At 44.1% G+C, this 121,896-nt stretch overlaps 6 protein-coding genes and 1 pseudogene across 9 annotated transcripts; 4 read left to right on the plus strand and 3 right to left on the minus strand.

Annotated features, from left to right (window-relative positions):
* Positions 1-17,249: 17,249 nt before the first annotated feature.
* Positions 17,250-32,230, plus strand: LOC120026111 (coronin-1C-A-like). 2 transcript variants are annotated; one of them, XM_038970928.1, is made up of 11 exons: positions 17,250-17,391; positions 22,296-22,495; positions 26,543-26,665; positions 28,902-29,031; positions 29,215-29,396; positions 29,546-29,665; positions 29,800-29,904; positions 30,122-30,267; positions 30,420-30,477; positions 30,673-30,918; positions 31,135-32,230. In XM_038970928.1, the coding sequence occupies exons 2-11, from the start codon at positions 22,298-22,300 to the stop codon at positions 31,252-31,254; spliced, it is 1,428 nt and encodes a 475-aa protein (XP_038826856.1). In that variant the 5' UTR covers positions 17,250-17,391; positions 22,296-22,297; the 3' UTR covers positions 31,255-32,230. The 2 variants fall into 2 exon arrangements, with proteins under 2 accessions (XP_038826856.1, XP_038826857.1); XM_038970929.1 differs by having other exon boundaries at positions 31,113-31,248.
* Positions 32,231-65,110: 32,880 nt separating this feature from the next.
* tmem119b (transmembrane protein 119b) lies at positions 65,111-67,434 on the plus strand. Its single transcript, XM_038970936.1, has one exon. The coding sequence runs from the start codon at positions 65,125-65,127 to the stop codon at positions 66,034-66,036; it is 912 nt and encodes a 303-aa protein (XP_038826864.1). The 5' UTR covers positions 65,111-65,124; the 3' UTR covers positions 66,037-67,434.
* Positions 67,435-67,767: 333 nt separating this feature from the next.
* LOC120026120 (iron-sulfur cluster assembly scaffold protein IscU-like) lies at positions 67,768-82,211 on the minus strand. The gene is made up of 5 exons (XM_038970943.1): positions 82,101-82,211; positions 69,215-69,328; positions 68,851-68,961; positions 68,590-68,668; positions 67,768-68,450 (listed from the first exon to the last, which is right to left on the minus strand). The coding sequence occupies exons 1-5, from the start codon at positions 82,200-82,202 to the stop codon at positions 68,359-68,361; spliced, it is 498 nt and encodes a 165-aa protein (XP_038826871.1). The 5' UTR covers positions 82,203-82,211; the 3' UTR covers positions 67,768-68,358.
* Positions 82,212-93,821: 11,610 nt separating this feature from the next.
* LOC120026112 (C3a anaphylatoxin chemotactic receptor-like) lies at positions 93,822-95,321 on the plus strand. Its single transcript, XM_038970930.1, has one exon. The coding sequence runs from the start codon at positions 94,021-94,023 to the stop codon at positions 95,038-95,040; it is 1,020 nt and encodes a 339-aa protein (XP_038826858.1). The 5' UTR covers positions 93,822-94,020; the 3' UTR covers positions 95,041-95,321.
* Positions 95,322-96,207: 886 nt separating this feature from the next.
* Positions 96,208-109,364, minus strand: LOC120025581 (annotated as a pseudogene).
* Positions 109,365-110,845: 1,481 nt separating this feature from the next.
* rnf185 (ring finger protein 185) lies at positions 110,846-114,238 on the plus strand. Of its 3 annotated transcripts, none has more exons than XM_038970941.1 (7): positions 110,846-110,933; positions 111,259-111,472; positions 111,778-111,796; positions 111,915-112,063; positions 112,186-112,240; positions 112,645-112,762; positions 112,918-114,238. In XM_038970941.1, the coding sequence occupies exons 2-7, from the start codon at positions 111,306-111,308 to the stop codon at positions 113,013-113,015; spliced, it is 606 nt and encodes a 201-aa protein (XP_038826869.1). In that variant the 5' UTR covers positions 110,846-110,933; positions 111,259-111,305; the 3' UTR covers positions 113,016-114,238. The 3 variants fall into 3 exon arrangements, with proteins under 3 accessions (XP_038826869.1, XP_038826868.1, XP_038826870.1); XM_038970940.1 differs by having other exon boundaries at positions 110,848-110,984; XM_038970942.1 differs by having other exon boundaries at positions 110,848-110,984; positions 111,951-112,063.
* LOC120026116 lies at positions 114,230-116,102 on the minus strand. The gene is made up of 2 exons (XM_038970937.1): positions 115,938-116,102; positions 114,230-115,287 (listed from the first exon to the last, which is right to left on the minus strand). Exons 1-2 carry the CDS (start codon positions 116,065-116,067, stop codon positions 114,518-114,520), a joined length of 900 nt encoding a protein of 299 aa, XP_038826865.1. The 5' UTR covers positions 116,068-116,102; the 3' UTR covers positions 114,230-114,517.
* Between the last annotated feature and the right edge of the window lie 5,794 nt (positions 116,103-121,896).

Raw genomic sequence — 121,896 nt, forward strand, 5'->3', positions numbered from 1 at the left:
CGACTTTGTAGTCCTTCAGGGAAACAGGCTAGACAGGCAGGCAGGCCTGCGGATTTCACAACTCAGACTGTGGTGAGTGCCTCCCTACCTCCATTCTGCATCTCTAGCCTCAGATGACATTAAGAAAATGCTCTTACCATGACGACAGAGATGTAGACTTTATGGATAGGTTACATCAATTTCGATTGAGTTATATTTGTTGACGTGTGGGTTAGAGCAATGTTATAGTCCTAATTCTCTGGGGAATCAACTAGAGCAGCATATTATTTGATGTTATTCTGAGTGACATATGTTTGCATTCACGTGTCAGTCAACATGGTGCATGTGCCTCAGTTGTTTATGCCATGATGTAACTCCCGGGTAAAGGAATCGACACTCAACCATCCCACTCCATCCATGGCCATGATGATTCAGAGCCAACTCCATGTTTGCACCTCTCAATAGGCTGTCCTGAAGTTGGCCAAAAAAGTAAGCAGAGATATTTGTGTAGTTATCCGTTTCTGGCCTACCGAATAAATACATGGCAGGCTTATTGTCACACTAGGCTCTGCATAGCTGTTACCTATTTGACTCTTCTATTAGTTGTTTAAATGTGTGTCCTATGTGGCACTACTTTTTCCCTTTTTGTTTCAAAACAGCCTATGTTGGGACTTTCGGGAGTTGCTAAGAGTTTGTTCAATCTGAGTCACATGTCTCTCGTAGATGCTCAGTGTCCTTGCATGTTAGGAGAGAAATGGAAAGAGCGGGAGGGAGGGGATATTTGGGTGAGGTCGTTGTCACAGATGCCTCCCACAGCTGCCAGCTGCTGCCATTATAAGACTCTGTACACATCCATCTCAAAATAACCCCTTAGATACAAGACGGAAGGAACTCTGCAATGCGCATACCACTGTAATTTTATTTTGTTGCTACAACATATCAACATTGTGAGAATATAATAAATTAATTGGACCACTCTTAAGTGTATGTGATATGTGTATATGATCATGACTAGTTTCTCGTCAGGTGAAGGTTACAAAGTCGTCAGACCTGTTTATACCTCTTATGCAATTCAACAACTGGGCCACAAAATTAAGGCTGTACGGGAGAGTGGGATAAGTTGAGCCATTTTTTTTTTCATTCAGCATCACTCTGTCAAGGGAAGTATACTATTCTTTCTAACAAAGATATCTGCATATGTTTCAGGATGTTGTGTATCCCTGGAAATAGTCAGAATTCCTGTCAACATTACAGTTTTTGAAAATAGAGCTTGTCCAAAAATAGTAGTCTCTTGGGACAACTTATCCCACAACTTACTTATTGGGTAAGTTGAATCACGGGACAGGGTAAGTTAAGCCTCCTACAAATGTCTGTACTGAATTAAATATTACCACTACCTTTTTAAAACCGTATCTTTATTTACCCCAACACAATCGCTTTTTGTATTTTAATATTTTTTTTAACACAGGCTTAACACCTAACAAACACTTTGTACTTTTTTAACACTTTTAACATAGGCCAGGCCCTGTTGTTACCTCATATCCCAGTGATAATGCCTTGCATTACACCTGGGAAGAAAACACTTCCATTTGCTCAACTTGACAGTGGATCAACCATTGGTTCAACTTACCCCATGGTCATTGGCTTACCCCAAGGCAAAAATGTTGACTATATTAGCCCACTCAGCTACAAGGATGCACTTTAATGCTAGGTTTAGGACCTCATATTGACGCTTATGGAGACTCCAACTGATGTATAGAACAATCTTAAAATGATCTACTTTGGTTTAGATACAAGCATCATGAAAACTCTAACACAAATGAATTTGACTTGGTGAATCTGTTTTTAAGACCTGACTTGCTTACCACTTTTTCCATGTGATTTCTTCCTTCATACTCCATGAAATGATGACCTCTTCCTAAGTATTTGGTCAAATTATGAATTTTGTGTATGGTTTCCTATAAACAAGGGTGGCTCTGCTTACCCCTTTGGCTCAACTTACACACTCTTCCCTACTGTATTGACCTGTCAGAATTTAATGTTAAAAAAAAGTTATCATATTCAAATTCAACGATTATTAAAACATTGATCACTGCGGGGCTGGGTTTAATGCAGTATAATTGTCTGGGGAGCTTACTGAAAATGTTTCATATACGAGTAGCCTTGGACAAGGGTGTTCTCTAGGCCTACATGGATAAGCCTAAAAAAAAATCAGTGAGTGGCTCTCAGCACCACTTAAGCCTGAAATAGCTAGAGAGGCAGCGGGCAGGATTAGTGATGCAGGGTCAAGGGGTTGTCACCTGTTTGTCCTCAATCACGTCACCCTGCGGAATCAAACAGATACTGGAACATGGACATGAAATTGAAGGCTACAGGATGTCTTCATTTGGTTTTCATCCATAGGATATATGTTTAGACACTCCATTTTGTAGTCTACTAAATCAACACCCTATGAACATTGAACATGTATTGCTACAGTGTCTTCAGGAAGTATTCACACCCCTTCACATTTTGTTGTCTTAAAGTTGAATTAAAATGGATTTATTTGTCTTTTTTTTTTATCAACAATCTACAGAAAATACTCTGTCAAAGTGAAAGACAAATTCTAACATTTGTAAAACAAAATCATGAAAAATACAAAATACCTTGATTAGATACAGTGGGGAGAACAAGTATTTGATACACTGCCGATTTTGCAGGTTTTCCTACTTACAAAGCATGTAGAGGTCTGTAATTTTTAGCATAGGTACACTTCAACTGTGAGAGACGGAATCTAAAACAAAAATCCAGAAAATCACATTGTATGATTTTTAAGTAATTCATTTGCATTTTATTGCATGACATAAGTATTTGATACATCAGAAAAGCAGAACTTAATATTTGGTACAGAAACCTTTGTTTGCAATTACAGAGATCATACGTTTTCTGTAGTTCTTGACCAGGTTTGCACACACTGCAGCAGGGATTTTGGCCCACTCCTCCATACAGACCTTCTCCAGATCCTTCAGGTTTCGGGGCTGTCGCTGGGCAATACGGACTTTCAGCTCCCTCCAAAGATTTCCTATTGGGTTTAGGTCTGGAGACTGGCTAGGCCACTCCAGGACCTTAAGATGCTTCTTACGGAGCCACTCCTTAGTTGCCCTGGCTGTGTGTTTCGGGTCGTTGTCATGCTGGAAGACCCAGCCACGACCCATCTTCAATGCTCTTACTGAGGGAAGGAGGTTGTTGGCCAAGATCTCGCGATACATGGCCCCATCCATCCTCCCCTCAATACGGTGCAGTCGTCCTGTCCCCTTTGCAGAAAAACATCCCCAAAGAATGATGTTTCCACCTCCATGCTTCACAGTTGGGATGGTGTTCTTGGGGTTGTACTCATCCTTCTTCTTCTTCCAAACACGGCGAGTGGAGTTTAGACCAAAAAGCTCTATTTTTGTCTCATCAGATCACATGACCTTCTCCCATTCCTCCTCTGGATCATCCAGATGGTCATTGGCAAACTTCAGACAGGCTTGGACATGCGCTGGCTTGAGCAGGGGGACCTTGCGTGCACTGCAGGATTTTAATCCATGACGACGTAGTGTGTTACTAATGGTTTTCTTTGAGACTGTGGTCCCAGCTCTCTTCAGGTCATTGACCAGGTCCTGCCGTGTAGTTCTGGGCTGATCCCTCACCTTCCTCATGATCATTGATGCCCCACGAGGTGAGATCTTGCATGGAGCCCCAGACCGAGGGTGATTGACCGTCATCTTGAACTTCTTCCATTTTCTAATAATTGCGCCAACAGTTGTTGCCTTCTCACCAAGCTGCTTGCCTATTGTCCTGTAGCCCATCCCAGCCTTGTGCAGGTCTACAATTTTATCCCTGATGTCCTTACACAGCTCTCTGGTCTTGGCCAGTGTGGAGAGGTTGGAGTCTGTTTGATTGAGTGTGTGGACAGGTGTCTTTTATACAGGTAAAGAGTTCAAACAGGTGCAGTTAATACAGGTAATGAGTGGAGAACAGGAGGGCTTCTTAAAGAAAAACTAACAGGTCTGTGAGAGCCGGAATTCTTACTGGTTGGTAGGTGATCAAATACTTATGTCATGCAATAAAATGCAAATGAATTACTTAAAAATCATACAATGTGATTTTCTGGATTTTTGTTTTAGATTCCGTCTCTCACAGTTGAAGTGTACCTGTGATAAAAATGACAGACCTCTACATGCTTTGTAAGTAGGAAAACCTGCAAAATCGGCAGTGTATCAAATACTTGTTCTCCCCACTGTAAGTATTCAACACCTTGAGTTAATACACGTTAGAATCACCTTTGGCAGCGATTACAGCTGTGAGTCTTTATTGGTAAGTCTCTAAGAGCTTTCCACACCTAGATTGTGCAGCAGTTGCCCATTTATTATTTTCAGAAGTCTTCAAGCTCTGTCAAATTGGTTGTTGATCATTGCTAGACAACCATTTTCAGGTATTGCCATAGATTTTCAAGCAGTTTTAAGTCAAAACTGTAACTTGGCCACAGGAACATTCACTGTCTTCTTGGTAAGCAACTCCAATGTAGATTTGGCCTTGTGTTTTAGGTTTTTGTCCTGCTGAAAGATGAATTAATCTCCCAGTGTTTGGGATTTTACCTGTGCTTAGCTCCATTCTGTTTCTTTTTTATCCTGAAAAACTCCCCAGTCCTTAACAATTACAATTATATGCATAACATGATGTACCCACCACTATGTTTGAAAATATGGAGAGTGTGTCATGTTTTGTCTTTCATCATGTCTTGTCCCTGTGCTTCCCTCTGCTGGTCTTATTAGGTTCTTTCCCTCTTTCTCTCTCTCTATCGTTCCGTTCCTGCTCCCAGCTGTTTCTCATTCTCCTAACGACCTCATTTACTCTTTCACACCTGTCCCCTATTTTGCCCTCTGATTAGAGTCCCTATTTCTCCCTCTGTTTTCCGCTTCTGTCCTTGTCGGATTCTTGTTTGACGTTTGCTGTTCCTGTGTCCTTGTTCCGCCCTGTCGTGTTCTTTGCCTTCTTCAGATGCTGCGTGTGAGCGGGTGTCGATGTCAGCTGCGGCCGGTGCCTTCCTGAAGCGACCTGCGGTCTGTGGTCGCGTCTCCAGTCGTTCCTCTCTGTTGACGAGAGGATAGTATCCAGGAGAATCATTATTTGTTTTATTCTGGAATAAAGACTCTGTTACTATTACGTCGCTTTTGGGTCCTCATTCTGCAGCACAACAGAAGAATCCGACCAAGAATGGACCCAGCGACTACGGATTCTCGCAACACTGCCGTCGAGATCCAGGGAGCAATGCTCGGCAGACACGAGCAGGAATTGTCTGCTGCTCGTCATGCCGTTGAGACCCTGTCCGCTCAGGTCTCCGATCTCTCAGGACAGTTTCAGAGTCTTCGTCTCGTGCCACCAGCTACTTCCTGGTCTTCCGAGTCTCCGGAACCTAGGGTTAATAACCCACCATGTTACTCTGGGCAGCCCACTGAGTGTCGCTCCTTTCTCACCCAGTGTGATATTGTGTTCTCTCTCCAGCCCAACACATACTCAAGAGAGAGAGCTCGGATCGCTTACGTCATATCACTCCTTACTGGTCGGGCTCGGGAGTGGGGCACAGCTATCTGGGAGGCAAGGGCTGAGTGTTCTAACGTTTATCAGAACTTTAAAGAGGAGATGATACGGGTTTTTGATCGTTCAGTTTTTGGGAAAGAGGCTTCCAGGGCCCTGGCTTCCCTATGTCAAGGTGATCGATCCATAACGGATTACTCTATAGAGTTTCGCACTCTTGCTGCATCCAGTGACTGGAACGAGCCGGCGTTGCTCGCTCGTTTTCTGGAGGGACTCCACGCTGAGGTTAAGGATGAGATTCTCTCCCGGGAGGTTCCCTCCAGCGTGGACTCTTTGATTGCACTCGCCATCCGCATAGAACGACGGGTAGATCTTCGTCACCGAGCTCGTGGAAGAGAGCTCGCGTTAACGGTGTTTCCCCTCTCCGCATCTCAACCATCTCCTCCCACCGGCTCAGAGACTGAGCCCATGCAGCTGGGAGGTATTCGCATCTCGACTAAGGAGAGGGAACGGAGAATCACCAACCGCCTTTGCCTCTATTGCGGTTCTGCGGGACATTTTGTCATGTCATGTCCAGTAAAAGCCAGAGCTCATCAGTAAGCGGAGGGCTACTGGTGAGCGCTACTACTCCTGTCTCTCCATCAAGATCCTGTACTACCTTGTCGGTCCATCTACGCTGGACCGGTTCAGCTGCTTCCTGCAGTGCCTTGATAGACTCTGGGGCTGAGGGTTGTTTTATGGACGAAGCATGGGCTCGGAAACATGACATTCCTCTCAGACAGTTAGGGAAGCCCACGCCCATGTTCGCCTTAGATGGTAGTCTTCTCCCCAGTATCAGATGTGAGACACTACCTTTAACCCTCACAGTATCTGGTAACCACAGTGAGACCATTTCCTTTTTGATTTTTCGTTCACCTTTTACACCTGTTGTTTTGGGTCATCCCTGGCTAGTATGTCATAATCCTTCTATTGATTGGTCTAGTAATTCTATCCTATCCTGGAACGTTTCTTGTCATGTGAAGTGTTTAATGTCTGCTATCCCTCCTGTGTCTTCTGTCCCCTCTACTCAGGAGGAACCTGGTGATTTGACAGGAGTGCCGGAGGAATATCATGATCTGCGCACGGTCTTCAGTCGGTCCAGAGCCAGCTCCCTTCCTCCTCACCGGTCGTATGATTGTTGTATTGATCTCCTTCCGGGGACCACTCCCCCTCGGGGTAGACTATACTCTCTGTCGGCTCCCGAACGTAAGGCTCTCGAGGATTATCTGTCTGTTTCTCTCAACGCCGGTACCGTGGTGCCTTCTTCCTCTCCCGCCGGAGCGGGATTTTTCTTTGTTAAGAAGAAGGACGGTACTCTGCGCCCCTGCGTGGATTATCGAGGGCTGAATGACATAACGGTTAAGAATCGTTATCCGCTTCCCCTTATGTCGTCAGCCTTCGAGATTTTGCAGGGAGCCAGGTTCTTTACTAAGTTGGACCTTCGTAACGCTTACCATCTCGTACGCATCAGAGAGGGGGACGAGTGGAAAACGGCGTTTAACACTCCGTTAGGGCATTTTGAATACCGGGTTCTGCCGTTCGGTCTCGCTAATGCTCCAGCTGTCTTTCAGGCATTAGTTAATGATGTACTGAGAGACATGCTGAACATTTTTGTTTTCGTTTACCTTGACGATATCCTGATTTTTTCACCGTCACTCGAGATTCATGTTCAGCACGTTCGACGTGTACTCCAGCGCCTTTTAGAGAATTGTCTCTACGTGAAGGCTGAGAAGTGCGCCTTTCATGTCTCCTCTGTCACATTTCTCGGTTCTGTTATTTCCGCTGAAGGCATTCAGATGGATCCCGCTAAGGTCCAGGCTGTCAGCGATTGGCCCGTTCCTAAGTCACGTGTCGAGTTGCAGCGCTTTCTCGGTTTCGCTAATTTCTATCGGCGTTTCATTCGTAATTTCGGTCAAGTGGCTGCCCCTCTCACAGCTCTGACTTCTGTCAAGACTTGCTTTAAGTGGTCCGGTTCCGCCCAGGGAGCTTTTGATCTCCTCAAGAAGCGTTTTACATCCGCCCCTATCCTTGTTACTCCTGACGTCACTAAACAATTCATTGTCGAGGTTGACGCTTCAGAGGTGGGCGTGGGAGCCATTCTGTCTCAGCGCTCCCAGTCTGATGATAAGGTCCATCCTTGCGCTTACTTTTCTCATCGCCTGTCGCCATCGGAACGCAACTATGATGTGGGTAACCGCGAACTGCTCGCCATCCGCTTAGCCATAGGCGAATGGCGACAGTGGTTGGAGGGGGCGACCGTTCCTTTTGTCGTTTGGACTGACCATAAGAACCTTGAGTACATCCGTTCTGCCAAACGACTTAATGCACGTCAGGCTCGTTGGGCGTTGTTTTTCGCTCGTTTCGAGTTCGTGATTTCCTATCGTCCGGGAAATAAGAACACCAAGCCTGATGCCTTATCCCGTCTCTTTAGTTCTTCTGTGGCTTCTACCGACCCCGAGGGGATTCTCCCTGAGGGGCGTGTTGTCGGGTTGACTGTCTGGGGAATTGAGAGACAGGTAAAGCAAGCACTCACTCACACTGCGTCGCCGCGCGCTTGTCCTAGTAACCTTCTGTTCGTTCCTGTCTCTACTCGTCTGGCTGTTCTTCAGTGGGCTCACTCTGCCAAGTTAGCTGGCCACCCCGGCGTTCGGGGTACGCTTGCTTCTATTCGCCAGCGGTTTTGGTGGCCTACTCAGGAGCGGGACACGCGCCGTTTCGTGGCTGCTTGCTCGGACTGCGCGCAGACTAAGTCAGGTAACTCTCCTCCTGCCGGTCGTCTCAGACCGCTTCCCATTCCTTCTCGACCATGGTCTCACATCGCCTTAGACTTTATTACCGGTCTGCCTTCGTCTGCGGGGAAGACTGTGATTCTTACGGTTATCGATAGGTTCTCTAAGGCGGCACATTTCATTCCCCTCGCTAAGCTTCCTTCCGCTAAGGAGACGGCACAAATCATCATTGAGAATGTGTTCAGAATTCATGGCCTCCCGTTAGACGCCGTTTCAGACAGAGGTCCGCAATTCACGTCACAGTTTTGGAGGGAGTTCTGTCGTTTGATTGGTGCTTCCGTCAGTCTCTCTTCCGGGTTTCATCCCCAGTCTAACGGTCAAGCAGAAAGGGCCAATCAGTCGATTGGTCGCATATTACGCAGCCTTTCGTTTCGAAACCCTGCGTCTTGGGCAGAACAGCTCCCCTGGGCTGAGTACGCTCACAACTCGCTTCCTTCGTCTGCTACCGGGCTATCTCCGTTTCAGAGTAGTCTTGGGTACCAGCCTCCTCTGTTCTCGTCCCAGCTCGCCGAGTCCAGCGTTCCCTCCGCTCAGGCTTTTGTCCAACGTTGTGAGCGCACCTGGAGGAGGGTCAGGTCTGCACTTTGCCGTTACAGGGCGCAGACTGTGAGAGCCGCCAATAAACGTAGGATTAAGAGTCCTAGGTATTGTCGCGGTCAGAGAGTGTGGCTTTCCACTCGTAACCTTCCCCTTACGACAGCTTCTCGCAAGTTGACTCCGCGGTTCATTGGTCCGTTCCGTGTCTCTCAGGTCGTCAATCCTGTCGCTGTGCGACTGCTTCTTCCGCGACATCTTCGTCGCGTCCACCCTGTCTTCCATGTCTCTTGTGTCAAGCCTTTTCTTCGCGCCCCCATTCGTCTTCCCTCCCCCCCCCCCGTCCTTGTCGAGGGCGCTCCTATTTACAGGGTACGGAAGATCATGGACATGCGTTCTCGGGGACGTGGTCACCAGTACTTAGTGGATTGGGAGGGTTACGGTCCTGAGGAGAGGAGTTGGGTTCCATCTCGGGACGTGCTGGACCGTTCGTTGATTAATGATTTCCTTCGTTGCCGCCAGGGTTCCTCCTCGAGTGCGCCAGGAGGCGCTCGGTGAGTGGGGGGGTACTGTCATGTTTTGTCTTTCATCATGTCTTGTCCCTGTGCTTCCCTCTGCTGGTCTTATTAGGTTCTTTCCCTCTTTCTCTCTCTCTATCGTTCCGTTCCTGCTCCCAGCTGTTTCTCATTCTCCTAACGACCTCATTTACTCTTTCACACCTGTCCCCTATTTTGCCCTCTGATTAGAGTCCCTATTTCTCCCTCTGTTTTCCGCTTCTGTCCTTGTCGGATTCTTGTTTGACGTTTGCTGTTCCTGTGTCCTTGTTCCGCCCTGTCGTGTTCTTTGCCTTCTTCAGATGCTGCGTGTGAGCGGGTGTCGATGTCAGCTGCGGCCGGTGCCTTCCTGAAGCGACCTGCGGTCTGTGGTCGCGTCTCCAGTCGTTCCTCTCTGTTGACGAGAGGATAGTATCCAGGAGAATCATTATTTGTTTTATTCTGGAATAAAGACTCTGTTACTATTACGTCGCTTTTGGGTCCTCATTCTGCAGCACAACAGAGTGGTACTCAGTAATGTGTTGTATTGGATTTGTCCCAAACATAACACTTTGTATTCAGGACAAAAAGTGAATGACTTTTCCAAATTTGTTGCTTACTTAATTAAGTGCCTTGTTGCAAACAGGATGCATGCTTTGAAATATTTTTATTCTGCACAGTCTTCTTTTCACTCTGTCAATTAGATTAGTATTGTGGAGTAACTACAATGTTGTTGATCCATCCTCAGTTTTCTCCTATCACAGCCATTCAATTATGTAACTGTTTTAAAGTCACCATTGGCCTCTTGGTGAAATCCCTGAGCAGTTTCCTTCCACTCCGGCAACTGAGATAGGAAGGACGTGTGTATCTTTGTAGTGACTGGGTGTATTGATACACAATCCAAAGTGTAATGAATAGGTTGACCATGCTCAAAGGAATATTCAATGTCTGCTTTAAAATAAAAAATAAAAAAAACATCTACCCAATATGTGCCCTTTGCAAGGCATTGGAAAACCTCCCTGGTCTTTGTGGTTGAATCTGTGTTTGAAATTTACTGCTCGACTGAGGGACCTTGCAGATTAAAGACAGAGTATGTGATAGGTACAGCGATGAGATAGTCATGTTAAACACTATTATTGTCCATGCATCTTATGTGACTTGTTAAGGAAATGTTTACTCCTTAACTTATTTAGGCTTGCCATAACAAATGGGTTGAATACTTATTGACTTGAGATTTCAGCATTTCATTTATTTTTTATTTTTTTATTCTACAAACATAATTCCACTTTCACATTCTGGGGTATTGTGTGTAGGCCAGTGACAGAACTCAATTTAATCCATTTTAAATTCAGGCTGTAACACAATAAAATGTGAAAAAGTCAAGGGGTGTGAATATTTTCTGAAGGCATGTGCTGTTAAGGACATGGTATCACATTTCTGTGTCATTGCGCCAGTTACTGCGATGACACAGACAGGCCCATTGGACGTAAATGCTCACTATGTGCATTTCAGAAGGTTTTGGCAATGTAAATTAAGTTTTTACTTCAGATAATAAACTGACCTTGGTGTGATGGTCAGTTGAGGTCCTAATACTTTGTATCTTTGTTTACAACCTAGAACTACTAAGAAACATCATGCTATTTTTAAGCCTGTTGAGTTTTGTTCCTCTTGAATAATCTCTCCTCGGCCGTCCATTACGTCAGTCGTAAAACTCTGTCCTGACCAGTTCCCAGACAGACAACCCAGTTCAAAAGTCAAAGCCCTTGTGACTTTTATGTTATTCCAGCCGATCTTTCCATGGTCCTCGTTGTCATAACAATCATAAACAATTAATGGGTTTGAAGGAGGACACAGGAGAGCACTCTGTTGTTGCTGAGCTATAAATCCCTGTTTCCAACGGCACTTAAAATTACAACGTTTCGCTAGCTTGTCTGGGCTTGTTGCTGTTAGCTAGTACATGGACAAGCAGTACTGCAGTAGTCAGACATGACACAAATTACCGCCATAGCTGGATCCTTCATTCGTTTTTGCACTACACAATAAACTTTTATGATAACAGTCAGCACTTGAATGCTAGCTACCTAATGTTAGCAAGCAAATCAGAGTTGAAACAAGCTAGCTAACGTGAGCTAGCAGGAATTTTAGCTGGCCAGGTCGTATTGAAAGCTAGCTACACCGCTCTGAGTCTGGTTGTTACTGGCAGGAGTATGGGGTAACGTTACTTACAGCATGGTGAGGATGAATTAAATTTTTCATCTTGTTAGCTAGCTAGCTAGCAACATTAGCATTAACATTAGCTGCAGTCACATATTGGCTACCTAGCAATATGACATAATTTCACATTTCTGGAGGCAGTGGAAACGCAATTTGAGCAACCTGGGTTGACTTCAAAGTGCCAATGGAAACAGCTGAACTCAGACTGCATGATGCTACTGATGGGACATGATCGGATATGTTTAATTCTGTCGTGTGCCATACTGTACTATTCTAAGAGTGTGCTTAGATCATGCTCTTACTGTAGATATATGTCAATATGCTGAATAGATTTATTTTCAATGGGAAATGGACATTGGTTTTGTTCGGTTCACGTTCCAAACAGCCCTCAGTCTTTGACCTTGGCACCTGGCTGCTGACTGATTCTATTATCCCAGTTGTCCTGTTTCCCTTTTGGCCCTGTGACTCACTGGCGGCAGTGAGAGCCACTTTAATTATAGCGCCACAACATTCCAGCAGGACAGAATGAGGAGAGTGAGCGTCCACTGGAGAGAGTGATGGGATTTCAGAGGGAAAGAGAGAGTAATATATGTATTTTTTATTTCCTATTCTATATATAGAAATCTAGAAAGGTAGAGGTAGGGGGTGAGATTGTGAGAGAGTGAGAGGCTTGGCCTTATGTCAAATTAAGAGATGGGCAAGCAGAATGCTACTGTACACTGAGTCATTCCTTGACCACTGCTATCTTGACATGTATCTCTCTCTTCCTTTTAGAGAGAAAACAACTAAAACAACCAATGGGTCAGAAACTGAACAAAGTGCCGGAAAAGGAGGGAGTTTCAACAAATGCCTCCAATGGAGGAGAGCAGTCGGAGCCCGGTGAACAGGGCAGTGGTAGCAGTAGCGGTGGGACTGGGAGCTATCGGAAAACAGAGGGACTGAGTGTCAGCAGCAGCCTGGCCAGTAAGCAGGGAGGCGATGAGCTCACTGCCACCCCGGCCTTGACAGACACCCTCAGTGATGGGCCAATGAGCACCTCTCTAGGTGAGGAACAGAGCCCCTTGACCGCGGGGGGAGGGAACGAGGGAGGGGACAGAGAAGGCAGGGCTGTCACATATGATATAGAGAAGCCAGAAAGTGTCCTGAACTCTGAGATGAGCACACAGCACTCAGAGCCCAAAACACAGAATAAAGCTGCGGGTAGTAAGAAAAGGGCAAATACAATGGAAGGACAAGTGAGGAGTAAATCCCTGGCTGGCGGTTGGCACAGCGACTCAGATACAGAGGATACGAAAGATATGTCTAACACAGAGGACTTGGTGATCTCAGAGGCTACCGAGGAGGACTTCGTACTTCTGGAGAAGGATGAATCGTGTTCATCGTCTGATGTGAGGAGCATGATCTCTAAAATCAGGGACAAAGAGAAGGAAATTAAACCGCTCTCTGTAAATAGAATAGTGAAGGAGGATACGACTTCTGCCGCTGTTGTGGATAAACCTCAAGACCCTACAACGTCGCCTACTGATCCAAAGAGGAACGTTTCTTCTGCTGTGGATGATCAGAGGCTCAGTGAGGACAGACTTCAGAGGTCTTCAGGAAAAAAGCACCAGGAATCCAGTAAGAAGACCTCACAAAAAGCCTCACCTTTGGGTGATGAAACAAGCAAAACACAGAGTTTGCAACAAGTAACACGGGATGAGGATACGAGCAGCACTGTAAACACTTCTTGTGTTCTTTCCGGTAATGGACGCAGCGGTTGCGATGCACATACCCGATGTTCACACACAGAATGTTCGGAAAGAGCGGATCCACATTTGGCTGAACCTGCAGGTATCGTGTGTCGCCCGAAGAAGGCTGAGCGAACTGAAGCTGTCAAAGCTATGACAGAGAATGAGGCGGGAAAGACTGCGACTTGTGAGCTCAAAACGGGCATTCAAGGCAAAGAACCAGCCCTCTTGAGTGTTGAATCAACCCATGCCAATTACAAGCCAAATGATATATATAATAAATCCCCTGAAGATAAAGACTGCACTCATGAGGATTTGGTCCTATTGAATATAGAGGAAGAACTTGATGAGAAAACAGAAGCATTAACCACGCTCAACACAAAAACGAAGCCGGACAAACGCTCGGAGACGACAGATCCTGTTAAGAGTGGTTCACAAACTGAAAAAGAGAGGAAGGCCACAGCCACAGATGAGCATCCACAGGTGAAAGACGTGCAGAGGAGGAAGGTAAAGAGAGACTGTGTCACAGACCACAGGATTGAGGCTTGTGAGTCAAATCGGTGCGAACCTGAAGTACTCAGGGCATCTTCCGCATGTGTCCCAGGACATCTTGACACACCAAATCCTCCTCAGCCTCCACCAAGGCCAAAGGCCAAAGGTACAGACAAAAGTGGGAAATCCATTCAACAGTTTGATAATGTAGAGAGCCCATGTGGTAATGTCTCCTTACAACAGCAAACTGAAACTTCTACTGGAAAAGCAAAAGAAGTATCCCCATCCACTGATACATGCACCTCCATCACCAAATATCAACATTTAGCTGCTGAACAGTCTCAGAGTAAGACTGAGGCTGTTTTACATGATGCTAAGGAAGAACTTGCTGGTAGTTGTTTTCCTGTGAAGGTAGAGAAAGAGCCAGTACTTCAGAATGCAGTCATATCTACCTCACCAATTCAGATTCTGAGTGTTACTGAGAATGCCAAAACATCCCTTTCTGATGAGACTGTTAATTTAACGGCTGGTAGAGAAACAAACATCCAATCAGCTGCCTCTATGTCTAAAAAACAGGTCAAAGTTAATGTCCTCTCCTGCTCTGTCCCCAAGATGCCACAACTCATAACTGCATCGTCCTCATGCTCATTAGAACAATGCAATGTGATTCCCTTACCTCCTCTGTCTGTGCCAACTTTAGAGGACAGCGATGGGCAGAGGCAGGTTGTTAGCATGCAGATGGAGAGCCAGCCTGTCTGTTACATTGCTGTCATCACCCCACCACCCATCATTCACATTCTGCCTGAGAGGGAAATGGAGAGCACATTACCAACACAACAAAACAACAGTATGGATTTCACCCAGACAGAGGACAAAGCGACCTCAGGTGCCTCTATAGATCCTTATGTTGCAGGGGAGAGGCTTAAACCAAAGGGGCCTCCTCCACCTGTCCCAAAAAAGCCCCAAAATCCCTTCGTTAAGATTCCAGCTGCAAAAACCTGCTGCTTGGATGAGCAGAAGATATGTGATGATTATTACCACAAGGAGGAGGAGAAGAAGAAGAAGAAGAAGAAGAGGAGACATTCACATCAAGTCAACAAAGAAAATGCTTGTGACACAGCTCCTCAGGACATGTGTGTGTTATGGGACAACACAGGTGCTGCTTACACTGTACCATCCAACATGTACACGCCAGATCATTTTGATTTTTCACAACGACAAAGGACACCAACTAGAGAGGAAAAGTATAGAAATATCATAGATTTTGATGCTTGGGCACAAATGGTCAAACGTGCTGCAGAAGAGGAAGAACCAAAACAACTTGACATGTTGGATGGACAACCTTTTTTGGAAAAGCAGGCTAAATTCAAAGGTCCACCGCCTCCTGTACCAAAAAAGCCCCAAAAGCCATTTGTTCCATTAGAAACGGTTTCAATCTCAGAAGACATAACTTGTCCTTCAGAAGACGAGGAGATACGAGAACTAGAGCAGGCCTTGTGTAAGAGAATGGAATGTGATGATGAGGATGACCCTGAACCCCATGCTGACACTGTCAGCACAGATGTCCGTTGGAAGAACTTTGACCACAGTGACCGTAGAATCCATAGTGGTCTTGTTGAGCAGCGTTATCGTGATACTGTGTCTGAGCATGAAACTGAGACATACAGGCCTGTGGCTGAGCTCATAAAGGAGACTAACCGGATGCACCAGAGAATCAGGCATGCAGACTGGACAAAACCCCTTGCAGCCAAGTCCATGATCAGACATGCAGACCGGGCAAAACCGCTCACGGCCATGTCCATTGCCGGGGCTGTGGACCAGGGCCAGAGCCTGAAAGTATCACAGATGAAGAAGGCCTTTGATGTCACTAAGAAGTCTGCTGAAAAGCCACCAGAGCCTGAACTCAAAAAAGGTAAGAAGGTGCTTTGGATCAATGTTCTCTCTGTCTATATGTCTCCCAAATGTAATTTGTAACATGCTTTATAAACAACAGGTATAGACTAACAGTGAAATTCTTAATTGCGGGCCCTTCCCAAAAATGCAGAGAGAAAAAAAATAGAATAAATAGAAAAATAATAACACAAGGAATAAATACACAATGAGTAACCATAACTTGGCTATATGCATGGGGTACCAGTACCGAGTCGATGTGCAGGGGTATGAGGTAATCGAGGTAGATTCAGTATGTACGTACACAGTAGGTAGGGATAAAGTGACTAGGAAACAGGATAGATAAACAGTAGTACCAGTGTTAGTGTATGTGATGAGTCAAAAGGGTCAATGCTATAGCTATTGCTATAGCTATTGGTTAACTATTTAATGCTTGGGGGTAAAAGCTGTTCAGGGTCCTGTTGGTTCCAGACTTGATTGTCTTTGACAATTTTTAGGGCCTTCCTCTGACACGTCCTGGTATAGAAGTCCTGGATGGCAGGGAGTTCGGCCCCAGTGATGTACTCTCTCTCCCTCCCTCCCTCTTGCTCGCTCACTCTAGTTGGTGTGTGTCTCTCTCTCTCTCTCTCTCTCTCTCACCCACACACACACAGCCACACACACAGCCACACACACACGCGAGGAACCTGAGTTGTAAAGAAGCCATTTTTGCCAGATTGCAGTCTGCCTTTGAGTCAATGACACACACTAGCCCTTTGAAACTATGTACTGTACATGTTAGAATGTGTTAGTCATGCCGTTGGGTTCAGCCGCACTGTACATAGAACCACATGTATGTGGGAAGTGTGAGGGTTGGCAATAGTGTCTGATAAGTTGCTGACTCTTACAATGAAAATAAATAAGGTACAGGTTGACTTGGAGCAAACATCTGAGAGAGGTGGTAAGCAGGATAGCATGAATGGAGACATTTGGAACTGCCTGCCCTGCAGTTCTCAGAATCACCACTTGCAGGCGCACTAAACATAAGAAAGCTGAGTATTGGCACATTATTGTACACATTCTTTTGCTGTTGGTTTTGAATGTGCCTTGAAGTTTAACTGTAGGCTATGTCCAATCTAGCAGGGCTATGCAGTTGCATGGGTGTGTCAATTAAAAAGTAAATTAGGATGAGTGTGTGACTTCATGCTGGTTGCATGTACAGGTTGTCTACAGCAAATACTCAATCATTTCTGAGACCATTGGCATTGTTCCTCCAAAACGACCATGATCTAGGCCTAGTTGTCTTTTTATTATAGGCCTACTTGTAACAGGGTTAGTGATGCTTTCATAGACCCATTAATAATTTTCAGTGGAGAAAAAAATGATTTTTTTATTAAAAGAGTATCTTTATCATACAAATGAGACAATTGATATCTCTCCGATATGGGATTCCTATAATGCCTCATATGGAAGAGGCGGGGATGAAACAGGGCGTTGCTTCCGGTTCATAGAATTGCAGTCTGGAGGGAAAGAATACTCGAACGGCTGAACGAGTGTAACAAGGGAAAATCTTAACGGACGAGGGCTAAACTACCATATTCATGTTTTCAGATTGATTACCTCGTGTTCACGGAAAATTTCGCATAGATTTAGGAGGTAAGGAAAATGGACTGTCCTGTATTTGCAGTAAACATCTTGCTGCTAGCTAGCCTACCCGGCTGTGCACCGTTTTGAATGGGAACAGCCAGAGCCATGAATAAAATCTGCACTTGCGTCATAATAGCTCACTGACGGTGGTCTATGCTCCAAATTCTAGACGGTAGCATCTTCCATGTAAATTCCTAAACATCTTTGTCATTCATTTATTAGACACCGCTGTAGCAAGCCATTATTAACCGCAGATCTTCCCTCCTGGGTGGGGAGCTGCCTTTGGAAATTATTGCTAATGAATTGCACATAAGGAAGTAGCTAGCATTTTTGCTTGCCACAATGCATGGCTATTGTCCACCTTTAGATTATGGAATGAAGAGTAGCCTGCTATGTTCTGACTATGATCAAATGTGTTGGTTTATTAATACACTGTACTTACATGTCTACTCTGATCAATCATCAATAACCTGTATTAATCAGAAACATGCATGGAGATGACGGCAGCCTACAGGACCCAGCCATCTAGCTAATAGCTAGCTACATTGCTTAGCTACCTAGCTACATGCTCTGTGGCAGACAATGATGTGTCCAATGATATGCATCAATGATGCCCAGTCTAATAGCTAGCTAGACCATAAACGTATTATAGATGCCACTGGTGGGGTTGTGACAGTTCAACCCAAGGCTATAGTTATCAGTCTGTCTACTGCACCTCTACTGTTCTTACCAGGAAAGTAAGCATATGGCCTACCTTAGTCTGAACAACATTTTAATCATTTTGATCACAAATGCAATAATTTGGTCACAATGTGTCCTTAAGTCGACCTCACAATACCTAGCACCTACAATAGCAAATGGTTTGCATTATTGGTCATGTCACTTTTGCTTGCTGTAGTGGAGAAGTTATTTTCCCGAGAAGGCAGGGAATTAAAGCTACAGGGTTATTGCATGTTGATGGATCAGTTTCTATGGGTGAAGTTGGACATACACTCGTCATCTATCAGGGGTGAGAAGATATTATATAGTATATGCCATGTAGCAGACGCTTTTATCCAAAGCGATTTAGTCATGCATGCATTTATTTTTGTAAGGGTGATCCATGGCAACCATGCTCTACCAACTGAGCCACACAGGACCGATATACATGATTGACTTCTGTTTAGCAGCAGAGTATGTTTGAGTCTAAAAGTTGCTGACATAACTGTCAATGCTGTATGTTGTGTATAGTAAGGATTTATGTATGACCCTTCCATTCCAGTTACAGCTGCAACTAACTCTGTAAGAAGAATAGAAGGGTGATTCCATATCTCTAATTGAACTACAGTGAAAGATGCCGTACACTCAGTAAAAGGAGGACGTAGACCAAAGGTTCATATGGGTATGATCTTTAAGTTGGAGTGGTGCTACCCCAGACTCAGTCCTTTTTGTGCCATGCTGCTCTCTGTAAAGTAGGTCATTGTGTTGAGAGAAATTAGGCATGCGAGGCATGGAGCACATCTTGTTGAATGGTTCATGTGTGTGAGAGGAGAGCCTATCCAGAATGAATCATTAGGGCTGGAACTAGTAATGGAACGAAATGTTCTGTTTGTCAAACCCTGCATGTCTTTCTCTGGCTGCATCGTGCGGTTGTAGTGATGCAGGCTGTGGTCATATAGCCACAGCATCATAGCCTATGTCCTGTACCCAAGGCTTCGACCCAGGAGAGTATTTGACCCTGGAGAGATGGCCTTGCTGTACTAATGCCTGTTCCCGCTTCAAAAGAGATCGATGTGTGACTAGGAGAGTCCATTCAGGACAAGTTAAGGATCGCCTATGTGTAGGCTAATATGATTTATAGGAAATATAGTGTTGTTAAATATGCAGATGTTTCTGTCACTGGCCCCATTTCATCAAAAAGATGCAAACCCATTGACCTGAGACGGGCTTGGTTGATCTCAGTCAGAAGAAGAATGTAAACGCAGTAGCTCTAGCTGTCATTCACACGTGTGTGAGAAAGCGGACGGCCCAGCGACACATGTACCAACTCCTTGTATAATGAAAATGACCTTGACTGAAAGGCCATCTCTTCCCTCAGCATGTAGTTTACTCACTCTCATCCGTCTTTTTCACCACAGGGTGAAACACGAGCTCAGAGCTCCTAACAACAATCTATGAGATTATGCCCGGTGCTTACGTCAGGTCAATTGATAGGCTATTTACTACATTCTGGCAGTCCTTGCGAGGTCATCAGTGAACATTCTGAATAGATGTTGAAGGTAGCAGAATGTGGGTTAATAGTACAAGTACATAGAATGACTGACTGGCATGCCTATTCTTATAGCCTGGTCTATTATCACTGTCTGCCATGCACATTGTGACCACTATATGGGCTAAAGGAAAGATACAACTTCTGCATCCACTTCCTGTGAAGGAAACTAAGCAGGAAACCATCAGTCATCAAAAAACAACATCCCATATGAAGGATGGTGGGAGGATCAAAATTCATTGAATGCCAATTGCCAGCAATAGTGAGTTTCGGCATGGGTGGCATGTTGGCAAAATGCCAACTGCACACAGTATCTCCTCAAGATTATCCACCAGTTCAAGGGGGTGTCAAGTACAACGTTTTAGTGCACTCTGCTTGTGATACTTGATGATGTGAAAGGTCTCAGGGAGTCTGAGCTAAAGGGCCTGAGTGGAACATAGCCCATAAGCATCAGTTCTATTACTGCCTGTCCTGGCTCAACCCTGGCTGATTTCACAGTACTGTACTGTGGCTATGCACTGCATTCTGTTGGTGGCTATGGGAGACACAAGGAAGCCTTTGATGCTAACCCGTAATTGATTAAGCTCTTCCTGCAGCAGGTCAGCTCTTCTGATGGGAGCCTGCTCCCTGTGAGGCGTGATGGGAATCTATCATTGTTGTTATGGAAACAGAGCTATACGCTAGCTAGACAGAGCTCTCGTGGGACTTTGTTTGTGGCCAGCTTACACCAACATGCAGCATGCCAAAGTGAACATTGGGCAATGTGAATAAAGGCTGCCTAAGTAGGCTAATAAGAAGGGCGGTGGATGAGATGCAAAGTTTTCTCAAAATACATATTAGGCTAATGCTTTCTAGGTTCATAGTTTATACACACAAACTCAGCCATCACCTCGTTTGATCAGATGCACAGAAAAGTAGACATCTAAAAGTCTGCCTCTATTCTGACTGGGAGCCAGCTCTGCCATTTAGGCTTGATCCAGTTTAGATAAGCTGTGTTCTTCCATTTGAGACAGAGATGGGGATAACTCTAACTTTATGTCAGAGTCAATGACCATGTCCTATAAAGTTTTCAATGTGTGTGTTGTGCTCTGGCTGGAGTGGCTTCACATCAACTGAGCCTTAGTTTGGGCAGTGACCACACCAGTATTTGTTTTCAGTGTAGAGCGTGTCTAAAGAGAATGACGTTTGATATTTGTATATACACTACATGACCAAAAGCACGTGGACACCTGCTCGTCGAACATCTCATTCCAAAATCATGGGCATTAATATGGAGTTGGTCCCCCCTTTTCTGCCATAACAGCATCCACTCTTCTGGGAAGGGTTTCCACTAGATATTGGAACATTGATGCAGGGACTTGCTTCCATTCAGCAACAAAAGCATTAGTGAGGTTGTGCACAGATGCTGGGCGATTAGGCCTGGCTCGCAGTCAGCATTCCAATTCATCCCAAAGGTGTTTGATGGGGTTGAGGTCAGGGCTCTGTGCAGGCTGGTCAAGTTCTTCCACACCGATCTTGACAAACCATTTTTGTATGGACCTTGCTTTGTGCACGGGGGCATTGTCATGATGAAACAGGAATGGCCTTCCCCCAAACTGTTGCCACAAAGTTGGAAACAAAGAATCATCTAGAATGTCATTTTATGCTGTAGCGTTAAGAATTCCCTTCACTGGAACTAAGGGGCCCGAACCATGAACAACAGCCCCAGCCCATTATTCCTCCTTCACCAAACTTTGCAGTTGGCACTATGTATTCGGAAAGGTAGCGTTCTCCTGGCATCCGCCAAACTCAGATTCGTTCATCGGACTGGCAGATGGTGAAGCGTGATTCATCACTCCAGAGAACGCGTTTCCACTGCTCCAGAGTCCAATGGCGGCGAGCTTTACACCACTCCAGCCGAAGCTTGGCATTGCGTGCGGCTTGTGTGCGGCTGCTCGTACATGGAACCCCATTTCATGAAGCTCCCGACAAACAGTTAATGTGCCAACGTTGCTTCCAGAGACAGTTTGGAACTCGGTAGTGAGTGTTGCAACCGAGAATATATTATTTTTTACATGCTATGCGCCTCAGCACTCGGCGGTCCTGTTCTGTGAGCTTGTGTGGCCTACCACTTCATGGCTGAGCTGTTGTTGCGCCTAGACGTTTCCACTTCACAATAACAGCACTTACAGCTTTAGCAGGGCAGATATTTGACAAACTGACTTGTCGGAAAAGTGGCATTCTATGATGGTGCCACGTTGAAAGTCACTGAGCTCTTCAGTAAGGCCATTCTATCCAATGTTTGTCTATGGAGATTTTTATAGACCTGTCAGCAACGGGTATGGCTGAAATAGCCGAATTCACTAATTGGAAGGGGTGTCCACATTCACTATATATACAAAAGTATCTTGATTAAGTTCTGGGGGGAGATTTGAGGAAAGCTACTAACGAGACTAGCAAAGTCTCCACCCCCCCCCCCCCTAAACAGAAGCCAAATTTCAGTCATGTCTATGGGCCAAATTTCCCATCCGGAACAAAGTTCATTGTTAGTCATCGCATCCCACAGTCTGACAGACGCTATGATACCATTTATGTAACGTGCGTCTGTCCATAAGAGATTAGTAACCCTGTTATAGCATCTGTCTGACATCTCTCTCTCTCTCCCTGTCTCTCCTCCTGATGACAGATATGTTCAGGCGAGTGGTGCGAGCGAGTAAGTTCCGTCATGTCTTTGGCCAAGCGGTGAAGAACGACCAGTGCTATGACGACATCCGCGTCTCCCGGGTCACATGGGACAGCTCCTTCTGTGCCGTCAACACCAAATTTGTCGCCATCATCATCGAGGCCAGTGGTGGCGGAGCCTTCCTCGTCCTCCCTCTGCTTAAGGTGAGTGTGTCACTGCCGGCCAACCAGGCAGCGTCGTGGCTCCTCCTGTCTCATTGCTCTTGGAACACTTCCTCTCACTGTTGGCCTAGATCTCAGTATTAGTTACATTCAGTCGCTCCGTTCTGTTTCAGTATGATTTTGATTATTTGTTATTTCATAAGGATTTGAATACTGAGAGTATTTGCAGAGGTCTTTCTTGAAATGGCTCATTCCTATCACTTCAACTAAATTAGATTACAATGATATTTTACTATGCCGGATATGTATATGCCAATCAAATTTTGTTGGCCCAACAATGTATGCAGAACGTGAGGGTGCGTTGTAGTATCTTACTGCTAAAGGGCTCGCCCACCTCTTTCAGCTTTTCTGATCCTATGGAAGACCAACAACTTCTGGACAATAGTGCTACACGCTGACTGGATTTTAGGTCAAATGTCTAGGTGGTTTAAATTTGGTGAAAGAAAATTGAATTTGAAAGAAGCTTCCTATGCCCGGGATTGATCAGTGTGACTAGAGAGCCGGTGTGTGTGCATGTGTATAGGGGAGTTGTGTGAACAGCCAACAGCAATTGTCTGTGTCTCCACTCTCCTCTCTCTCTCTCTCCCCTCCTCTATTCAGTACCCAAGAGCTTGCTGCTGCTGTCAGCAGATTTGACCATATATGGAAGTCCAGCACTTTGCATGTCAGGCTGCCTACAGGACCATTTCCTGTCTGTCTCCCGATTGGCTGATGGAAATGTGTGTTGCCTAGTGGATTCTGGGACATGGGTGTTAAAAAATGTTGGGGTGAACTCCACATTCAAATATATTAAGCAGAATCACTTATATTGAGTGTCATATTGATGTTGTAATCAAATATCAATTTGCGTTATTTGTTCAGGAAAACATGTTTGAGTTTAAAGGGATAGTTCACCCAAATTACAAAATGACATTTAGTTTCCTTGCCCTGTGTAAACAGTCTATGGACAAGGTATGACAGCAATAAAACGTCTCGGGGGGTGCACTGAACTGAACTGAAATGCATGATTGTTGATGACATTCCGATGTTCAGATAAAGGGAATGAAAGAGTCTAACATGCGCACTACCGCAGCGCACAACTCAAACAGCGGTGTGTTGCCTACTGTAGCTGCTGGCAAAGTCATTCAAAGCCTCTACTTTATCACTCAGGATGTAACTTTCCAGTGCTTCTATTTTTGCCATGTAATGTTATTAAAACTAAATCAGACGACCTCATAGTAGAATTGTTTACCTAGTCGACTTGTTGTTGTGTGTTCTATGCGACATCTGGTCTAATATGTTTAAATAATTTATACACAATATTTACCGACATGTTATTGGGCTCATTTCTGGAGGTGGAAATTATATTTTAGAAGATAAGCATCATTTTATTTTCATACATTTTGGAGTAGAATGTCCTTTTTTTTAAAGTCACCAGGACTGACCTTCACCAGACCTCAGTCCTTCTACATAAAAATGATCCTCGGGAGCACCCCGGACACCCTGAGCAAGGGTACTGGAATTGGTCAAAATGATCCTCTTCCCCAAAAATGCATGATGGTCATAACTTTCTTACATTAAAGGGGAGGTTAACATGGCCCCAGACAATCGATCTGAGATCGACTTAAGTTTCAGTCATGGGATTTTTTTACCCCTGGTTTTAGCATTTGTGTCACAAATCCCATTCAAGTCATGGGACCGATATTCACATTTTTCGCACCTCATGTCCAAAAAATCCGAAAGTATCTCAAATTGATTGTGAAGCTCACAAAAGTCACATGCGCTGCATATACACAAGCAGCCCAGTTCTGATATTTTCCCCCACTAATTAGTCGTTTGACCGATCACCTCAGATCTTTTTCAGAGCTGATCTGATTGCTCAAAAGACCAATTAGTGAAAAAAATATCAGAATTGGGCTGCCTGTGTAACGCAGCCTTATGGATGATTTAAACATGATTGGCTAAAAATGCTAATATCGGTCCCATGACTTGAATGGGATTTGTGACACAAATGCTTAAACGTTAGCATTTGGAAACCGTGCCAGCCACTTTTAGTAACAAACACCATAGACAAGCAATCAATCACATATCTATTTTAATCAGTATGGTTGTTGTAAAGGCATTTGTATTACATGCATTCACGCTCTCTTGTTACACTTGCCTCACTGACCCTAGGGTACTGGATGAGATGCAATTATTCTAGTCCACTTGGTTAATTAGTTTACATTATCATATATTTCCTTCATCCCCCGTAAAGAGACGGGTAACTGCTACATTGCTGAAAGGGGCACTACGAGATTCTGGCATTATAAGCCGTTTTTTGACTTACACAGAGTCAGATTCACGAGTTCAGCAACGCATGTCTCCAAACACCATTATTCACAACAATTAGACTGTATTATCCATGGAACAGAGATGATTGTTTGAGTGAATATGTAACTCCCTGGCTGTCTAATATTTCCATTTACATCTCCCTTTTAGTGTGAGTGTGTTCTCAAACATCTGCTGTAACATCTGTTGTAGTCACTTACCTCCCGTCTGTCTGTCCACTCATGTAGCAGTAGCCTATATAATGGTCAGATGTCAACCTACACTGGAAATTAGTGATTGGGGGAAAATGTATACAGTAAAGTATAGCAATGTTATTTTTGACTATATATCGATTCTATGGCTTCAGTAGTATCAATTCTCAAAAGAAACGCTAACGTTAGCTAGCCCTAGTCGGCTGTTCCTGCACCAAAACTCTGGTATTTCTTCTCTAGCTTGTTATCCATCTTTTTAAGTGGTGAGCCAACATGTTTTCAGCAATTGTATGTCCATGTGGTCAAAACTTGTTTTACTCATGGCTCTCTTATCCCTCTGCAGTAGATCAAATTGCAATAAAATTGCAGTATTGAATCAAAATACATATAGAATCGCAATACATATCGTATCGGGATGTCCCTGGAAATTTCCAGTCCTACTGGAAACGTGACTGTTACCGATGTCTTGTTCTAGAACTGATCTGCATTCCCCCTGAGAGAGAGGCCTGTGTATGGGGAGTCTAATTAGTGAAGATACTCAGTCAACAAACCCAAACTATCCCTCCCTCCTTGATCTGTATGATAGGCTATGTTGTGAATATGAACTTACTGGCTGCTGTTCCCGCTCCTCCTGGCAAGTCGTTACCGTGACAACAGCAGTAATGGCAGACAGGGAGTGCCGGTTAGGCCCCAGGGGGTCAGACCGGTGATTAGATTGCTTCTCAATTCCAGCATCTCATAATTAGGAGTTTTGAGAGCCTGATATTTCTATTTAGTATTAATGGCTGATTGAGAGAAACACTGAAAAAATATCAACATAGCTGCAGACTTAATGAATCATTAACGAGAATGCATACCTCTCTAGCCCTATAACCTTGCCATAGCGATTACTCTTGGTGGGGGTGGGCACACATGTCTTTATCAGTGTGGTATTAAAAAGTGCTGAGGTCAGTAACAGCCGTAGTTCGGGACTGGACTAGTTGTAAGTAGGAGAACCAGTTTCTCACACAGCCCTTTTGTGACGTCACTGAGGCCTCAGTCCTGCCATGCACAGAGTCGGTGTCAGCCTGGGTTAACCCAAAGACAGAGGAGCTGAGCGAAATAAGTGGGTCCTCCTCTCCTCATCACTCATTGATCCAGTTGACGGCAGAGGTCACACGCTCCCCCAGGTTGCTCGTGTCATCTAGAGGTCCTCTGATTGGATGAATGGCATTTTTATAGGAAGGTTAGACTGCTGAGTTTGTAAACGACCACGTATTACCCTGCCTTGGGGATTTGATGATAGTAAAGATGATGAATGGTGCTGAAAGTAGTAGTTTAGAAATGGCAGATGTAAAGTAACAACAATAAATTGTCTGTCTCACAGGGAGAGTAGTATGTCCTTTACCCTAACGCTGTATTTGTATCTCCTTCACAAGTCAACCCTTGGTCTTTGCCAGTAGGATTGGGGGCTCACAGTTCAGTTTCTCCCCGTCCTTTGTTACTGATCTCCAGCAATCATACCAAACCTCCTCCTTTCTCTCTCCAGACGGGTCGCATAGACAAGGCCTACCCAACAGTATGTGGTCATACGGGACCTGTCCTGGACATCGACTGGTGCCCTCACAATGACCACGTCATCGCCAGCGGCTCTGAGGACTGCACGGTCATGGTACGTACGTCTAGTTTTCACTGCTGACATGGTCAGAATGGTGTCGCGGTGACACTATGTTCAATATGCTGTCCTGCCTACCCACTACACGCTTGGACGCATCTTTTGAAGTCAAGCTTGTCAACCCCTATTGATTATTTTGCAGTGAACTCGTTGACATCTCTGAGAAAGACCTGAGATTCACATGGGATCAATAACCCTGTCTGTCAGTGCTGCAACATTAACCTCCATGGTGTGCTCTATACACAAAGCATGTGTCATAGCGTAATCAGAACCCCAGCCATATGGAAATGGTGGGGCGGTGAGGTCATCCTGTCAGTATGTCTCGCGTCCCTATTTGGTCTCGCCTGTAGCGAGAGACTGATAAGTCCACTGAGTGGTCCATACCATATTTGATCTAATTGAATGTATTTTATATGATACGATAGACCTTAAAGATGGAATCCAAAAACATTGTAGAAAGGTCTGCTCTCTGAAACATGAAGTGTTACGCAGACCTTATTCCTCTCCCTTCCTTGTTTCTGAACAAAGGGTGTGTTGTCCCCATCAGCTCTCTGCTGCCACCTTTAGACTAAACACTGTTAGCACATCCTGGTAACATTAGACAAGCACATCAAAGATTGTATGAAGATGCCTAGAAACTGCTTCTCCAATAGAAATTGCTGATCGGAGCCTCCCGAGTGGCTCCCTGAGGCACTGTATCGCAGTGCTAGAGGCGTCACTACAGACCCGTGTTCGAACCCGGGATGGATCACAACCGGCCATGATTGGGAGTCCCGTAGAGCGGCGCACAATTGGCCCAGCGTCTTCTGGGTTAGGAGAGGCTTTGGGCGGGGGCTTTTCTTGGCTCATTGCGCTCTAGCGACTCCTTGTGGTGGGCCGGGCGCCTGCAGGCTGACCTCGGTCGTCAGGTGAATGGTGTTTCCTCCAACACGTTAGTGCAGCTGGCTTCCCGGGTTAGGCGAGTGGGTGTTAAGGTTTGGCGGGTTTCGGAGGACACATTACCCGACCTTCACCTCCCAAGCCCATTGGGGAGTTGCAGCAATGAGACGAGATCGAAATTGGGGAGAAACATTTGGTATTTAAAAAAAAAAAAACACTGATCACGATGTCATGGCCAAACTGCTCATGTGCAGGGACTTGCTTCCATTCAGCCACAAAAGCATTAGTGAGGTCGGGCACTGATGTTGTGTGATTAGGCCTGGCTCGCAGTCGATGTTCCAATTCATCCCAAAGGTGTTTGATGAGGTTGAGGTCAGGGCTCTGTGCATGCCAGTCAAATTCATCCACACTGATCTCGACAAACCATTTCTGTATGGACCTCACTTTGTGCCTCGGGGCATTGTCACGTTAAAACAGGAAAGGTCCTTCCCCAAGCTGTTGCCACAAAGTTGGAAGCACAGAATCATCTCGAATGTCATTATATGCTGTAGAGTGAAGGGAAATCTTAACTGGAATTAAGGAGCCTAGCCCGAACCATGAACAGCCCCAGACCATTCTTCCTCCTTCACCAAACTTTACAGTTGGCACAGTGCATTCGGGCAGGTAGCATCTGCCAAGTCGGACTGCCAGATGGTGAAGCATGATTAATCACTCTAGAGAATGCGTTTCCACTGCTCCAGAGTCCAATGGAGGTGAGTTTTACATCACTCCAGCTGACGCTTGGCATTGGACATGGTGATCTTAGGCTTCTGTGTGGCTGCTCGGCCATGGAAACCCATTTCATGAAGCTCCCGAAGAACAGTTCTTGTGCTGACGTTGCTTCCAGAGGTAGTTCGCAATCCTGTAGTGAGTGTTGCGACCGAGGATAGTCAGCACTGCCGGTCCCGTTCTGTGAGCTTGTGGCCTACCACTTCGCGTCTGAGCCGTTGTTGCTCCTATAAGTTTCCACTTCACAATAACAGCACTTCCAGTTGGCCAGGGCAGAAATTTGATGAACTAACTTTTTGGAAAAGTGGCATCCTATGACAGTTCCACGTTGAAAGTCACTGAACTCTTCAGTAAGGCCATTCTACTGCCAATGTTTGTTTATGGAGATTGCATGGCTGTGTGCTCGATTTTATGCAACGGGTGTGGCTGAAATAGCCGAATACACTCATTTGAAGGGGTGTCCACATACTTTTGGCAGTGTAGTGTACCTTTTAGTCTGTTCGTCTCCATAGTTAAAAATGAGAAAATCGCTAAAGACAAGTAGAAGCTAATGGCATCATGACTAACTTAATCTCTGTGTCTCTAGGTGTGGCAGATCCCAGAGAATGGGCTGGTCACCCCGCTGGCTGAGCCTGTGGTGGTGTTGGAGGGACACTCCAAGAGGGTGGGCATCGTCACCTGGCACCCCACGGCCAGGAACATCCTCATGAGTGCAGGTAGAGACAGCTTTGACACTGCTCTCACACAAGGAGTGTGGCACGTTCAGCATGGAGTACATTTGTCACATCAGCTTTGAGAATACAAGGCCTATATTTTCCACTCTACTGTAGGACTGCACTCTGCTATGAGACAGAGGCATGTGGATTCTGACTGTAGTTTGTTTGTGTCTGTCCTTCCAGGCTGTGACAACCTGATCATCATCTGGAACGTGGGGACTGGCGAGGCCATGATCCAGCTGGAGGACATGCACCCTGACGTCATCTTCAGCGCCTGCTGGAGCCGCAACGGAGCCCTCATCTGCACCGCCTGCAAGGACAAGAAGATCCGCGTAATCGATCCCCGCAAGGAGAAGATTGTGGCGGTGTGTGGGCTGGGGACTCTGGGGGTTGGCTTGATATGCCCTCTTCTCTTTCATACTCATTCACAAACACGTACACACCCTCCTACCGAGACGTGTTATTGGTGCTCAAACATACGATTCTCTCTGACAGACGTGCTGTGTCTTTTCAGGAGAAGGACAAGGCCCACGATGGAGCACGGCCTATGAGAGCCATCTTCCTGGCTGACGGAAACATCTTCACCACCGGCTTCAGCCGCATGAGCGAGCGGCAGCTAGCCCTCTGGAACCCTGTACGTCACCTCCCAACCAGACATGCACGCACACACACACACACACACACATAGATGTTCATGTGCTCATAGATGCACATATCCTTATCTAGCCACTTATCTAAGCACATGAAATGTATTTATTGTGTTAACAGAAAAGCATGGAGGAACCAATATCAGTCCATGAGCTGGACACCAGTAATGGAGTGTTGCTGCCTTTCTACGATGCAGACACCAACGTGGTGTACCTGTGTGGGAAGGTGAGGATGATGTGCTTGTTAGAGATGTCATGTGTTTCCAAAATCCCTGTCTTATCCCCCAAACCCAATAGCACCAATAGTTTCCCATCTGGATGGCGGATTAGTGTGACGTCCGTCTTTCTGGGAGGATTTGTCGTTTTCTATTAACCTGACACTGTTCAAGTGCAGCGGCAGAGTCTCGCACGGGTTTTCTCAGTAAGCTCTCATCTCTGTTCAGGGTGACAGTAGCATCCGGTACTTTGAGATCACAGACGAGGCTCCGTTCGTGCACTACCTCAACACCTTCTCCAGCAAGGAGCCCCAGAGGGGTATGGGGTACATGCCCAAACGTGGACTGGACGTCAATAAGTGCGAGATTGCCAGGTAACAACCATACACTTAGAAAGATGGCTTTGAGACCTTCTCCTTTCGTCCACTAGAGGGAGGGCATGTTGCGCTATTTGAGAGAACAGTCCCAATGCCTTTGATTCCCACGGCTGTACATCCTCATCGTATGTTGTCTATTTCCCTTGCAGGTTTTATAAACTGCATGAGAGAAAGTGTGAGCCAATCATCATGACAGTCCCCCGAAAGGTTTGTCTCTTTCTTTTACTCTTTGACTAATTATTTTTAACCGTTGAAAGATATTGATGCTGTAAAAAATAGTGCAATTGTCAGATGTGGGCAATATTAAGAATGGATTACAGTCCACCACTGACTAGAGTACAATCCTAACTGATACCATTACGTCTCTCTCGCCATCCCACACACACACACACACACGTACAGTCGGACCTGTTCCAGGATGACCTTTACCCGGACACAGCGGGACCAGACTGTGCCATCGAGGCGGAGGACTGGTTTGATGGGAAGAACGGTGAGCCTATCCTGATCTCCCTGAAAAACGGCTATGTCCCCGGAAAGAACCGTGACCTCAAGGTGGTCAAGAAGTCCAACGTCCTGGAGGGCAAGCCAGCCAAGAAAGCAGAGAACACCTCACCTGCCCAGAGCAAGGCCTCTCCACATCCCTGTACAGTGAGTAGGACAGGACAGTTACCGTAACAAGAACATAGTGAATAAAACTGTACTGTAACACTGGCAACAGTCAAGATGTATTTAGGTAAACTAAATAAATCAGTGACTAGATTTGGAACTCAAAGATCGATATTAAATCATTTTAGCCATTAGATGGTTTGTGACGATGTCTCTTGTCATTTTTTTACTTGTAGTTCTTTCTCTGCTTTATGACAGCAAAATGAAGGGAAACTTGAGGAGCTACTGCGAGAGGTCAAGTCGCTCAGAGACCTTGTCACCCTACAGGACCGCCGAATTGCCAAACTGGAGGACCAGATCTCCAAGGTTGCCATCTAAGACTCGACCCCCGCTCAGAACCATTCATTGGTTGGGAGAGAATCAAGTGTGCCGGGCCAGCCACTGGCAAAATTGTAGAATTCGGCTTCATCAATTCCGCTTGGCATCTTCCTAGCGACGATCCCAAGCACGCATTCCAAGATGAACTTTTTTTTTTCTCATCATGCCTACCCTCACACTTTCCTCTAAAACACTTAGAGAAAAAACTGTTGCAATTCATAGTCCACTTTTTACTGGGGATGAAATGCATTTAAATATCTGCAATTTTTTTGTTGAATGGAAAGTCTTACCGTTTTGTTATTGTTTTAAATTGTGGTCAAGAACATTCTTATGTGAAGTTTTTACTTACTGCCATACTCTCAACAGTTGTATGTAACTATCAGTATTGCCATATTCCCTTGATTTTTGTGCTGCCAAATTTAAATGGTGTGTGTGGTTCATGCACCACTTTTACATTTTAGATTTTTGTGTCTTCTCTCCTGTTGTGCATTCCAGTTACAGACTATACTATCATAGAATAATTTAGTCAAAGATAATAATTATTTTCAAACCAACTATAGCTGTTACTGTTGCAAAAGAAAGACAAAATAAATTTGCATTTTTTTTGTTTGTTTTTTGCCAAGCCAACTGCTTGTATTAAGCATCAGGTCACTGAATGTGAAGGAAGTGCTTCTGATCATACTTTTAGCTTCTGCTCTTCTGGGTATAGATTTGAACTGTGGCGGTGTCTGGAGGCAGTGGGGTGAACTGCAGCTCTCGCTGGTGTAAATGTTGTGTAAGTGTAGTGGTGCCTCCGTCACTCGGTGGCTGGTATTAGGGGTCAATCTGAGGTCCCCTCTCTGGTGCATGTTGTGGCATTTGGAAAGGACCACTCTCAGCACTTGTTTCACTCAAACCTTTGACATATAGTTCTGTGCATGCAATAAAGATTTTACTCATGCACACGTCTTCTCCACAATAAATCCCTTAAATTCTTTCTTTGCACTAACTTCTCTTTCTGTCCTTTCTCCTCGGTCTGTTTTACTGGTCTGAAATGAAATGATCCACACACTGAAACAGGCAGAGCAGTGCAGAGTCTGATGCAAGACAGATCACGTGGGATTTTAGAAACCATTATGTTAATATAAGTGTTGAGAAACATTCTATTCTTACAATAAAAGGGACTCCAAAATCACACAATACATTATTTACCATTCATTTCAATTGGACACAGAATGATCTGAAACACAACCAAAACAAACAGCAAATGCATCTAACAAATGTGTAAAGTCACAAACTTGATGTAATTGTGTTAGGAATATGGGACCAAATACTAAACTTTTGCCTACTTTAATACACATAAGTGAATTTGTCTCAATAGTTTTGGTCCCCTAAAATGGGGGGGACTATGTACAGATGGTGCTGTAATTTCTAAACAATTCACCCAATATGGATGAAAATACCCTCAAATTAAAGGTGACGGTCGGCACTTTAACATAGTCATTGTATAATTTCAATCCAAAGTGCTGGAGTAGAGAGCCAAAATTACGGAGAGCACTGAAATGATACAATGGTATTATCAAACATTTGTTGTGCCATAGAAACTGAAATTATCGTTAAACAAGACATCCAGAATTCAAGATCCAATAACTAGTCTCAGTGCAATCATAAGATCCTTTGTTCTGACAACAGAGACAGTGTCACAGTTTAGGGGGGGAAAAACATCAAAAGCATAGAGTGGGGGTTTTCATTGTCATGGTGGGCCCATAAAAAGGGCATTTTCTGCTCCTGGCTTCCTGTCCAGAGGCTGCATCTCCTGTGGTTCTGGTTGGGGCTGTTCTCATCAGACAGAATGGGAAGGGAATGGAGTCAGAGAGGCTGTGTCTGACAGACAGACAGACACGGAACCAGTGGGTGGATGAGGGGATGAAGATGGACTAAGGGGACTTTGTAGATTAGATGGAGTTAGATGAAAGGATAAAAGTGTAAGGATGAGAGTTCAAGGAGGACGAAGTGGATTTGGGTAGTCTGATGGGAACTTGTTTTTTTTGGGGACATGTTACCTACCACATACTTTTGTATACTATATATACAAAAGTATGTGGACGCCCCTTCAAATTAGTGGATTCATCTTTTTTAGCCACACCTGTTGCTGACAGGTGTATAAAATTGAGCACACAGTCTTGCAATCTCCATTGACCAGTTGTGGGAAAAGTACCCAATTGTCATACTGGAGTAAAAGTAAAGATACCTTAATAGAAAATGACTCAAGTAAATGTGAAAGTCATCCAGTAAAATACTACTTGAGTAAAAGTCTAAAAGTATTTGGTTTAAAATATACTTAATTATCAAAAGTAAATGTAATTGCTCAAATATTCTTAAGTATCAAAAGTAAAAGCATAAATCATTTAAAATTCTTTATATAAAGCAAACCAGATAGCACCATTTTCTTGTTTAATGTATGTATAGCCAGGGGCACACTCAAACACTCTGACATAATTTACAAAGGAAGCAGATCAGAGGCAGTAGAGATGACCAAGGATGTTCTCTTGATAAGTGTGTGAGTGAATTGGACCCTTTTGAGCATTCAGGGAAAATGTATGGAGTAAAATGTACATTATTCTCTTTAGGAATGTAGTGAAGTAGAAGTAAAAGTAGTCAAAAATATGAATAGTAATGTAAAGTACAGATACCCCAAAAAATGACTTATGTAGTACATTAAAGTATTTTTACTTAAGTACTTTACACCACTGCCATAGACAAACATTGGCAGTAGAATGGCCTTACTGAAGAGCCCAGTGACTTTCAACGTGGCAACATCATAAGATGCAACCTTTCCAACAAGTCAGTTTGTAACATTTCTGCCCTGCTAGAGCTGCCCCAGTCAACTGTAAGTGCTGTTATTGTGAAGTGGAAACATCTAGGAGCAATAACGGCTCAGCCGCGAATTGGTAGGCCACACAAGCTTACAGAACGGGACGTGCTGAAGTGCGTAACGCGTAAAAATCGTCTGTCCTCGATTGTAACACTCACTACAGAGTTCCAAACTGCCTCTGGGAGCAACGTCAGCACAATAACTGTTCTTTGGGAGCTTCATGAAATGAGTCAGCTACACACAAGCCTAAGATCACCATGCGCAATGCCAAGTGTTTGCTGGAGTGGTGTAAAGCTCGCCGCCACTGGACTCTGAAGCAGTGGAAACACATTTTCTGGAGTGATGAATCACGCTTCACCATCTGAATGCCAGGAGAATGCTACCTGCCCCAATGCATAGTGTTGTAGAAAATTCTAATCAAGTGAGAGAGACTTTGTAATTTCTTCAAACAATCCATCTGTATTATCGATTAAGAATTGCAATAATGGAGCTGGTCAACGAACCACCCGTAGGTGATTCATTGAGGGCCCAATGATTCTGAGGAATCATGGGTCTTATATAGCTGACACTAAAATGCTTAGTCATGGCTGGTTCCACCCCTCCCCGGGCAGATCAGGGCATCATAAGTTACCTTGTCTTCTTCTTGTGGCTGTGTGTATCGGGTCATAGCGCACAAACAAGTGATAACGTTAGTTCCTTTCTGCTGAGAGAATTGTTAACAGTGCTCAAGCCAGCATCTGTTCACCTCATATCTCCACAGCTGTGCCCTTGAAAGGTTATGAAAAGAACAGGATGGACCGGAGAACTGTGGTCACGCTCAGAGGCTCTTTGTCTTTATGTGCCGTGTGACCAAGTTTCTCAGAGACAGAAGATGATTTTGTAACAACAACAAGATTTTGTTCTTCAAGTGTATCTCTGTCCCAAGCCACCCCATGTCCTTGACTATACGTCTAAACCAGCTGCAGGGAGCTAGAGTGGAACCATCCCCTTACAGAAACACAACATTAGTAGAATAGAAAGGTCTTACTATTTGTTAAGTATATAATTGTTAACTATTAATATCAAACAAATCTGGTAAATACATCATTTTCTCCCACGTTCCCCTCTCAAGAAACTCAGTTTCTTCTATAAAAATGTTAGGGTACAAGCACTACATAATTATTGTTAAACATGTATTTAAATAAACAAAATACATCCTTCTGGTGACTGATATTTCATCCATGTTAAACAACCTTCCTTTGGGTTGCTGAGTTTAATACCTTACACAGTCAATCTGTAAATAATCAAAACCATTAAATTAACATCACACACAAGCTTCATTAAAACAAATGGTACAATCATCCCACTGACAACGAGCACAGTGGTAGGGGTCAGCGTGGTGGAAATGTCCATCTCTTTTAGATCCCTTCCTGCACCAGTGACAGAGACCCCTCTTTGGACACTTTGTACACACAGTGTGGAACATGAGCTCTACATCTGGGTCATGCTCAAAATTGTGGTCCTCACCATCAGAGATGTAGTCAGGAATAGGGAATAGGTCAGGGAAATCATTCAGTTTCCAAATCATAATTAAAACCCAATTAATTATCAAACCCGAATTTAGAATGACATTGCTCAGTGATTCACGTTGGTTGAATAACTCAAAGTTAAACCCTCAACTTAGTACACATCGGTACTAGCAGAATGTACCTTTACCTTAGCATACAGTATAGTTATCCATAATTCGGGCATTAACTTTCTTATAACGGTGGTACTTACAGATCAGTATCTCAATGCATTCTTAGTCTAAATTACTATACATTTCACAGTGTGTAGACCTATACAATCAACTTGATACCCCAATACGGGCACAGTTCACCAACCCCCTCCCTCCCCGGGCACTCAATCTTCTGGCGTCCCTTCATTTTCTTCTTCAGATAGCTTTACATTTTGTCTTCCCAATGGCACACATGTTCAAAGTGGATGGCCCTTGATAATGTCTCTCACCTGAGCCGCCACTGTCCTTTACAGTCCATTATGTCTTGTCCATTTCCCAACCAGTATACCAGCAACATGAGAGAAGTTTGGAACGGGTCTGTCTCCATGCTCCCTCCACATGTCAAAGAGAATAACAACACATAGTTGAAATCATATTTTTTATTTTTTATTGGCTTATACTCCCCCATCATATCGATGACCTCACCGCAGAGTTACAGGGTCAGCGAGTTAGACGGCTACTTCTTAGGGAGAGATTTATATTAAAGCAAGACAGAAACAGAACAAACAAAACAAACAAACTTCTGCATATATCCTTTGATACACTGCTTCCTTTTTCAGGTAGGCATATGAACAAATCAATTTGCATATTTAACCAAAAAGCCTCTAGGCACTGGCAATCCCCCCTTTTGACACATGACTCACATTGTGATAAATGTGTAAAACAAACAACAACAATACTGCTGGTTAAATACAAATCCTAAAAATAACAAACGGAATTAGAAGCACTACCCTTAATAACTCCATAAAGAAATAATTGTATCCCATAAAGGTAATAGTAAAATAGACCAGAGACAGCCTTCCCTCACTCAAGGGCAGCATATTACCTTTAAATCAGTATTACATATGACCTTCAAATCATCACCCAGTGAGGGTGATCAAACCACACTAGAAAGTCAGGACAGAGGTCATTCAACCTCTTTAAATTAGTATTTCTTTCCCTTTCCTTTCCCTGTACCTCAGACTAAATATTCAAAAACAGTTCAAACATTTCATACATTTTGTATACGAGGTCTACATTGTTTTGTTTTTTCAGTACATTTCTTATCAAAAGAATTCACGTGTTCAATTAAAACTCAGAAAAGAAAAACTTCCAAAAATGTCATTTGTGTGCCCCTTAAGGTACATCCTCTCTAACCCGTGAAACCGCCACTAAAACCAAATGAAAAGACCCCACACAATACATCTAAATTCACATAGTTCCTACATTCTTCATAAAACATAAAGGCAATAATTAATTGGATCGGTTCCTGCACGTGACTGGTCGTCATCGCGGACGCTCAGCCTCCCAAGAAACTGAGCACTGTCTCCTCCAAAACATATTCTGGGCATTTTGCCAATTGGTCTGAGAAGGAGGAGGTCATGACCACCAGTCACCTGCATGAACTAAGGATGCATACAGTCCCTACGATTGAAAGCTATCTCTTCATAGACATCAACAAGCAAATATTTAATGCATAAAGCAGCGCATGTAAGCAATAGTTCATAATGTAAGCCAATTATGTCATAATCTATGCAGAATTTCAACCAAGCAAAATATGAAACGTGGGAGAGTGCTTTCTTACACTAGTACATTATCTTTGTAAATGGCTTCTGTTGTGCCACTGAGTTTAAAACCTTTAACCTTCTACACATACCATATACTGTTCTAACCTGCCAGTGTCAAAGATAGCCAAGTGGATCCTTTCTCAGCAAAGCGCTTGCTCCCAGTTTAGGAGAGAACACCTGGCAATCACAGAGTCTGGGCGTTCAGCCAATATTCCACTCCCACTGAGCCGACCTTGTAAAAGCAAACCTCTGTCTACAACAAGCGCATTTCTAAGTACGGAACAGGTCAAACATCACTGTCTTCATCAGTAAAGGGTAGCTGTCCTTGTCATGGTCCGAATCACACATAGGACTAATGCTAAATTATAAACTTTTTCCTAATCATTAGTGTTTACCCCAAACTATAAAATTAAGTAATAATAATTGAACATTGTCAAAAAACGTCTTTTACAGCCCGCTCTAGCCCAGCGTGCACCATACGCTTTCACCTGCGGCTTATCTATTCGTCAGTCTCAGTAGAGCCTCTTACTGCCCACAACTTCAATTCATTGCTGTTGTAACCTTGTTTAATCATGCCATAATTAATACCCATGTTTAGATATCAATTATGATCATGGTCACAGCTCTATCGCAATTGCCGATCAGCTATTAATAGAATGCATTAGATTTAGGTAACTGTCCCTTCTGATTAGACTACAAGTAATAAAACAAACACTTTCTGTTGTTGACAAGGATATATTCAGTTCATATTCATATGATTAATATTTGATTCAGTGATTTAAATTACGACCCCATTTTCAGTAGGTTACTCCAGCAGACCATTGGGCAACACAAAAAGTTATTACCTCAAAATCGCCCTGCTAAATCGTTCAGTTTACATCTTAAAGCAAATACTGGCTGCTGTATCTAGCTAAGAAAACCATGGCAATAGTTGAATTACAATCAGAAACCCAGATTTTAGTCGGTAACATAGAACCAATGCTATTGAAATGACAAGTAAATCCTGCAAATAACCCAATTATAATGGTTTGTCGTATTAACATCTGGCACATAATAATGACACAATTACCAGAAAATAGCCTTAAAGTTCGTCCAAGTGTCTCTTTGCAATTTCACATGCTCAAAGGGGATTTAGCAGTCAACGAGTTGAATCGACATTCAATGATTTGGAAGAGATCTGGCGGGTTTAATAAAAGCAGATTATCTTTTCTCTTGGGACATAATGAAATTCCTTTATTACATCACATTTGCACCGCAGTTATTATTATTTCGATGGAAAACGTCATTTGGCTTCTTACGTCGTTCCAAGTTACATCTATATTCCATGGTAATTGGCTCTAACTTCACGGAAAAAGGGTTTATTCGATAAACATAGCAACTCCTCTCCGGCTGCGGGGAAGACATTTTTTTTTCAGGCTTCGTGGACAGTTTTCTATTTTTTTATTTATTACCAGGACAGAGAAAATCCCATAAGCGTTTATAATTGTATTGGTTGGCGGTAAGTCTAGTCCCGTACCTTTACCAAAAGTGGATATACGGCAATCTTTTTCTGAGCATATTTCCCAGACCTGTTTACAGTCATACACTGCAAAACCTTATTTTTATCGAATAATCCATAAAGGGACCACACTAAACCTTTCAGAATACTTTTACATCCCTTACATAGGTCTAAGCATGGATGTGAAGTTCTATACTATTCAAATTTTTCCCATTGTTACTTTATCAAATCTCTAGTAATCAATTATACCCACATACAATTTTTCATGTTTTCATATCTTCACAGAATCCCCATATAACATTATAAATCGAAATGTATCTAAATCTCAATCAATTTATTGTACAAATGTATGTATCTTATCATCCAAATTTTAAATGATCCAAAATTCCATCACTTAATACCCAAACTCCAGCTTAACACTTATTTTCACCCTCACACAACTCTCATATCACATTCACACAGTACCGTTCCCAAACATACTTAATCCATATTTTTATAACCTGCAGGAATATTTTCTTACTTCTACGCATTACTACTTCAGGACTACTTCCTGGAATTACATAATTTGCACATTTGCATCTTGCTATACTAACCCAGGGCATTATAATGCATTTCACACCTCTCCTTACAATGGCAGTAAGTTCACGACTCTGTGTTTTCTCCTCTTAGGACAGTATCATCAGAACTTTCCTTCTATTATGACGATTGCTTCAAAATCATAGAATCTGAAGAACGGCAGTACGGTCATGACTCTGTCTTTTACTCTACGGCAGTACGGTCATGACTCTGTCTTTTACTCTATGGCAGCACGGTCACGATTTAGTCTTTTACTCTATGGCAGTACGGTCATGACTCTGTCTTTTACTCTACGGCAGCACGGTCACGATTTAGTCTTTTACTCTATGGCAGTACGGTCATGACTCTGTCTTTTACTCTATGGCAGCACGGTCACGATTTAGTCTTTTACTCTATGGCAGTACGGTCACGACTCTGTCTTTTACTCTATGGCAGCACGGTCACGATTTAGTCTTTTACTCTATGGCAGTACGGTCACGACTCTGTCTTTTACTCTATGGCAGTACGGTCACGACTCTGTCTTTTACTCTATGGCAGTACGGTCACGACTCTCTCTTTATTATGACAATAGCATCAGGATCTCAAAATCTCTAAAACAACAGTACATTCACGACTTTGTTTTTTATTAATTGTTTCCAAGAAATGCTAGTCTCACTTTGTTAGAGATTCTGTATCCATTCTCCGGCCCCCTCTGGAGGACCCTGGGCAGATCCCTTTCTGCTCCCTTAGTGAAGTGCGGGTTGCCTTGAATCAAACCTAGAGTGATTCCTGTGCACGGTTGACCCTGGTCCTCAGGAGTGGTCAGCAGATAGAGACAAGTATCCCATCCTCGTCGCCATGAATGTCGTGGAAAATTCTAATCAAGTGAGAGAGACTTTGTAATTTCTTCAAACAATCAATCTTTATTATCGATTAAGGATTGCAATAATGGAGCTGGTCAATGAACCACCTGTAGGTGATTCGTTGAGAGCCCAATGAGGAATCATGGGTCTTATATAGCTGACACTAAAAATGCTTAGTCATGGCTGGTTCCACCCCTCCCCGGGCAGATCAGGGCATCATAAGTTACCTTGTCTTCTTCTTGTGGCTGTGTGTATCGGGTCATAGCGCACAAACAAGTGATAACGTTAGTTCCTTTCTGCTGAGTGAATTGTTAACAGTGCTCAAGCCAGCCTCTGTTCACCTCATATCTCCACAGCTGTGCCCTTGAAAGGTTATGAAAAGAACAGGATGGACCGAAGAACTGTGGTCACTCAGAGGCTCTTTATCTTATGTGCCGTGTGACCTCGGATACAGAAGATGATTTTGTAACAATACAGGTCTATTTTGTTCCTCAAGTTTATCTCTGTCCCAAGCCACCCCATGTCCTTGACTATACGTCTAAACCAGCTGCAGGGAGCTAGAGTGGAACCATCCCCTTACAGAAACACAACATTAGTAGAATAGAAATGTCTTACTATTGTTAAGAATATAATTGTTAACTATTAACATTCAACAAATCAGGTAAATGCGTAATTTTTCTCTCACAATAGTGCCGACTGTAAAGTTTGGTGGAGGAGGAATAATGGTCTGGGGCTGTTTTTCATGGTTTGGGCTAGGCCGCTTAGTTCCAGGGAAGGGAAATCTTAACATTACAGCATACAATAACATTCTAGATGATTCTGTGTTTCCAACTTTGTGGCAACAGTTTGGGGAAAGCCCTTTCCTGTTTTAACATGACTATGCCTCCATGCACAAAGCGAGGTCCATATAGAAATGGTTTGTAGAGATTGTGTGGAAGAACTAGACTGTCCTGCAGAAAGCCTTGACCTCAACCCCATCGAACATCTTTGGGATGAATTGGAACGCCAACTGCGAGCCAGGCCTAATCGCCCAACATCAGTGCCCGACCTCACTAATGCTCTTGTGTCTGAATGGAAGCAAGTCATGGGAGCAATGTCCCCATCTAGTGGAAAGCCTTCCCAGATGAGTCGAGGCTGTTATAGCAGCAAAGGGGGGGATCAACTCCATATTAATGCCCATGATTTTGGAATGAGATGTTCGACAAGCAGGTGTCCACATACTTTTGGTCATCTAGTGCATGTTGTATGCTACTTTAGTTTCATGTCCTGCTGGTATAGCACTTAGATGAGTTATTGGATGATTACTAAAAGGCTTACTAAGAGACATTTCACTCCTGTTCTCATTCTTGTTCCCTTCCCCTATCATCCTGAATCCGAGGCACTCGCTTCTTGACCACCCACCTCTTAAAATCCTTTGCTGGGAAAACAGCCAGTTTGAAGGTCACTACGTGGTAATGATGTCCTCTTTTCTAGCTATGTGTGTGGCTACTTCATGTGTTAACATTCTGATCTCAGTATTTTCAAGTTCCCATGCAGTCTTTGCCAAGTAACGTTTTTAACAGTTTAGGTCCTTTAGGGGAAATATAATTTGTTGTTGTTTTGAATGGATCAAATGTCACGTTTGTTATGTCTGTCTGCCAATTTAGTCAATATGGTGCTCAAACTTCCTGCAGACAAGAACGTTTCACTTTACGCATTATGTATTGTGTGTAGTTTGATAAAGTAAGTCTACACCAAGAAAAGGTATCAGCCTGCGACAAAACTAGTGGTTAGGATGAATATATTAGCTCTGAGACAACTACCTCTGTGAAGGGTGTTAGAAAGAGTGCCCAGTGCAACATATGAGCACTGAGAGGAGCTGGTTCATCAATGACTCACAAGAACAGGAAGGGGTGGTTTCCATAGAGGCAGGTTTCAATACTTGCTGCCACATTTCCATTCTCTCACTACACAGCAATGAGCCTGGTTACAGGAGGTCTGTAGTTTATACTGTATCTCTCCTGAGCACCAGACGCTCTCCATCATCAGACCCCAGACAACTTGCATCTACCATAGAGGGAAATATCTGAGGGTAACCACATGTCCCGCATTTGGATATTTTAAATGTGGTCACCTTAGGCACCACCATTCCACCTAAATACTACTCCTCAAATGTTTTATGTTTCTGTGTTACCCATAGTGGCATAGTGGTGCCTGGAGAAGTGGGTATACTCTAATCCCATTTACCTTTCTATGAGAAACAGTGGCATATGCTGAATGACCTAAAATAATAAATCCCATATTGGTCTTTCACAGTCAGGCCAACCGAAGCTGTACTGTGCAAGTAGGCCTATAGTAGGCCTACTATTGAAACAGATGAGGCCGTCAACTGAGTCAGAAATTCACAGGTTTCAGATTTTTTCAGGTTATCGCTCTCTAAGTCAAACTTTTTAAATATGAAAACAACAAAATTGGATGTTCTAAGTCCACAACAACGCTTAAAGGTGCAATATACAGAATCGCTGCGCCATTACTTGGTTGCTGAAATTCCAATAGTTCGCCTAATTTCAGTTTATGTAACAAAACAAGCAGTCATTGTGTAGAGAATCATTGTACCATTTAAACCGCTGTGCAATATCTTTTCCATAACCCAAAATATTGTATTTTCAGGTATTTGGAGCTGGTGTATTTCGATGAAACATGGTGAAGCCCCAAAAAGGCTTACCCTGGAAGCCTGTGTTTCAGACATAAAGAAGTGGATGCCGGCAAATGTTTCACTTTTAAACTCAGAAAAAACAGAGAGGCTAGTTCTAGGACCCAAGAAACAAAGAGATCTGCTGGTGGATCTGACAATTAATCTTGATGGTTGTACAGTCGTTTCAAATAAAACTGTGAAGGATTTCGCCGTTACTCTGGACACTGATTTCTCTTTCGACAAACATATCAAGAAAATTTCAAGGGAAGCTTTTTTCCATCTTGATAATGAGAGAGAGAGAGAGAGAGAGAGAGAGAGAGAGAGAGAGAGAGAGAGAGAGAGAGAGAGAGAGAGAGAGAGAGAGAGAGAGAGAGAGAGAGAGAGAGAGAGAGAGAGAATAAATACAACCCATATTTATGCTTATTTATTTTAACTTGTGTGCTTTAACCATTTGTACATTGTTACAACACTGTATATATATAATATAACATTTGTAATGTCTTTATTGTTTTGAAACTTCTGTATGTGTAATGTTTACTGTTAATTTGTATTGTTTATTTCACTTTTGTATAATATCTACCTCACTTGCTTTGGCAATGTTAACACATGTTTCCCATGCCAATAAAGCCCCTTGAATTGAATTGAGAGAGAGAGAGAGAGAGAGAGAGAGAGAGAGAGAGAGAGAGAGAGAGAGAGAGAGAGAGAATTAGAGGGAGCATACTTAAATTCACACAGGACACCGGATAAGAAATACGGCGTTGAGTGTCTGCGTGGCGGATGTGTTGTTGCCTACCCTCACCACCTGGGGGCGGCCCATCAGGAATTCCAGGATCCAGTTGCAGAGGGAAGTGTTCAGTCCCAGGCACCTTAGCTTAGTGATAAGCTTGGAGGGCACTATGGTGTTGAACGCTAAGCTATATTCAATGAACAGCATTCTCACATAGATGTTCCTTTTGTCCAGATGGGAAAGGGCAGTGTGGAGTGCAATAGAGAGTGTGTCATCTGTGGATCTGTTGGGGCGGTATGCGAATTGGAGTGGGTCTAGGGTTTCTGGGATGATGGTGTTGATGTGAGCCATGACCAGCCTTTCAAAGCATTTCAAGGGTACAGATGTGAGCACTATGGGGCAGTAGTCATTTAGACAGGTTATTCTTGGCGTTCTTGGGCACAAGGAATATGGTGTTTTTCTTAAAACGTGTAGGTATTGCAGACTGGTTCAGGGAGAGGTTGAAAATGTCAGTGAAAACACTTGCTCTGAGACACAATGCTCTGAGTATATATCCTGGTAATCCGTCTGTGAATGTTAACCTGTTCGAAGGTCTTACGCACATCGGCTACGGAGAGCGTGATCATACAGTCGTCCGGAGCTGCTGGTGCTCTCACATATGGTTCAGTGTTGCTTGCCTCAAAGAGAGCATCGAAGGCTTACTAAGGCATATAGCTTGTCTGATAAGCTGGTGTCAGAGGCCAGCTCTCGGCTGGGTTTCCCATTGTAATCAGTGACAGTTTGCAAGCCCTGCCACATCCGATAAGCATCAGAGCCGGTGTAGTATGATTCAATCTTAGTCCTGTAGCCGCTTTGCCTGTTTGATGGTTCGTCGGAAAGCATATAAGGATTTTTTATAAGCGTCCAGATTAGTGTCCCACTCCTTGAAAGGGGCAGCTCTAACCTTTAGCTCAGTGCGGATGTTGCCTGTAATCCATGGCTTCTGGTTGGGATATATACGTACGGTCACTGGGATATGTACGTACGGTCACTGTGGGAACGACGTCATTGATGCACTTATTAATGAAGCCGGTGACTAATGTGGTAAATTTTCTTAATGCCATCGGATGAATCGCGTAACGTATTCCAGTCTGTGCTAACGAAACAGTCCTGTAGCTTAGCATCTGCTTCATCAGAGTACTTCCATACTGAGCATGTCACTGGTACTTCCTGTTTGAGTTTTTGCTTGTAAGCAGGAATCAGGAGGATAGGGTTGTGGTCAGGCGAGGGAGAGCTTTGTATGCGTGTCTTTGTGTGTAGTGAAGGTGATCTAGAGTTATTTTCCCTCTAGTTGCGCAGGTGACATGCTGGTAGAAATTAGGTTAAAAGGATTTCAGTTTTCCTGCATTAAAATCACCGGCCACCAGGAGCGCCACCTAAGATAAGCATTTTCTTGTTTGCTTATGTGTCACGACTTCCGCCGAAGTTGGTCCCTCTCCTTGTTTGGGCGGCATTCGGCGGGCGACATCACCGGTCTTCTAGCCATCGCCGCTCCACCTTTCAATTTTCCGTTTGTTTTGTCTTGTTTTCCACACACCTGGTTTACATCTCCTCATGATTACTATGTGTATTTAGCCCTCTGTTCCCTCCATGTCTGTGTGGAGTATTGTTTATTGTCTAGGTTGGCATGCTTCCGGCTGGGTTGCGCCAGGTTTTATTTGTACCCATGATTTGTGGCAGCCAGTAATTTGTACTTGATTGTTGTACTTTGTGCTGCCTCACTTGTTCTTTGGGCTTTTGTTTTTGTGACGCGGTTGCGTTCTGTTCTTACTATTGCCTCAGTAAAGTGCTTCTTTGTTCACTTATCTCTGCTCTCCTGCGCCTGACTTCCATGCATCAGCTACACCCACCGCATGACAGAATACCCCACCTTCGATGGAGTCAGCAGGAGCAGGTGCCCTTGTTACAGGGGTAGAGGAGTGCGTCCAGGAGCACGCAGCGATGCTCCACCATCTCGGCGCCGCCATGGATCGCATCGTCCAAACACCCGGTTCCAGTGGGATTCGTCTCGCCCTCCCCAGGGAGTACGATGGAACGGCTGCCCGCTGCCAGGGTTTCCTGTTGCAGTTGGAGTTATACCTGGCGACCGTCCACCCGGCTCCCTCGGGCCGTGAGAGGGTGTCCGCTCTCGTCTCGTACCTCTTGGGGAAAGCCCTGGAGTGGGCCATTGCAGTATGGGTGGAAGGAGATGCGGTGCTGGACCACTTCGAGGAGTTCACCCGTCGTTTCCGGGCAGTCTTCGACCACCCGCCCGAGGGTAGAGCGGCGGGTGAACGTCTCTTCCACCTGCGGCAGGGGACGAGGAGGGCCCAGGAGTTCGCTATGGACTTTCGGACCCTGGCCGCCGGAGCGGGATGGAACGACAGGGCGCTGATCGACCACTATCGCTGCAGCTTGCGCCAGGATGTCCGTTGGGAGTCGGCCTGCAGGGACACCACCCTCACATTTGACCAGCTGGTGGACCTGTCCATCCGGCTGGATAACCTGCTGGCCTCCCGCGGACGTCCAGATCGGGCTCTGTTGGTTCCATCCTCCAGCACCAACGCTCCGATACCTATGGAGCTGGGAGGTGCTGTGCTTAGAGAGGCCGGAGGAGGGGCTTTCCCGTGCACCATGTGTGGCCGCAGAGGTCACACTGCCGGCCGGTGTCAAGTTGGTTCCTCTGAGGGTCGAGGCAGCAGGCAGAGCACGCTAGCGTCACCCCAGGTGAGCCGGCACCATTCTCACCCAGAGCCCTCTGTTGCACACCTGTTTTTGCATGTCATTTTTCCTGAGTTTTCCCTGCATTCCCAGTACAGGGCATTCACTTACAGTTTAGGGATCCCCATTGTTCCAGTGGCTGTTCCCTTCCCAGTTCACGCTCTAGATAGCTGACCCTTAGGGTCCGGGTTTATCAGGGAGGCCACCACTCCCCTGGGCATGGTGACGCAGGGGGGTCACAAGGAGAGGCTCAGTCTCTTCCTCATTGACTCTCCTGTGTTTCCCGTGGTGCTAGGCCTACCCTGGTTAGCCTGTCATGACCCCATTGTCTCATGGCAGCGGAGGGCTCTTACGGGGTGGTCGCGTGAGTGCTCGGGGAGGTGTTTAGGGGTTTCCGTTGGTGCTACTACGGTGGAAAGTTCAGACCAGGTCTCCACCGGGCGCAGTCCCTCCGAATATTCCGATTTGGCTCTCGCCTTCTCCAAGAAGAAGGCGACTCAGTTACCACCCCATCGTAGGGGGTATTGTGCGATAAACCTCCAGGTAGATGCCACACTTCCCAGGAGTCACATGTATTCCCTGTCACAAGCGGAGACGGCGGCTATGGAGACATATGTCTCTGAATCCCTGCGTCAGGGGTACATTCGGTCCTCCACTTCACCCGCCTCCTCGAGTTTCTTTTTTGTGAAGAAGAGGGAGGGAGGTCTGCGCCCGTGTATTGACTATCGAGCCCTAAACCAGATCATGTGAAGTACAGTTACCCGCTACCTCTCATAGCCACAGCGATTGAGTCAATGAACGGGGCGCGCTTCTTCACTAAACTAGATCTCAGGAGCGCTTACAACCTGGTGCATATCCAGGAGGGAGACGAGTGGAAGACGGCGTTCAGTACTACCTCAGGGCATTATGAGTACCTCGTCATGCCGTACGGGTTGATGAAAGCCCCATCAGTCTTCCAAGCCTTTGTGGACGAGATTTTCAGGGACCTGCACGGGCAGGGTGTAGTGGTGTATTTTGATGACATTCTGATATACTCCGCTGCACGCGCCGAGCTTGTGTCCTTGGTGCGCAGGGTGCTTGGTTGATTGTTGGAGCATGACCTGTACGTCAAGGCTGAGAAATGCCTGTTCTTTCAGCAGTCCACGGTGCGTTTGCAGTGTTCGGCTGAGGCGGACAGGGCTTTTGGTCACCTAAGGGCTCTGTTTACCTCGGCTCCCGTGCTGGTACATTCGGATCCCTCTTTGGCATTCACTGGGGAGGTGGACGCGTCCGAAGCTGGGATAGGAGCCGTGCTCTCTCAGTGCTTGGGTACGCCACCGAAGCTCCGCCCCTGTGCCTTCTTCTCGAAGAAGCTCAGCCCGGCGGAGTGAAACTATGATGTTGAATTTGCAGACGTGTTGCTGTGCGTTTTGTTGCTGTGCGTTTTGCTGCCAACTTTACTTTGCTAGCTGCCAACTTTACGTTTAGTTTTTTTCTTTTTAATTACCGTTTATATTTTTAGTTTTTCCATCGCAACTTTTTTTTTCCCTCATTCAACTTTTTCACTCCGGACGCTTTATCTGGACATGGTTCATCAGCACCTTCAACAGCCGAAGCTAAGTAGTAACATTAACATGATGTCTTCTAATTGCAGTCGCTGTACTCATAATATACAGGAGAACGATCGCCTTACGGCGAGGATAGCTGTGCTACAAGCCCAGCTTCAGACGCAATCGTTAGGCAAGGGTAATTTCAGTGTAGGAAAGGAAGAAACAGCGTCTGTGCCACCAGTAAGTACAGATAGTAACGTTAGTATAAACCCCCCCGCACAGTCCCCGCAGCCGGACAACTTTCTCATGGCTTCTGGAGGGAAATGCTGTAGGAATGCTCAACTGGTGTCGCTCATTCAGCCGACAGAAACTTTCAACCGGTTTTCCCCATTATGTAGCGAGTCGGAGTCTGAGGCTGAGTCTTCTCTTGTCTCTACTCCTCCCGCTACGGGGTCTGAGACGCCGAAGGCCCCAACCGTTAGCTCTGACAAATTGAAAACCCTAGTCATTGGCGACTCCATTACCCGCAGTATTAGACTTAAAACGAATCACCCAGCGATCATACACTGTTTACCAGGGGGCAGGGCTACCGACGTTAAGGCTAATCTAAAGATGGTGCTGGCTAAAGCTAAATCTGGCGAGTGTAGAGAGTATAGAGATATTGTTATCCACGTCGGCACCAACGATGTTAGGATGAAACAGTCAGAGGTCACCAAGTGCAACATAGCTTCAGCGTGTAAATCAGCTAGAAAGATGTGTCGGCATCGAGTAATTGTCTCTGGCCCCCTCCCAGTTAGGGGGAGTGACGAGCTCTACAGCAGAGTCTCAGCACTCAATCGCTGGTTGAAAACTGTTTTCTGCCTCTCCCAAAAGATAGAATTTGTAGATAATTGGCCCTCTTTCTGGGACTCACCCACAAACAGGACCAAGCCTGACCTGCTGAGGAGTGATGGACTCCATCCTAGCTGGAGGGGTGCTCTCATCTTATCTACCAACATAGATAGGGCTCTAACTCCTCTAGCCCCACAATGAAATAGGGTGCAGGCCAGGCAGCAGGCTGTTAGCCAACCTGCCAGCTTAGTGGAGTTAGTCAATAGCACAGTCAGTATAGTCAGCTCAGCCATACCCATTGAGACTGTGTCTGTGCCTCGACCTAGGTTGGGCAAAACTAAACATGGCGGTGTTCGCCTTAGCAATCTTATTAGGATAAAGACCTCCTCCATTCCTGCCATTATTGAAAGAGATCATGATACCTCACATCTCAAAATAGGGTTACTTAATGTTAGATCCCTCACTTCAAAGGCAGTCATAGTCAATGAACTAATCACTGATCATAATCTTGATGTGATTGGCCTGACTGAAACATGGCTTAAGCCTGATGAATTTACTGTGTTAAATGAGGCCTCACCTCCTGGTTACACTAGTGACCATATCCCCCGTGCATCCCGCAAAGGCGGAGGTGTTGCTAACATTTACGATAGCAAATTTCAATTTACAAAAAAAAAAATGACGTTTTCGTCTTTTGAGCTTCTAGTCATGAAATCTATGCAGCCTACTCAATCACTTTTTATAGCTACTGTTTACAGGCCTCCTGGGCCATATACAGCGTTCCTCTCTGAGTTCCCTGAATTCCTATCAGACCTTGTAGTCATAGCAGATCATATTCTAATTTTTGGTGATTTTAATATTCATATGGAGAAGTCCACAGACCCACTCCAAAAGTCTTTCGGAGCCATCATCGACTCAGTGGGTTTTGTCCAACATGTCTCTGGACCTACTCACTGCCACAGTCATACTCTGGACCTAGTTTTGTCCCATGGAATAAATGTTGTAGATCTTAATGTTTTTCCACATAATCCTGGACTATCGGACCACCATTTTATTACGTTTGCAATCGCAACAAATAATCTGCTCAGACCCCAACCAAGGAGCATCAAAAGTCGTGCTATAAATTCTCAGACAACACAAAAATTCCTTGATGCCCTTCCAGACTCCTTCTGCCTACCCAAGGACGTCAGAGGACAAAAATCAGTTAACCACTTAACTGAGGAACTCAATTTAACCTTGCGCAATACCCTAGATGCAGTTGCACCCCTAAAAACGAAAAACATTTGTCATAAGAAACTAGCTCCCTGGTATACAGAAAATACCCGAGCTTTGAAGCAAGCTTCCAGGAAATTGGAACGGAAATGGCGCCACACCAAACTGGAAGTCTTCCGACTAGCTTGGAAAGACAGTACCGTGCAGTACCGAAGAGCCCTCACTGCTGCTCGATCATCCTACTTTTCCAACTTAATCGAGGAAAATAAGAACAATCCAAAATTTCTTTTTGATACTGTTGCAAAGCTAACTAAAAAGCAGCATTCCCCAAGAGAGGATGGCTTTCACTTCAGCAGTAATAAATTCATGAACTTCTTTGAGGAAAAGATCATGACCATTAGAAAGCAAATTACGGACTCCTCTTTGAATCTGCGTATTCCTCCAGGGCTTAGCTGTCCTGGATCTGCACAGCTCTGCCAGGGCCTGGGATCGGTAGAGACACTTAAGTGTTTTAGTACTATATCTCTTGACACAATGATGAAAATGATCATGGCCTCTAAACCTTCAAGCTGCATACTGGATCCTATTCCTACTAAACTGCTGAAAGAGCTGCTTCCTGTGCTTGGCCCTCCTATGTTGAACATAATAAACAGCTCTCTATCCACCGGATGTGTACCAAACTCACTAAAAGTGGCAGTGATAAAGCCTCTCTTGAAAAAGCCAAACCTTGACCCGGAAAATATAAAAAACTATCGGCCTATATCAAATCTTCCATTCCTCTCAAAAATTTTAGAAAAAGCTGTTGCGCAGCAACTCACTGCCTTTCTGAAGACAAACAATGTATACGAAATGCTTCAGTCTGGTTTTAGACCCCATCATAGCACTGAGACTGCACTTGTGAAGGTGGTAAATTACCTTTTAATGGCGTCAGACCGAGGCTCTGCATCTGTCCTCGTGCTACTAGACCTTAGTGCTGCCTTTGACACCATCGATCACCACATTCTTTTGGAGAGACTGGAAACCCAAATTGGTCTACACGGACCAGTTCTGGCCTGGTTTAGATCTTACCTGTCGGAAAGATATCAGTTTGTCTCTGTGAATGGTTTGTCCTCTGACAAATCAACTGTGCATTTCGGTGTTCCTCAAGGTTCCGTTTTAGGACCACTATTGTTTTCACTATATATTTTACCTCTTGGGGATGTTATTCGAAAACATAATGTTAACTTTCACTGCTATGCGGATGACACACAGCTGTACATTTCAATGAAACATGGTGAAGCCCCAAAATTGCCCTCGCTAGAAGCCTGTGTTTCAGACATAAGGAAGTGGATGGCTGAAAACTTTCTACTTTTAAACTCGGACAAACAGAGATGCTTGTTCTAGGTCCCAAGAAACAAAGAGATCTTCTGTTAAATCTGACAATTCATCTTGATGGTTGTAAAGTCGTCTCAAATAAAACTGTGAAGGACCTCGGCGTTACTCTTGACCCTGATCTCTCTTTTGACGAACATATCAAGACTGTTTCAAGGACAGCTTTTTTCCATCTACGTAACATTGCAAAAATCAGAAATTTTCTGTCCAAAAATGATGCAGAAAAATTAATCCATGCATTTGTTACTTCTAGGTTAGACTACTGCAATGCTCTACTTTCCGGCTACCCGGATAAAGCACTAAATAAACTTCAGTTAGTGCTAAATACGGCTGCTAGAATCCTGACTAGAACCAAGAAATTTGATCATATTACTCCAGTGCTAGCTTCCCTACACTGGCTTCCTGTTAAGGCAAGGGCTGATTTCAAGGTTTTACTGTTAACCTATAAAGCGTTACATGGGCTTGCTCCTACCTATCTTTCCGAGTTGGTCCTGCCGTACATACCAATACGTACGCTACGGTCACAAGACGCAGGCCTCCTAATTGTCCCTAGAATTTCTAAGCAAACAGCGGGAGGCAGGGCTTTCTCCTATAGATCTCCATTTTTATGGAACAGTCTGCCTACCCATGTGAGAGACGCAGACTCGGTCTCAACCTTTAAGTCTTTACTGAAGACTTATCTCTTCAGTAGGTCATATGATTGAGTGTAGTCTGGCCCAGGAGTGTGAAGGTGAACGGAAAGGCTCTGGAGCAACGAACCGCCCTTGCTGTCTCTGCCTGGCCGGTTCCCCTCTCGCCACTGGGATTCTCTGCCTCTAACCCTATTACAGGGGCTGAGTCACTGGCTTACTGGTGCTCTTTCATGCCGTCCCTAGGAGGGGTGCGTCACTTGAGTGGGTTGAGTTACTGACGTGATCTTCCTGTCTGGGTTGGCGCCCCCCCTTGGTTTGTGCTGTGGTGGAGATCTTTGTTGGCTATACTCGGCCTTGTCTCAGGATTGTAAGTTGGTGGTTGAAGATGTCCCTCTAGTGGTGCGGGGGCTGTGCTTTGGCAAAGTGGGTGGGGTTATATCCTTCCTATTTGGCCCTGTCCGGGGGTTTCTTCGGATGGGGCCACAGTGTCTCCTGACCGCTCCTGTCTCAGCCTCCAGTATTTATGCTGCAGTAGTTTATGTGTCGGGGGGCTGGGGTCAGTTGGTTATACCTGGAGTACTTCTCCTGTCTTATCCAGTGTCCTGTGTGAATTTAAGTATGCTCTCTCTAATTCTCTCGTTCTCTCTTTCTTTCTCTCTCTCTGAGAACCTGAGCCCTAGGACCATACGTCAGGACTACCGGGCATGATGACTCCTTGCTGTCCCCAGTCCACCTGGCCTTGCTGCTATTCCAGTTTCAACTGTTCTGCCTGCGTTTACGGAACCCCTACCTGTCCCAGACCTGCTGTTTTCAACTCTTAATGATCGGCTATGAAAAGCCAACAGATTTATTCCTGATTATTATTTGACCATGCTTGTCATTTATGAACATTTTGAAAATCTTGGCTCTCTCTAATTTTCTCCTTCTCTCTTTCTTTCTCTCGGAGGACCTGAGCCCTAGGACCATACGTCGGGACTACCGGGCGTGGTGACTCCTTGCTGTCCCCAGTCCGCCTGGCCTTGCTGCTATTCCAGTTTCAACTGTTCTGCCTGCGGTTATGGAACCACCACCTGTCCCAGACCTGTTGTTTTTCAACTCTTAATGATCGGCTATGAAAAGCCAACTGAAAATTATTCATGATTATTATTTGACCATGCTTGTCACTTATGAACATTTTTGAACATCTTGGCATAGTTCTGTTATAATCTCCACCCGGCACAGCCAGAAGAGGACTGGCCACCCCTCATAGCCTGGTTCCTCTCTAGGTTTCTTCCTAGGTTTTGGCCTTTCTAGGGAGTTTTTCCTAGCCACCGTGCTTCTACACCTGCATTACTAGCTGTTTGGGGTTTTAGGCTGGGTTTCTGTACAGCACTTCGAGATATTAGCTGATGTACGAAGGGCTATATAAAATAAACTTGATTGATTGATTGATTGATGTATGACACAGAGGAGCAGCCCATGGATCCCACCCCCATACTACCGGACTCCTGCCTGGTGGAGCCGGTAGTGTGGGAGCTGGATGCGGACATTGAGCGGGCGTTACGTGCAGAGCCCGCTCCCCTTCAGTGTCCCGCTGGGCGTCTGTACGTTCTGTCTGCTGTCCGTGACCGGTTGATCTATTGGGTCCACACGTCACCCTCCTCTGGTCATCCCGGAATTTGTCGGACGGTGCGCTGTCTGAGTGGGAAGTAATGGTGGCCCACCTTGGCCAAGGAAGTGAGGGTTTATGTTTCCTCCTGCTCGGTGTGTGCCCAGTGTAAGGCTCCTAGGCACCTGCCCAGAGGTAAGCTACACCCCTTACCCGTTCCACAACAGCCATGGTCGCACCTGTCGATCAATTTCCTTACCCATCACAGGGTAACACCACAATTGTGGTTGTTGTGGATCGTTTCTCTAAGTCCTGCCGTCTCCTCCCTCTGCCCGGTCTCCCTACGGCCCTACAGACTGCGGAGGCCTTGTTTACGCACGTCTTCCGGCACTACGGGGTGCCTGAGGATATAGTGTCTGATCGGGGTTCCCAGTTCACTTCAAGGGTCTGGAGGGCGTTCATGGAACGTCTGGGGGTCTCGATCAGCCTTACCTCGGGTTTTCACCCCGAGAGTAATGGGAAGGTGGAGAGAGTGAACCAGGATGTGGGTAGGTTTCTGCGGTCTTATTGCCAGGACCGGCCGGGGGAGTGGGCGGCATTCGTGCCCTGGGCTGAGATGGCTCAGAACTCGCTTCGCCACTCCTCCACTAACCTCTCCCCCTTCAGGTGGGTACTGGGGTATCAGCCGGTTCTGGCGCCTTGGCATCAGAGTCAGACTGAGGCTCCTGCGGTGGATGACTGGTTCAGGCGCGCGGAGGAGACATGGGACGCCGCCCATGTTCACCTCCAGCGGGCTGTGCTGCGCCAGAACGCCAGCGCAGACCGTCACCGCAGTGAGGCGGTGGTCTGGCTCTCAACCCGAAACCTGCCCCTCCGCCTGCCCTGCCGGAAGCTGGGGCCGCGGTTTGTGGGGCCATTTAAAGTCCTGAGGAGACTGAACGAGGTGAGTTACAGGTTACAGCTTCCCCCCGATTACCGTATTAACCCCTCGTTCCATGTGTCTCTCCTCAGGCCGGTGGTGGCTGGCCCGCTCCAAGAGTCTGAGGTGCGGGAGGTTCCTCCGCCCCCTCGACATCGAGGGGGCCCCGGCGTACTCCGTTCGCTCCATACTGGATTCGAGGCGTCGGGCGAGGGGCCTTCAGTACCTCGTGGACTGGGAGGGGTACGGCCCGGAGGAGAGATGCTGCGTCCCGGTGGAGGACGTATTGGACCCTTCAATGCTGCGGGAATTCCACCGTCTCCATCCGGATCGTCCTGCACCTCGCCCTCCGGGTCGTCCCCAAGGCCGGTGTCGGCGCGCTGCTGGAGCCGCGCGTCAAGGGTGGTTACTGTCACGACTTCCGCCGAAGTTGGTCCCTCTCCTTGTTCGGGCAGCTTTCGGCGGTCGACGTCACCGGTCTTCCATCGCCGCTCCACCTTTAATTTTTCCATTTGTTTTGTCTTGTTTTCCAAACACCTGGTTTACATCTCCTCATGATTACTATGTGTATTTAGCCCTCTGTTCCCTCCATGTCTTTGTGGGGTATTGTTTATTGTCTAGGTTGGCACGCTTCCGGCTGGGTTGCGCCAGGTTTTATTTGTACCCGTGATTTGTGGCAGCCGGTAATTTGTACTTGGTTGTTGTACTTTGTGCTGCCTCACTTGTTCTTTGGGCTTTTGTTTTTGTGACGCGGTTGCGTTCTGTTCTTACTATTGCCTCAGTAAAGTGCTTCTTTGTTCACTCATCTCTGCTCTCCTGCGCCTGACTTCCATGCACCAGCTACACCCACCGCATGACATTATGGCCCTATACAGCACGTTGAATGCGGTGACGGCGTCTGACTGTATTACACTGTGTGAGGTGCTATATGGTCCAATTACACAAGGTACACAACTCCTCCAAGCCTGATGGCTGATGGTCTTGTTTAGTTCATCCCAGCCGTCATAAAGTTTATCAAGGGAAAGGATTAAAAACAGAGACTATCGGAGTGAATAAAACCTTTGTTGTTTTACTCCTTACTCTGGGTTAGAGGAGGATTTTTTTCATTTGATTAGACTTTGAATTGCACATCTGACTAGTTGACTGCTGTGAATATGTATACTGTTGCTCTTAGAATAGATTCCAGCTTCCTCTTTAAAGTTGTTGGTTGGGCCTCGCTGCACATCTGTCTCACACAGCTAGTAGACTCAGTCCTCAGCACCCAATGGGTGCACGTTTTGGTTTTTGCCCTAGCACTACACAGCTGATTCAAATAATCAACTAATTATCAAGCTTTGATCACTTGAATCGGCTGTGTAGTGTTAGGGCAAATACCAAAACGTGCACCCCTTGGGGTACCCAGGCCCGAGTTTGGGAATCACTGCAGTAGAGGAAGAGACTTAGAAACCACAAATGGAGAACCAATGATATGTTACTTTATCGTAACATGTATACCACAAACAGTGACCAAGTTTGGAGAAGTCAGGTGGTCAATCATTCTCAAACGTAATGCAACCCAATGCAGCCTCTGAGTAGTTATGAGTGAGATTGAGTACAAAAAAATGCATCGTTGTACACAAACATGAATCTGTAAGACAGTTGATAGTGAAGTTCCCATAAAACAGGATGAGTGATGTAAAAAGGGTTTGCTTGTCTTTGGAAACCTTCCCGACCAAGCCCTGATGGTATTTCACTTAACAACAGGAGACAGAGAGGCATGTTTTCACAAGGGCTCTTCATTTTACATGGACAGTTTACTGGAGAGATTTAAGATCTACAATGGATTTCTAGAGTTATTTTTTAGGAGAATCATTCCCGCATATACACACTTCCAGAGCTAGAAGATAACCTGGACTTGGATTCTGATTGCTTATGACGAATGTTCGTTTTGTCACTGGTTTTTATGTGGTTAGAATGTTACAGCCTTCAATACTAATTCTTTATTTGTTTTCAGCCTGAAAAACTTGATCCTCTGAGGTCTTCATAACTAAACAATCTACCTTGATGTACAGTGACCCAACTGTATGAAGAATATATGACTACAGCAAACTTAGTGTCAGGAGAATCCAAGGAAATATATGTGATGAAATTTCCTTTACAAGGTGTTAGATACAGTGCATTCGAAAAAGATTCAGACCCCTTAACTTTTTCCATATTTTGGCACGTTACAGCCTTATTCTAAAATTGATTAAATAAAATACCCCATCATGACAAAGCAAAAACAGGTTTTAAGATTTTTTTGCAAATGTATAAAAAAATAAAATTAAAATAATACCTTAATTACATAAGAATTCAGACCCTTTACTATGAGACTGGAAATTGAGCTCAGGGGCATCCTGTTTCCATTGATCATCCTTGTGATGTTTCTACAACATGAATGGAGTCCAGCTGTGGTAAATTAAATTGATTGGACGTGATTTGGAAATTTGGAAAGGCACAAACCTGTCTATATAAGGTCCCACAGTTGACCGTGCATGTCCGGGCAAAAACCAAGCCATGTCGAAGGAATAGTGTTGATTGTGTCGAGGTACAGATCAGGGGAAGGGTACCAAAACATTTCTGCAGCATTGAAGGTCCCCAAGAATACAGTGGCCTCCATCATTCTTAAATGGAAGAAGTTTGGGATCACCAAGACTCTTCCTAGAGCTGGCCGCCCAGCCAAACTAGAGGAGAAGGGCCTTGGTAAGGGAGCTGACCAAAAACCCGATAGTCACTTTGACAGAGCTCTAGAGTCTCTCTGTGGAGATAGAACCTTCCAGAAGGACAACCATCTCTGCAGCACTCCACCAATCAGGCCTTTATGGTAGGGTGGCCAGACGGAAGCCACTCCTCAGAAAAAGGCACATGACAGCCCGCTTAGTTTGCCAAAAGGCACCTAAAGGACTCTCAGACCATAAGAAACAAGATTGTATGGTCTGATGAAACCAAGATTGAACTCTTTAGCCTGAATGCCAAGCGTCACGTCTGGAGGAAACCTGGCACCATCACTACGGTGAAGCATGGTCGTGGCAGCATTATGCTGTGGGGATGTTTTTCAGCGGCAGGGACTGGGAGACTAGTCAGGATCGAGGGAAAGATGACCGGAGCAAAGGACAGAGAGATCTTTGATGAAAACCTGCTCCAGAGTGCTCAGGACCTCAGACTCCGGCGAAGGTTCACCTTTTAACAGGACAACAACCCTAAGCACACAGCCAAGACCATGCAGGAGTAGCTTCGGGACAAGTCTCTGAATGTCTTTAAGTGGCCCAGCCAGAGCCCGGACTTGAACCCAATCGAACATCCCTGAAGAGACCTGAAAATAGCTGTGCAGCGACGCTCCCAATCCAACCTGACAGAGCTTGAGAGGATCTGCAGAGAAGAATGGGAGAAACTCCCCAAATACATGTATGCCAAGCTTGTAGCATCATACCTAAGAAGACTCGAGGCTGTAATCACTGCCAAAGGTGCTTCAACAAAGTACTGAGTAAAGGGTTGAATACTCTTTTTTTTTATTTTTTATATAACTCTGCACAAATTTATAAAACCTGTTTTTGCTTTGTTATTACGGGGTATTGAGTGTAGATTGATGAGAGAAAAAAAACGATTTAATCAATTTAGAATAAGGCTGTAACGTAACAAAATGTGGAAAAAGTCAAGGGGTCTGAATACTTTCCGAATGCACTGTAAGTCTGTTTCCTTCTGTATAGAGTGTCTGTGTAGAATGTCCCAGAAGTTCAGCATATGTTTCTTGTGTCCTTGTATTTCCATAAAAACTCATAATACAAAGATCTCATTGCTAAACCTAACCCCCTTTAAACCTCTCAAGCCCTCAGATGTTTGACCATTATTAAATGCTTAAAAAAATATCCTTTCCCTCCATGTGAAAGACAGGACAGGTTTCCTAGAGATGCCACATGTCTGTTTGTCTCCGAGTCCAGTCAAATACAGTGTATAGGAAATCCACCGGGCACAAACAGATTCAATCAACATTGTTTCAATGTTATTTGTCAACGTATTGTGATGTGGAATCTGTTTTAAAATACATTGGATTTGCAAGAAGTAATCAATCAACTGTTGTTTTGAGATTTAAATTTCAACCACAGGATTATGTCACCATGGTAACCAGATTTTGACACCCAAACACAATTCAATATCACTTTTGCGATACAGTAAATAGCCTATTATCTTGTCGATAAGGTAACAATACTCTATGCTGGATTCATGTCTCATACTAATTCAAAAATAAAAGTTAAAGAAAAGGATTAAGCCAGTGGCTCAGATGAAATTGTTCAAGCATTAAATTATTTACATATTGATATTTGGTTGCGTTGTCAACCAAACACAATTCAATAAACTTTTTGTAATACAACAAATAGCCTAAAGTTACAAACTAATGTAATAGTAGTTGTTCAACCTTAAAATGATAACACATCCATGGCCACATTTTGAAGTTAGCCTACTGTAACTATAAACGTCTGATGTAATCATAGAAAGCATGTATGTTCAAGATTGCAAAGGTCACAGGTCAGTGGAGAACTTTACAATTGCTGTAATAATCTTCACAAAATCTTGAACAGCATTGATCACTTGCACTATGTACTTTTAATGTAATCTCAACTGCAATCCAGTTCAATTGGTTGTGATATTAGATGATAACACTAAGTTATTTATTGTATTAATCCAAAATATCTGACTATATTGTATCCCCATTTGAACTTTGATGTGCTTTAAAAATGGTAGAAAGCGCAGTGATGACACATTTAGATGTTAACTAAACAAAAAATCAGACATTGGTTTTCCATTGGAATGTGGTTGTGCTTTTAGATGGTTGAAAGCATAGTGATAACACATTGGGAATTCAACTAACTTCTGGCTGTCTTTTTGAGTGGGTGAATAAAGGATGAAATCTCATTGATCAACGTCTCAACCAAATAATACTCACATTTCCAAGTTGAAATGACGTGGTGTGCCTACTGGGAAGTGATCACAAAGGACTGGAACAGATGAATAAATCATAACAAAACTGTAAATAAATGACAAAGTGATATTAAACAAAAGGCAGATGGCTAATGACTGTGTCTGTGGTGATTAAAGCCAGGTGTTACTTCAGTTTTCCAAATATGGACCCTCTAGACTTGTCACTATAAAACTATGCCCTGTGGTTTGTAATATGCACTGATGCTTCCTTATGTTGTACTACGTACTCATAATAAATAGATAACACAAACATTTCTTTTTCACATGCATTCAAGGCCCCTTTCTGGCATCAATATCAACGTTATTTCTTTGCAGAAGCTGAGATTGACATCTCAGTCCACATGCTTCATACACATCAACACTGTATATTGTGAAACGGGAATCAAAGTCGGAATTTTCATGCCAGGGAAAGCTGACGCTGAAGGATGTAGACAGAACTTATAAGACAAATTGAATCATAGACTAGACACTACCAGGGCATGCACTCTGTAACCACCTCACTGTCATGATGACCAAATAAAGGTTGGCCAGTCTGGATGAATCTCAAACATAGTCAACCAGTTGGTCAGCCAAACATACACACATTCTGACCTATAGCTATGTTTACTCTATACACATTCATATCTCTGTGCACACACACACACACATGCCCACATGCATGCACACACACAAACATTCTGCCTTGCTGGTTCTTTTTCTCTCTTAATTGTGTCTACACATTGTGCATGTTTAACTATACTCCATAGAACACCCTGCTCATTGTTTCTGGCAAGGCCCTCAGCACACGACCCAACCCCCTACTTATATCCACACCAACCTGGACTCATTGGTAGACGTAACATACTAAAAATACATCTGGGACACTCCAATTAGTATGGTATATATTCATTTGTCCATGTCCATCATCCATTTCATATGGTATGTTACAAATTGCAATTCGTACAAATTGCAATTTTTTACAATATGTTACGAATTCCAATTTGTTGTGGCTAATACTAATGTTAGCTAGGTGGCTGGGTTAAGGTTAGGGTTAAGATTAAGGGTTAAGGGTTAAGGGTTAGCTAACATGCTAAGTAGTTGCAAAGACATTCATGTTATATGCCCACCCATCCACCCCGACCAACCACCCTCGTTTTTGCCTTAAGTAACGTTCTGTCTTAATTAACCATACCAAACGTAACACACTAGATTTCACTTCACTGGAACTAAGGGGCCTAACCCGAACCATGAACAGCCCCAGACCATTATTCCTCCTCCACCAAACTTTACAGTTGGCGCTATGCATTCAGGCAGGTAGCATTCTTCTGGCATCCACAAACCCAGATTCTGCCATCAGACTGCCAGATGGTGAAGCGTGATTCATCACTCCAGAAAACGCGTTTCCACTGCTCCAGAGTCCAATGGCAGCAAGCTTTACACCCCTCCAGCCAACGCGTGGCATTGCACATGGTGATCTTAGGCTTGTGTGCGGCTGTTCGGACAGTTCTTGTGCTAGAGTTGCTTCCAGAGGCAGTTTGGAACTCGGTAGTGTGTGTTACAACTGAGGACAAAAAAATGTACGTGCTACGCGCTTCAGTACTCTGCGGTCCCGTTCTGTGAGCTTGTGTGACCTCCCACTTCGCGGCTGAGCCGTTGTTGCTCCTAAACATTTCCACTTCACAATAACAGCACTTACATTTGACCGGGAAAGCTCTAGCAGGACTGACGAACTGACTTGTTGGATAGGTGGCATCCAATGACGGTGCCACGTTGAGTCACTGAGCTCTTCAGTAAGGCCATTCTACTGCTAATGTTTGACTATGGAGATTGCATGGCTGTGTGCTCGATTTTACACACCTGTCAGCAACGGGTGTGGCTAAAATAGCCGAATCCACAAATTTGAAGGGGTGTCCACATACTTTTTTATATATAATGTATCATACTAATTTCAGTGTCCTGGATTTACATTTACTATGTTACGTCTAGTCTATGAGACCAGGCTGTCCACACAAGAAACATGAACCCTTTCCTGTGAGAGACGATCAAACTGTGGAGCTGCATGTCTGTTAACGTGACTGGTCTGCTGTAAGTCACCAGGGTGTCAGAGGGACAGTGTGGGGCCAAAAAAACCTTTAGCCATAACTATAACCTCTCGAGACTTTCACTCTAGCAAGTGTGGGAGATGTGTGTATCTGGCAGAGTGAGGAAAGTAAGTGAGAGGGTAAGTGCAAGTGAATTCAGCAATCCAAAAGGCCTTGATAGTTTTTGTTTAGGAGGCCCAAAATGTTTTAAGATTGCTAAGTGAATGTAAGAAGACAGAGGGAGTAAGCCAAGCGACAAACAATTCATCCAATAAAATGTCTGCAGTCTCTGTCTATTCCCCAGTTAAAACCCTGAATGCTTATTTTTTTCCACTCACTCTGAGCTCCAGCCAGTTTGCTGCAGTGTTGTTGACTCTGGCCTTGAGCATCTAGATCTGGGACAGGAGAGCCGAGCCCCCTGCCCCCACATCACATTAGACTACTGCCTAACAAGAACAATCTGTGTAGAGCCCATGAGCCCAGTCATTTTCTGGGAAGCAAGGCAGCCAGAGAGGGAGGAGGGGAGGGAAGGAGAAGAGGGGGAGGGAGGGGAGGGGAGGAAAGGAGAAGAAAGGGGGAAGGAGGGATGTGTCCTAATGGCAAAAAACTTTTTTTCCCTTCTGTGCCGGTCAGAGAAACCTCCAGTCTAAAATCTGAAACTGTAGAAGTTACTGGAGGAGGTGAGGCAGGCACGTTTTCCCTCTTGTTCTCTCAATCCATTTTCCTCTCTCAAGCATCCACAGTTCCAGAGGAGTCTTTTCTGTGTGACCACTTCTGTAGGAGGTGAGTAGAGCCACTTCTATTCATTTACTTTTACTGTACATTTTACCACATAGGGAAACAGATGAAATACTAGCTGATAACATTCTTATCAAATATGAGTTAACTTCAGTGGACAGGTATGACCTCACATGACCATTGCAGTGCAGTTCAGCTACAGTGACAGCATCATGACATGTCTCCAGGCAAGCAGCCCGCCAGCAGGGAATCAGGCTAGTTCAATAGAGTTCCCCAACAGGATATTCTCTGAGACCAATGGGTTTCCCATATTTGCATGAGACATTATGCAGATAAATGTGCGGTGAATAGAGCTTTTATTTTTTGAATTATTCACTCGTATTAAAATGTTTGTATGTCATTATTTCCCACACAAAGGCAGTGCTAAACGTATGACTGTTGAAAAATGTCTGATCATCTCCATCTAATGGTATCTTGAACACTTCAATAGAGACTAATACATCTGTATCCTTTGTGTGTGCTCACATATCTGCATGTGTATGGGTAGGTGTGTGAAAGTATACGTCGAGGGGGAATGGGCGATAAACTGTAGATGCACTCCCATCCCCCCTTCCCTGATAAGTGTAATGCCTCATGTGGCCCAGCTTGCACACAGATGGAGTGGGAAAAGGGGGTGAAGGAGGGGGTTGGTTGGTTTATACGGACCAGGCCAGCATTGCTACATTCAGCAGAGCACAACTGTGGAACATTCAGATAGAAATATATTGTGTAGAAAATACATGCCTCTTACATGCTGAGTAAGGAATCATGACAACTCTATTCATTACATTTCTATCGGCAATGATCAGTTGGTTTTTCTCAGTCATTGTGAAAGTAAGAGTTAGTTCTTCTTGTTATTGCTAGGGTAACGTGGGGTAACCAGCCCCCCCTCTAAGAACAATGTCCAACTGCTGTCACAAAAATGCAAAGTTTGGTAAAAATGTGGTATGTGGATGATGGTCATGCTAGGCAAACAAACTATGAAGGGAAATAAGTGGCTACAGTTTACACTTTTTTTGTTATTTAATCATTTTTTTGTTGTAAAGGGGCATTTTTCCCAAATACCGGGGTAACATTTTTAGTTGAGCAAGAGTAGTGGCAGCCAGGGAAAATAGGTGACAGTGGTTTATGTGAGAATTACCCGAGGGAGCTAGTTAACCCACGTCACCGTAGAAAATTGTTTTAAGCCAAATTCAATTTCAGGGAAATGAGCGGTTCATGGTTTATTTCTGTGAAGCAGCATGAAAAGGAGCTGTTGTTTAAATAAATATCCAAAATAGTTATTAAAAGATCGGGACAGGAAGCAATGACATTAACATCAGATGACGTGACTCTCACATTGACCAAAAGCAGATTGACAAAATGGGATTAACGTTTTAGTCATGTAACCAAATATCAGTGACTGGTCAGGAGTTTGGCCTAGATTCAATCAGTTCCGCTTTAACCCACGGAGGTGTAACTGCATTGGAGCTGTCATATCAGCAAGCGACTCCCGGCGTTATACCTATCGCAGACATTTCCACCAAGTCTCATTAGTAGAAATCCCATGCAGCCTTGTTACAAGTTTAAACATTGGAATGTGTGTTGTAATCTACAACTCGATTAGGCTAATATGAATTTGTATTATTTAGTCTAATGATGTGTCATTATTTCTACACTTTTTCATTTTGAACTTGGAACGCGGGTAGAACGTGTGTGGCTTCGTGACAAAGACCACAAGAGCAGCCACTCACCAATTTGACAGCTCCAATGCAGTTAATTTACACCTCCGACATCGACTTAACAATGATCTGCTGTGCAGTTTTCAGTTATTGTGGGTTAAGGCCAATCTGATTGAATCTAGGAATTTGTGTACATCTACTGTATCTGTCTGTGTGCATGTCATGTGTGCATTGTCATTGTGTGTGTGTCTGCATGTGACATGCTATGATTTGAATCCAGACTTCTCAGCTGCTGTCTTGGTCTTAAAATTACATTTAGGGCTCTACAGCTATAGACATTCTATCAAGAATAGAAATTACTCAGAATATATTTTTATTCATTGTAGATGGGTGAGGCCTTTACAATGTTTTGTGAAACACACACAAAGCAGTAGATGTTAGTTGTCACTGTTAGACGCAACAGCTACATTAATTGCAAACACTTCTGTTGATCAAAATTATTTTTTCTTTCTTTTTTAAAATAAAATGTTACCCCCTTTTCTCCCCAATTTCGTGGTATCCAATTGTTTTTAGTAATTACTATCTTGTCTCGTCGCTACAACTCCGTACGGGCTCGGAAGAGACGAAGGTCGAAAGCCATGCGTCCCCCGAAACACAACCCAACCAAGCCGCACTGCTTCTTAACACAGCGCGCCTCCAACCCGGAAGCCAGCCGCACCAATGTGTCGGAGGAAACACGTGCAAGTGCACCTGGCTCCCTTGCGCCCGACCCGCTGCGCCCGGCCCGCCACAGGAGTTGCTGGTACGCGATGAGACAAGGATATCCCTACCGGCCAAACCCTTCCTAACCCGGACGACGCTAGGCCAATTGTGCGTCGCCCCACGGACCTCCCGGTCGCGGCCGGCTGCGACAGAGCCTGGGCGCGAACCCAGAGTCTCTGGTGGCGCAGCGATGCAGTGCCCTAGACCACTGCGCCACCCGGGAGGCCCAAAATCTGTGCAATTCAATAAGTGGAAATGCAAATTGACAACAGTTACTGCAGCACTGACACTGTTCTTGTTGTTTTCTGCAGGTCCTACAGGAGATGACGTTCCTCATGGCACTTCATCTGATTAGTCTTTCTGTGATGCTGTGGTCCAGCAGTCCCAGTCTGGCCACACCCCTCCCTTTTAACATTTCCTTGGAGGGCAGTGGAGAGGGGGAGGAGCTGGGCAGCCTCATCCCCACCCCTTCCTCACCTACCACCAGTGGCCCCGCCTCAGAGTCCCCAACCACCTCAGATGGCTCCACTCACATAGAGCACTTCCTGCTCAGCCAGATGGTTCACTTCCTGCAGGAGAACATGCTCCTCATCCTTGTTGCCTCCATCCTCTTCATCACCATCTTCCTCATCCTCTGCTGTGCTTGCATCATGAGCCGCAAGCGGAAGGTCAATGCCTACTACCCCTCGTCCTTCCCCTCTAAGATGTATGTGGACCAGAGGGACAAGACCGGATGTACCAAGCTCTTCAACGAGGTGCCAGAGAAACCCTCCAATGGGCAGCAGGCTGAACCAGTTGACTCAAGCAAGCAGCTCCAACAAGACATCATGAGGGCAGCCAAGAACCTCCGCACTCCCTCCAAACCTCCCCTGGGTGAGCGAGAGGGAAACAACCCCACACAGATAGCAGCAGCTGCAGAGAAAAGTCCTGATGTGAATGTTCAGGCTGAGGGAGAAATCATAGAGAAAGACAACGAGCCATCAAATGGACCTGAGCAGAGCGAGGAGGAGGTATGCCAGCTCTCAGACAGTGAGGCCCAACACCGCAGCTGCCCCAAGCAGCCAGAGATCCATCCAGGACAGATAGGCCTAACAGAGGATGATGAGTCACTCACAAGAGCTGAGCTTCCATCTGGACCAGGGCACTCACAGGCCAAGCAGGAAGGGGATAGGCAGGAGAACTCCACTGTCACGCAGTCTATTCCGTTGTTCACTGGGGAAAAAACAGCATTTTAACTATGTTGGACAGTGGACCAGTGGAGGCTGGTGGAAGGAGAAGCTATAGCAGGACAGGCTCATCGTTATGGCTGGAATCAATGGAACATTGGCTGAGCAGGAAGTGCTCTATGTGAGTGGAACCATATGTGGTTTCCATGTTTGATCTCGTTCCATTTATTCCATTCCAGCCATTACAATGAGCCCGTACTCCTATAGCTCCTCCCACCAGCCTCCACTGCATTGGACAATATGTTTGAGTTCAATGGTTCGGACGCTTTTGCATGAGTGACATCTTTAAGGCAACGCCATACCAAATGATGTCTATTCAGTTGTATGTAATCATATACTTTTGTTTCCCAGTAGCCATCTTTCCATGTCGCTCCCTAAAGGGTATATGATGTAACCTGAGCATACACTCCTATAGGGACGCTGTAGTTTTAGTGTTGTTTTTATTTGTATTAGAACAATGGCCAAAGTGATGGTACTGCCTTTTTTTTCTCTCTTCCATTCATTGGTAGAGATCATTTTTTATGGCAACATGAGATTGCTTTCATTTTTATTCAACTAGGCAAGTCAGTTAATAACAAATTCTTATTAACAATGACAGCCTAGGAACAGTGCCTAGTTCAAGGGCAGATTTTTACCTCGTCAGCTCGGGGATTCAACCTAGCAACCTTTGTTACTAGTCCAACACTAACCACTAGGCTACCTGCCACCCCTTGAACAAATATGGATAGTAGAGGGTAAGTTCACCATGAGCACATCATGGTGCAGCATCTGCAACAACTTGAACTTAGTATGTTTCCTACATTAAGGGAAGTATTTTTGTGTTATAAAACCTGTTTATCGTTTGGTTAGTCAAATGTTTATCCCTTCGCTTTAAACATTTCCATTAAAGGGTCAATCCAGAGTTCCAACAATAACAAAGCAGGCACCCAGCCACTTGTTTCGGTAAACAGCTGAGGGATGGGGCTTAAGAAACATAACGACTCAAATTTATAGAGCTATGGATGCAAGGACTGAGCATCCATGAGATCAAACTGAGTGAACCATGTTTTGAAGCTATAGTGTTTGTTTACACTAACTTTGTTTTACTTCAATGTTTGTTAACAAACTTATAGTTGGGGTTCTGATGGGGTAAAACAGATTAACTAAGCTCATGAAGCATTTAAGTTAAATTCTTCAAGAATCAATGCCTACATAAGTATTTTAACAGTCCAAAAAAATATGAAGCAACTGCAGATTGTTGTCCCTTAAAGGGCCAGTTGCTCCGCTGCAGACCCAGGTCCTGGGTCAGAACTTGGGAAAGCACCCAACACAAGTGTCTGTTCTACTTGTACTGTTACAATACAGGCTGGTTAGTCCGGTGTGGTTGAAAACATGCACACTCAAATGTTTGTAGAGGTGCCGACTAATGGAGAGTAAACTGTATCAAAAGTGTGCAGCTTTTTCTTAATTTCCATATTGTACTTTGGTTGAATAAAGTAGATTTTATGAAGACAGTAAGAAACAGCAGCATTCTAAAATGTGTTGAGTATTTGGGTAGGTAACGATAAAAGCAGAACAATTTATCTGAATGTATGAAGTCACACATGTAACATGGCTGTATGCCAATGCTGCCATCTAGTGGAGAAATACAGCACTTCAATTTATCTGATAGTATACACACACCATCTGACAAATACCAGGTAATACCGAAAAGCTGGTTAGACTTTAAATGACTAAAACAAAAAGACAGACATGCCATACTACTTACGTATTACTTTATTACTTTCCATTAAAACCAGGAATTATGTCTGAAATGTCACCAATCAAAATAGATACCTTGATAGTTTGCTACCATTTTACATCTTCCGCATTGCATTTCATCATTGCCTTTAAACCATTAGTACAGGAGTGTTGATGGAATACTAAGACAGCCTTAGAAGTTTTATTCAATACTTCCACCACTGCATCCAGAATCAGTTCCCAATGGAACACACCCATACCATGGCAAAATACTCAAGCACAAAAAACAAGCAAACTCCTGTACACTCGACTCACTTTACATTTTTCACTCCTGAAAATAAGGCTAACTTTGTACCAATCACCCGATCAGTGCCCTTCAAATGTGCGTTAATGTGACAGGCTGGAGCAAGATCAGAAAAACATAATGCCACAGGGGCTTGGTGTGTACACTGTGCCATCTATGTATGTTGTATGGGTGGACATAACGTGAACTAATTTAAGGTGCACCATATATAGAAGGATGGTGGAGTGGGGATCCAGGACTATACTTTGAGTGTCCCCTTGGTAGTAGGGTGCAGGACACTGGTGTTCAGGATAACATTGGCAAAGCCCTCAGTTGCTGGCTTTGACCGCCTCAATCTTGCCATCCTGTTGTTTGAGACGGTAGTCATGGAGGGCAGCTTTGATGGCATCCTCAGCCAGCACTGGAGAAAAGGGCACAGTCAGGAATTTCAAATGGTTTTTAAAATTAGGTTTTAAAAAACCAGATGGTTTAGAATTGCCCAACTTGTTCTTTCCCAACGGTCTAACAGTCTTAGATATTAGACTGAAATAAGAGCTTACTAGAGCAGTGAAGTTTGACCGGTGGAAGACAGAGCTCTTTGGCAATATCCGTGTTCTGTATGGTCAGTGCTTCCTCAATCTGAAAGCCAAGCGAGCAACATTCCATCAACCAAGAAATAAACTCCATCCAACCATGATATGTAACAAAAGGAACAAACAAGCAGCGTGGCGGAAAAGTCTTGAATTGAGAAATGCAACATTCAGACAGAACAGTGAAACAGGAAGCAGAGGAAGTGTCATGGGTGCAGAATGTTCACTCACAGATTTGCCCTTCACCCACTCTGTTACCAGGGAGCTGGAGGCGATGGCTGAGCCGCAGCCAAACGTCTTGAACCTGGCGTCCACAATCTTCCCATGATCGTCTACCTCAATCTGCAGAAAGGAAAGGAGTCACTTTATTCAATGGTGACTTTTGTTCAAAAATGAATTCATAAACAATGAGTCACGTTACTGAACACATATGCTTGGTAACTAAATAGAGCATGCCGCTTCTCCGTAAACCCTCTGTGTTGACACTTTTGGAATACAGTAAATGGCGACTTCATTCAAAATCCCAGGCCATTGGAGGTTCCTGTGAGGTGGACTTGGTGAAACAGGGAGTAATCAGGACAGGGGACCGACGTACCTGCAGTTTCATCACATCTCCACAAGCTGGGGCACCCACCAAGCCTGTACCCACATTCTTGGAGGTCTTGTCCAGGGAGCCAACATTCCTTGGGTTCTCATAGTGGTCCACTACCTAAAAATTGGAAAAAGGAAGGAAATGTCATGGTTAGTCATCATATTGTTGATTCCACTTAATTCACAATTATGATTACCCCCTCTTGGGAACGTGCCCTGCTGCAGTTACAAACATTCACATAACAGCATCCGTAATCACAGTCCAACTGTCTCCCAAAAAAGCAGGCTCAAGGCTGAGAGGCCTCTTGCATTGCCGTTATGTAACAAGTTGACGTTACGTAAGGCAAATTAAAATAAACAGATTAGGACAGGGCTCCACTGCTCACAACAGTAATTCCTGTTGCAACCTCCCTCCCCCCAGATGTAATAGCCATGATGCGGAGTCATTCTCTACACTAAATGCTGGGAACAAAGCTTTTGACGAGATCATTATGAGGATTGTCTGAATATCCTAAAATATCAGGGCCTCGTTTCCCAGAGCCTGAGTAGCATTAAGATCATTGTTTCTCAAAACCATAGTTACTAAAGTTGCACTTGAACACTTATTTACCTCAGACCACTCATAGAATAGCTAAGTGTATCGTTAGATGCTTGTTTTTGCCATTCCGTCACTTTATACACAAAAGAGCTCCGCTAAACAAAGACTCTTATGTCTCTCTGGAACTGCCGATAACTTCATTCTGAAGTTAACTACAAATATGTATTTGCAATTGTAACAAATAAGCGAAGGATAAGACAATGCTTCAAATGAAAACCATGGCTGAAAGACAAACATATTTGAAAAATACAGGCCTATGTTCATTCAATTTAATAATATTTTTCTAATTCTAGGCTGTCAAATTTTGCCTCAATTTATTTAATGATGTGCAACATGTGCGCAAATTTTGATTTAGTGCATTATAGGGTAAGCATTTAGAATGAGCCACCTCAATTTGCAGCCATTGGTGGTAATAAACTCATCAAAAAGAAACATCCCTTTTTCAGGACCCTGTCTTTCAAAGAGTTACTTGGATTTTCACGGATTAACTTCAGATCTTCATTGTAAAGGGTTTAAACACTGTTTCCCCATGCTTGTTCAATGAACCATAAACAATGAACATGCGGAACGGTCGTTAAGACACTAAGGTCACAGTTATGAAAACTTGGGACACTAAAGAGGCATTTCTACTGACTCTGAAAAACACCAAAAGGAAGATGCTCATCTGCTTGAACGTGTCTTAGGCATGCTGCAAGGAGGCATGAGGACTGCTGATGTAGCCAGAGGAATAAATTGCAATGTCCGTACTGTGAGACGCCTAAGACAGCGCTACAGGGAGACAGGATGGACAGCTGATCTTCCTCGCAGTGGCAGACCACGTGTAACCCCTGCACAGGATCGGTACATCCGAATATCACACCTGCAGGACAGGTACAGGATGGCAACAACAACTGCCCGAGTTACACCAGGAACGCATAATCCCGCCATCAGTGCTCAAACTGTCCGGAATAGGCTGGACTGAGGGCTTGTAGGCAACAACGTCGCCTATGTGCACAAACCCACCGTCGCTGGACCAGACAGGACTGGCAAAAAGTGCTCTTCACTGACGAGTTACGATTTTGTCTCACCGGGGGTGATGGTCGGATTCGCGTTTATCGTTGAAGGAATGAGCGTTAGACCGAGACCTGTACTCTGGAGCGAGATCGATTTGGAGGTGGAGGGTCCGTCATGGTCTGGGGCGGTGTGTCACAGCAGCGTCGGACTGAGCTTGTTGTCATTGCAGGCAATCTCAACGCTGTGCGTTACAGGGAAGACATCATCCTCCCTCATGTGGTACCCTGCCTGCAGGCTCTTCCTGACATGACCCTCCAGCATGACAATTCCACCAGCCATACCTCGTTCTGTGCGTCATTTCCTGCAAGACAGGAATGTCAGTGTTCTGCCATGGCCAGCGAAGAGCCCGGATCTCAATCCCATTGAGCATGTCTGGGACCTGTTGGATCGGAGGGTGAGGACTAGGGCCATTCCCTCCAGAAATGTCCGGGAACTTGCAGGTGCCTTGGTGGAAGAGTGGGGTTACATCTCACAGCAAGAACTGTCAAATCTGGTGCAGTCCATGAGGAGGAGATGCACTGCAGTACTTAATGCAGCTGGTGGCCACACCAGATACTGACTGTTACTTTTGACCCCCCCCCCCCTTTGTTCAGGGACACATCATTCCATTTGTTAGTCACATCTGTGGAACTTGTTCAGTTTATGTCTGTTGAATCTTGTCATGTTCATACAAATATTTACACATGTAAATATGCTGAAAATAAAAGCAGTTGACATTTATTTTTTTGCTGAGTTTCTAAGAGCCCATCTGTCGTCAGTATTGTGGAATAGCTCTGGTAAGAATTGAATGGCGAAAGCTGATCAGAGAGCAGCGCTCCTTTTCTTTTGATCCCATCAGTATCAACGCATGGTCTAAACGCAATTAGCGAACGTTCTCTCTACTTGCTTGTTTGGGAAACACTTAGTTGCATCGTAAATAACGACGCATGATTATCTGGTATGATCATCGTAATGCTTAAGTTACAAAGCAACTGGGTAAATGAGGCCCTGGTGAGTTTGATAGGGGCCAGTTGGTACTGATAACAGTTGAATTATTCAACTGTTAAGTTAAATGTCACATGCACAAGTACAGTGAAATGCCTTTCTTGCAAACTCTAAACCCAACAATGCAGTAATCAATAACAGTGTAATACTAAAAACATCAGGTAGAACAAAAAAAAGAAATAAAAATAAAGAACATGAGAAAGCAAGCAAGCATACTATACAGGGTCAGTCAGTTCCAGTACCATATTTACAATGTACAGGAATGATAGAGGTAGATATGTATAGGGGTTTTGATTAGGCCTAGCCCAAATCTCGTCACATATCTGTGGGAGCAGCCGGAAATGACTGAGCTTATGTTTCTTTTGGCCAAAACAGGCTTTGTAAACATTCCAGTACACTGTCTATGAGCTATTCATGCAGTATGTTCAGAATGAGTTATGAAATGCTAGCCTTAAAAAAAAAAAAAAAAAATTAAAGGACAATTCCACAAAATAGATTTTATTCTCATGATTATGCACTTCAGTATAGTAGCTACATGGATATTGTTAGCCCAATATCGGACTAAAGGAGCCTAACGTTACTCCTTACATGTTCTGTTTAAAAAGGTGAATTGGCTCGAAGCCAAAAAAGCCATCTAAAACGTGAATAGATTGTCTATTGCAGTGTCGGTTCTAAAAACAAATCCCTCTACTTTCATTTCACAAATGCAAAATATACAGTTACGATACACTGTTTTCCCCAACCTGAGCTGTGTTCGAATACTCATACTAACTGCACGAACAGTACTATTTGTGACATGAATTGAGTATATAGTATGCTTATTGGTCATAGTTAGTATGCCAAAAGTTCCCAGATGTCGTACCAAATTCACCAAAAATATGAGGTACACACGCAGAGGACATGAATGCAATTCTTCAGGAAATGGGCGTGGCTTCAGTGTTTTCAGATTTAAAGAAAAATGGCGGAAGATATGCAGCCGAAGTACAACGAGAGCGGATACAAATTCATTGCTTTAACTAATTATGACAAATATTAAGAAAATATTGAGCAATGTAATAACTTTTCAAATAAGTTACCTTGCACGTTATGTTGGCTGCGCTGTTAGCTACGCTGTCCTTACGAACCACACAGCATATCATTACAGCAGTATGTACCGGTATGTTAGCTAGCTACTTATACATCAAACTTGCCAGTATATTAACTATAGGCTAACTACCAAACATTTGACTTAATCTCATATTTCTTAGCTAAAATGGTATAGTCATTGTGTGTTGTCAATGGACAGTCGGGTGCTTTCGTAAATTCACTCTGGCTATCTACTCCAATTTCAGAGCACTCGCCTGAGTGTACCAGAGCGCAGAATAACACCCGTTGAATATGGCCAGTGTCAGTAAACGTTGGGGGGGGGGGGCATAATTAAATTGTTGCCAGCAGCACAGTTACCAACGCTCTGGATAACATGAAAACTACCTAACCAGCTCTGCTAGGGCGAGTACAATGGTCAGAGTGGTCTCATGTGTGTCTGGAAATAGCTAGGAAGCTAGCCAACATTAGCTTGGGTGCTTTTTTATTTTACCTTTATTTAACCAGGTAGGCCAGTACAACTGCGACCTGACCAAGATCAAGCAAAGCAGTGCAACAAAAACAACGACACCGGGTAAACAAACATACAGTCAATAACACAATAGAAAAATCTGTATACAGTGTGTGCAAATGATGTAAGGAGGGAAGGCAATAAATAGGCCAATAGTGGCGAAGTAATTATAATTTAGCAATTTACACTGGAGTGATATGTGCAAGTAGAAATACTGGTGTGCAAAAGAGCAAAAACAAATATGGGAATGAGGTAAGTAGTTGGTTGGATGGGCTATTTACAGCTGCAGCGATCGGTAAGCTGCTGACAGCTGACACTTAAAGTTAGCGAGGGAGATATAATTCTCCAACTTCAGCAGAGAACTGGAAGGAAAGGCGGCCAACGGAGGTGTTGGCTTTGGGGATGACCAGTGAAATATACCTGCTGGAGCACGTGCTACGGGTGGGTATTGCTATGGTGACCAGTGAGCTGAGATATGGCGGAGCTATACCTAGCAAAGACTTAGATGACCTGGAGCCAGTGGGTTTGGCGACGAATATGTAGCGAGGACCAGCCAACGAGAGCATACAGGTCGCAGTGGTGGGTAGTATATGGGGCTTTGTTGACAAATTGGATGCAGTCTGAGTGTTGGAGGCTATTTTGTAAATGACATCGCCGAAGGACTGGTAGGACAGTCAGTTTTACGAGGGTATGTTTGGCACCATGAGTGAAGGCTTTGTTTGCGAAATAGGAAGCCGAGTCTAGATTTTACTTTGGATTGGAGACGCTTAATGTGAGTATGGAAGGAGAGTTTAGTCTAGCCAGAAACCTTGGTATTTATAGTTGTCCACATATTCTAAGTCAGAACCGTCCAGAAATGTGATGCTAGTCGGGAAGCGATCGGTTGAAGAGCATGAATTTTGTTTTACTAGAATTTAAGAACAGTTGAAGGCCACGGAAGGAGCGTTGTATGGTGTTGAAGCTCGTTTGGAGGTTTGTTAACACAGTGTCCAAAGAAGGGCCAGATGTATACAGAATGGTGTCGTCTGCATAGAGGTGGATCAGAGAATCACCAGCAGCAAGAGCAACATCATTGATATATACAGAGAAAAGAGATGGCCGGAGAATTGAACCTTGTGGCACCCCCATAGAGACTGCCAGAGGTCCGGACAACAGGCCCTCCGATTTGACACACTGAACTCTGAGAAGTAGTTGGTGAACCAGGTGAGGCAACTGATAAGAATACGGTGATTGACAGAGTCGAAAGCCTTGGCCGGGTCGATGAAGACGGCTGCACAGTACTGTCTTTAATCAATGGTGGTTATGATATCGTTTAGGACCTTGAGCGTGGCTGAGGTGCACCCGTGACCAGATTGCATAGCAGAGAAGGTATTCGAAATGGTCGGTGGCCACTTGGCTTTCGAAGACTTTAGAAAGGCAGGGCAGGATGGATATAGGTCTGTAACAGTTTGGGTCTAGAATAGAGGTCGACCGATTATGATTTTTCAACGCCAATACTGATTATTGGAGGACCAAAAAAAGCAAATATCGATTAAAATCGTCCGTTTTTAGCCTCCCGGGTGGCGCAGTCTAGGGTCTAGGGCACTGCATCTCAGCTCTAGCTGCACCACCAGAAACTCTGGGTTTGCGCCCAGGCTCTGTCGCAGCCGGCCGCGACCGGGAGGTCCGTGGGGCGACACACAATCGGCCTAGCGTCGTCCGGGTTAGGGAGGGTTTGGCCGGTAGGGATATCCTTGTCTCATCGCGCACCAGCGACTCCTGTGGCGGGCCGGGCGCAGTGCGTGCTAACCAAGGGAGCCGGGTGCACAGTGTTTCCTCCAACACATTGGTGCGGCTGGCTTCCGGGTTGGAGGCGCGCTGTGTTAAGAAGCAGAGCGGCTTGATTGAGTTGTGTTTCGGGGGACGCATGGCTTTCGACCTTCGTCTCTCCCGAGCCCGTACGGGAGTTGTAGCGACGAGACAAGATAGTAATTACTAGTAATTGGATACCACGAAAACTGGGGAGAAAGGGGTAAAATGTTGTTATATAATTTGTAATAATGACAATTACAACAATACTGAATGACCACTCATTTTAAATTAATATAATAAATACAAATCTATTTAGTCTCAAATAATGAAACATGTTCAATTTGGTTTAAATAATGCAGAAACAGAGAAGAAAGTAAAAGTGCAACACGTGCCATGTAAAAAAGCTAACGTTTAAGTTCCTTGCTCAGATCATATGAAAGCTGGTGGTTCTTTTTAACATGCGTCTTCATTATTCCCAGTTAAGAAGTTTTAGGTTGTAGTTATTATAGGAATATTTCTCTATACCATTTGCATTTCATATACCTTTGACTATTGGATGTTCTTATAGGCACTATCATATTGCCAGCCTAATCTCGGGAGTTGATAGGCTTGAAGTCATAAACAGCGCTGTGCTTCAAGCATTGCGAAGAGCTGCTGGCAAACACACGAAAGTGCTGTTTGAATGAATGCTTACGAGCCTGCTGCTGCCTACCACCGCTCAGTCAGACTGCTCTACCAAATCATAGACTTAACACAGAAATACGAGCCTTAAATCATTAATATGGTCAAATACGGAAACTATCATTTCGAAAACAAAATGTTTATTCTTTCAGTGAAATATGGAACGATTCCATATTTTAGCTAACAGGTGGCATCCCTAAGTCATAATAACAGGTGTCATAATTATGTACAATTCTGGCAAATTAATGACGGTCTTTGTTAGGAATAAATGGTCTTCAGTTTGCAACAAGCCAGGCGGCCAAAAATGCTGCATATACCCTGACTGCTTGCACGGAACGCAAGAGAAGTTACACAATTTCCCTAGTTAAAAGAAATTCATGTTAGCAGGCAATATTAACTAAATATGCATGTTTAAAAATGTATACTTGTGTATTGATTTTAAAGAAAGGCATTGATGTTTAGGTACACATTGGTGCAGCGACAGTGCTTTTTTCACAAATGCGCTTGTTAAATCATCACCCGTTTGGCGAAGTAGGCTGTGATTCGATGAGAAATTAACAGGTACCGCATTGACTATATGCAACGCAGGACAAGCTAGATAAACTAGTAATATCAACCATGTGTAGTTAACTAGTGATTATGTTAAGATTGATTGTTTTTTATAAGATACGTTTAATGCTAGCTAGCAACTTAACTTGCAGATTGTTATGAAAACGGCCCTAATTAAAATCAGTCGACCTCTAATAGACACACCCCGTTTTAATAAATAAATGCAGCTATATGTAGGCTACTGATCTTGTCTGATGCTTTAAGCACTGAATAAAAATTAAGACACCAATTACTAAAAAGAGTGCCAGAGAGCAATATAGCCTACCCAGAAAAGAAAAAAAAAACATGTTCCACACCCTCCTCCACTGCTGGCCTTAAATTCTGCCGCTATGCCCCTGAAGTTGCCAGTAATAGGCTACACCAGCGGTCGGCAACCTTTTCCATTTGGAGTGGCAAGTTATCGTACCATTTATACAGATCTGCGTACCAGTTATGAATTATTTATTTTTTGTACTTATACCCCTTTTTCATGATAGCCAATTGGTAGTTAGTCTTGTCCCATCGCTGCAACTCCCCTACGGATTTGGGAGAGGCGAAGGTTGAGAGCCATGCGTCCTCCAAAACATGACCCTGCCAAGCTACACTACTTGCTTAACCTGGAAGCCAGCCGCACCAATGTGTTGGAGGAAACTCCGTCCAGCTGGCAACCGAAGTCAGCTTGCAGGCACCCGGCCCACCACAAGGAGTCACTAGAGTGCGATGGGACAAGGAATTCCCAGCTGGCCAAACCCTCCCCTAACCCAGGTGCGTTTCCTTACTCAAGATTGACAGGAGCGCTTCAAATAAGATAATGAATAATTTGGCAACTTGTAAATGGCATTAAATAAACAAAAATGTGTTTCTCACAATTGTAGCCTAAGTTGTGCACTCTGCAAACAACGTGTCTAGTACAATGAGAACAGTAAAACTAATAATATTGAATAGATTAAACAGAAATTACTGTTAGCAAACAAACATTGTAGAACTAAACTCCGCAATGGCCTCCGCAATGCATTAGTCCACTCAGAGAGGTGTCTCGTGTGCCATAAATAATATATACCGTACCTCTCCAAAGTCTTGACACCTACTCATTCAAGGGTTTTTATTTTTTTTACTACTAGAATAATAGTGAAGACGTCTATCATTTGTTTTTCCACAGGACAATGACCCAACACACCTCCAGGCTGTGTACGGGCTATTTGACCAAGAAGGAGAGTGATGGAGTGCTGCATCAGATGACCTGGCCTCCACAAATCACCCAACCTCAACCCAATTGAGATGGTTTGGGATGAGTTGGACCGCAGAGTGAAGGAAAAGCAGCCAACAAGTGCTCAGCATATGTGGCAACTCCAAGACTGTTGGAAAAGCATTCCTCATGATGCAGGTTGAGAGAATGCCAAGAGTGCGCAAAGCTATCAAGGCAATGGGTGGCTACTTTGAAGAATCTAAAATACTTTTGGGGGTTACTACATGATTCCATAGGTGTTATTTCTTAATTTTGATGTCTTCACTATTCTACAGTGTAGAAAATAGTAAAAATAAAGAAAAACCCTGAGTAGGTATCCAAACTTTGGACTGGTACTGTATGCCACTGCTCAACAAAATAAACTATAAAACATCTTGGGTCGACCTTATCACCTAACTGGGGTCAGCCCTAACAAAGAATGATTGCAAAATCTTTGAGATCCTCTCCGGTATATCGTGAGAGTTCCTTTCCTTTCAATTGCTGGAATAAACCCCTTACTGCTGATAAATGAGTTCTGCCTGATTCCTCAAACAAGTTTCCAACAATGCTAAGCAGTTGCAAAGTAGCAAGTAGTTGCTAATTAGCTAAAATGCTAAAGTTGTCCGTGACGAGATTCGAACACACAACCTTTGCGTTAACTATGTAACCATACATATACTAATTTGAGTGTAACGGATTTACATTTACTGCGGTTCTAACACAGTTGCAGCCAACAGTATTTGAGTGACAACATGTTTGTGGAGTCCATTTACAGAACAGGTCTGTTCCGTCTTTTCCATTAACACGCGCTGTAACATGGACATATGGCTGTGTCGGAACACTAACCCTATAAGTGTGTGTGTATTAATTGTATTTTATTTTTTCCTCAATGATTATTTCTATGCTTCCAAAACCGTACCGCAAGTGATCCTGTTAAGCCAAAAATCACAGAGACGCCATCAATTTGCATGCGAGAGTAGAGCATCAATTCGCATACACTGCATAGCATATGCCAACTGTCATGAGAATCCATAATAAACAGTAATATTTGTTATGTTCGCTATATAGCCCCTTGTCAATTATTGTTGTGTTCCTTTTGACCCATCTTAAAAATGTCCTACCGGATGCACCGTACCTGCTTCCTGTTAGTGGCTCACCAAGGTGAGGAGAGTTGTAGCTAATACAACCTAGCAGTTTATAGAGAATTTAGCTAGTCTCGTTCATTCTACATAACAGTATTCTCTTGGGAGTTCCTTGAGTTTCCAAGCCGTAGCCTGCCTTGGCTATATGCCTGTGCTCAAAATCAACAAAGGTAGGTATATAATACAAAGGTATTGTTTTCAAATATGTGTTATTGGCACTGGCAGCTAAACTTAAGTGATAATGCCCAAGAAGCCAGTGTTGAGGATATTGGCACGGGTATTGTTAGGCCTGAGACTAACTGAAGTAATTAGAGTAAAAACAAATATTTTGTCATATGGTCTCATACCACAGCTGTCAGCCACTCAGCATTCTGGGCTGGAACCACCCAGTTTATAATTAAGCAATACGGCACGGGGGAGGGTGGTATATGGCCAATATACCACAGCTAAGGGCTGTTCTTAGGCACGACGCATCCTACACACAGCCCTTAGCCGTGGTATATACCACAAACCCCCGGTTTAGCACTCAAGTCTTAGCACTCAAGTCCCAAGTCAAGACAGGCAAGTCCAAGTCAAGTATCAAGTCCTAAACAAGTCATAATGTGCTCTTCACCAAATGTAATACCATTTCAAATTTTTAACATTCGTAATAGTTAGTATATTACATTTACGCAAATCATGAATGCTTTTAAAAATATCTATACATTTATCACTTTCCAAATAAACATATTTCCATGGAAACACATGGGTTCTCATGAGAAAGACCCCCCCCCCCCAAAAGTGATCGACTATCGAGGATCGCAATCGTGCGATGTACACAATCGCCCAACCTTACACACACACACACACTCTCTCTCTCTCTTTGTGGTTACAGTAGACTAATGCATGTCTATAGTTTAAGGAACAGCAGTAACATCAGGCAGGATTTAGGCTACCAACTGCCTAGCCAGTTGTAGCTTAATCTTGGGTGCAATGATCACGTTCCCGCACTGACTGAGTGGAGGCTCATTGATTTAACGTTATGTTTGCCTACATGATACACTAGTAAAGTAATAAAATATAGCTTTCGGCTATATTAGCCACGACTTAACGAAATTGTTGCGCCTCCGTCTAATTTTCTTCCTGCATGTTTTGCAAGTTGCAACCCGTTTTGTTGATAATTTATTTCCAAAAATAATAATTTTGGGTATCTTTCCAAGGGCTCCATCTGAATTCACCCGCCGACATTCCTCTGCACTGCCACGCTCAACTTTTTCTCAGCTGGCACAATTTGATTGGCTGCTGTCCGATTCAAACTGTAATCCATTAAATGAAGAGTTGATGCGCTGCACACTTTTTTAAAATAGCATATTTTTTTTTATATTTGGGCTTGGGGAGGGTATCAAGTCATAAGTCGTAAGTCATAAGGCTCAAGTCGAGTCACGAGTCATTGGTGTTAAAGTCAGTCGAGTTGCAAGTCATCATACTTGTGACTTGAGTCTGACTAGAGTCCAAGTCATGTGACTCGAGTCCACACCTCTGCCCCCTCGTGTTTTATTGCTACATATACACTTTAATTATGTCACAAATCCATACCTAACAATGCACAAACTGACTATTTTCTGGCAATTTACCCGCTCACTTTCGCGTCGACGCGAGAAAAACAGGTTTCCTTTCTAATTTGAAGCGCATACACGCTCGTAAAAAAACATTTAAAAAAAAACACTAATTTGGGCTTCAATGTTCAGACCGAGCGTTTAAAACTCCACCTTACAGAAACGGCCTTCGTCCAATAACTTGTGTAATGGAATGGAACTGAATAATGATCAAGGGATAGGATGTGTCCTCTAACACACATCTAATGTTGGTCAACAGAAACCGAGTTACTGTGTAATTGTTATTTCAGAGTCTGTAATAAAGATCCAAAATCAATGAAAATGCGTATTGCCAGGGCTACCACTATGGATGCCGCTTCACTGCATGTCACTTGCGTAAATAAATTAGCTAGTTAGGTACCTGTTACCAAAATAGCTGTGGAATTAGCTAACAGCTCAGGACGGAACAGATTAACCGTCAAGTAGCACTTGTCTCACTCGACATGCTGCTGTACATAAATTGTATTGGCAGGAAAAAAAAAACGAACATGTTAAATTACAGTTAACTAGCTAACGTTACCGTTAGAGTATTCTAACGCTTCGAACACACCGACTGTGTTTTGCGTTTCGATACACCAGAAGTACATTCATTTCCAATGGAACGCTGCATTTGCCTTGCAGCATTGCGTTGCAGAGGCAGTTGCAGTGCGTTCTGTGTGGTGCATACGTTCGATTACAGTATGCATCAAATTGTATGAGTGGACTTGACAGAAAGTAACAAAATATGAATGTAGATTTTTTTTTTGCACACATTCAGTAAAAATGTGGGATTACATAAAAACAGTTTGATTGCATAATTTCTTTACATTTTTTATTTATTTGCCAAGTATATTATTTATTCGATGACATCCTCAAATTAATTGTGAGAGCCTATAATATAATTTCCCTCCAAAATGCAGTTTTGGCGCAAAATGCAATAATAAATAGTCAAGATAGGCAGAGTAGGCTCTTTCAACAATGAGACCAACGTTGAGGAAGGTGGTCTTGATCGCGCTGTTGGGCCGGGACCAGCCCCGCCGAAAGCTAGCTAACGCTAACTAGCCACATCTAGCACAAGCTCACTACTAAACTGACCTGGCAATCCTACTATCGTGGACACTTGTCTCCAAGCAGCATTTTTTGTGTTTATGTCCCTGTAGCTGTCAGCAGTTGTGTCAAAAAGACACGGTTTTGAGGATACTGCGAAAATGATTCTCTCCTCCATGTGTCCAACCGCATGCGACCATTTGCAAAAGGTACCTGCATCAGTATAGTTGCCTAGCTGCGCAAAATGTTATGCAGCAGTGATGCAATGACGCAGTCGGTGTGTTCGAAGCGTAAGTTAATAATAGGCAAGGCATGTGACGCATGTTACCTAAGCTACAGCTTTCTTTAATGAATATGTTTCAACTAGCTAACGTGATAATGACAAATACATAGCAGTTCATCAATGCTACCTTCGCTTCTGGGCAAGTTCAGTTCCCTAATATAGGTAGTTAACCTACTAAATTAGTTGCCTAACGTTACTGCGCCAAGCCATTCACGTTGATGGAGTTAACGACATCAACAGTGAAACATGGTTGAGTTTATCAGCTATCAAACACAGCTAGTTATTTTTTACCTTCTTGTGGTAGGCGGCTTGGGCTTTATATTCCGGGGAAGAAAGCCTTTTGATCACAACAAGAGGGGTGATGCACTTCTTTGCTGCTACTAGACCCGCCATGTTCACGGTTTGTCTGAAATGACGCACTCTGAAACCATGCGAGCGAGCGCCTACCTTTATGGTGCTTTCAAGACAACTGTGAACTCTGAAAAATACGAGGTGAAATCATGACGTCTTTTTGTTTTATTTGTATTTTTAATTTAACTAGGCAAATCCGTTAAGAACAAACTCGTATTTACAATGAAGTCAAAAGAGCTCCTGCGGGAACGGGGGCTGCGATTAAAAATAAAATACGAATATAGGACAAAACACACATCAGGACAAGAGAGACCTAAGACGACAACATAGCATGGCAGCAACACAACATGACAACAACATGGTAGCAGCACAAAACATGGTACAAACATTATTGGGCACAGTTAACAACACAAAGGGCAAGAAGGTTGCCATTGAATGTAGAGATGGAGACAAAACGGTCCAGTTTGAGTGTTTTTTGGAGCTCGTTCCAGTCGCTAGCTGCAGTGAACTGAAAAGAGGAGCGATCCAGGGATGTGTGTGATTTGGGGACCTTTAACAGAATGTGACTGGCAGAACGGGTATTGTATGTGGAGGATGAGGGCTGCAGTAGGTATCTCAGATAGGGGGGAGTGAGGCCTAAGAGGGCTTTATAAATAAGCATCAACCAGTGGGTCTTGCAAAGGGTATACAGAGATGACCAGTTTACAGAGGATTATAGAGTGCAGTGATGTGTCATATAAGGAGCATTGGTGGCAAATCTGATGGGCAAATGGTAAAGAACATCTAGCCGCTCAAGAGCACCCTTACCTGCCGATCTATAAATTACACCTCCCTAATCTAGCATTGTTCGGATGGTCATCTGAATCAGGGTTAGTTTGGCAGCTGTGGTGAACGAGGATCGATCACGATAGAGGAAACCAAGTCTAGATTTAACCTTAGCCTGCAGCTTTGATATGTGCTGAGAGAAGGACAGTGTACCGTCTAGCCATACTCACAAGTACTTGTATGAGCTCTAAACCCTCAAAGGTAGTAATCACACCGGTGGGAGATGGGCATTCTTCTTACCAAACCACATTACCTTTGTTTTGGAGCTGTTCAAGACAAGGTTAAGGGCAGAGAAAGCTTGTTGGACACTAAGAAAGCTTTGTTGTAGAGCGTTAAACACAAAATCCAGGGAGGGGCCAGCTGAGTATAAGACTGTATCATCTGCATATAAATGAATGAGAGAGCTTCCTACTGCTTCAACTATGTTGTTGATGTAAATTGAGAAGAGCGTGGGGCCTAGGATCAAGCCTTGGGGTACTCCCTTGGTGACAGGCAGTGGCTGAGACAGCAGATGTTCTGACTTTATACACTGCACTCAGAGAGATAGTTAGCAAACCAGGCCAAAGACCCCTCAGAAACACCAATACTCCTTAGCTGGCCCACAATAATGGAATGGTCTACCGTATCAAAAGCTTTGGCCAAGTCAATAAAAATAGCAGCTCAACATTGGTTAGAATCAAGTGCAATCGTGACATCATTTAGGACCTTTAAGGTTGCAGTGACACACTCATAACCTGAGTGGAAACCAGATTGCATACCCAAGAGAATACTATAGACATCAAGAAAGCCAGTCAGTTGATTATTGACAAGTTTTTCCAACACTTTTGATAAACAGGGCAAAATAGAAATGGGCCTATAACAGTTAGGATCAGCTTGATTTCGGCCTTTAAATAAAGGATGCACCATGGCTACCTTCCAAGCAATGGGAACCTCCCCAGAGAGGAGAGACAGGTTAAAAAGGTCAGAGATAGGATTGGCGATGTTAGGTGCAGCAACCTTAAAGAAGAAAGGGTCTAAACCATCTGAACCCGATGTTATTTTGTGGTCAAGTTTAAGGCGCTCCTTTAGCACCTCGGACTCAGTGACCGCCTGCAGGGAGAAAAGCGGTAGGAGCATCAGGGATAGTCACATTAGAAGGGGTAGGAGATGAGGAAATGTTGGACGGGCAAGGAGGCATGGCAGAGTAAAATAATAATCCTGACTTAATGAACTGGTGATTAAAGAGCTCAGCCATGTGCTCCTTGTCAGTAACAACCACATCATCAACATTAAGGGACATGGGCAGCTGTGATGAGAAGGGTTTATTCTCCAGGTCTTTAACCCTTTTCCAGAAGTTCTTGGGGTTAGACCCACCGAGAGAGAACTGCTCCTTAAAGTAACTAACTTTGACCTTCCGGATAGCCTGAGTGGACTTATTTCTAATTTGCATGAACAAGAGTGCCAAGCCATTTGCCAAATATAATTCTTGAAGTGGAGTAACTCTGCCAGATCACGGTCGAACCAGGGGCTGAACCTGTTTTTTTATTCTAATTTTCTTTATGGGTGCATATTTGTTAAGGATACCACTGAAAATATCTTCAACAGGGGGGATCAAGCTGATTCTATACTAATTTACAGAAGCCAGATCAAGAAGGAAGGCTTGCTCATTAAAGTTTTTTAGCAGTGTCTATGATAAGTCAGGACAGGTTTTTTCACTGAGCAGAAAACACCAGACTGATACCTATCAGGATTATTTGTAAGGATAACATCAAGGAGAGTAGCCTTTTATGGGTGTTTGGAGTCATACCTTGTGGGATTGGTAATAATCTGAGAAAGATTTAGGGAGTCCAATTGCTTTAGGACTTGGTCAGGTGGTTTAAGCATGTCCCAGTTTAGGTCACCTATCAGGACATATTCAGACTTAGTGTAAGGCGCCAGGAGAGAGCTTAGGGCATTTAGGGTACAGGCCGGTGCTGCAATAGTCAACAAAGAGTTATTTGAAAGTTTAATGCGTAAAACCAGCAAATCAAATTGTTTGGGGACAGACTTGGTGGAGACAACCAAGCACTGAAGTGTTCCTTGGTAAAGATTGCCACTCCACCACCTTTGGAAGATCTGTCTTGCCGAAAAAGGTTATTACCAGAAAGGTTAACGTCAGTGTTCAGTGTTCAAAACACATTCTTAATCACGTCTCAGTAATGACCAACACATCTAAATTGGAGCTGTGAACCCACACTTTCAAATGATCAATTTTAGGCAATAAGCTTCTAGGCAGGTAGTCTAGTGGTTAGAGCGTTGGGCCAGTAACCGAAAGGTTGCTAGATCAAATCCCCAAGCTGACAAGGTAAAAATCTGTTGTTTTGCCCCTGAACAAGGCAGTTAACCCACTGTTCCATGGCTGTCATTGTAAATAAGAATTTGTTCTTAACTGACTTGCCTAGTTAACTTCACTAGGGTAGGGGGCAGCATTCGGAATTTTGGATGAAATGCATGCCCAATTTAAACTGCCTGCTTCTCGGGCCCAGAAGATATGATATGCATATAACTGGTAGATTTGGATAGAAAACACTCTAAAGTTTCCAAAACAGTTCAAATAATGTCTGAGTATAACAGAACTGATTTGGCAGGCGAAAACCTGAGAAAAATCCATTCAGGAAGTCGTTTCTTTGTTGGTTTTGTAGTTTTCTATTCAATGCCATTACAGTATCCATTGACTTAGGACTCAATCTGCCGTTTCTATGCCTTCCACTAGATGTCAACAGTCTTTAGAAATAGTTTCAGGCTTGTATTCTGAAAAATGAGGGAATAAGAGCATTCGGAATGACTTGACGCTAAAGTGTCACAGAGCTTTTTCATGCGCTCGACAGAGAGAGAGCAATTCTTGTTTACCTTTTAAATTGACGACGTTATTGTCCGGTTGAAATATTATTGATTATTTAGGCTAAAAACAACCTTAGGATTGAATATAAACATCGTTTGACATGTTTCTATGAACTTTACGGATACAATTTGGATTTTTTTCAACTTCCTGTTTTGACTGTGTTTGAGCCTGTGGATTACTGAAGAAAACGCGCGAACAAAACGGAGGTTTTTGTATATAAAGAGACTTTATCGAACAAAAGAAACATTTATTGAGTAAATGAATGTCTGCTGAGTGCAACCATATGAAGATCATCAAAGGTAAGGGATTCATTTTATCTCTATTTCTGAATCTGACTCTGTTCTACTTGGCTGGTTACTGTGCTCCCATACTTCTTTACGGACACTGGGCAACCAGGCGACTTCTAAAACATGTAGTAAGGTCTTCAGTTTTCCTAGAGGACCCCCTAGAAGGTTGTCATGAAAGTAGTGTAGGAAACTGGAGATCAGTGCCTGGGAACAACCAATGGGTACTTTGCCCCATCATCCTTCAAGGGAACTCTACAATAGAGGGTGCCTCGCTGGTCTTTAAACCTGATGTGTTCTGATCTGCTGTCCATATTGGTGTTATTTTGAGCTGTTGTCAAGGAAGATGTCAAGGAAGTGAGTTTGTGTTTATACAGGACCTCCCGCCCCCACCTACCGTCAACCAATCATGTCAATGCGGAGCTATACAGAGCGCTACGCTTTGCTACAAAATTTGGGAGGCACACGGCGATGCAGTACGGAGCTCAATTTGGCCTCTGCATACCTCCGGGGCCTCCACTGTTGCATCACACCCTCCATACGGAGCCTCTGACCACATTTTTGGATCAAGCATAAATTGGCGTTTGGGATAAATTGAGTTAGGCGAGATGTAGTTGAACACCCAGGAGAAGGCAGAGTGGTCTGTATACACTTCAAACTCCACTCCTTTAAGGTAGTGCCTCAGAGGTATATTAGTTACATTCCAATCTGCAGATACCTCTGGAGGCATAGGAAATCACCTTCTCTCCTTTTGGGGTCTGGGTTAAGATTGGCATCTGTGTTAAGATGGCCCCCAGCCCCACTTCACTTGTTGAAAGGGTAAGGAGAGGGTCGGCTGAACTAACACAGCTGGGTCTTGCAAGGCACCCTTCAGAGCATCCACACTGGCCTGTCTTTGCTCTGTCCACTTCCATTCTACGCCATTCAGCTGGTTTAAAGGTGCTTCCAGGTCAGCAAAAAGTGGGATAAACTTGTGATACCAGCCAGCTAACACCAAAAACCTCTGGAGAGACTGTCTTTGGGGGTTGGATAGTCTTTCATTGCCTGTGTCTTGGTCGATCTCAACGCCTTTCCCTGACACTACTGTGATGTGGTGAGGTTGGACCCAGGTGCAGAGAAGAGACCAAACGAGGAATCAGTGGTTAAGGATAAACATAAATATTTACTGATAAACAGTAGCCGCAGGATCACAGTACACTGGAAAAAACAACAAACACTAAGGCTGCGGTCCAAACACTTAAAAGACACACCCTATCCCCTCAGCCCTCAAATTAAGTGGACACTTCTGATGACGTATCATGACGTCTGATGAGTATACACTTGCATGCAAGAGGCAAGGGAGGAAGGAATGATTTTTAAATGGACCGCTCTCGCCCTGAAATTCATCCCTCCATTCATCCCACGATGAATGTGTTTTCAGCTACCGGTTGCTTGTGGGTGCTCCCGAGTGGCGCAGCGGTCTAAGGCACTGCATCTCAGTGCAAGAGGCATCACTGCAGTCCCTGGTTCAAATCCAGGCTGCATCACATCCGGCCGTGATTGGGAGTCCCATAGGGCGGCGCACAATTGGCCCAGAGTTGTCAGGGTTTGGCCTGGGTAGGCCGTCATTGTAAATAAGAATTTGTCCTTAACTGACTTGCCTAGTTAAATAAAGGTTACATTTTTTTTTTTAAATATGCGCTACAGTCAATTATGATTACATGTCTACTTATATTAACTATATAATTATTAATATACACCTACTGTATAATAGCTAGAAAATTAATTCGCTAACGTTAGCCTGCCTAGCTGGAACTTCTGAAGGAAACATTTTTATTTCTACAATTTCCCAAAAAATAACCAAACAAAAACATATTTACTTTTTATGAGACATGTTTGTGCCGTCACGTGCATTAGTAGCACAATTTCTAATTTATTCACATTTGTTTTTACTTACACTTGTATGTTGACATCTCCATTGATGTTGTTTTTTAGTTTTGGCAGACTAATCTTAGCAGATGTACAATTGTCGCAAATTTAATTATGGGGAGTTTCAGGCCCCGGAGTGAACATAATTGTACACTCACAAACTCGACTAAAAACGATGGCTGAGGGGCTTACGTTGCAAACTTCCCTTTCCTGGCTAATCATTTGGACCGCCCTCCAAGATGGTGACGGGGATTCCCCCAAGGGCATAAGGCGAGGGTAAGTGGACGAGGGTGTGTCTTTTATGAGTTTGACCCGCAGCCTGTTTCTCAAAAACTCACTCAGCACACTATAAACAATTCAAGCTTCTGCAAAGGAAACCAGAAAACACACCTCTTTTAACAGGGAAATAATAATGAGTAATAGGACACACCTGAGTGTCATTAATGTCTCTAGGATGGTCTCTGCCGCCCTCTGGTGACAGGTGGAACCATGACAACTACATGTCCAAGGAACTTCAGTTGAGACTTGCAGAAGTGAAATATTCTTTACATACAATTCCTGGTCTACCCTTTTAACCTTTATTTAGATGACCATGTATGTTTTTCACTTTAGGCTAATTTAGAAAGGCCTATATATGTAACAGTTGTTACAACTGTGTTATTAGTTAGATTTGTTAGAGACAAATTGCTGATGAATTTGTTTTGCACAACGCCCCTCATTTTGAAGCCACACAAACGACTTCTAGGATGGAAGTTTCAGACTGAATGTATTCAGTGATGATAGAGCAGCTGAATTAAATTCAGGTTGAGTCATCAGGCAAGAATTATACTACCCTGTGTTTGTCTTCAGGGCTCATTCCTAACGTTTGGAAATATTGGCTGAATATTGCTAGAATAAAAAGTTATATCAAAGGAAAGCCATGCACTTTCCTGTCATTCACTGGGATTAGTCTAAAAGCTCCTCCTATACTGTCACGCACATGATAATGCTGCGTTCATCTCCGACTTCTTCTGATTTCAGTGCGTTCAAGACAACTGGGAACTCTGAAAAAAAACATCCCGGACTGGGAAAAATCATTTTGGACGGTCATTCAACTCGGAAGTCCAACTTCTAGAGCTCCGACTTTCCAACCTGAAGATCACAGACATTTTGCTCTCGTAAAAGCCTGGGTTTTCTGCACATTAACACAATTTTTATTTATTTAATTTATTTAACCTTTATTTAACCTCTCTTGGGTATGTGGGACGTTAGCGTCCCATCTCTTCAACAGCCAGTGAAACTGGAAAACAAAACATATTTTACATAGGTTTAAAGATGAAGGTCTTGTGAATCCAACCACGGTGTCAGATTTAAAAAATGCTTTACGGCGAAAGCATACCTTACGATTATTTGAGAACATAGCCCACTAGACAATTCATTACAAACATAAAGTCCTGCACCAACAGTATAAAGCAGACAACAAGAAACCATCGGGTTATCACCGAGGTTAACAAACCAGGAAACTGATGGATCTGATGGAACCGTTTCCACCCAGTAAGAACAACAGAAATGTATACCTGCTGGTTATATCATCAAGTGGTTCGAGATGTTCCCTCTGAGGGACAGCAAAACACACCATATCACCAAGATCCTGAATGAGGAGATCTTTACCTGGTTGGGGTCCCCCGATTTCTTGTGTCCGACCGGGGTCTCCAATTCACCGGCCAGCTGCTCTCTGAATTACAGTATGAGTCCTGGGGGATCACTCAAAAGCTCAGACCCAGCTACCACCCACAGACTAACCTTACTGAACAGGTGAAAATATCATCTGTAAACATTGTAATATATTTGTATTTTATTTCTAAGTGTTTTTTGTTGCATTTAAAACATTTATTTTTGGGGGTTTTGAATGCTCTATGGTTTGATCACTATCATGTGGTCTTGACTCTGTTGCAAGATCGTGATGAAAAGTTTATTTTGGCTTGATAGCTATATTTTTGTTTAAAACTTCATCGGGATAGGGGGCAGCATTTCGACTTTGAACAAATTGCGTGCCCAAACGAAATTTCCTCCTACTCTGTCCCAGAAGGTAATACATGCATATTATTATTACTATTGTATAGAAAACACTCTGAAGTTTCTAAAACTGTTTGAATTATTTCTGTAAGTATAACAGAACTCATTTGGCAGACAAAAACCTGAGAAGAGGTCAAAACAGGAAATGAGAATTCGATTTTCAAAACAGTGCCAAATGGTACCCCTTGTAGATATGGCTGAACAAACACTGCCTAGGGCTTCCACTAGATGTCGTCGTCTTTAGATTTTAGTCTTATTATTCTACTATAAAGGAGGGGCTCATAGGAGCTGTTCTAGTGAGTGGTCGTCAGAATCTTCCAGTCACTTTTGGCGCGCTCACGAGAGAGAGTGCTCTCGTTCCAATGCTCTTTCTTCAGACAATGAAATTCTCCGGTTGGATCCTTATTGATGATTAATGTAAAACACATACTAAATATGGATTGCAAACATCATTTGACCTGTTTCTACGACCTGTAACGGAACTTTTTGAGTTTTTGTCTGGAAGGATTGTTCGTGCGTCATGAAAATGGATTCCTGGGATGAACATGCTAACAACAAGTGGCTAAATGATGGGCTTTATGGAACTTTTCAGTCATTTATTGTCGATCTGGGAAACCTGGGAGTGCCTTCTGATGAAGTTATTCGAAGGTAAGTGCATATTTATAGTGTTTTTGTAGCTTTTGTTGACGCCAAAATGGTGACTATTTCTTTGGCTGGTTTGGGCTCTGGGCCCCGTTCTCAGATAAATCTTTTTCCGTAAAGTTTATTTTGAAATCTGACACAGCGGTTGCATAGAGGATAAGTTTATCTTTAATTATATGAATAACACTTGCATCTTTTATCAATGTTTATTATGAGTATTTCTGCAATCGCCGTGTTAGAATTCTAAAAATAACTTCATTACGATATGCAGTTTACGTTATGGCGAGAGCGTGCCCAAAACCTGGCCGCAAACTACTAGTACAACATGTTCGACAGATATATGAAATAACATCATAAAATGGGTCCTACTTTTGATGATCTTTCATCAGAATGTTGTACAAGGGGTCCTTTGTCGGGAACAATCGTTGTTTGGATTTAGAATGTCCTCTTCTCCAGTCAATTAGCACGGAAAGCTAGCAAAGTGGCGCTAAGTTCTCCTTCGTGAACAAACGCAGACAACGCAACACGCCTAACGTCCCGAAAAAATTTCAATAATCTAATAAAACTATATTGATAAAACATACTTTACGATGATATTGTCACATGTATCAAATAAAATCAAAGCCGGAGATATTAGTCGTCTATAACGACAGTTGTACAGAAGGCAAAACCAGGTCCCTTCACGCGCTCTCCAGAAAACAGGAAACTGGTGACACGTCATACAAAGAGCATTTATTCGAGCCCAGATCAAGTTATACACTCAATTTCTTCTCTCACTGCCTGTCGACATCTAGTGGAAGACGTATGAAGTGCATGTATTCTAATAAATATCAAGGACCTTTATAGGCAGGCCCTAGAAGAGAGCATCGATTTCAGATTTTCCACTTCCTGTCAGGAAGTTTGCTGCAAAATGAGTTCTGTTTTACTCACAGATATAATTCAAACGGTTTTAGAAACTAGAGAGTTTTCTATCCAATAGTAATAATAATATGCATATTGTACGAGCAAGAATTGAGTACGAGGCCGTTTGAAATGGGCACCTTTTATCCGGCTACTCAATACTGCCCCTGCAGCCCAAACAGGTTAACACCTGTGAAATTTATCAGCTTCTTTACGAAATATTTTGCGAACTTCATGACAGTAGCTAACGCAAGGGGCTACAGTCGTGGCCAAAAGTTTTGAGAATGACACATATTAATTTTCACAAAGTTTGCTGCTTCAGTGTCTTTAGATATTTTTGTCAGATGTTACTATGGAATACTGAAGTATAATTACAAGCATTTCATAAGTGTCAAAGGCTTTTATTGACAATTACATGAAGTTGATGCAAAGAGTCAATATTTGCAGTGTTGACCCTTCTTTTTCAAGACCTCTGCAATCTGGTATATCTGGCATGCTGTCAATTAACTTCTGGGCCACATCCTGACTGATGGCAGCCCATTCTTGCATAATCAATGCTTGGAGTTTGTCAGAATTTGTGGGGTTTTGTTTGTCCACCTGCCTCTTGAGGATTGACCACAAGTTCTCAATGGGATTAAGGTCTGGGGAGTTTCCTGGCCATGGACCCAAAATATCGATGTTTTGTTCCCCGATTAACTTAGTTATGACTTTTGCATTATGGCAAGGTGCTCCATCATGCTGGAAAAGGCGTTGTTTGTCACCAAACTGTTCCAGGATGGTTGGGAGAAGTTTCTCTCGGAGGATGTGTTGGTACCATTCTTTATTCATGGCTGTGTTCTTAGGAAAAATTGTGAGTGAGCCCACTCCCTTGGCTGAGAAGCAACCCCACACATGAATGGTCGCAGGATGCCTTACTGTTGGCATGACACAGGACTGATGGTAGCGCTCACCTTGTCTTCTCTGGACAAGCTTTTTTCCGGATGCCCCAAACAATCGGAAAGGGGATTCATCAGAGTACATGACTTTACCCCAGTCCTCAGCAGTCCAATCCCTGTACCTTTTGCAGAATATCAGTCTGTCTCTGCTGTTTTTCCTGGAGAGAAGTGGCTTCTTTGCTGCCCTTCTTGACACCAGGCCATCCTCCAAAAGTCTTTGCCTCACTGTGCGTGCAGATGCACTCACACCTGCCTGCTGCCATTCCTGAGCAAGCTCTGTACTGGTGGTGCCCCGATCCCGCAGCTGAATCAACTTTAGGAGACTGTCCTGGCGCTTGCTGGACTTTTTTGGGCGCCCTGAAGCCTTCTTCACAACAATTGAACCGCTCTCCTTGAAGTTCTTGATGATCCGATAAATGGTTGATTTAGGTGCAATCTTACTGGCAGCAATATCCTTGCCTGTGAAACCCTTTTTGTGCAAAGCAATGATGACGGCACGTGTTTCCTTGCAGGTAACCATGGTTGACAGAGGAAGAACAATGATTCCAAGCACCACCCTTCTTTTGAAGCTTCCAGTCTGTTATTCGAACTCAATCAGCATGACAGAGTGATCTCCAGCCTTGTCCTCATCAACACTCACACCTGTGTTAACGAGAGAATCACTGACATGATGTCAGCTGGTCCTTTTGTGGCAGGGCTGAAATGCAGTGGAAATGTTTTGGGGGGATTCAGTTCATTTGCATGGCAAAGAGGGACTTTGCAATGAATTGCAATTCATCTGATCACTCTTCATAACATTCTGGAGTATATGCAAACTGCCATCATACAAACTGAGGCAGCAGACTGAATATTTGTGACATTCTCAAAACTTTTGGCCAAGACTGTATAGCCGAACACAAGATTACTACAAATGCGTGCTGAGGCGGGCATGCCCTGAGCTCGTGAAGTGATCGCTTCTTGGAACGCTACTGAAGCGAAATTGGAGCGGGGAAGCAGGCCGACACTCCAGCCTTTGGGAATCTCGATCCACGCTCCAGTCAAATTGGGCACGCTCTGCTCCTCGCTCTGCTCTGCTCCGCTCACATACTCTGGTGTGATGTGGAACTACAAACTCGGAAACCAACAAGGTTCCTCATTCATTTAAGTTGTTGTGACTTAAAATGAAAGAAGAAGTGAGCCATTGCTCCAGAGACAGGGGTATTTAAACTCAGAGAACACTCTCAGTAGGCTGTGATAGCTGCTGTCATTTCACACTGACACAAGGTGAGTCTTTTACTTCACACCTTTTTATGTCATAGTGCTCAGTTCTGAAGTTTGACAAAAGGCACATAATGAGAAGTTATTTGAGCACATGACTAGCTGTAATTGTATGCTTTCAATGTGGCTGATCATTTGTGCGTATACCAACAGGACGTTTTAGGAGTCTTTGAATAGAAAAGTCTTACAGTAACATGGAGGATTTTGACTATAAAGAATTTGGAGAAGATTATACTGCTGACAATGAAACATATGAAAACACCTCTGTGAGTGGCTCAGTGACTTTCAACCATCCCAGGTCCTTTTCAGTGGAAACTGTAATCAATATACTTATATCACTACTGGGTCTCAGTGGAAATGCTATAGTAATTTGGATCTCCGGCTTCAAGATGAGGACATCGGTCAACACCACTTGGTACCTCAGTCTGGCCATCTCAGACTTTCTGTTCTGTGTCTGTCTGCCCTTTAACATTGTATACATGGTCACCTCACACTGGCCCTTTGGGCTGGTCATGTGTAAGCTGACCTCCTCCACTATGTTCCTCAACATGTTCAGCAGCGTCTTCCTGCTGGTTCTGATCAGTGTTGACCGCTGCATGTCAATCACTTTTCCTGTCTGGGCTCAGAACAACCGGACCGTGCCCAGAGCATCCGGAGTGGTCGTCCTTGTGTGGGCCCTCTCTGCTGCCCTGACTGTACCCTCACTAGTCCACCGCCAGATCAAAACACACGGGGCTGATACACTGTGCTATACTGATTATCAGTCTGGGCACAAGGCAGTGGCTCTGAGTCGATTTGTCTGTGGCTTTGTGATTCCTCTTTTGATTATAGTCTTCTGCTACTCAGTTATCTTTGTACAGCTTAGGAGTCGCCCCATGAAATCCACTAAACCTGTCAAGGTAATGACTGTCCTCATTGTGTCCTTCTTCGTTTGCTGGGTGCCCTATCACACCTTTGTCCTGTTGGAGTTGAACTTGGGGAACCACAGCCTTGAGATGCTCTACACTTGGCTGAAGTTGGGCAGCACAATGGCTGCAGCAAACAGTTTCCTTAACCCCATACTGTATGTGTTAATGGGTCATGACTTTCGGCAAACCCTAAAGAGGTCTGTTCTGTGGAAGATAGAAAATGCAATGGCAGAAGATGGGCGTACAGGTGGACGTAACCTCTCAAAGTCTGGGTCTTTTGAGAGTAAAGCTTTCACACACGTCTGAGGTTTAAGATTGTGTCATTTTATTGAGGTTGTTTGTAACGATGGGGCCTTTTTGCACTGCTTCTATAGATGTTATATGATTTGTAATGTATTAATTCAAAGTGTTACTGTGTAAATATGAGTTTCAATGGATATCAAAAGGCGTGTCTGATTAAAATCTGTTACATTAGTTCTATACAATTAGTTGTCAAAGTTTTCATGTTTTCTTAAAGTATCTACTGAACAAAAATATAAACACAACGTGTAAAGTGTTGGACCCATGTTTCATGAGCTGAAATAAAATATCCCAGAAATGTTCCATACGCATAAAAAGCTTATTTCTCTCAAATGTTGTGCACAAATTTGTTTACAACCATGTTAGTAAGCATTTCTCCTTTGCTAAGATAATCCATCCACCTGAAAGGTGTGGCATATCAAGAAGCTGATGATACAGTATGATCATTACACAGGTACACCTTGTGCTGGGGACAATAAAAGGCCACTTTAAAATGTTTAGTTTTGTCACATAACACCATGCCACAGATGCCTTACATTTAGAGGGAGTGTGCAATTGACATGCTGACTACAGGAATGTCCACCAGAGCTGTTGCCAGAAAATGTCATGTTCATTTCTCTACCATAAGCTGCCTCCAACATTGTTTTAGAGAATTTTTCCAGTATGTCCAACCGGCCTCAAAACCGCAGACCACGTGTAACCACGCCAGCCTATGACCTCCACATCCGGCTTCTTCACCTGCGGGAAGACCAGCCACTCGGCCAGCTGATGAAACTGAGGAGTATTTCTGTCTGTAATAAAGCCCTTTTGTGGGGATAAACTAATTCTGAATGGCTCCCCAGTGGGTGGATCTATGCCCTTCCAGGCCCACCCTTGGCTGTGCCCCTGCCCAGTCATGTGAAATCAATAGATTATGGAGGGCCTCATTTATTTATTTCAATTGACTGATTTCCTTATATGAACTGTAACTCAGTAAAATCATTGAAATTGTTGCATGTTGCGTTTATAGCTATGTTCAGTATCTTTGGGTAACAAAAAAAAAGAACCATTCCACGATTAAGCAACTGTGCTACAACACGTAATAGTTCAAGAACTGGGGTTGTGCAATGACTGAAAATAATGTCATGATTCGTAGGAAAAGGTTGAGGTTAAAAACGTTTAAATAGATTTATCTTAGGCATCCTTTTCACCTTTTCCTCTCCACGAAGCGAGGGGGTTAAATCCAACATGGCCTCCATACCTGCGATAGAACTCAAACATCAGGGCTTTGCAGGGGTTGCGGATCATTAGAATGCTGGAGTCAAAGGCATGAATCGCCTCCCTGCCACTCATTGGTCTTTATGCAGATAGTTCTGCCATTGCAACAATAATCTCTCTCTCATTTGAAACATGTTAAAGGGGACCTTTCACTATTTTACAACTTAAAGTTACAGTCACAAAATGGACAGTGGGCCATTGACTCAACTGGTGTGGTGGGGTGTTCATAGGTCAATTTAATAAGCCTGCTCGTTGGGTTTTTACCTTTGTAGTAGAGGGGACCATCAAAGTAGTAGCTGCCAGTGTAGAATCCTGTGGCCAATTCTATCAGGTGACGTGCCCAGGTGTTTCCTGTTCCTGGGAAGCTGGCTAATGCCATCAGCTTTTTTGACAGGCAGAGCAGGAAACACCTGTCCATGCAGCAGCTGTTTGAACAGGAACAGACTAGCTTTGGTCCTGGATTACGAGATTAGCTAAAGTGTAATATTCGACCAGTGTAAAGCAGAAGTAGAAATCAGCACAGAGATGATGACCTAACTACATATTGAAACATGGGGCATCTGCAGAACAACAAAACAAATACCTAAGAGGAAGTCAGTACCCTGTTCCCACCCATGATGCAGTGCATGGGGGCTTTTGGGGAAATGAAAGTCCCTAAATAAACGTCACAAGTTACTCACCACCACTCAGCAGGCAAGCTTGCATAATAATGGCGTGATGTTGTGCAAAGTGAAAATGACAGCTTGGGACTGATGTTGAATAAATACAATTTAAAAATTGTACGACCCTACTGGAATGCTCACCCTTGATTCGAGTCTTACACTATGAAGTAGTCCTGAGTGCCACAGTGCTCCAGGTCTTCTCCAGGGAAGCTCTGCAGACACATCTCTTCATCCTCCTGCTCATGCAGGGGGAACAGGAGTGTAGGGTAACCACAAAGGCACCACTGACTCAGGAACAGGCAGAGACAACACCTAGGGGAGGATACAAACTTCAGGTTCAACTGAGTGACAAGATTTGATGTAGATAATGAAGACACTATGGTGAGGTTTTCCGTTAACTGAATTCATTTTCCATTTAAAATATAATGAAGATAGAGGTTTCCTGACCTGATCAGTGCAGAAATCCCCAAATTCAGGATGTCAGCCCTGATGGGGAAAGCCTCTGTTACGTTCACTGGCTTCTTGAAGCCCACTTTAAAAATGTCTCTATTCCATCTGTGTAGAGAGAGAATGGGTTAGCTAGTGGATTAACATTATCAAGAATATGTACAGAAAAATAAACAATTCACTGTGTCCAACAGTGTCTGGAGCTGGTTCTAAGAAGACGATGGAGAGCCGATCGGGTCCTCTACAGATGATGCTCTGGTCCCCCTTGAGGTCCATGTTACAGTTAGTCTCTGAGGCGTTAGGGGCCTGGACCTTAAGGCCACAATAACACTCAGCTCCAAATTCCAGCCCTGCATACAAGTAGCCTCTGATGCAGAGGACACCAGCATGAATTACTTTTACCCCTGGGTATACTGACAAGAAAGCTTAAAAAAGACATAGAAATCACATAGAGGCCATCAATACAAGTAGGGAACAATTGAATAGTTGTTACTTAGTGATGAGGTAGTAGTAGTAGAGCACAACCCTATGGAAAATGTGAATGTATTAGTTGTATTATTGAGTGAGTGAGTGGGTGAGTGAGTGAGCAAGTGAGTCAGTGAGTGAGTGAGTAGGTGAGTGACTGAGTGAGTGACTGAGCACGTGGGATTTCTGTTGATTTCTCCCTCCTTACCACTGGAAAGACAGTGACCTACTGTACCTACCAGCACAGTTGTTCTGACATTGGAGGACTGCCATTTTCTTGTCATCAAAGAAAGACACCCCTCTAAGGGTCCTCTTCTGTGAATTGTCAATGTAGCATCCAGGAGGTTGGACAGCAGGAGATCATCTAAAAAACAAATACTTGTCAACACAAAAACTGAGGTTGTGTATTTCCCCTAGGATAACCCGTCCTTCTCCTTTGGTCTGACACTCACCAAGGTACACTACATAACCAAAATATATTTGGACACCTGCTCGTCGAACATCTCATTCCAACATCATGGGCATGAATATGGAGTTGGTCCCCCCTTTGCTGCTGTAACAGAAGGCTGCTCTTCTACGAAAAACTCCCTAGAAAGGCGGAGGGAACCTAGGAAGAAACCTAGAGAGAAACCAGGCTCTAAGGGTTGACCAGTCCTCTTCTGGCTGTGCCTGGTGGAGATTATAAAAGTACATGGGCATTAAGGCCATATCGTTCTTCAAGATATCGTTCAAACGTTCATAGATGACCAGCAGGGTCAAAGACTAATCACGGTGCGTATAGATGGTCAGCACCTCAGGAATAAATGTCAGTTGGCTTTTCATAGCCAAGCATTAAGAGGTCGAGACAGCAGGTGCGGGAGAGAGAGAGAGCTGTCTCTGATCAACTCTCTCGTTATCTTTCTCAGAACAATCTTCTTGTTTCTAACCAGACAGGCTGGTGGGTCACTCAACCGAGACTGCTCTTCTCTGTGTCACGGAGACTCTCCGCACTGCCAAAGCTGACTCTCTCTCCTCTGTTCTCATCCTCCTAGATCTATCTGCTGCCTTCGACACCGTGAACCATCAGATCCTCCTCTCCACCCCCTCAGGGCTGGGCGTCACAGGCTCTGTACACTCTCAGGCCGCTCCTACCAGGTGACGTGGAGAGGATCTGTGTCTGCACCACATACTCTCACTATTGGTGTCCCCCAGGGCTTCATTCTAGGCCCTCTCCTCTTCTCTCTATGCACCACGTCACTGGCTCTGTCATATCCTCACATGGTCTCTCTTATCATTGCTATGCAGATGACACTCAACTACTTTTATCCTTCCCACCTTCTGACACACAGGTGGCGACACACATCTCTGCGTGCATGGCAGATATCTCAGCTTGGATGTCGGCCCAACCCCCAAGCTCAACCTCGACAAGACGGAGCTGCTGTTCCTCCCGGGGAAGGCCTGCCCGCTCAAAGACCTCTCCATCGTGGTTGACAACTCCACAGTGTCGCCCTCCCAGAGTGCAAAGAACCTTGGCATGACCTTGGACAACACCCTGTTGTTCTCTGCAAACATCAAAACAGTGACTCGCTCCTGCAGGTTCATGCTCTACAACATACGTTGTGTACGACCCTACCTCACACAGGAAGTGGCGCATGTCCTAATCCAGGCACTTGTCATCTCCCGTCTGGGCTAATGCAACTCGCTGTTGGCTGGGCTCCCTGCTTGTTCCAACAAACCCCTGCAACTGATCCAGAAGGCTGTAGCTCGCCTGGTTTTCAACCTTCCCAAGTTCTCCCATGCCAACCCCGCTCCTCCGCACACTCCACTGGCTTCCAGTTGAAGCTCGCATCCACTACAATACCATGGTGCTTGCCAGCAAGAGGAACTGCCCCTCGCTACCTTCCGGCTATGATCAAACCCTACACCCCAACCCGAGCACTCCTTTAAGCCACCTTTGGTCTCTTGGCCATCTCACCCCTACGGGAAGGCAGCTCCCGCTCTGGCCAGTACCAGCTCTTCTCTGTCCTGGCACCCCAATGATGGAACCAGCTTCCCCCTGAAGCTAGGACAGAAGAGTCCCTGCCCATCTTCCGAAAGCACCTGAAACCCTACATCTTCAAAGAGAATGTTAAATAATCCCCCTCCTTACCTTTTTTTTATTTCACCTTTATTTAACCAGGTAGGCCAGTTGAGAACAAGTTCTCATTTACAACTGCGACCTGGCAAAGATAATGCAAAGCAGTGCGACAAAAACAACAACACAGAGTTACACATAAACAAACGTACAGTCAATAACACAAAATAAATGAAAAATAGAAAAATCTATGTACAGTGTGTGCAAATGTAGAAGAATAGGGAGGTAGGCAATAAATAGGCTATAGAGGGAAAGATAATTACAATTTAGCATTAATACTGGAGTGATAGATGTGCAAGTAGAGATACTGGGGTGCAAAAGAGCAAAAAGATAAATAACAATATGGGGATGAGGTAGTTGGGTGTGCTATTTACAGATTGGCTGTGTACAGGTACAGTGATCGGTAAACTGCTCTGACAGCTGATGCTTAAAGTTAGAGAGGGAGATATAAGACTCCAGCTCCAGAGATTTTTGCAATTCGTTCCAGTCATTGGCAGCAGAGAACTGGAAGGAAAGGCGGCCAAAGTAAGTGTTGGCTTTGGGGATGACCAGTGCAATATACCTGCTGGAGCGCGTGCTACCGGTGGGTGTTGCTATGGTGACCAGTGAGCTGAGATAAGGCGGAGCTTAACCTAGCAAAGACTTATAGATGACCTGGAGCCAGTGGGTTTGGCGACGTATATGTAGTGAGGGCCAGCCAACGAGAGCATACAGGTCGCAGTGGTGGGTGGTATATGGGGCTTTGGATAAAACGGATGGCACTGTGATAGATTACATCCAGTTTGCTGAGTAGAGTGTTGGCTATCTCAAACCCCCCCCCCCCAAAAAAAGAAGAATACAATAATAAACACTTGCACCCTTTCTGGCTCTGACTTAACTGATAACTACTTTATTGAGGAAACGTGTACTTACTATGCCTGTGATATGTGGTTGTCAAATTGTCACGAATCCCGTTTCCTGAGTCTGGTTTTTGCCTGTGTTCTGTTCTGGAGTGTTTTTCCGGTGTCCTGGAACGCACCCTGTCTGGTTGCCGGGCGTTTTAGCTAGTTGGGAGATCTCAGATTACCCGCACCTGTATCCCATCAGCTATCTGTGCACCTGGTCCTGATCATCATCTCTCCTCTTCATAAGCCCGGACCTGACATCCATTCCCTGCCGGATCGTTAGCCATAAACATTATTCACCCGGATCACTTACCCCATTCCTGCCTGGTCGTCGGAGGCTTCCGCTACTCCTTTGGATCCACCTATTCACTCCCATCAACTCACCACCGCTGCCCATTACGCTACCTGGATATTTCTACACCTTCATATTCACTTGTAAATAAATACTCACCTTCTTCCTACTCTCCTTGTCCTGGTCTGCTTCTGGGTTCGATTTTGAAAGAACGTGACAGAACGATCCGGCCAAGGATGAACCCAGCGGACCTGGACCCCGTTTGCCATGCCGTTACCCAGCAGGGGAAGATATTGGAACAACACAACATGGCGCTACAGGAGATAGCGGGTTCAGTCCGGAACTTATCTGCTAGCTTGACGAATATCCAGGATCAGCTCAGGTTGCCGGCGGGACATCCACCACCTGTTTCACCCATCTCACCTGCCGATTCTGGAGAGGTTTCCTTCCGTGAGCCCAAGGTTCCGACGCCTGATAAGTACGAGGGGGATTTCGGAAGATGCCGTTCATTTCTTATGCAGTGTGGCTTAGTTTTTGATCTACAGCCCTACTCTTACGCCACAGATAAGGCTAGGATAGCTTTCGTGATTGAACTGCTGCGTGGTAGAGCTCTGGAATGGGCTTCAGCCGTTTGGGAACGACCGGACACCTGCATGGCTTCATACCAGGAGTTCACGGCGGAGATGAGAAAGCTTTTTGACCATCCTGTCCGAGGTAAGGACGCAGCTAAACGTTTGTTCACTCTTCGCCAAGGAGCTCGCAGTGTGGCAGACTTTATGATCGAATTCAGGACATTGGCTGTGGAGAGTGGTTGGAATGAGGAGTCACTACAAGCGGCTTTTTACCAGGGGTTGTCGGAGCAACTCAAGGACGAGCTGATATCCTATCCAGAGCCTAGTGACCTAGACAGCTTGGTCACTTTAGCTATTCGGGTAGATAATAGAGTCCGAGAGAGAAGGAGGGAGAAGCAGTGGGGGCCGTCCAATCAATCAGCAACTCGGTTACCATTTGGTTCAGGAAATGGACCAGAACGTGTTGATCATGCTTCCCCACACGGGATTAGTGGAGGGGTCTTGCCACCAGATCCTGAACCAATGCAAGTGGGGCGACACGGGCTAACTAAGGAGGAGCGCCAACGTAGACGTGAGACCAACAGCTGCCTCTACTGTGGTAGCTCGGGACATTACATCTCCGCTTGTCCACAGCGCCCGTTAAACTGCCCGGCTCGCTAGTTATGGGAGGAATTTTTGCGAGCCAGTTTCAACCTCTCAAGAACCCTGTCAGACCCCGTTTTCCTGCGACCCTTATGAATAAGGATCAGAGCTTAGAGATGAACGCTTTTATCGATTCAGGTGCCGATGGCAGCTTTATTGATGCCGACTTGGTGGAACAGCTGGGGCTTTCCAAGGAGCAATTGCCGGAAGCCATTGAAGCAACCACTCTGAACGGCAGTAGTCTGGCACGGATTACGATGAGGACTGAACCGGTTAAGATGTTGTTGTCGGGGAATCATTCAGAGTTTATCTCCTTCCTCATTCTGTCCTCGCCCCATGTTCCTCTGGTTCTTGGTTACCCCTGGCTGAAGGAACACAATCCCTCGTTTGATTGGGTGACGGGTAAGGTAACTAGTTGGAGCATTGAGTGTCATGCTAACTGCCTTAGGACTGCCTGTTCTCCTGCTGTTCCCAGTCAGGTCAGTGACTCTGCTCCTCCTGATTTGTCCCTGGTTCCAGAAACATATCACGAGTTGGGTGAAGTATTCAGTAAGCAGAAGGCTCTGTCCCTTCCTCCCCACCGACCTTATGACTGTGCGATTAATTTGTTCCCTGGAGCTGCCTTTCCCAAGGGACGGTTATACAGTATCTCTCGACCTGAACGTGAAGCCTTGGAGACCTACATCAAGGAATCTCTAGCTGCAGGTCTCATTCGCCCCTCGTCATCACCTCTGGGAGCAGGATTCTTTTTTGTGAGTAAGAAGGATGGCTCTCTTCGACCATGTATTGATTATCGGGGGTTGAATGATATTACGGTTAAGAACAAGTATCCCCTGCCCTTGATGAGCTCTGCTTTCGACTCTTTACAGGGTGCTACGGTTTTTACGAAGCTTGACCTACGTAATGCTTATCATTTGGTTCGGATCAAAGAGGGGGACGAGTGGTTGACTGGGTTCAATACTCCTATGGGACATTTCGAGTACCAGGTGATGCCGTTTGGACTGACCAACGCTCCTGCTGTGTTCCAAAGTATGGTGAATGATGTTCTGAGAGATATGATTGGTATTTTTGTGTTCGTTTACCTGGATGATATCCTCATCTTCTCGAGGGAGCTTTCTAGCCACGTCCTGCATGTCAAGCAGGTCTTGCAGCGGTTATTGGAGAACCGTCTGTTCGTGAAGGCTGAGAAGTGTGATTTTCACGCCCACACGACGTCCTTCCTCGGGTACATCATCTCCAGGGGAGAGATCATGATGGACCAAGAGAAGGTTCGGGCGGTTCGGGATTGGGTCCAGCCCGGTACGAGATTGCAGCTCCAGAGATTCCTGGGGTTTGCGAACTTCTATCGGAGGTTTATCCGTGATTACAGCCGGGTGGCCGTCCCTTTAACTGCCCTGACGTCTTGCACCAGAGATTTCTGTTGGACTCCTGAGGCAGACCGAGCATTTCTGGACTTGAAGAGCCGATTCACCAACGCCCCGATTCTCTCTCAACCTGACACTTCCCGTCAGTTTGTTGTTGAGGTGGACGCGTCTGATGTGGGGGTGGGCGCCATCCTGTCCCAGCGTAGCTCCACTGACGGTAAACTCCATCCCTGCGCCTTCTACTCTTGTCGTCTTTCTCCAGCTGAAAGAAACTACGATGTGCGTAACCGGGAGCGTCTCGCTGTGAAGCTTGCCTTGGAGGAGTGGCGTCACTGGTTGGAGGGAGCGGAGCAACCGTTTGTGGTCTGGACTGACCACAAGAATCTGGCTTACGTGCAATCGGCTAAACGTCTCAACTCCCGTCAGGCCAGGTGGGCTTTGTTTTTTGGACGCTTCAATTTTTCCCTGACGTTCCGACCTGGGTCGAAGAACGGGAAGGCGGACGCCCTGTCCCGGATGTTCTCCAAGACGGAGGAGAGTGGGGCCAAGACTGAGACGATTATTCCCCAGAATGTTGTCGTGGGAGCCGTTACATGGAGGATTGAGGAGGATGTGATGGCGGCCCTTCGGACGCAGCCCGGGCCCGGTAACGGTCCACCCGGTCGGTTGTTCGTGCCTGAGTCGGTCCGCTCTGCTGTCCTTCAGTGGTCCCACGCCAGCAAGATAGCTTGTCACCCTGGCGTTGCTCGGACTATGGCGTTACTGCGCAGACGATTTTGGTGGCCTGCCATGGGAGAAGATACCCGGAGGTTTGTTGCCGCTTGTCCTGTTTGTGCGCAGAATAAGAGTTCCAATCGGCCCAGCTCTGGGCTTCTTCACCCCCTACCTATTCCCCGGCGACCTTGGTCGCATCTGGCCCTGGACTTTGTCACGGGGTTGCCCTCTTCTGTTGGTAACACGGTTATTCTGACCATTGTGGACAGATTCAGCAAGTTTGCTCACTTTGTCCCCCTCTCCAAGCTGCCTTCTGCCACTGAGACGTCCGAGATCCTGGTTAGGGAGGTTTTCAGGGTCCACGGGTTGCCCTGTGACATTGTTTCTGACCGTGGTCCTCAGTTTACCTCTGCTGTCTGGAGATCCTTCTGTTTGGCCATTGGAGCTACAGTCAGTCTCACTTCTGGATTTCACCCCCAATCTAATGGTCAGGCGGAGAGAGCCAACCAGAAGATGGAGTCCACGCTGCGCTGTCTTGTTTCCTCTGATCCCACCTCTTGGTCCTCTCAATTACCCTGGGTCGAATATGCCCATAATACTCTCCCTTCATCTGCTACTGGGATGTCTCCCTTCCAGTGCCTGTACGGTTACCAACCTCCCTTGTTTCCTTCTCAGGAGAGGGATCTCTCGGTCCCCTCCGTCCAGACCCACATTCGTCGTTGCCACCGGACCTGGCATCGGGCCAGGAAGGCTCTCCTTAGAGTTTCTGACCGGTATCAGATCCAGGCGAATCGTCGCCGTATTCCTGCCCCTGCTTATACGGTCGGAGATAAGGTTTGGTTAGCTACACGGGATCCTCCTCTACGGACTGAGTCGAGGAAACTGTCACCGAAGTTCATTGGTCCGTTTGTAGTGGAGAGAATCATTAATCCGGTGGTGGTCCGACTCAAGTTGCCTGCAACACTTAGAGTACATCCCACTTTTCATGTCTCCTGCCTCAAGCCGGTTCACCTCAGTCCTCTGTTGCCCCCTCCTCCTCGTCCTCCCCCTCCTCGGATGATCGGAGGTGGTCCTGTCTACACGGTGCGCCGCATCATGGACTCAAGACGGCGGGGTCGAGGGTTCCAGTATCTAGTGGATTGGGAAGGATATGGTCCAGAGGAGAGGAGTTGGATTCCTCGGCGTCAGATCCTTGACGCTGACCTGCTTCGTGACTTCTACCGCCTCCACCCTGGCGCTCCGGGTAGTCCGCCCGGTGGCGTTCGTCGGAGGGGGGGTACTGTCACGAATCCCGTTTCCTGAGTCTGGTTTTTGCCTGTGTTCTGTTCTGGAGTGTTTTTCCGGTGTCCTGGAACGCACCCTGTCTGGTTGCCGGGCGTTTTAGCTAGTTGGGAGATCTCAGATTACCCGCACCTGTATCCCATCAGCTATCTGTGCACCTGGTCCTGATCATCATCTCTCCTCTTCATAAGCCCGGACCTGACATCCATTCCCTGCCGGATCGTTAGCCATAAACATTATTCACCCGGATCACTTACCCCATTCCTGCCTGGTCGTCGGAGGCTTCCGCTACTCCTTTGGACCCACCTATTCACTCCCATCAACTCACCACCGCTGCCCGTTACACTACCTGGATATTTCTACACCTTCATATTCACTTGTAAATAAATACTCACCTTCTTCCTACTCTCCTTGTCCTGGTCTGCTTCTGGGTTCGATTTTGAAAGAACGTGACACAAATCAAATCACCGAATACAACATGTGTAGACCTTACTGTGAAACGCTTACTTACAAGCCCTTAACCAACAATGCAGTTTTAAGAAAAATACCTTAAAAAAGTAAGAAAAAAAGTAACATAATTAATGAGCAGCAGTAAAATAACAATAGTGAGGCTATATAAAGGGGGTACCAGTACAGTATATACATTTGAAGTCGGAAGTTTACATACACCTTAGCCAAATACATTTACACTCAGTTTTTCACAATTCCTGACATTTAATCCGAGTAAAAATTCCCAGTCTTAGGTCAGTTAGGATCAGCACTCTTAGGGATCGCGAACCGCTAGCGAGACACTTTTCGACAACATCCGGTGAAATTGGAGCGCACCAAATTCAAATTACAAAATGTCAGAATAATAGTAGAGAGAATGATTTATTTCAGCTTTTATTTCTTTCATCACATTCCCAGTGGGTCAGAAGTTTACATACACTCAATTAGTATTTGGTAGCATTGCCTTTAAATTGTTTAACTTGGGTCAAACGTTTCGGGTAGCCTTCCACAAACTTCCCACAATAAGTTGGGTGAATTTTGGCCCATTCCTCCTGACAGAGCTGGTGTAACTGAGTCAGGTTTGTAGACCTTATTGCTCACACACGCCTTTTCAGATCTGCCCACACATTTTCTATGGGATTGAGGTCAGAGCTTTGTGATGGCCACTCCAGTACCTTGACTTTGTTGTCCTTATGCCATTTTGACACAACTTTGTAAGTATACTTGGGGTCATTGTCCATTTGGAAGACCCATTTGCGACCAAGCTTTAACTTCCTGACTGATGTCTTGAGATGTTGCTTCAATATATCCACATAATTTTCCTTCCTCGTGATGCCATCTATTTTGTGAAGTGCACCAGTCCCTCCTGCAGCAAAGCACCCCCACAACATGATGCTGCCACCCCCATGCTTCACGGTTGGGATGGTGTTCTTCGACTTGCAAGCGTCCCCCTTTGTCCTCCAAACATAACGATGGTCATTATGGCCAAACAATTCTATTTTTGTTTCATCAGACCAGAGGACATTTCTCCAAAAAGTACTATCTTTGTCCCCATGTGCAGTTGCAAACGGTAGTCTGGCTTTTTTAATGCCAGTTTTGGAGTAGTGGCTTCTTCCTTGCTGAGCGGCCTTTCAGATTATATGTCGATATAGGACTTGCTTTACTGTGGTTTTAGATACTTTTGTACCTGTTTCATCCAGCATCTTCACAAGGTCCGTTGCTGTTGTTCTGGGATTGATTTTCATTTTTCACACCAAAGTACATTCATCTCTAGGAGACAGAACGCGTCTCCTTCCTGAGCAGTATGACGGCTGCGTGGTCCCACTGTGTTTATACTTGCGTACTATTGTTTGTACAGATGAACGTGGTACCTTCTGGCATTTGGAAATTGCTTTTAAGGATGAACCAGACTTGTGGCGGTCTACAATTTTTTTCTGAGGTCTTGGCTGATTTCTTTTGATTTTCCCATACAATCAATAAAAGCATTGTTGTAAAATAACGTTTTTTTTTTCTTATGATTCATCAATTTCTAGTTCAGATTTGGCTGCTAAGACTTTTGTCATATTTCTTTGAGAAAATGCCTCACCCAGTTCATCATCAATCCATGGAGATGGACGAGCCCCAACTGTACTCTTTCTTACTGGGGCATGATGGTCCATTACCTCAGTGAGCAAATCAATAAAACATTCTGTAGCGTGATTTAAATCATCCTCTAGATAAGTCAGCTCCCAGGGTACAGCAGCTAAATCATTTTAAAATAGCTCATGATTAAATGTTTTAAAATTTCTCTTGACCACAATCCTTGGGGGTTTCTTTGGAACCTTGGTGTTCATGGTTATGGTCACAATCTTATGATCTGTCCAGCCCACTGGCATTGATTTGGCTTTTAAGCATTGCAATGGTATATTACAGAAGATCAGATCAATGCATGTGTCTGAATGATGACCCAACTTAGTTGATGATCTAGTAGTATCATTAACCATTTGTTTCAAACCACAGTTCTCGGCATATCTCATAAATTTAGTTCTATTCGAATTATTAGGATCCTTCCAATTTATATTCAAATCACCCAAGATAAATACATCTCTGTGGCCTGGTCAAACCCAGTGCATAAGTATCCAGATAGGACACCTTAGAGCTAGGAGGTCTATACACACATCCTACCAAACTTATGTTAACTACTTCAGTTGGCTGCTTTGACCAAAACGTGAATGTAATATAACCTATTCTAGGAGCCTATTGTTTGTATATGACCTTTATTAATTGTTCACTTCTTTGTCAACAATGTCAGGTACAGGTAGGGATGACTGGGGCCTTCAGCAAGTAAGGCACAGGGGGTAAGAAATCATTTTTACATTACAGATATAAAATCCCACTGTGACCATGATAAAGTTAACTACATTACTTTAGTTGGCTGCTTTGAGCGAAACGAGTATGTAATATATCCTATTCTGGGATAATACATTAAAAAAAATAAGTTCCCTTGCACCATAGGGACACTTGACCTCCACCACTGCTATGGTGCCCACCAGAACATCCAGTGAGGCCCCCAGGATCCCAGATGATGTGACCCAAAGCCCTGACTCCAGCACATCCATCAATGTAGCTATTTTGAATGCCTTGATGCCCTCCTCTTCATTATCTGTGCCCCACTTTACAGACAACACCCCCATCCAACGACTGTGATCTGAGGACCCTTTTTAGCAGCGACGGAGTAATGAACTTGGCCCTGCTCCAAAATTGCTGGCTGTCAACCTCCCTCTCTTCATGGTGTGCCAGTTGGGGTTGATGCACTGTCCTACTGTTGCCTGCCGTATAGCCTCCTGCTGCTCGACTGATAGCACCATGCCAGCCAGGATGCCTGCATGCCCCAGGTGCCCTTGTTTTTTAACAATGTCCGGTGATGACAGGGAAGGTAGTGGTTGTTCTGGCTCAGGTTCAAGGAGCCATGTCATTCCACTGAACCTCCCCGGAGACGGTTCCCTAGCCACTGAAGATCCTCTTCTGTGGGCTCTCGGGTCAGAGGGTTGTAGTCTTTGGCCGGGTACAGGTACTCCACTGACTGCACCTGGTTGGGCACAGCTGGCTTCCTCCACTCACATTCCACAGCCGTACGGCCAATATTGTGGACCACCAAAATAGGCTGCATGGCTACACTTATGAGCTCCACGTGTCACCCTGCAACACACGTTGGAAATGATTTTGGAAAGATTGTCATCTTTTTGAGTGCTACACTATATAAATAAAGTTTGATTTGATTGATGACATTACAGCTGTAGAATATTTAATCAACTGTATTTTTCACATGAGGACAAGTGCAGTTTTCCCATTAACTTTTCATTGATTGCTTGGGATTTTATCACTTGACATATCAATCATATAGTGGGTAGGATCCTATAAATCAAGGCTGAATGCATGTACCACAACGAAAAAATAAATACTGTGCCTTTGAAGATTTGTCTCTGGTCATGAAACTACAATACAGGCTTGATGTCTTAACAGTCAATTCTGAATCAATAGATTTTTAGATTCATTCTCATCAATGACAACATTCTAGAACTGAGTTATAAATCATCTAAGTCTGATATTCAGGATAATCTGGTTAATGATTATATCATTAAGTGGCTCTTGTAGAATGACACCTTTATAGAACACATTGTATTTATACGATGCTCAAACTTAACTTAATAGCTACACTCACCGACACAGGATAAACTTTATCCCTCATGCTGGCCCCGACCAAACTGGTAAATTGCCCCTCACTATAGCTGCACTTCTCCACATGTTCAGACTATAGCGGTCTTTTCCCCTTTTAATACGCTTATGCTCATCCTTAAATGCCATAAGGTCTGAAATAAACAAGTCGACACACTGTACAAACAATTATCTAGGCTAAGTATTAAATTATGTTTTGATCTATTGCTCTACTAGCTAGCTAAAGTGACGTCAGTGGCTAGCTAAAACAGAGAAAGGGGATGTAAGAAGTTCAACACTTTAATTTCAAAACAGCACATGGATTCATCATGGATTGGGCACAGGTCGCTGATCACGCTGGTGAATTTTTTTCTTTCTTTTTTCCCCATGCTGGTGAACCGTAGCTGACAGTGCCGGCTAGAGATGACGTGCAGGAGCTTAATCAAAACGAACAAACACATACTTAATTTGGAGTGTTTGTAAAATTCAGTATGTGAAAATGAATGGTGGTAAAACGACTGGAACCATTTCCATGTTTGACCGCTAGGTTGAATGGATATTGTGACTAGTCCACTGTTGCGGACTATAATGATGAAAAACGATGTCCGAGTTTCCGACTTGGAATTCCGAATTGGATGACCGTTAAAAAAAAAAAAATCTCTTTCGGAGCTCGTTTTTTTTTTTTTTTTTAAGTTCACAGTTGTTTTGAATGCACTTAAATCAGTCGTCCCAGATGGCTGTGGTAACTATTGACGACACCAGCACTAGGCTATAACGTACACATTTATGCTTTTTTTTTTTTTTTTTAACCTTAGCAGTGTGGTTAGGGTAAGGTTTAAAATCAGATTTTAAGAAAAATTGTAGAAAGGGTGGCTGTGGTGACGACCTGGGGCTAGGGCAACCAATCTGTATCCCTAATCATCACCACACAACTTCCGGATAACACAGTGACGCAATCATCTGAAACTAAAAGTGGAATTTAACTTGGCAACTTGAGTAAATAGGTGGCGTTCTACATAGCTAGGTAGATAACTCTACCCACGACACAGAGGATTTGTTTGATGAAAGCAAGGAGGTAGTCAATTGTATTTTGATGTTGATATAGCTAGCTATGTAACGTTAGCTAAACCAATAGCTACATTCTTCTAGCTAGCTTTAGCATACATGTTTTGCTAAACTAGCTAGCCACTGGATCTATCTGCTGCGTCAGTCTATTTGGTAACGTTACTAACGTCGCTGGAGAAATGTTGAGCGACAGTTCTCTGAACATTTAGCTATTGTAACCTAATTCAACAACGGAAATATCGATTGTTATATGTTTGGATTCATTTCCACATGTTAATTTACAGGCAAGGGGGTCGGCTACTTACGTCACCTCACTCTACATCCTGAGAAAATGGCTAGCGCTGCCCCTCCACCAGCGACTGCCACTGAGAACCCCAGCCCCGGCTCCAGCAGCTCGACAGCGGGGGAGGGTGGTAACCAGGACAGCACATTCGAATGCAACATCTGCCTGGACACCTCCAAGGATGCAGTGATCAGTCTGTGTGGGCATCTCTTTTGGTAAGCACCCTCTTGGCTTGACACTGATCTGTATTTGAGATTGAGGGACATTCATCCTTATTATCTGGTCGCCTGTACTCGGTAAAGGATCTCGTTCACAATTAAATAGAGTAATTTAATGTGTCTCTGTGGTCTTATTTCACATGTCATGTTAGTTGCATATGGGGAAATGTTATTGATGCCATTTTTAGTTTTCGTAGTGCAATCCTCAGATGTCAGGATGAATGATGAGATGCTATGACTTGACTGTCATCTAATTATTCTATCTCCCATCCCTTACCTTCCCTGTCCCCTTGCACATCTAGTTGGCCCTGCTTACATCAGGTAAGTCAGTTGATACCTAATTTCTTTTACACAACCACTGTCATGATCAGCTGTCACTTGACCCTATCCCAAGGGATATTTTACTGCTTCTCTGAATGTATCATGTGATCTTAACCAGGGATGTCTGAATTGCCCCCTCCCCATGTCTATGCAGTGGTTGGAGACCAGACCTAACAGACAAGTGTGTCCAGTGTGCAAAGCAGGCATCAGTCGAGAGAAAGTCATCCCACTATATGGCAGGGGAAGCACGGGCCAACAGGACCCAAGGTGGGTTGATGCACTCAATACATGAAAGCAAGGCGCACAGTTTTCATACATTCCTCAGTTAACAACTCTGAATTCCACATCCCAAACTACTGCTGTAAACAACTAATCTCTCATTGTTATAGGGAGCGAACGCCTCCTCGACCACAAGGACAGAGGCCAGAGCCTGAAAATCGTGGTGTAAGTTTTCAGACTGTAATTATTTTTGCAAGAATGTGAGCAAAGTTCAATCCAGATTGTTCGACTGTGTACCACCTGTTTGCAATGTTGACTGCTGTATTGCACTACCCATTCATGATGAAACTATTACATGGTATTGTGTAGTTGCTGTAGTGCAAACCTGCCCATAGCCTAATTCATTAGCAGAATTACCTTTTCCACTGGGGCCTATTAAGCTCTATCTGAGGAGTAAGAGAGAGAGGCTCTTTATTTGACCCCTTGAGAATGACAACACGGCACTAACGATTGCGTCACCTCTCCCTCAAAACACCTGTTAAATCAAGTTTTTTTGTACATATTGAATAGTCATGTTATAACCCTGTCAATGCAATGTTACTGTAAAGTTCTCTTTCTTCCCATTACAGGGATTTCAGGGTTTTGGTTTTGGAGATGGAGGATTCCAGATGTCTTTTGGCATTGGTGCCTTTCCATTTGGCATTTTTGCTACAGCTTTTAACATCAATGATGGAAGACCACCCCCAGGTACTTTAGTTCTGCAGGTTGCGCATTGTGTATAGTAACAATGTTTGATCAAATTGTGATTATTGTGAATGGCCCCCTCTACCTTGAAAAGCAGTTGTTCACCTGTTGAGAGAGATTACTTTAACGTGTCCCCCCCCCCCCCCCCCCCCCCACAGCTGCCCCTGGAACCCCTCAGCACATGGATGAACAGTTCCTGTCTCGACTCTTTCTATTTGTTGCTCTGGTGATCATGTTTTGGCTGCTAATCGCATAAATGTCTGAGCAGCCAAGACCAAGGCTCAAGTTGGACAGTTGTTTCCAGATACTTGTTTGATTTGTCCTTTTCCGCATTTAAGTATTGTCCTCTAGGCTTGACAAGCTATTGATTTAATTTCAGTAATCAATATCACTACTGTTTGATTACACCTGTACTATGAATCCTACAGAAGTCTGAAATAGTTTTTTTGTTCGAACAATGCCCCTGCCTCTCATTTCCATCAAGGTTATTATGTTTTTATTAGACATTTTAAGTGTACCAGGTTGGCAATATAGAACCAGATACTAAAAGAAAGATGGTAAATGTAAGCTACCAGATGTTTCCTCTGTGCTTGTATGGATATAGATTACAAGTGATATGTCCTGTTTCTAAACTAAATATGATATATAAATTCAGGAAGAGGCGTATCATTGGTGATACTTTTAAATTATTGACACAACAATTGCCTTTTGGGTACCACTACCAGTATGAAGCCATATAAACAATACAGTGGTGCATTTTTATGTGTGGTGTTAGCAGGGGAATAGTCGTGAAGAGCCGTATTGGTATGGGTTTAAGCTATTTAATGACATACTATACCAGTATGTCCTCAGTTGCCCATGGAGTGATTTTGGTAAGACTATTTCTTATGTTTCAGAAAATAAGTGAATAAATTAAGGTTCCAATATTTGAAGGATGAAAGTTGAGACAATTTAAAGGAGTTATTTTTTTATTGAATGATACTGTCATTGTCTGCCACTTGTAAGACTATTTTATTTAGTCTGATGGAAAATGTAGAATTCTAATGCAAACGCTTCTATAGCATACATAGTAAAGAGCTTGGGAAAAAATATGCAAACGGTATAAAATGGATATAGTTTTCTTTAACCTGACACAACTAACAAGATGACGGTCATGATAATAATATGCATGAGTAACTGATGCAGTTATTTGAGTAATCCCTCTAATTTCTCTAATTTCTATTTCATTTTTTGTCTTGTTTACAACTTTTACTCACTCATTTATTCTAAAATATATTGTAAAATATATAGAGTGGATTATTTTAATAACAATGGATGGTTAGAATAGCATTAGCATCTGTAATAAAGACTGTTTGCCCTATATCCTACTGAGATCTTTACCTAAACATTAATTCCACCTTTTATATGGGTTGTCAGTGTGTTTCTCATCAGGCTTTGACCACTCAATTCCAGACAAATAAACATTCAAAATTAGAAACAGAATAACAGCCCATTTTATTTTCAATTGGGTTAACAACTTGCATTCACAACAGCAAAATTAGAAGATCATCTATAAAAAAAAATGTTGTTATTTTTTGCACCTCTATGATACCAACAAAAATGTGATATTGCAAAAACAGAACATTAATAACTTGCCTATTCATGTGCATTAGGAGAGAGATTTAAACAAATATATTTTAGGAAAAAATCGTTTCGGTCAAAATAAAAAAACATATAAACCTCCTGAGAGCAACCCGTCGACCCTACAATATGAATGAGTTATGACATCTCTTGATCTGGCAGTTCTTTGGATACCGTCACCGGTGGTTCATTGACAGTCACTGGCTGATCCATACTAAACTCGGCCTCATACATAATCTGTTGGATCTTAATTTTGGTCTCACATCTTTTTTGTGGAGTTAGCCTCTTCAAAGCAGGAACGAAGCTGAGGAGTAACATCTCATCCTCGTCACACTGCCGGATAGGGATCGTGGAATCCGATCTGTGATCTTTCTCTTTGGCCAGCAGCATTCTGTTCTTAGCGGAGCGCTTAGAGGGAGTGCTTGAGGAACATGGTGAAGCAGATTGTCTTGTCTGAGGCCTCTCCTTGGTTGCGTAAATTGATGACTGGAGCACTGCGGATGTCTGGGGCGCTGGGGACGTCTGGGCGCCTGGTGGACGCTTGCCCAGAAAAGACAGTTGGTCGCCTTGTTGCCCTGGGGACAGCTGTGTCACAAAAGCTAGCTGTGACATGGTGCCAACCTGGGTGCTAGGGGTTTTCATGTCATTCACCAGGGCTGTGTTGAGTGTTTTGACAGGTATTATTTCCCTCTGTGTGCTTTTATTGATCGTATCAGGGCTTTCCAGGTTGGCAGGGGCCACATTGCTGTTTCTTGGTTTAATGAATGGTTGAAGAAAGATCAGACGTTGTCTGTATTTCCATCGGCTTGGAGCAAGCTCCCCTGTCTCCTCCTTACTCCTCTTTTCCTGTCGTACTTCCTTGAAGTATCGGTCTCTCAGATTCTTCCATTTCCTTTTGCACTCTTCAGCTAAAGGGATAAATCAATATAGATGAATCATACTCAAAATAATATATTATTTTATGCATTGGATATCGAACATGAAGCTTTCTAAAGTAGTATGAATATAACTATTTATTGATATATATTTTTTCTTCAGATAACGTTAGAGGTGATTGTCTCTTATCCCATCGATGGAGCCTCATCGGGTTCCTACTTATAAACTGTAAATAGAAGGATCTACCATTGGAGTTGGTACTAAGTTGCAGTGCTCTCCATTTCATGTCAAAATGTCGACAGGCTACTTGACATTTTTTCTATCAATGATTAATTGGTAGCTAATGTCATTCATGCGCGGAAAATGCGATGCCTCAAGTGACGCTACTTGTGTCTCATCGCGCGGTGGGGAACGGAAAAAAAATCCCTCCCTGTGCGGCAGTGTCTGCCGTCTGCGCTGATCTCACGAATTCGTCGGCCGCTGCCTCCCCATTGACTACAATGTGGTTCTTGCAGTGAGGTGCTGTTAAAACTCACCGTACTCATATCCTACTCACGTGATTTAAAACATATAATATAAACAAACTTGAAAAACAAGTCAGCTTGCTTACAACTGTTAGCTAGCTAAAACATTTGCATTAATGTGACTTGATAATTTGTAGAAATAGGCTACCAAAGCTCACCTGGAAGAGCTGTCAATGAGCTTATTTTCCCCCAAGCAAGTGATCTTGTGTCACCATTGCGGTAATCTGGCAAAGTTGTATTATACAGCTCAGGAAAATTAAAAACAGACAATATCAACTTTTCTTCCATCTTGACTTCTTGACATACGCGGAAGCGACGGTCTCCCGCCTTTCCGCTTGTGTGGCGCGTGGTTACGTCAAAGCGGTATGTACTGTACAGAATATCGCCAGCCGATCTGCTGCCGCATGCGTGTCCCTGCGATACCTGTCTCCCTTTATCTGTCATATGCCTACTCATCACAAGAGGGCAGTACAATCCCGTGTTCTGAATACTTAGAGAGGACACAACCAAAGGATTTGGCAGCTTGGTATACCATCTATGGGACACCTGTCCTGAAGGTGGGCTCGTCAGTGTCAACCTAACTCTCAAATATAAATAATTGACCAGACATTAGTCCTAGGCTATAGCTAAGCAAATTATTATATTAGATGAAGTGCAAACAGGCTAAGGGAAAATCGGTGCTAATGCTTTGTCTCATTTCATGCAGCAGTAGCCTATTATTTCAATTTTTTTAAATATCTGATTGTGTCATATGACAACTGGCATATCAGCCCAGACATTAGTGGAGCTACAGGAAAGTCCACCAGAGCTGTTGCCAGATATTGTAATGTTCATTTCTCTACTATAAACCGCCTCCAACGTCGTTTTAGAGAATTGAGCTGTACGTCCAACCGGCCTAACAACCGCAGACCACATGTAAACACGCCAGGACCTCCACATCCGGCTTCTTCACCTGTGGGATCGTCTGAGACCAACCAGACAGCTGATGAAACTGACGAGTATTTCTGTCTGTAATAAAGCCCTTTTGTGCCAAAAAATGTATTCTGATTGGCTGGGCCTGGCTGGGACTATGCCCTCCCATGGCTGTACCCCTGCCCAGTCATGTGAAATCCACAGATTAGGGCCTAATTCATTTATTTTAATTGACTGATTTCCTTATATGAGTTGTAACTCAGTAAAAAATTTGAAATTGTTGCATGTTGTGTTGATAGTATTTTGTTTAGTATAAATACTGTAGGCCTCTACTAGCATTTATTTCAACATACAGTACTAGCCTTTACCACTGGAGACCCATAATTACACGCTTGTGTAGATACATCTTCCGTTGCTCATACAACTCCAAACGTCTTCATTGTGTGTAGTCAGTCCAAGCAGTCCAAAACCTCTGTACCATTCCCATTAATTGACCGTTCACACATGGCATTTCAGTTTTTACATGCTGTGTTCAAAAACAGCATTTGAAAAATAGAGAGAAATGGCATCATTCCACAACACATCTATCCACCCAGCTCCTCTCACACCTCAGGGGTACCTGCCTGGTTCATTAGTGGGTCCCCACCCTCCACCTCCCTTTCCCCACCCACTCTTTCCACCTTCCCGTTCCCCTGCCCTTCCTCCCGCACTCTGTCCTCTTCAGCAGGTGTCTGTGGACACAGACTGCCACCGTATTCTCATCCACCATTTCATATGTCAGGTTGCAGAAGGCAGAGAGAGGCAAGTTGATCCACTGCAGCCCCCGCTCACTTGCCTTTTGTTCCTGCTGCCTCCTGAGCTTCTGGCCCGTGGGTATAAAGACCCAAGACAGGTCCCAGTTTAATATCCATTCACATAACTGCTGCATAGCTTTAAGCACCAGCTGTCAGAGCAGCTCACATATCACTGCACCTGTACATAGCCCATCTGTAAATAGCCCATCCAACTACCTCATCCCCATACTGTATTTATTTATTTATCTTGCTCCTTTGCTCCCCAGTATCTCTACTTGCACATTCATATGTATATATATGACTGATTATATACAGTGGGGCAAAAAAGTAAAAAGTTCTCCCACTTAAAAAGATGAGAGAGGCCTGTAATTTTCATCATAGGTACACTTCAACTATGATAGACAAAATGAGAAAAAAAATCCAGAAAATCACATTGTAGGATTTTTTATGAATTTATTTGCAAATTAGGGTGGAAAATAAGTATTTGGTCAATAACAAAAGTTTCTCAATACTTTGTTATATACCCTTTGTTGGCAATGACAGAGGTCAAACGTTTTCTGTAAGTCTTCACACACTGTTGCTGGTATTTTGGCCCATTCCTCCATGCAGATCTCCTCTAGAGCAGTGATGTTTTGGGGCTGTTGCTGGGCAACACGGACTTTCAACTCCCTCCAAAGATTTTCTATGGGGTTGAGATCTGGAGACTGGCTAGGCCACTCCAGGACCTTGAAATGCTTCTTACGAAGCCACTCCTTCGTTGCCCGGGCGGTGTGTTTGGGATCATTGTCATGCTGAAAGACCCAGCCACGTTTCATCTTCAATGCCCTTGCTGATGGAAGGAGGTTTTCACTCAAAATCTCTCGATACATGGCCCCATTCATTCTTTCCTTTACACGGATCAGTCGTCCTGGTCCCTTTGTAGAAAAACAGCCCCAAAGCATGATGTTTCCACCCCCATGCTTCACAGTAGGTATGGTGTTCTTTGGATGCAACTCAGCATTCTTTGTCCTCCAAACACGACGAGTTGAGTTTTTACCAAAAAGTTATATTTTGGTTTCATCTGACCATATGACATTCTCCCAATCTTCTTCTGGATCATCCAAATGCTCTCTAGCAAACTTCAGACGGGCCTGGACATGTACTGGCTTAAGCAGGGGGACACGTCTGGCACTGCAGGATTTGAGTCCCTGGCGGTGTAGTGTGTTACTGATGGTAGGCTTTGTTACTTTGGTCCCAGCTCTCTGCAGGTCATTCACTAGGTCCCCCCGTGTGGTTCTGGGATTTTTGCTCACCGTTCTTGTGATCATTTTGACCCCACGGGGTGAGATCTTGCGTGGAGCCCCAGATCGAAGGAGATTATCAGTGGTCTTGTATGTCTTCCATTTCCTAATAATTAGTCCCACAGTTGATTTCTTCAAACCAAGCTGCTTACCTATTGCAGATTCAGTCTTCCCAGCCTGGTGCAGGTCTACAATTTTGTTTCTGGTGTCCTTTGACAGCTCTTTGGTCTTGGCCATAGTGGAGTTTGGAGTGTGACTGTTTGAGGTTGTGGACAGGTGTCTTTTATACTGATAACAAGTTCAAACAGATGCCATTAATACAGGTAACGAGTGGAGGACAGAGGAGCCTCTTAAAGAAGAAGTTACAGGTCTGTGAGAGCCAGAAATCTTGCTTGTTTGTAGGTGACCAAATACTTATTTTTCACCATAATTTGCAAATAAATAAATTAAAAATCCTACAATGTGATTTTCTGGATTTTTTTTCTCACATTTTGTCTGTCATAGTTGAAGTGTACCTATGATGAAAATTACAGGCCTCTCTCATCTTTTTAAGTGGGAGAACTTGCACAATTGGTGGCTGACTAAATACTTTTTTGCCCCACTGTATATATATATATTCTGCACATCTACCACTCCAGTGTTTAATTGCTATATTGTAATTACTTCGCCACCATGGCCTATTTATTGCCTTACCTCCCTTATCCTACCTCATTTGCACATACTGTGTATAGACTTTTTCTATTGTATTATTGACTGTATGTTTGTTTATTCCATGTGTAACTCTGTGTTGTTGTATGTGTCGAACTGCTTTGCTTTATCTTGGCCAGGTCGCAGTTGTAAATGAGAACTTGTTCTCAACTAACCTACCTGGTTAAATAAAGGTGAAATAAAAAATAATAGATCATCTCACTTTGCTTCATTTGTTTCCAAACTGTTGTCCACTGCCAATCACACTTCTAACTAATTAGAATGATAACAATTGAATCCTTGTATAAGAAATGAGTAACCCCTGTTATATAAAATGCTGTGATGAACTAAAATCATAAATAGACAAGCAGACGGTTAATTAGATTGGATGCCTAAATATAGATCTCCAGATTCGTGCAGCGACATCTAATACCCTAATAATGTGCAGTGAGACACCCTCTATGCCGGTTGAAAGTCGCAGTCATTTGTATCTCTGATTCCTTGCTTGTTTCTATAAATGTCCTTCCTTGTTTCTCTCCATTGCTATGCATGTGGGATGTACAAGGAATGAATCCCCCAAATTACTTCTTGTAGAAGTAGCCGGCTGTTATGTCTAATCCCAGCAGTACAATGATGGCCATAAGGATGGTTGCTAAGACATAACCTGGAATTTGGAGAAACACTTACAAATATCACAGTGAAAGATATTTTCACTTAGACATATATATATATATATATTTGTTTTTTTAAATTAGTTGATATTGTAATGTTAGCTAGCTAGCTAACTTTACATACTGTATAGCTAGCTAATTGAATTAAATATAACCAGCTAACTTCATATTAGCTTGTTAGCTATCTTGATGTATTTATCATTGTAAATTAAAAACACAAACTCGAAATGCATTTGTTGTTAGCTAACTACCAGACATGGAAAAGGGTGAAATGATTAGCAACTCTGGCTGTCAGATAAGGGAGAGAGTAGACTACTCTGGACAGGGCAGATACCTTTGTGGGAGAACATTATGAAAATATTCTGCAGTTCCAGTCCCTAGTTAGAAAAACTATGAGAACAGAGAGATATTGCAACATAATATTCAGTACTGTCTAATTTGAGCATAATGAAGCCTGTTTCTTTGTGATGTTTTCTGTCCTCAGATACAGAGAGCTGTGAAATGAAGAGGTTCCTGTGAATGTCCCAAGATAATAAGGGTATATCCTTATATACCATGGGTTATGTTTGCAAATGTTGTAAACAAAAATACAATTAAATGTCACACACAATGTATAAACCAATTACATCTGGAGCAGGCCAACCCTGCTGCATGTGCAGGCTTCTATTCCAGCCCAGTACTGACACACCTGATTATATTCATAAAACCTAATTAGTTGATAATCAAATGTGTAATTGCTGGGCTGGAATAAAAGTCCTCTTACCAAGTAAATCAGGGATCAGTGAAGCGAGGCTGGCCACCTCTGGCATTGACAGTAATTTGTCTGTATTTCTGTGTTGTATTCTCAACAAAAAAAATTGTCCAGTTGTAAGCACTCCAATTAGTTTAATTTGATTGTCACTCATTCTCAGGATATCAGCCATGTGAACCTATTTAGCAGCTGATGATAATGGAACGCACTGCCAACTCCGATCCTCAAGCACCCCAACAAGACTATGATATATTCTAATATTTGATGCATAAAGTGTATATTTGTACATTCAGCTCATTGTGGAAATATTGCAAGTATTTACCCAGCACTCCCAAGTCCTTCTTCTTCTTGGGCCCAGTGTGGACCCGCTGACTGATCCCCACATCTGGGTTAACATGTACACTTTGCCACTGCTTAGGTTGAGCATCACATGACACAGGGAAGTGTGGGACAGCTGCTGGTCTATCAGATAACATCCACAAGAAAAATAATTGATACGTCTTGTCTGTATTAAAGGCCGTGAGTTATTAAATTAACTTTTCATGTTGAAAATGCCTTTCAATTGAACACATTGTGTAACAATATAAAATACTCACTGAGGTATCACCCCCCCCCCCCCCCCCCCCCCCCCCAAGTGTGTGTGTGGGGGGAGGGGCACGGGACCTGGGGGGGCCCTCCCCAGATAGCATATGAACACGCCATGGAAAAAGCTGTAAAACTGCAACATTTGATCTCATTCTCATTGCAAAATGTGTAGAATAGCATGAGATAAGCTATAAAACTACAACTTTTTCTCTGCCTTATGGCAATGTATGCAGAATTGCATGAAATGACCTTTAAAAATAAAAAATTCTCTCAGCCTCATTGTAAAATGTGTAGAATAGCATGATAATGGCTATAAAACTGCACTGTGAAACGTTGGTATGCCACTGATAATACTGTCCCACTGAGGGGAATTATTAGCTTTATTTCTAAAAACATGCACGTGTGTTGTGAATAAGTCAAGGCCGTCACTTTGTTTT

Source organism: Salvelinus namaycush, chromosome 31, assembly GCF_016432855.1.
Source record: "Salvelinus namaycush isolate Seneca chromosome 31, SaNama_1.0, whole genome shotgun sequence".
NCBI lineage: Eukaryota > Metazoa > Chordata > Actinopteri > Salmoniformes > Salmonidae > Salvelinus > Salvelinus namaycush.

Coding starts and splice junctions, on each gene's coding strand:
- LOC120026111 (XM_038970928.1), top strand. CDS start 22,298: ATGTTCAGGCGAGTGGTGCGAGCGAGTAAGTTCCGTCATGTCTTTGGC. Junction 26,666..28,901: donor CTGAGGACTGCACGGTCATG/GTACGTACGTCT, acceptor CTGTGTCTCTAG/GTGTGGCAGATCCCAGAGAA. Junction 29,032..29,214: donor GAACATCCTCATGAGTGCAG/GTAGAGACAGCT, acceptor CTGTCCTTCCAG/GCTGTGACAACCTGATCATC.
- LOC120026120 (XM_038970943.1), bottom strand. CDS start 82,202: ATGGCGGGTCTAGTAGCAGCAAAGAAGTGCATCACCCCTCTTGTTGTG. Junction 69,329..82,100: donor AAGCCGCCTACCACAAGAAG/GTAAAAAATAAC, acceptor TCCAATTTTTAG/GTAGTGGACCACTATGAGAA. Junction 68,669..68,850: donor AGTGGGTGAAGGGCAAATCT/GTGAGTGAACAT, acceptor CTTGGCTTTCAG/ATTGAGGAAGCACTGACCAT.
- LOC120026116 (XM_038970937.1), bottom strand. CDS start 116,067: ATGGAAGAAAAGTTGATATTGTCTGTTTTTAATTTTCCTGAGCTGTAT. Junction 115,288..115,937: donor CTCATTGACAGCTCTTCCAG/GTGAGCTTTGGT, acceptor TTATCCCTTTAG/CTGAAGAGTGCAAAAGGAAA.
- rnf185 (XM_038970941.1), top strand. CDS start 111,306: ATGGCTAGCGCTGCCCCTCCACCAGCGACTGCCACTGAGAACCCCAGC. Junction 112,064..112,185: donor ACGGGCCAACAGGACCCAAG/GTGGGTTGATGC, acceptor TCATTGTTATAG/GGAGCGAACGCCTCCTCGAC. Junction 112,241..112,644: donor CAGAGCCTGAAAATCGTGGT/GTAAGTTTTCAG, acceptor TTCCCATTACAG/GGATTTCAGGGTTTTGGTTT.
- tmem119b (XM_038970936.1), top strand. CDS start 65,125: ATGACGTTCCTCATGGCACTTCATCTGATTAGTCTTTCTGTGATGCTG.
- LOC120026112 (XM_038970930.1), top strand. CDS start 94,021: ATGGAGGATTTTGACTATAAAGAATTTGGAGAAGATTATACTGCTGAC.